This window comes from Alligator mississippiensis, chromosome 1 (assembly GCF_030867095.1).
Source record: "Alligator mississippiensis isolate rAllMis1 chromosome 1, rAllMis1, whole genome shotgun sequence".
NCBI classification, from domain to species: domain Eukaryota; kingdom Metazoa; phylum Chordata; order Crocodylia; family Alligatoridae; genus Alligator; species Alligator mississippiensis.
In genome coordinates, this window is record NC_081824.1 from 47,634,775 (window position 1) to 47,778,953 (window position 144,179).

At 43.9% G+C, this 144,179-nt stretch overlaps 1 protein-coding gene across 2 annotated transcripts; it reads left to right on the forward strand.

The window, feature by feature from the left end:
* The first annotated feature begins 14,150 nt into the window (after positions 1-14,150).
* On the forward strand, positions 14,151-119,877 carry AGPAT5 (1-acylglycerol-3-phosphate O-acyltransferase 5). 2 transcript variants are annotated; one of them, XM_006262403.4, is made up of 8 exons: positions 14,151-14,462; positions 42,663-42,732; positions 46,624-46,739; positions 56,450-56,539; positions 66,526-66,616; positions 89,308-89,469; positions 113,856-113,979; positions 117,395-119,877. In XM_006262403.4, exons 1-8 carry the CDS (start codon positions 14,244-14,246, stop codon positions 117,618-117,620), a joined length of 1,098 nt encoding a protein of 365 aa, XP_006262465.2. In that variant the 5' UTR covers positions 14,151-14,243; the 3' UTR covers positions 117,621-119,877. The 2 variants fall into 2 exon arrangements, with proteins under 2 accessions (XP_006262465.2, XP_019343978.2); XM_019488433.2 differs by lacking the exon at positions 14,151-14,462 and adding an exon at positions 26,990-27,082.
* Positions 119,878-144,179: the final 24,302 nt, after the last annotated feature.

Genomic DNA, 144,179 nt, shown 5'->3' on the forward strand with positions numbered 1-144,179 from the left:
GGCATGGGGGGCAAGCTTGAGCTGACCCGCAACCTGTGCTTCTGCCTGGGGGGCTACCTGCAGACGCACTACATGTTCTTGCCTCCTGCTGCCAAGGAGGACATCACCACCAGCATCAATGCCTTCCTCAGGGTGTGAGAGGCCTGTGCCCATCCAGCTGTGGGGGCACGGGCAGATCAACAGAGTTTTAAACTGTGTCCCACTTCTCTGCATGCTGTGGGGGGGAACCCAGGGCTAGGGGAGTGCAGGCAGGCCAGTCAGGGAGGGGGGACATGGATGGACAGAGGCAGGGGTAGAGAGAACCCTCCCTCCTAGTGCAGGGCTACCACATGTCTGGGTCTGGCATGACTGGCAGCTCAGCGCAGTCCTCCCTGTTGCCGACAGTGTCCAGCTGTGCCTGATGTCTTGAGATTGTGGTTCATGGTGTGCAGGCACCTGGCCAGCCCTCCCACCCCTCCAGGGAGGAGCTGGTGCTCCTGACAGCCAGCAGTGACATGATAGGCCATTCTTTGTGGCAGGGTCTGGGGCTGCACAGATGCTGAGGCAGGAACTGGCCATGGCTCCCCAAACTGCTGGTGGACTGCACAGCTGAGGGAGTTAGGTGGGACTAGATACTCCACGTCCAAGGGCCTCTCCTTCGGTGACGTGTCACTGTAGGTGTCGGAGTGGGGAGGGGGCTTGGGCAGGCCACCTATGGTGATATATAGAGTCGGATTGCAGCCTGGGTCCTGGGGTGCCAAAATACAGGTCATCTGCCACATAAAAGGCATAGTCTTGCAGGCACGGCCGGACCAACGATTGTGGTTGGTCACAGCAACCCACTGTGCCTGTAAGGTCTTGACCTTTATGCAGCAGTGTGGCGCTGACCAGGAGTGCCCTCGCTTACACATCCCACCTGACAGGGACTCATAAATGTTGGCATTCGAGCACCCACCCCACTTAAGCTGGTGCTGCACCTCTGCATCGCCCTAGAGTGCCACAAGGTCACCAACTTCCTCCTGCTTCCAATTGGGGCCCAGGTGGATGGTATGGGCATGCGCACATGGGCAGAGGTGGTCCTGGACAGCGAGGATGAGGACGTTGGGGGTCCAATGCCAGTTCTCTTATGTCCCACTGTTGCTGGCCCTGGGCAGCTACCAGTAGCACCCAGCACAGTGTACAGGACTGGGAGCCACACAGCTGACCCTAGGCCCCACAGCAGCTGCAGGCACAGGGCAAATTGCTGGGGGTTTGCAGCAGGCAGGTGGCCCTGGCCCTGCTGTCAGAAGCTGCCTGCAGGCAGCCCGGGGTGATTACAGACTGGCCAGGAGCTGCAGCAGCCAGCAGCAAATGCTGTGCACCCACCTGCCTGACAGCAGTGCCCTGGCAGCGCAAGGTTAGGCAGGGCCAAGCAGGAGCACAGGCTCCAGAGAGGCAGTTACAGCAGAGCTGTGGCCTGCCCAGGGGGACACCCAGGGTTGCAGTGCCCTCGGGCTGCTTGTGCAGTGTGCCCCAGGGCATAAAATGACTGCAGGCTTTTATAGCCTGCAGGCAGGGGCTGCTAGTGAGACAACCCAGCCCTACAGCAGAAGAAGCTCCCAGCCACTAGCCCTGGAGCTGGCCTCAGTCCAGCCCCATAGTGGCTGGGGAGACTACATATGCACTACTGTGCAATTAATAATCACGCTTAAGGATTAGCTCGCAAAAGCAGGTAGCAAATTTAAGCACTGTGTAGTAAACGCATGCACGGGTAGACACACATGCTTACTGCACAGTAAATTAGGCAACTGCGCAATAATGCATCTCATGTAGACATGCCCACTTTCAACATTAACACTTTTTTTAAAAGGCTGTTATCTATGTTTTGGTTTATTGTTTTGAAACAGCTGGGTCTGTGAACATAGCTACTGCACTTGTCTTGCTGCATGGGAAATGTCCTGGTTTTAAAGAGCTGCCAACTCAATGACCTGTGGGATTTCAAAGTTCCTTTTTAGACTTTAAGGAAATGATTAATATCTGTCTCTCTTTAATTATGATGCCATTATTGTGTGGAAAGAATTCCATTAATTTTTTTTCAAAATGTATCTGGGATACATTTGTGAATGTTAGACATAGTCTGCCTGTATTTTCTTAAAGGAGAAGACTGTATAAGTGATGTACAATATTATTTATTTTTCAGACTGGAAAGCAATAAGGATTATAGCACTGTTCTTTATTTGATCAAAGTTTTTTAATTCTTACACTGCAAAGATAAACATGTTTAAGTAGCTGTTTGACTGACATAAGGAATGTGAAAATAAATGCAATAAATGTGAATATTAACATTAGCATTCAAATATCTATTAATGTAGTATCATCCTTTCTATTTTTCAAAAACTTTGTTCAAAAAAAGAAAAATCGCACTCCTCTCAGTATAGTTTTGTTTGATGCAATAGTTGTCATCTCTGGCCCACAGATAAGTATCCCAAGATAAATGTAGATTGGTTGTGATATATAATATATCCAATTACATTCTTTAGAACTAAAATCTTGGTCCCTATATACAGCCTGGGTACATGATTTACAGGTAAGGAATTTTGAAATTTGAAGATTTTCTAGAGTTTCTATACTATTTTTGTTAGTAATTTGATAAATTATTATAAAATAATATAAATAATAAATTCTGAATTTTCTAAGTGTTTATGTAGTCAGCAGAAAAACCTATTTAAATCCTTTTCAAAGAATGAGTAGTCAGCTCATCACTCTTGTCTGCAAAAGCAGTTGGACCAGAGAAGTTTGTCCTACTCCAGCTGATGTGTATCAACTTCATCATAGCAGTGCTCACAAAATGGAACCAGCTTTTGCTCACCCTGCTGTTATAGGCCAGCTATGTTCCAAGTATTGTGCCTCTTTAGAAATAACCATTTTGTTTGAGGAATGTGTACATATTTGATAGATTATTTATAAAGATTTTTGTAAAAAAACTAGGCCAAAAAGTCAAAAGAAATTATTTGATTAGTTCTCTAGTCAGCATAGATGATCTGCAACTCCTGCAGCCAAGCTGGTTCTAAATGCCTTTGCTTTAAAGCAACCAACAAGACTGAAGGGGGGACACTGGTGTGTGGGCAGCTTAGTGTTTCCATATACACTGCCATAGGTGGTGGAAGGCCGGAGCTAATGCTGCTCCTCCCCACACCAAACACAGGGCAGCAGGTAGGGCCACAAGGCAGCCCAGCCATGGGCTCCAAGTAGCTGCAGTAGGGGTGGGGTGGGATTGCAGCTAGGCATGTGGATCACTGGCTGCCCAGCACAGCAGACAAGTATCAATCTATTCTTTGAAAGGGAAGGGCATTGGGGGGAGGGGACAGATCAAGGCCCCAGTGGTGAGGGAGGGAGTGGGGCAGAGGCAGAAACTGGTTGGGCTGGGTGGTAGGACACTCAGAGCCCAGGCAGCTCATCCAGGGACCTGGGAGGCTCCTGCTGCTGTGCACACCCTGGCAGAAGCTCGGGGGGGCATGTGCCCCCTGATTGTGTGGGGTGGAGGTGGCTGCCGCTCTGCGTTGGGCATGCGACACCACATGCCTGCTGCTGCTGGGCTAGGCTGCGCCCCCTGCTTACCTGGCAGTAGAACATACATGGCGTCACTCAGCTCTTGGGGCAGCTGCAGCAGGGAACAAAGCCCAGTGTGCAGCGGCAACCACCTACAGCCCATATATAGATCGGGGGGTACGTGCTCCCCAGGCTTCCGCTGGAGTGCGCACAGTGGTAGAAGCCCCCTGAGCCCCTTCATGAGATGCCCAGGCACTTATTGTCCCACCATACTCCTCCTCATACTACCCTTGCCGCTGCCTCTGCCCCACTCCCTCCCTCACTGCTGGGGTTTCACTCAGCATAATTCTATTGTCTCATGAGACAGACAGATGCCTACTACTATTGCATCTCTGCCTTTATACCTATCCTGAAAGGAATTCCATGTAAGAACCATGCTGAGCCCCTCTGACTCCAATATAGCTCCAAGCAGGGATAAAGGTCTGCCTACACAGAACTTGATGCAGGATCACAGACTCAAGACTTAAATTGCAATTTATGACTTACGGAAGCACAGAAACTATATTTTTTCTTCACTAGGAAAGGTGAATATTAACTTTATTTCTCACTAGGATATCTCAAAACCCACTTGACAGAATTTTGCCAAATGACCCTGGGTACATTGTTGTTAATTGAAAAGGGTATTTGTACGGTTCAGTGTTTGGTCTGTTTTGTTTTAAGATGTACTTGCTAAGCAATAAGTCCATGCTTCTACAAATCTATTATGCACAGCAAGGAGCACAAAGAAGTGGCTTCAGTACAAGTATGGTTGAATGCCTTCACATAGTTATTCTGTACCCAGCAGCCCACATCAAAATTCTCCTGCATCCTTATTCATGAGGGCCATCGCACTAACCCTAAAATTCAGTTCTAGCCCCTTTTGATACTCAATGCCTATTCATTTTAAGCCTAAATCAGAGACCTTATTTTCATAGAGGCCTAAATAGTTCCTGAGGTATTAAGAAAAAGGTAGAGGCCCTGCCTCTCTAAGAGTTTCTGGCCTGCTATAGTAAGCGCCTCCAACCTAGCAATGACTCCAGTCTCTATCCCCAGCAACAGCACCTTCTTGCCTCTCAGCACTACAGAATCACATTGTAGTTTTAAAGATAACATAGGCCATCTGATTTGCTTCTTAAGACTAGTTCAGTTTTCTGCCTCCACTACACCTATTGGGAGATGGTAATTTCCAACTGATATGTTCCCAGCTTTTAGGAAAAACAAATGACCTTACACTTGTACTATTGGATTTCATCCCATTTCTATTATAAATAATCCAAGCCAGCTCTTTATTGATAATGCCCCCAATTTTTTAGCACTGGAAAATGTCATTGGCACACTCATTCTTTTTGTGCCAAGGTCATTAATAAAAATATTAATAAAGTTCAGCCCCTATATCAAATGCCTTACAGAAGTCGAGAGAGAGCTACCACATTTAATCATTTATCTTATCAAAGAAAAATATCCAATTAGTCTGGCAAAAACCACCTTTGTAACTATGTTACATTTCACCACATTTCCATTTACATTTTTTCTAAAGCTTTCTGTACTATTGAGATTCATTTAATAGGCCTGTATTTGCCCAGATTTCTTTTCCACCTTTCTTAAATATGGCTTCCGTAACTGAACCTAGGCAAATCAGTGTTGCAGAACATTGTCGTCTACTCTAATAGTCCATTTCCACATGCACTGAAAACTTCTGTCAATGTCTGGTAGTCCATGACTATATCACAGACCCTGTGGATTGCAACTCTGGCCCCACAAATTTCTTCAGGGTACCATGATGTTGAGATGTAGTAAATGTGGTATATAATGTTGATGTGCACCCATTCTTTTTTTTTGTTTGTTTCAAAAGAAGCTTTGAATGAGGACATGGTCATTTGTTGTAAGACTGGGGTGACCAATCTATAGCATGCATGCCACAAATGGCCTGGGCAGCCTCTATGTGTGGCATGCAAAAGACCAGGGAGGGGACACGCAATGCGGAAGCAGGTCTGGCAGGGAGCACAGGGCAGGCAGCAACAAGCAGAGTAGGAGATCAGGAAGGGAGCACAGAGCAGGAAGCAGAAAGCAGAGCAACAGATTACATAGGGGAAAAGGATTGGAATGGCATTCAGGGAAGGTGCAGGTGTGGCATGCCTGCCAAAAAGGTTGGCCCCTACCATTATAAGGGATAGGGCTTGGTTATTACTACCTTTGATTAATAGTGCTATAAGGCACTTGATGTCATTATTTTCATGTATATATTCATTTTTCTTATAATTTTATTTCTCATGGTTTCTTTCTCTTCCATGTTTTCCAAGAGGAGCTAGAGGAAAGTGTGATCCAAAGCTGAAGACACATATTCCTCCATGCAGTTCCACACTGTCCAGCTATTTCTGACACAAGTTCCAGTATGGGGACATGTGTATAACTATCAGTGTGTATGTGTTTGCTAGCAGATCACTGTCTTTTATTTCACAGCTGCAGGATGAGAAAACAGGGGTGCTGACATTTTAGTTTTGTCCCCTTTCTTAGTACTCAGGCATGAGGGCTAGGGACAGAAGTTACACATAAACCGGTTTAAATGATCAGAAACCAGTTTCAACCTATAAAAGAACAGAAGTTCAGTGCACATAAACCGGTTTCAAAATGGCCAAAATTGGTTTAAATAAACCTGGTTGAATGTAGTATCAGACTTAACTGATTTACGTTAAACCAGTTTATGGAATTTCTGTTCCAGACCCCTTCCGGGTTCAAGTTAAATCACAGATCCCCTGCATCTCAGGTGCAGCGAGAGCTGGCTGATAAGTAAGCAAGGATGGGAAACCTGGCTGGGGACTGCAGCCAGGTCTTCCAAAGCAGCCCCTACCAGACTTTTCCCCACCGGAGTGGAAGGGGTGGGGGCATGGGCTGGCAGGCTCAGGCATTGGGGGGGGGGAGGGAGGGGGGTTAAAACCCTCTCTCCCACTGGCACAGGACCCCAGTGAGATCTGCTTAGCAGGGGTGCAGCAGCCCCTGCCAGGCTTTTCCCTGCTCACTGCTGGAACAGAGGAGGTGGGGGCATGGCGAGATGCTGGTCCAGGGCCCGCAGGCTCAGCCGAAGGGGAAAGATGGGGATTTGAAACTCCTCCATGGCCCATGGGGGGGGCCTGCCATGCTTCTGCCTCCCCCCACCCAGCTTGAGTGGGGGGAGAAGTCAGCCCTCGCCAGGGTTTTCTCTCTCTCTGCTTGAATGGAGAGCAGGTGGCATGGCCAGGCCCTGGCCAGGGATCAGCAGGCCAAGGTGGGACAGGGGTGTTTAAACCCCGTCCCTCCCTGGCCCTGGACCTCAGCTGGGACTTGCTTGGGGGGGTAGTCCCTCTGACGGTTTGACCCCCTGCCCCACTCCTCACTTGAACAGAGAGCGAGGGGTGTGCCCACCCCCTGGCCTGGTGCTGGCAGGCTGAGGCAGGGGAAGGGGGTTACAAAACTCCCCCTCCCTAGCCCTGGACCCCATGCAGGGTTTGCCTGGGAGGGCAGTCCCTCCCAGGCTTTTGCCCCCACCCCCCCTCCCGGCTTGAGCGGAGAGCAGGGGATGTAGCCAGGCTTGGGCCAGGGGCTGGAAGGCTGAGGCAGTTTATAGAGATTTTTGCCCCTCTCCCTCAGGTCCGAGGCCACACCCCGCATGGGTCTGGCAGGCTAAGGTGGGGGAGAGGGTGTTAAACCCCTTCCCTGCCCACACACAGCCAGGGAACCTAGCTGGGTCTGCAGAGGGGCCAGCCCGTGCCGGGCTTCTGCCCTTTACCAGCTTGAGTGGAGAGGTAGGGGGCATGGCCAAATCCTAGCCTCAGGCTGGCATGCTGGGGGAGTGGGGGAAGGGAGTTTAAACCCCTTCTCAGGACCCCAGGTAGGTGCGGGGGGGGGGGGGGCAGGCAGCCCCTGCCAGGTTTCTGCCCCCTTTCTCTCTTCTCAAGTGTTCCCTGCCCCCCCTCCCCCCACAACCCCTGGAGGGGACAGCATGGCCATGTCCTGGCCCAGGGCCCTCATGCTGGGAGGAGGGGGTAGTTTAATCCCCCTCTGTGGCCTGCATGGGACCCCAGCCAAGGTCTGCCTGTGGTGGCAGCCCTTGCAGGCTTCTGCCCCCTCCCCTCCCCTCGAGCAGGGAAGGGTCAAAAGCCTGGCTGGGGTTTCATGCGGGCTACAGTGGGGGGGTTAAAGTGCCCCTCCCCCTGGCCTCAGCATGCTAGCTCCAGACTGGGGCCTGGCCACATCCTCTCTGCTCTTCCCTTTGGCAATGGCTGGCAGGCTGGGAGGTGTGCTCTAGCACCTGCTCGTGCCCAGCTTCTGGCCTGAGCCACTGCAGGCATGTGGCTGCATTTCCTGAAAGAAAAGTGGATGTCTGTTCACTTGCTTCTCAGTTTAATTTCTGCATCTTAGACTAACCTGCAAAGACTGAATCAATTCAGCCTCTGGTTTTTTGACTGTCTGTTCTTACCCAAGTATATTGGTTGACTATCCCTGAACAAAGCAGCAGCTAGAACCATGATCAACCTACTATTATCTTCTCTGTTCTTGCACCTAGATCAGGTTAGGTGGTGGCTTAACAAGCTTTGAAGCCGTTCAAATGCCAGGAGCACTGTAAGATGGGACTGAGAGTAAGTGCAGCTGCATGTCAGTTCATTAGCTCTCTTGTGTATTCATTTTCCAGTAGAGCCCCAGGAACCAATTACTGAGTTCTGGGCCTCACTAAATAATAGACAATACTATATAAGACACAGTTGTTATGAGACAGCCCTGCTTTGTCGAGTTTAAAATCCGAACTTGGTAGAGAAAGGCGGGGGGTTTTGATGTTTTGAAATTTGGTTTGATTCAATATGGAACCCCACAAATCATCCATGAAAGGTAATGGAGTTGTCACTGTGGGGAAGTTCACCTGGTAGCCCACTCTTGAGCCATAAACCCTGGAAGTACTTACATACATACATTTTGGAGGTAGTTAACTGGGCAGTTTGCTCCAGAGCTGCGCACGCTGGAAGCCTGGGCTGCCAAAGGACTATAAGCCTGTAAATTCTGGGAGCCCGAGACACCAGGGAGCTTGAGGACTGGGGCTCCCAGGACTGCTGGTCCATACCAGCCTGTACACTGTAGATTGCCCTCCAGGAGTCATGTGGGTAAACTGGCAGAAAACCAGAGATGGCTCTACAGGCTGGATCTTATCAAATCAGCTTCACGAAACTCTGAATTCACTGGGTCTACAAAGCCTGTCAAAAATGTGTCCATTTTTTTTTCCAACAATCGCTACTTATAATATAAAGAGAGGAAGGGTGAAGAAAAAGTTTTGTCCTCATATTGTATACTAACAAACTGCCCTTCAGTAATGATGGGGGGCGGGGGGGTTGCATCCACCTGCCCCCTGCCCCCCACCCCACTTCATCCAGGCTTGTTCCCCACTTCCCTTCCTCTGCTTCCGCCACTTGGGGTTCAGCACTGCTGGCCTCACACCCCCATGCTGCCACACCACCTCCAGGGAGCAGGGCTGGGGGAGGGCGAGGCCAGCTTTGTCAGGCCCTGTCCTGTCCCCGCAATCATGGCAGCACTCTGCCGCCGCCGCCTGTCCAAAACACTCTTGGGGCACTCTGATTGGTTGTTTCAGACAGACAGACTAAGGCTTTTATAATATTAGAATGGAGAACGGAGGCACTAACTTGGTTGTGAAATGACTAATTCAAGGTGACAGAAAATCTGTGGCAGAGGCAAGAGATCTGAACCTTGAACTTCTGGATTAGCCAAGAGTGTCCTCCTGCTTTGTTTAATGAACTGATGATAACAATACCTATGTGAGGTAAAGAAGTATTAGCATCAGATAGACAACTGAAGCACAGAGATGATAAATTATTCGTACAAAGCTACAGAAGATGTCTGTGACACAGCCTGGAACTGAACGTAAGATCCTTGAATCCTAGTACTGTGTCATAAAAAGATTTTTTTTTTCCCTAGACCATCTACACTAAGCGAGAATGACACACTAACTCAGCGATTGTGCAGGCATACATGCCAGTGCAAGCACACTGGGATGTGGATGTGTTGTGGATTTATAGCCGTGTTATGTTGAAACCATGCTGGCCACAACACTGTTTTGTAGAGGATAAGGCTTCTGTGCATGCATGGTCGTGGGACCACATGGAACTAAACTTGGTAAGAGATCAAAACTTCATTTCAAACAGAAAGAAACATGCACGGCTGCATTATGAAGCTCAGTTGTGGTAGTTGTCCATTGTTACTGATGATGCCAGCCACTAATGCACAGTTATAGAAACAGGTTTTTGACAGGATGTTTCCCGCGGCCCATCCAGGACAACAAATAATTTATCTATTGCATTCAGGATTCAACTAAATGGTTAGTCTTTCCTGTTTCTTTTTAACTATCTTTTCTTCAGCTGGTCCAAAAACCTCGGACATTACAAAATAATTTTGTTTTTTTCAGAAACATCTCAAATCTTGTTCAAATGTGGAACAAAGCCAAGTTTTGATACCTCCAAATTTACAAGGTAGAATTACAGTTGTTTTACAGTTGGCTTCAATTTGTAGCCTTTGAGATCCTGTCTATATAGGGAAATTTGCTAGAAATAATTATCTCATATACCAGTCAAACTCAAACACCTACTTCAATTAAAAATACAGCAATATAATTATATTGGTATAATTATGCCAGTAAATTGGGCAAACCCTAACCAGCAACGTTGCAGTCTTCATACTTTCCCTATGACTGTGAAAATTATATGGGGCTCAAAGTCTCAGGGAACCCATGTGATTTGTGACATTAGATCTGCATTTGTCTTAATGGTATGAAAACTATACTAATGAAGTCTCACAAGAGCCACAAATTACAAAAAGCATTAGCACAAATAAGAAATCAAAAGACATATAACAAACATGGGAATATAGCATTGCTTAGTTTAGAGAAGAATTGCTTAGTTTAAAGAAGAAATGAGAAAAGAGAGGGCATGGAAGGAATTTACAAAATATAAAAAATAGCATAGAGAAGATAAATTGGGTACTCCTATTTACTTCCTCAAAGTGCAAGCAAAAAGGGGATATTCAAATAAACTCTCAGGGCAGGTCCCCACTTGCAGGGGTGTGCAGTTTGTGACATCACAACCATATCCAGGGATCATGAAAACATGTTCCATACTGCAAATTTACAGCATGGTGGCAATATATGCTACCAGGAAATCCCGGTAGCAAAAAAACCCAAAACAAAACAAACCCTACATCAGTAGTGTGCTCTGGAACAAACAGAGGATTGGCTGTTCAGACCAAGCTCTGTGGTACCAGATCTGTGCCCCTGCTGCACTAGGACAGTATGTAATACTTCTGGGGCCAATACAGGTGCTGGCCCCAGCCTTCCCTACTCCTACCTACAACAATTTGCTGCATGCCAAAGCACACATGCAGGGGCATGCAATAGGGCACAAAGCAGCGGCACAAGTTTGTGCCACTGCTATTTGTGCCTCTACAACAGGGGTGGGCAAAATGCGGCCCACCAGGCCATTCTATCTGTCCCGTGGGGCCCCTAAAAAATTTAGAAAATTAGTATTTATTTGCCCCTGGCTGCCTGTCATGCAGCCCTCGAATGCTTGCCAAAACTCAGTAAGCAGCCCTCCACCCAAAAAAGTTGCCCACCTCTGCTCTACAAGCACATGCCCCTGTACGTGGGGACCCACCCTACCGTTGCAACTGTAAAACTGATAGGATGTATTTTTTAATACAGTAGCCAAATTACCCTAAGGAATTTACTGATATGATTTATGACTAAGACCAAACAGGTTTCAAAACAAGTTCAAACACAAAAAAGGCAAAGCTTACCTTATTAAGTTTTCAATATCAAGCACTGAAACATTAGGAAAGCCCCATCCCTTAAGGGACTGTCCAAGTCTGCTTTATGATACAGTCTTTAATTATATGAACAGATACTACTTTTTTCCCTACAGGATCCATATTCCTATTTCATTTGGTACACAGGATCAACACTGATCATTTAATGAGCATGTACATAACATTTTATTGTTCTCCTCATTGTTCAACGTGCAGCTCCAGGTCCTATTTATTGCATACTAATTAAACCTTGCTCTGTAGACATAATTCTTAGTTTCCTCAGAGGCTTCTCAGGGATACCCATGTCTACAGTATTCTTCAGCTACATTAGTGAATTTATCTTTACAATACCCTTTGAGCTGAAGAAGTGGTATCATTCCCATATTATAGAGGCTGAGGCTCGTCCTGTCCTGTCTCTTAGCTCAGCAAGTGCCAGTTCTCCCCACTTGTGACTCCTCATTCAATCTATTTCTTCTCTTCTCTTCCCTCCCCTCCCCCTATCCTCCTCCTCACTGGTTCCCATTCTTAGTGTCTTTCCTCTGACTTATCCTCACCCTAACTCAGTCCCCCACTCCTAGTCCCAGTCTATGCTGCTGTCTCTATCTCCCATTTTCTTTGCCCAGACAGTCCTGTTTTTCCCATGGTCCCTCCAACTCTTCCTCATATTTAAGTGTTCATCACAGTCACCAGTCTTGATGCACAGCTAGATTCAATCATCCAGTTTCCTTCCAATCTGTCCCTATTTATTTTTTCTTCAGTTACAATCTCAACAAATTTCTTGCCCCAAACTACTCCTCCTCATCTTCCATCAAATTAGATAGATGGCTAGGGGTCACAGCAAACACAAGAGAAAGTCTCTCCACTCTTTGTTTCAGTGCCAGGCTGGCAGAAACCAGCAAAGGAAAATTCCATCTGCACTCACAAAGCCCCGGGCTGGAGACAGCCAAGAGGTACATGTGCAATTTGGTCAGAATTGAGGGACTGGGGCCTGTTCAGTCACTTTGATGCTGGCATATAGGGCAGTCTAATCCAGCAGTGCTCCAGATGAACGGTATAGGGTCGGTCCATGAGCTGGATCCTGCACACGGGTTTGGTGTGTTAAATATGTTGAGTTAGGGATGTATTTGGTAGCTGTGTTGGTCTGAGACAAAAAGAAGTGCAAAACTCTAAAACTCATGGTTCAGAGATTATGCCTTTTATAAGACCAACTAAGAAATCGCAAAGAAAAGTATTTTTTTTGTGATTTCTCAGTTGGTCTAATAAAAGGTATAATCTCTGAACCAAGAGTTTTGGATTTCAGATACATTCCAGTGCCCCCAGCCCTCTCTCGCATGCAGCCTGACCTCCTGACTGGTAGTGCTCCCCTGCACCCAGAACCCAGGAGAGCTGGGACACAGCTCTGTGGGCTGGAGGGTGGGCACAGCTGCTGTGGCCACTGCTGGGAGCTGGAAAGGACCGAGCCAGTCTGCGAGACTGGACTCTGCTGAGACTTAGTGCTGGGGCTGCATCCCAGCCCCTGCCCTGAAAACTGGAAGCATTGCCACAGCTTGGGAACATGATAGGCAGGGCCAGACACTGGCATAGGTGAACCAGGCAGCTGCACAGGGCCTGGACAGGAAGGGGACCCAAAAATGGTGAAAAGAATTATTCCATAAAGTGGGCTTAAAGCCAGGACCTTCCCACCCCAGCAACTAAGGGGAAGACTCATGAACACTGCGTGCCCCTGGAGACTGGGGGGCACAGTGAGCTCCCGCAAGCAGTGGTGGTGCTGACAGCAGTGGGAGCGTGCCAGAGACAAGTGGGGAGCTGCTGCAGGCAGCCCCAGTGCTATCAGCAGCAGGAGTGGCAAGTGCCAACCAGCGGTTGGCAACTACCCGCAGACACCGCTGGCAGCGTCGACAGTGGTCAGGAGCGATCGCGGACCACCCAGACATCGCCAACGATGTTGGCAGCAAGGGGCAGGGATGGCGAGCGGCAACCGCCTGCAGGTGCCGCTGAGTGTTTGCAGCACCACGCTTAGGGGCTGCACGTGCACCTGTGTGCAGCCCCTATGCGTAACCAAAGGGAGACTCCTCCCTAGCTGGTTCTTGCAGCTTACAGCTGAGGGCAAGCAAAACTCAGGGGCATCCGAACCCCCAGCCTTCAGACTTGGGCCCACATGTAGGATGCCCGCCAAAAGATCTGGAAACACCTGAAGCCCCATACGGGGGTGGAGGATGTTTGCTGGTAGTAGGGCCACTTACGGTTCTGGACTGACTCACAGATTTAGAATTTGGTTTTGTCTTTTCCTAGATGCCAGCCTCGGAAAGGACCTCAACAGATCACGGAGTCCAAACCCTGCCTGGGCAGCAAAGAGCGCTGGGGTCAGATGATCCCAGCCAGATGCCTATGCCTCGGGACATGGAAAAATGTATAATAATAACAAAATGAAAATAAGGATTATTATTATTATCATGATCTCTGGCGCAGGGGGGGCCGATGTACTAAAAGTTCACCGGGGCCACCAGGAGTCTGGGGACGGCGCTGATCACTGGGAACCTGCCTGTCCCACTTGAGGCCTAGACCAGGGGCTCAGGCCCCGGATGCGGCACCGGGCAACATGAGGTGGGCGCGGGGCAGCGAGCACAGGCCGAGAGCAGCGCCCGGGAGCGGAGAGAAGACGCCGCCGCCCGCCCCGGAAGCCCCGCGCTGCCGCCTTCCTGCCGCCGCCCCGTCCCGTCCCGCCCCGCCCCGCCCGGCCGACCGACGTGCGCCGCCCCGCCTGTCTGCCCGCCCGCCCGCCCGCCGCGCGGGGCCATGCGGAGCCCGGCCTGACGGCGGCCCACGTGCGGAGCCGAGCCGGGCCGCGCCGGGCCGGCGGGAGGATGCTGCTGTCGCTGGTGCTGCACACCTACTCGCTGCGCTATGCGTTGCCGGCCGCCGTCATGCTGGGCGCGGCGCCCACCTACGTGCTGGCCTGGGGCGCCTGGCGCCTGCTGTCCGCCCTGCTGCCCGCGCGCCTCTACCGCGAGCTGGACGACCGCTTCTACACCATCTACCAGAGCATGGTGCTCTTCTTCTTCGAGCACTACAGCGGCGTGCAGGTCACCCGCCGGCCGGCCGGCCCCGGGGCACGTGGGGGGAGGCGGGTGGCAGAGACTCCCCCGCATCCACCTTCCTCCCCACCAGCCTGTGCAGGCTTCCTTGGGAGCCTCCCAACCACCCCCGGCCCCGGCTCTGGCCCGGGGCAGATGTGCTGCCTCTGTCATGGCAAGACAGCTCCTGCCCTCCACAAAGGTGGTGCAGCCCAGGGGAGGTGCTCATTTTACAGCTGGGAAAACTGAGGCCAGGGAACTGGGCCTGCCTGGCGCAGGACAAAACAGCACTCGGCCCAGCAAGGGAAGCCGGGGAAATAGGGCTGCTCCCAGCCCAAGAGAAGCCCCAAGCAACCCTCTGGCATGCTGGGGATGCCCTGTGGAAGGCCAGGAAAGCAACTGGTGGTATTTGCAGGCATCAGGGTTTCACTCTGAAATCCCCTGGCTGGAAGCAGGGTGTTAGGGCAGGTCAGCTAGACTTTTAGGTAAAAGATTTGATTTTTTTTCATGCCGTCTCAGTGGTGGGGGGGAAAAGCACAAAATGTAACTTCTCCATTTATCCTGTTTGTTTACCACCCGCTGGGGTCAGTTTGGAGCCTGAAGGAAGCTAGTAGGAACTTGGGCTTACGCTGCAACTCCCTAACCGAGGTCGAAGATCTCAGGCTAGAAGCCTGTCGGCTATCAAAAGAGCAGCTCTGTGCAAGTAACAGGATTTCCAGGCTGTATAGGAGCTTGTTTCGTAGAATTTCAAAATACATTGCAGATATTAGCAAACCCCGGCCACAGGTTGCATTTCCATTTGCAGATGGCAAAACTGAAGTATCGAGACTTTTAAGGTATGGGCATGTTTGGCAGTTTTATTAGGTAGCAGGCCCACTGTGCAGAAGCTACTGCCCAGTTTTTTAAGGTAATGAGCACCTATTTGTTTAGCTACAGGTGCTGGAGCTGCAGGTGCTTAGGAGCTCCTAGGAATGAGTGTATAAAACCTTAATTCTTTCCATTTGCTTGGCACCCAGGTGTGATCCTATTCTACTCTGTTCTGGTCCCCAGAGAAGAGTTAATGCCAAAATCGTCCTTCTGCTGCCTGGTTTTTGTAACTTATTCTTAAGGCTGACTCGAGGATGTATTACAAAGGTTAATGGGGTGATTCTGTTTGTTTTCAGGGACTCGCGCAGGGTGGAAAAGCATCATAGGCGCATACCAAAGTCCCCTTAGACATTTAAGAGGTGGAACAGGATCTGGGCCTAATCTCCTAATCTAGATATGCCTCCGGCAAATCTAGAGCTAAAATGTTTGGCCAAATTTATAAAGGAAACTTGTTATGAAAATAGAACCCAGTTCTCTTGACTCCTATAGTAACAATAGCATCTATTTTAACATTGACTTTCTTAGAGACTTTAGGAATATGTAAACGAAATGTCTTATTCCCAGATACAGACTACTTCTGCACCGAGGACAGAAACATGCAGAACATTGTGTTCATTTGATTTGTGATATGACATGAAACATAGAGGAATAATAGTGTTGTGTTTAAGGCCTGGGACCAGGAGCTGGGAGAGGTGGTTGTTATTCCCAGCTATGCCACAGGCCAGAGTCAACCTTGACCGTGGCCAAGTTAACAGATTTTACTGTCTTGGTTTCCTCTGTAAAATGGAAAAAACAAACAAACAAAAACAATACTTTAATTCCCCACTGGTGGGTCATTGACTTTTTTTTTTTTTTTTATCACGGCCTTGTGTTTATATAGGCTCCCCATCCAGAAAACACGGTGCACTGTTACTTATTAGAACTGAGCTGTCACATGTGATAGACCTGTGGTTTAATATGTAAGTCTAGAAATCAAATCAAGACTATACCCCATTATATAAATAGTAAAAGAATTAGCAATTTGAATCAGGCATTTTTACTGTGGGATCTGTGATCAAATCACACTTGAACACATTCATGGCTCTGTGATTGTGAGAAGTCCCATTTGCTTAAGTGTGTATGGGATCAGTTTTATTGTCTTGAAACTGGAGTAAAACCTGTTACTTTGGGGCACCTAATTGAGTTAACAGAGTAGGCAAATCTTTTCCTATAATTTTAATCCCTGATGTATATAATAAATATCACGTACCTGAAATCAAATCACAAAATGCGATCTAGAACTCATAACATTATACTTACAGAACGTTCATCACTGGGTATCTAAATTGCTTCATGGCCACTGAAACATTATAACTTGCAGAGGGAGGGAGGGAGGTTTTGTGTGATGAATTGAATACATTGACTATTTATGACACAGATTTAAGTTTTAATTGTTCATTGCTTTTACTGCTAGATAAACAGTTTGGAAACCTGCTCCAGCAAAATATTCAAGCAGACTGCACAATCTTATTGAAGTCAGTAGGATTATATGTATGCTTAAGTGCTCTTCTGGATAAGGCATGTGAGTGACTTGCTCAAGGTCATGTAGCAAGACAGTGTCAATGCTAGACATGCAGCCTGAGGCTGTGCCCTCAAGACTTTCACAGTCCCTTACAGTTGTTGTGTCCGTGTATGTCTCAAGCAATACACACCTAGGCTTTCATAAACATTTATGGCCTCTGCTCTTAAAACCATAAACCTGTTGAATTTCTCATTAATGTGATGGCCATTTTACTGGGTTAAAGCCTGGATTTAGGCCCTACAAGTTAGGGTATTTTTTGTTTTGTTTTGTTTTAACTAGATAAGAGCATATCTTAGTTTTGCAGGAGTGGAGAAAAGAGGAGGGTTCTATGTGGCAATGACTGTTAGTCCACAAAGTCTCTCTCTCTCTGTCTCTCAAACACATGTACACACAGAGATCATTTAATTCTGCTGACTTGAATGTTTCTAGTCAAATTTATTGAAACAAAAGTCTACTTCATGATCTGTGTGAGTTTTATCTTAACCGGTTATACCTCAAACTGGTGAAATGGGGCTGCATCCTGAGCTATGTGATGTAACTCATGTGAATCCCTAAAAACAGAAGGTGGGGTTGAGAGTTGTACCGTACATCTGTATTATAATAGAGTAGGCTAGTAGTAGGCTTTACTACTGCAGTACTTGGGTTCTGATCACTTTCTTGCTGTACAGGTCCTCTCCCTTTACATATTTTAAGTGACATCCATAGTAGTAGTAGTTCATTTCCAGCTTTCATTAAAATGGTACAGTAGAATTAACAATAATTTTATTAGTACATATCATTTTGTGAGTTGTAGTTGCTGGTAAAAGAATATGATAACATTACACATTCCATTAATTTCAACAGAAGTAATATCAAACATAATGTAATAATACATAAAACTAAATAAAACAAAGCAATATAAACTAGTAGAATAAAAAAGGGGAATTCTGTTTGATTTTGGCCCTTATTATTTGTGCGAGTAGTGCAGATATACCTACGGAATATAGGACAGGTTGTAAGTTGTTAGAGAGGAGGCAAATTGTTTTTTCTTCATTGGCCTAGTGCTTGAAATTTTCCACTAATGGAGAGATCCATTTCCCTCTTATGTCAAAGAATGAACAAGACCACAAATTGTGATTTAGGTCATCTATTTCATTCCTCCTGCAAGAACATATCCTGTCTATAAATATGAGGGCCAACATTATCACCCCATGATCACTGCAGCACTCATTAGAGTGAATCTCATAGCAGTCTCTCAGTGTTTTTGGTTTTGTATCTGCTTACTACCAAAAATAAGATTCTGTCCCTGTTAGCTTTGCAGAATCCATGTAGCTATGGAAGAGAAACCTGAGTTCTGGCTCATTATGAGAACTGTCAATGAATTTCCAATAGTGTGGATAGTGAAACCTTTTGTGCTGCATTAAAAGGGGGACAGAGAGTTACTAAAGTGTGACTGAATCCAGCATAACTGCTTTGTCTGTTTCTAACCCACAGAAAGTGAAGCTAAACCCTAATTACGTACTGCCTGTTTCATTGATGGGCAAAACTGACCTAGCTTTGCTTAGTGCAGGTTAGGAGTAGACAAGCAAAATCATTGCTTTGGAATAGCTAAGGCACCCACCAACAAACATAAGTCTTCTCCCTACTACCCTCCTCCCACTTTAAAACAAAACTTACGTGTATGTCCACTTTCAAATGTAGTTTTAACACTAGTGGTAATATGTCTCTTTCCTTTCATATTATAGCATGAGCTTAAGGAGCTGGCATTTAGGAAAATAAACTTGCTAACTTATAAATGAAGTATGTTTGACAGCAGCATTGTAAATGTAAGCATAGAATCCTGATGGAACTTAAAGAGCCATATTTGCATTTAGTGTATATCTACATATTTTAATGTAAATTACATGCTACAAGTATACTAACTAAATTCACATGTTGCATTCTGACTATGTCCCAGAGTAGCATTCCGGATTAGAAACTCACAGTACTGAAAATGTATGAATGCAGTTACGGAGAGTAGAACACGAATAATCATTACACTTCTTTCCTTTGGAGGTTTTGTTCTTCCTGCAAGATGCATTTTGTTGAGAGATGTTTCTTTTTTTCCTTGAGTTGGCTGTTGATTCTCCTCTATAGATTTAATAGACATTAGGGCTGGAAGGGACCTTGTAAGATCATCAGGTCCAGCCCCCTGCTCAAGGGGCAGGAAGCCAGCTAGGGTCAAAGCATCCCAGCAAGATAAGCATCCAGCTGTTTCTTAAAAGTGTTTGGAGTAGGTGCTTGCACCACCTCTGGGGGGAGTCTATTCCAGGCCTTGGGGGCTCAGACAGTAAAGAAGTTTTTTCCTTGTGTCCAGCCTAGAACAGTCTTGCAGGAGTTTATGTTGTTATTCCTTGGGGTGCTCTGGTGAACAGGTGTTCCCCCAGATCCCGATGCACACCCCTTATGTACTTATAGGCTGCCACCAAGTCACCCCTGAGCTTGCGCTTTCTAGGCTGTGAAAAATATAAGATGCTGAAACCTTTTTTAAGCTTGGTTTAAAATGAATGGCTTTTGACAACAAGTGGTATGTTACAACTTGAGGAGCTAAAACTGGGACTGACACAAACAGGTGCAACTCTGGTGACTTGGAGGAATTACCTTGTGCCACTTGTGGATTTGGATGTACTTTTTTAAATCTTGAAAATAACTGTGAGCTCTTTGAAAGCATTGACTTAGTGTGTCAGCTCTTACGCAGTCTTGCATGTCACAATGAATTCATCTTTATGAATGCAGTCCAGAATGCAGTCTTCATGAAGGTAATCCATAACACCTGTCTTCCAAGGAGGTCAGTGTCTTTTTCTATCATCATATTGTCCAGATGAGATTATGAAAACAAAAATGATCTAAAAATATGCTGTGATTTAAGATGTGATTGAAAGGACTGGTAATAGAGCTTCATCATATCCCTCACTTATTTGTGACCATTTAGACCACTATCCCAGCTTACAACAGGACTATGAAATTAATGGTTACCATGTTTGTGCACATGTTTCAGAGCAGATGAAACCTAAATATTTTGCTTGTAATAATTTCTGATTTCTTTGGTATTTCCCTTGTCTGGCAGTGATCCTTAGGTATCTCTTTCATGCTTCAGCTATGTAAAATTCACATCTATTCTAGTGTGCTTGTTTCTGTCATCACTCATGCATCTCTCTCCTTCTCTTGCCTCCTAGTCCTCTGGAGCAGGATGTGTTAGAAATGCTACTTTCTTAGGAAATGTTTTAGTGTCCATCTCAGAAAAGTGCTCTGAGAGTCAGATGTCACTCACTAGTAAAACACTTCCACTTATCTTCAAACCATCTAGCATACTGAGCAGAAAACTGCTTACAGGCAGCTAATTAAGGGGTGCTCAACTTTGGGGTATGTTTGAAATCTGACCCTTCGTAGGAGGTTTGGTGCCTGTCTCAGGATTGCAGGATCTCCTGGGGATCCTTTCTTGAGAGTAAACATCTACAGGCTTTTTTTTTAAGAACAGAGCAGGACTCATTCTTTTCTTTTAAAACATTTCAAGAGGACATGCTCACCTATATATATATATATATATATATATATATATGGCTAGTACTTAGAACAGCCACCCAAGAAGTGAGACACAAGTTCTAGGCCATCCTCAGCCTGCGGATTTAAACCTATCATTCCTGGCTCCCAGGAGTGTGCTCTAATCATATGACTACAGCCTTGTGGCTTTTCAGCTTATCTGCCACTTCACAAAAATGTGTCAGGTTTTTTTTCTGCATGCCTTGGTTATGTCTTTCTGTAGTCATGAGTGCATGTGCTGCATGCACTTTCTCCATCAGCTGTAAGAGGTTTTTCTTTTGAACAAGAGCGTGATTGCACAATTCAGCCTGGGCTGAAGGCTTTGTTTTGGTTCTTTGGTTATCGCTAAGTCTTCAGAGCCAGTCAAGACCAAGTGTTTTTGCTGTAGTTTATTTTGGGCAGATGCACTCTGCTCCTTCTGTTGTTGGTTTACGCAAGTGTAGAAAGGAATGTGAGGCTGGAAATGGATGTCTTTGGTAGAGAGTAATCAGCTATACGGTGATAGGTCACAGCACAGCTGATCTTACCCCAAGGATGTCTATACACATCCTTTGTTGTTGTGCCCCTGTGTTGGGGAGTGGGGAAATCCCCTGCAGGTATGTCTGCAAGTGGGTTCCCCACTCTCCTCTGTGTACTGGCAGATAGATTCATAGATTGTAAGGGGCTAGAAGGGATCTCGCAAGATCATTGTGTCCAGCCCCCCTGCACTAGTCAGGAAAGACAACTGGGGTCAGGTGATCTCAGCAAGGTGACTGTCCAGTCTCCTCTGGAAGTGAACTAGTTTGATAAGGTGAAACGAAGAAAATAGTTTGCCTGCACATTTAGGAAAGACTACTTTTGTCAGAAGTTAGTTTAGTACTTCAAAACCCCTCCAGTTTCAGGTGCTTAGCCAGTGACTGTTACCAGTTATGACTGAACTTCCTTTCAATTTTGAGAGCAAGTATATTTTTAAATATTGTATTGTTGTTTAATTTAAATTATTTTAGAAATTATAGTAAGTTTACATTTAGGTAACATGGGTAGTTTTGTTTTCAAATTTATTTTTCATTAAAATGTATTAAATTTAAAGGGACAAAAAATCTATTTTTTAAAAATAGTCTGTTGACCTTTTCGGCATCGTAGCTGTTAAATGGCAGATGCTGCATCACAGAAATGCATCATAATATGATGGAGAGTCACTTTTTCTTTTGCTACATAATTCAACCACATAGGTTTTTTTTATTTGATTTTTAATAGAACAAGTAAAAGCACTCTTCATTTCATTTAGTACAATGGCCCACAAGCTCTACAGTAGTTAGGGTACTTATTCTATTCTCAGTTAAACATCATTGGCGTTCCAGTGATTTCAGATGAATTACTGTAGAATTATGTTGATATGACAGAGCAAAGTTTATTATTGATCCTTAGTAATATTAGATTTAAAAATAGGTTTAAATGGAAGGTGTTCTTTCTGCAGTTATAAAGAAATATGCTTTTTGGAAAAGTTTTGATTTACCTTCGATTTCTAATACGTCAATTTTGCATCATGTTCTAAAGAGCATTAGCAAACAAGGGAGATTATTCTGTTTCTTCTCTGCCTCTGTGTTGCACAGTATGTGCCCGCAGCCTTCCTCCCCTTCTCCTTCCTTGCCCCACCTATAATTAGGAATTCAATTGGATAGTTATCCATGTTAGTGTGAAGTCCAGCAGAAGATAGGGCAGGGTGGCATCTTAGAGACTAACCTGTTCAGGGAGGCCTAAGCTTTCATAGGTGACATCCTACTTCATCAGATGCTACAAAGGGAGAGACTGCTTGTTTCATGCTGTTTTGATTTCAGTTTAAAACCAGCTATTTGTACTTGCCTGGAATCAGTTTATTTGAACATGTGCAGTATATTCCACTTGCGTGCATGCATATCAGATACATACTTAATTCACTTAATTGCATAAGAACCAGTTACAATTTTTGCCTATTGCTTAGATTATAACAATCATTGTTATCTACATATTGGTCCAGTGTATAAGCCCCTTAAATGCGTAAGAAATCTTTGGCCCCAATGTCTAATTTGTAATCGTGCTCTGTTTAACTGCATACTTGGTGAAACTGAGTAGGAGCCTTATTTTCAAGCAGCCTTGGACTGATAAAGTCCTGGCAACTGCAGAGCTGTTTTAGAGGGATAAGGAATTTTGAAAAATGCTAAGGAGACTTAATGAGGGGGAAAAATTAGCATAGATTATTCCTATATTTAGCTAATGTTATTTAAATAAAAATTGGGTAAATGCCTAGCTTTCTTCAGTCCTAAGGGCATGCACCTGAATAGGGTACACAGCTACATATGCTAAAACATTAATTTTCTTGGTATATGGCAGCCTACAGCATGTCACATACACAGTCGTGTTAGATTAGACCACTTGGGGATCCAAGATGCTTTTGAAAATTTCCATTTTCAAACATGACTTAAAAGCCAAAGGCCATCTGGAAAGTCAGTGGATTCCTAAATCCATTTTGAAAATGGAACAGAATCTTTGCCTTAATCACAAATTAATGTATGTATTAGGTATATATGCTGGCCTTCCCAAAAATGCTCAGAGTGGCTTATAAACTTATAAATACCCCAACTTCACCTTTTTTGCAATTGTAATGGCAAATGTAGCACTCATTCTCTTTTCTTCCCATGTCTGATGACTGATAAATATGCATAAGCTCATTCTGAACTTTGGTACAAATGTTTGTAGCTGTGTTTTGCAGATCATATTTAAATAGTGCTTCTTTCAAGTTCTTCATATTTTGCAAAAAGTAAGGTCCTGTACAACATTAAGGGGTACTTCATAGAGAGTATATGCCAGAGTCTCCCTGCTTGTTGCTGTAGGGGAGACACTGAAGGTAACACTTTCAAAAAGTGCTTAAATGACTGATATGCTTGTAAGTTATTTTTGAAAAGTTGAAGAATAATTTAAATAAAGGATGAAGGAAGATGTTTTCTTGGGAAAACAATAGTTCTTGCTTTGAATTTGGGGAGGAAATTTCATTTTGTGAGGAAATTTAGATTGTTCTGTGGTCTTGAATGATCAGTCATAAATGCTACAATTGTGGGAGATTTTTTTTGCTCTGAAGTTAGCTGGAACAGTTCTATGTGGGGAGTGATTTCAAGTTTTGTACAACATGAAGATGCTCCTTCTCCAGGCAAACACTTCAGCTGGTTCAGCTGAATTCTCAGCTTGTAAATAGATTTCCTCTCATTTTCACATTAGCTACCTGTTTAAAATGTCTGCATTTTTCAGTGTTTTAGCAATTTATATTAAAACTTGCTTAAATGACACTCTGGCTTTGACCTTCTTATCAGCCTCCTGTAGTAACTATCTACTATAGTGATTCTCAACCAGGGTGATACAGCAGCCCATGGGTACCTTGAGATCCTTTCAAGAGTGCCAGTGGATGTCACACAATGTTACGTTTACAAACACGATTCACAAGATAAACCCAGATATTTCAAATAGAAATCCATAGTTGTGCTCTTTCTGAGTTCTTTGCAACAGACAAAAACTGCTCTATAATTTAAGAGTAAAAACTTGGACCTGGCATTTTCCAGGGGATGCCTGGAGTCTATCCAGAAGTGCCTCAAGTCTATAAAGCACTGACCTACTGAAACTCAAGTCCTGACTATGCCACAGACTTGATGTATAAACTTGCATTTGTGCCACTGTCCTAAAGTGAGACTTAAGTGCCTAAGTACAAAATTATGATCCTGAAAGCCCCAGTCAGCTGGTATATGATCTTGGCTTAACTTATATAGGGTTTTAAAATGTTCCTGTCATTATGGACAGGTACAGATATTCAAAAAGCCTGAGGCAGAATCAATCTAAGTTCATGGTTTTCTATAAGCAGTGTAGTTTGGATCAGTAACAAAGAGATCACACATTTGCCCTTTAGTGGAGGGGGCAAATCTTAGACCAGGTTCTGCCTTTTTTAAACCAGTCTGTGTGCTGAACTTCTGTTACGTTAGAGTTATAGACTGGTGTCCAATCATTTATAATAGTACAAGTATAATACCTATTCCTGGATTTGGTTTGAGACCTTTCTAAGTGCCCAGATCTGCCCCAGTCTTGATAGGACTGAGCAGCTTGGTGTCTAGTTTGTATCTAAGCTCAATAAGGTGTTCCTTTATCAAAGTCTTGAGAAGTGCTTTGTTTGGTAGTACATAAACTAACAGAATTTGGCATATTTTTTGTTATAAACCCTAGTAGTTACAGCATATACTCAGGAAGTGGGAGACCCAGGTTCCAGGCCCTTTGTAGCCTGATAGGATTCAAACACATATCTTCTACTGTCCTCTTCCAGCCCAGATTCTGCTCTGGGTGTGGGTACTCCATACTTTCCTGTATACCAGAAAAGAGTTCAAGATTTGCTGACCCTGAAAGAGACCACCAAAGGGTGCATGACTCTTAACCTTAGTGGTTAAGGCACTCCCTTAGGAGGGCACGAACCTAAATTTAAATTCCTGCTCCAGAAATATTTCTGTTTCACCCAGAGATCTAAAACAGGTACGTAAAGGGGGAGATGGGCATCACTTCTGTTTTTCCCCAACTCGTATCTTAAAACAAAATAGTGAGCCTTGCTGAGTTAGTTGGTGTCTTAACTTCCAAATATCAGGAGATGTCACTTATTTTTGAACCATGCAGATGGAGGCACCCCCTTCCACCTTTGAATGCGGTGCTAGGAGTTGGGGGCAGGATTTAAGATGCGCCTTAGTCATCAGAATTTCCTACTGGTTAGGTCTAGACTTACTGAGTTTACTGCCTCTGTAGCATGCTGGCTATTATGAAGCCTATTCTGAGGTGCGACATGCTATCCACGTGGAGCCAAGGTGCCGAAGTAAAGATTCTGAGGGTGCAGGCACCTAAAATGTTTGTACATTTCCATCTTGCTTTTCTTCAGTAAGATGAAGTCACTGCAACCTTTTATCTGTTTTATTAGAATCTTTATAATTCTAAGACAACCATAATTTTTATGGCCCACATACTTGAAAGCTGACGTTTCTAGAATCAAATACTGAAAAAGTACTGTTTGTAGTCAGAGAAATATGAGCAGAATGAAAGATTCCAAAACTATTTTTCCTGTCATTTATAATGCTATTTTATTACAATTATTATGTATGTTTTTTTTGACTGGCCAAGATAATCCCATTTCCCCTGAAAAGTTCAGTGATTCCTTTTTAGCTTGGAATAGTACCTACTGGTACAGAACCATTTATTTCAACTCATACTTGAACTCACTCATGGCTTTGCCAGATACTCCTGTTTGATTCAGTTTATGAAAATTGTGCAGGTGTGTTTAGGGCTTTTGTTTGTTTTTTCTCCCCCTATTCTGACCATATGAAAATTAAAGACAGTCCTAACTTTCGTGCACATTGACTTCAATATGACTGCTTGGGTGTGGAAGCATTTGGAGGACTAAAGCTTAAGAATAAAAGTCAGGACAATGAGTTCAAACACAAAACTGTTATGCTTAACATCAAACAACATAAGTAAAATATTAAATGTATAGTTTTTAAAGTAATCACATCATTCTAAAAAGAGAAATATAATAGTAACAACCACTATCAGTTTATGAAGTCATCTGCCTTTCACTTCAGCCAAATAAGAATTTTTAGAATTTTTTTTTAAGTTATAAGAATCTGTACAATACACCTAGGATATTAGAATCATAAGAAAGTATGGCTGGAAGGCACATCATAAAGTACTTAATTCAACCCCTTGCTCAAGGGCAGGATCTTCTTTGACTAAATTGTTCTACCTCTGTTTGTCTAACCTGCTCTTGTAGAATCTCCATTCCTGAAAATTTTCAACTCTAGGCAACCTGCTCCAATGCTTGACTACCCTCGTGGTCAGAAATCTCCTAATTTCCAACCTAAATTTCCTCTGTTGCAGCTTGAATCCATTGTTCCTAGTCCTGTCCTCTGTGGCCACAGAAAAAAGCACATCTCCATCCACTCTGTAATTGCCCTTCAGGTATTAGAAGACTGTTATCAAATCCCCACCTCAGTCTTCTCTTCTGCAGACTAAATAACCCTAGTTCTTTTACCTTTTCCTGTTCATAAGTCATGCTTTTCAGGTCTCTTGGGTTTGGCAGTGGTTTGATTCTCTGAACCTGAACAGAATATACAGATGCTGTATATTTCTGAGTCAGCTATCTGCCTTGGTATACATTAGGTATAAACTGTGACTGTGGTCTGACCCAGGCTTGCAGTCTGTTTTGTGGCATGTTGGGCATGCAGAGGCTCTTCACCAAATGTATTGCTGGATATCAGAGGCAAGGTTTGTTGTGATGGGTGATATCATTTACTGTATCTTAACGCTGGACCAACAGCATGGTTGGGATAGGCCTGGTTTCGGTATCCCATCATTTAAACTAAGATATACAAATAGGTGTCTTTATATTAAAAGGATATTTTTAAGGAAAAATATTATTTAACGCCAAGGAATTCCTAGCTGCCCTTGTCCCATTAAAGGTTCTTCCTTTTTTCTGCTTTGCAGCCTGTTGCAGGAGTTGAGTGGAGCTTTGAACAAAAGCAGGTGTTTTGTTTGTTCTAGTTTCTTGGTGCTTTTGTAACACTGGAACCCCTCTGGTGCAGTAGTTAGGATGCTACCCTGGGACAAAAAAAAAGTGAGTGAAATTCCCTGTTCTTCTGTAATATGTGCTATGTTACCATACCTTTTAGTCTCTCCCTTTTACCTACCTGTAAAATAAGGCTAATGATACTCTTCATGATTGATGTGAAGAGATGTACATTAAAATGTGGGATGCTAAGTTACTGTGGTAGAATGGGCCATACAGATACCCAAGAAAATAGTTCTTCGGTGTCCCACTGGAGGGCCTTTAGATCCTTATCTTAAGCCCTTGCTGGCACAGAGGAGAAAGTTCTGTGATTTAAGTGACTTTAGACCCAGTGGACCATTCACTCATCAGTGGTATAAGCAGGAAGGATGGGGGAGGGGGTCAAAATGATGAGACTGGCAAAGAAACAAAAATACAAGCAGCTTCGTGTACAAGTTAATGGCATAAAATGATACGAGAATGACTTAAAATAGCTGTAGAGGATTTATTGGAGGAAACATGAGAACAGTAATGCTTCCTGACCTCACTATGCACAGAGTGCATATTAGCCTCTGCACACATGCCTTGGAGCTTGATGGGGTTTGTGGCTGCAACCCTAAAATGCAAAAATACAAACCCTGCTACAAAAATATCTTCATGGTAGTCAACTACCATTAAAAAATGAATTAATGGCCCCAAAGTTACAGCTTCTAATTTGTATTGTGGCCTTGCCCAGAAACCAGTTATCAAGATCAGGGTCTCTCTACAGTAGGTCCTGTATTAAGTTAAAATGAAGAGGCAGTGTTGTTCCAGAGAACTTTTCATCAAACAGTGCAGTATCACTCTGCATTGTTGCTGTAGAATGCTGTTTTGCATTTTTGTGGTTGAATTCTTACCGTTTATCAGATCTGAGTCGTTTCAGAGGACCTGATCCAAGTTCTAGTAAAGTAAATGCCCAGTTTCCAGTAATTTCAGGGGATTTGCATTGCTAGTTTAGAGATAAATATCTCTTTGTCGAAACAGATCTTTTATCTTGGTATATATAAGAAAGCAAAGACTTGTCAGGCAGCACTTGAAACCAACCACCTTCATGCATAGTCTGCAGGAAAAGACAATATTTTGTATTCTGTGTATCTCTGGAATTATGGTTTAACTTTTCTTTCTCTACTTTCTCATTCTTTAACCTGCTTCTCATTATTATGTTTTAGAGGGATTTAATTAAACAGATAACAAAGTGACCCTTACCCCAAAGAGCTCATAATCTACATTGCAATGTAAGATCAGGAAAGGATAATGCAGAGAGGGTTTAGCATTGTGGGAAGAGTATGGCCATAAACAATAGGCTCGTGGGTTTGCTTTTAGATTCCAAGATTCATAGATGCTAGGGTCGGAAGGGACCTCGACAGACCATCGAGTCTGAACCCCTGCCTAGGCAGGAAAGAGTGCTGGGGATGACCCCAGCCAGATGCCTATCCAGCCTTCTCTTAAAGACCCCCAGGGTAGGGGAGAGCACCACCTCCTTTGGAAGCCCATTCCAAATTTTGGCCACCTGTGCCGTGAAGAAGTTTTTCCTGATATCGAGCCTAAATCTGCTCTCTGTCAGTTTGTGACCGTTGTCCCTTGTTACCCTAAGAGGCACCCTGGTGAACAGAGCATCTCTGAACCCTTGCTGAGTCCCCCTAATGAATTTGTAGGCAGCCACAAGATCACCTCTCAGCCTTCCCTTGTGGAGGCTGAAGAGGTCCAGGTCCCTCAGTCTCTCCTCATAAGGCTTGTCCTGTAAACCCTAACCATATGAGTGACCCTCCTCTGGACCCTCTCGAGTCTATCAACATCCTTCTTGAAGTATGGTGCCCAAAACTGGACGCAATACTCCAACTGTGGTCTGACCAATGCCGCATAGAGGGGAAGTATCGCCTCCTTGGATCTATTTGTCATGCATCTGCCGATGCATAATAAAGTGCGGTTAGCTTTGCTGATGATTTCATCACACTGATGACTCCTGTACATCTTGGAGTCCACTATGACTCTGAGATCCCTTTCTGCTTCTGTGCTGCTGAGAGGATCACTTATTTTTGCACCCTAGGTCCAGCACTCTGCACTTGTCCTTGTTGTACTGCATCCTATTGCCCACTTTTCTAACCTGTCCAGGTCTGCCTGCAATCGTTCCCTACCCTCCAGAGTGTGCACTTCACCCCACAATTTAGTATCATCCGCAAACTTGGACACAGTACACTTCACACCCACATCCAAGTCACTGATGAAGATATTGAAGAGTACAGGTCCAAGAACCAAACCCTGCAGGACCCCACTACCCACATCCTTCCAGGTTGATACTGACCCGTCTACTACCGCTCTCTGGGTGCGACTGCTAAGCTGATTTGCCACCCATTGGACTGTGTAAACATCTATGTCACAGCCTCTTAATTTATTTATGAGAATGAGATACTGTATTTACGGCCTTGCTAAAATCCAAGAAAACGACATCCACCTCTACCAGATTGGTCAGGCATGATTTACCTGCTACAAATCCATGCTGGTTTCCTTCCTGCATTATTTTTCCCACTGGACTCTCACAAATATGATCCTTCATAATCTTTTCAAAGACCTTTCCAAGGATGGACGCGAGACTGACTGGCCTATAATTACTTGGATCCTCTTTCCTCCCCTTCTTGAAAATAGGGACCACACTGGCCCTTTTCCAGTCCTCCGGGACCTGACCCAAGCACCATGAACGTTCAAACAGCCCTGCCAGTGGTTCTGCTATGACACCAGCCAAATCCTTCAGTACTCTCGGATGCAGCTCATCCGGTCCTCTTGACTTGAACACATTCAGTCCACCCAAGTGACTCTGCACCAGGTCAGCGTTGAGAGCTGGTAGGCTGGTGTTCCTCTGATGCCCATCTAAGAACCCATTAGGAAACTTATTTTGAACCCTGTTCAGGAACACTGAGGCAAAAAGCTCATTGAACAGCTCAGCCTTGTCCCCCTTGTCTGTCACTAATTGCTCCTTGTTCAGTAGGGGTCCTATGCTGCCCTGTGTCTTCCTTTTACTCCCTACATACCTTAAAAAAAAAAAAAAAAAAAAAGACTTTGTTGTCTTTAATTTGTGTTGCTAGCCTCTCTGTAGTTGCTTTGGCTTTTCTAACTGCCTCCCTGCAAGTTCAGGCCAAGTGGCTATGCTCCGTGGTAGCTTCCCCCTGCTTCCACTGCCTATATGCCTTCTTTGGCTCCTTTCCCCCTTTTCCCTCGTACTGGGATCATCTCTCTCTACACCCAAAGGATCGCTTCCTTTAGGAATGACCACTCTTCCTGGACTCCCATCTTGCCAATACTCTTCTCCTGCAGTGCGTCATTGACTAGACTCCTAAGCACACTGAAGTCAGCCTTCCTAAAGTCAAGCACTTCCACCCTATATCTTACCCACCCTACGTCATATGGCGAGTTTGATTGATTGGTGGTCACTGTCCCCAAGGTGACCATGAATCTGCTGCTCCCCTAGGTCATCCCCCGTAACCAACACCAAGTTCAGTAAGGCATTCCCCGTAGTGGGACCGTATACCTCCTGCATTAGGTGAAGGTCCTGCATGCAGGTTAAGAACGTGAATGGTTGAATTTGGCTGACTGATTTAGGAAAAACTTTATCTTGTGTGTTGTTGTTCTGACTAACCCCAACTGGTTCCTCTTTTTTTCTAGACAGAGCAGGGTTGACCTGACGCTGTTACCAGACTTCCATTTTTCTCTTCTTCTCTTGTGTGGTTGAATCTTCTGTAGTTTTGATTGCACCATTCCACTTTCTCCTGTAATAGGGTCCTGATTATAAAATACTTGGTGGTGAAATAGAAGGAGAGGCAAAAGTCAGTACTCTGTCTGGGTTCTTTGATTGTAGGGGAAGGAGACAGACTGCACCCAATTTTGCCCTGTGGTGGGGTTCCCCACATGGGCATAAATGTGGCTTCTTTTATCATTTAGCAGTTGAGCTGTGCATCTGTTCACTGAGCCCCTGTGCCTAGGACACAGCTAAGAGACCTATTTTCTTCCTCTTTTTTTTCCCCATATAGGTTTCTCACATACAGTCTTTATATAGTCTTTAAACTTTTGCCTAAATAAAATAACCTTATACTGTAATCCAGTGAGTAGTCACGACTGTATGGTAACTTTGTGAGTCGAGACCATGCAGTGATTTTGTGGCTCTCCATTTGAACATGTAAGTGGCACTGAATAGTGTTTGAGCTGTGTACCCCTGCTGTAATCATTAGAAACTAATCCTATATCACCTTTTACACACATCACTTACATAAAAGTGTCTAAATGTAGCAACATGAATACCATTTGGCAGCATGTGCTCACTGGTTGGACAAGCATCATCCTGCTAGATAAGTAACTGTGTAAGACCCCCACAAGTCTAGGAGGAGTAAAAACATGATTAGCAACTGTTTAAAACTGGAAGAAGGTGCACATGTGTTTTTCAGCCCAATAGACCACTGGTTCAGATATTTACCATATGGTGGGAGCCCTCATGATCAAGGACCATTTTGGCCAGAGAGGGTTTGAATATATATTTTGCCTCTTGCCAGCAAAGTACCATAACTACTACTCATGATTGCCCAAAGCATCTTCTAATCCAGTCACTGAAGTTGGTCTCCTGGCCAACCAGAAAAAGCAATCTAGAGAGAGCGGATCAATGAGATGGACATTGTCCTGGAAGAGAAGGTGCCTTAACTTCTGGCCCCTGCTCCCAATGGGGCTGAAGCTATCCCACTGCTGTTTATCCATGCAAGGTGTAGAAAGGCTATTTAAATGAGCCAGAATGTAGGGCCCACTTATATGATTACACTTAGATGCATAAAGGGGAGATCCCGGGATTTCTTTTTTATCCTTAGTCTCCCTTAGTGTCCTTATCCTTTATTTGTGACTGGACTGAATTGGTGTTTGATAATGGTGCCAGAAAAGTAGATCGGCTACTTGATATGCAGCAATAGCTGTATTGAATAGGACAGGGATTCTTAATTTGTGACTGGACTGAATTGGTGTTTGATGAGGGTGCCAGAAAAGTAGATAGGCTACTTGATATGCAGCAACAGCTGTATTGAATAGGACAGGGATTCTTGATGGGTTTTTTTAGCCTCACAGCCTCCTTCATAACTTTTGTGAATTTTTCAGTACCCCAGTTGAGAATCACTGAGCTAGAATCTAGCTGTTGCCACGATTGGGTGGCAGGGGCAGGACCTTACCCCTCTGTGCCCTACTCTTTCTCTCACCACTCTCCCTATTCCCAGAATGTGCATGAAGGGGCAAGTACAGCAACCTGAGCCACCTTCCTCTATGGCCTCTCCTAGGAGCAGGGAAGGATGGGAGGGATAAAACGTTGTCTCCATGGTCCCATGTCTGCCTGAAGGAGAAGCTGCTTCTCCGTGTAGGGGCAGCCTGCACAGGGGCTGCTGGAGCATGAGGGAAGGGCTGCAGTGAGAGTCTCCAGAAGAGCAGTCACAGGTGCCCGTTGTCTGTGGGATGCTGGGGTATGCATGCCATGCCAGATGGGGAGGAGAACACTCATTTCCTTGCACAGGGGCCTGGTGCTGCAACACTGTCAACAGGAAGAAAGCAGCAGCATCCAAGGTTGCCATGATACCTTGGTTGAGAATCACTGGAAGAGACTGAGCTAAGCTTTGAGACAAACTAAGTGGCTAAGAGCATAAAAATCTATTCTGTACTGCCAGCTCTTGATCACATCTTTGCAATTTAAAGTCACAAAACTGCATTTTGCATATTGTCAGTCACTTTTCTGTTTCATGCTTGCAACATTACTCTTCCTTCTGATATTTTTTTCCTGGTTTTATCACGCTGACCTCTACTTTTGAAACTTTATATATCTTTCTGTGATGTCTTCAGTTTTCTCCCTTCCCCATTCTCCATCAGTTCCTTATAAGAATGTGTTTTCTTATCCTATCCCAGTGTTCACCAACTGGTTGATCGAGTCAACTGGTCGATCACGGAGCCTCTTACAGTTGATTTGAGGCTAGGAAGGCTGAGCGCGCACCCCTCGCCCCCCCAGCCCAGCAGGTCAGTCAGTGGGGGAGGGAGGTGGTGGGGGCCAGATTGAGGCCCCTGTGGTATGGGACAGTGCAGCAAGAGCAGAGGTAAGTTGCGTGGGGCCTCACTTGGCAGGTGGTGGGAGGATCAAGCCCAAGCTGCGCATCCAGGAGTGAAGGGGGGCTCTTACTGCTGAGAGCACCCTGGCGGATGCCCTGGGGAGGCACATGCATGCCCACATCTGTGCATGGCGGAGGCAGCTGGACATGCTGGGCTTTGCGCCCTGAGCCCCGCTGCAGCTGGTCCAGGAGTGGCCCGACACTACATGCGTCCCGCTGCTGGGTGGGCAGGGGATGAGGCTCAGCCCCATGGTTGGATGCATGTGGTGTCAAGCCTCTCCTGGGCCAGCTGCAGCAGGACTCAGGGTGCAAAGCCCAGCCTGCAACAGCAGCTGCCTCCACCCTGTGCACATATTGGGGGGGCACGTGCTTCCCCCTCCTCAAACACGGGATAACGCAGGTGGCTGCAGCAGTGATGAGGGAGGGAAGGAGTGGGGCTGGGGCAGGGACAGGCCCTGCAAAGCCAGGGCAGGACACCGGTCTGATCTGCAGCTGTCCTGGGGGAGGGAGGGGCATGCAGCCCAGGCAGGCATGGGGAGCATGTGCCCCTGGATCTGCACACTGGGCAGGCAAGGGCCAGGACGGTGCTGGGCTCTTCCCGGCGAGGGTGTTGGGCCAGGCTGCGTTCCCAGTGCTGCCACCGCCTACCCTGAGCACAGCACAACACGGTCCCTGCCACGAAGAGCCCGGTGCAGCCTCCCAGCCCTCAATGGCAGTCTGCCTTCCCCTGCATACATATCCTGGGTACACAGCTCCCATATCCTGGCAGGGGGGGCAGGAGAAGGGGAAGGCTGTGCTGGGCTCTTCCTGGCAGGGTGGTTGAGCTGCGTTGCACTTGGGGCAGGCAGCGGTGGGGTTGAGGGGGGCTATGGTGAATTTTCAGGTGGCCATAGCCCTGCTCCCAGCACCACTGCTCCCCAGCCCAGCACCCCCGTCAGGAAGATCCTGACGCTGCCCTGGCCCCAGCCCGCCCTGCCCTGCCCTGCCCCACCTGGAGGTCCAGGGGCGCACACCCCCCATGCCCTCCTGGGCTGCCTGCTCCCCATGTCCCACGGACAAGTCACTCATGGCTCCATCCTGCACCCCACCCTGGCTGTGCAGGGCCTGCCCCTGCCCCAGCCCCACTCCCTCCCTCAGCACCATGGGTGGCAGGGCAGATTGAGGCCCCAGCAGTGAGGGAGGGAGCAGGGCAGAGCCAGGAGCAGGGGCTGGGGGGAATGGGGGACAAATGGAGGCCCAGGGAGCATGTGCCTCCTGAGCTCTGCTTGTCCCACCACCAGCCTGGCTGGGGCCCCGCTCTCCTGCCCCTGCCTGTGCCCCATTCCCTCCCTCAACGCTGGGGCCTCGATCTGCCCCTTCCTCACAGACTTACCTGCTTGAGGGAGGGGGGGCACCCCAAAATATTTTTTTCTTCCTCCACCTCGATCTACCCCCACATTCCTCCACACAGACTGACCTGTGGGGGTGGTGTACAGTAGATCTGCGGTTGTTTTTAATTCAAAAAGTGATCTACTTAAAAAGGTTGGATCCCACTAGTGTATGCATAAGACTTAGACATTATAGTTAAGTATTTAGTAGTTAGGGAGGACTGCGTATATTAGTTAAAGATTAATATTGTAGACTCACATGGGGGTGGAGAGTGGGAGTTGCTTTCCTGTACTATAACTCCTAGGACAGAAACAACTTAGTTACACTTTTTGACTGCTAGCTGCCTGATTAAATAAGACGACATTATCTTCCCAGCTTCCCTCCCCAACAGCTAGATGGGGCAAGAAGAATGAACTCTTGATGCCTTTTGTGCAGCTTGGAGGGAATGTAGAATATTGTAACCTTTTCTGGTTGCTGCAAAAGCAGCATCTCCTAGTATTTTAAACCTTTCATGCTCTCAGTATCTGAATCATTTTGGTGCCTGTTTCTAGTGTTGCTCTTAGCTTTCTTCACCAAGAGAATGCAATTAACTTGACTCTTGTGGGATTACTTGCTGCCTGTTGGGGTTGGTGAGTCTATGACAAAAACTGACAGGACCACCACATTTGGACTCTAAGGGCATGTCTAGACGTACAAGGATGTTTGTTTCCCTGGGAACAAGTAACAGCAGCGCACCTTGCGCCGCTGCTACTTGTCCCCAGGGAACACCTGTGCCACATGTGCTTTGGCATGCAGCAAGGTGCCCTGGGTGGGGGAAGAGAGGCTGGGGCCAGCACTGGGCTGGCCCCAGCAGTCTTCCCTGGGGGCCTCATGGGGCTACAGCCATGGTGATTTTGCCATGTGGAACCTGGCCGGCAGCCACAGTGTGGCCCAGCTTTGCTTTTCAGCAGCTTGTGCTGCTGGTTGAGCATGCATTGCACCATTTTGGTTTTTTCCCCACGTTTTTTGTGACCCCTGGATATCCGAGGGTCAAAAAAAGCCACAGGAAAAACCCATCAGCACATACTTGGGCAGCATACCCTTGCAGCGCGAACACCAGACGTTGCAGTTTGTGATGCTGCAGATGTGTTTGCAGCACCACATACTGCATGACCATGGTCGTCTAAACGCGCCCTAAGGCATGAAAGCAGGCGTGCTGGAGCAGCAGACCTTGAAGACCAACAAGGCATTGTTTATACTCGTTTCACTTTGCAGTCATAAAAGTTAGATACTCAAGTTTCCATTAAAGTTTCAGTTTGCTAAAAATTAAAAATAATTGCTGAGAAAATCTTCTCCTGCTAGTAAAAAACAAGTGGATTGTTCAAGCTCTGACTTGGAACATTGTTTCATCAGTCCCAGCTTATAACCATCTGTATCTAGTTGTCTCCTAGGTAATTGCTACTTTAATGGGTGAGAAATTACAGTTCTGCTTTCTGCTGTGGAACATATTAGGCTAATTTGTAGGGGGATTTTATAATGTACTTTCTAGAACCCATGTAAGAAATTTGGTGATATTTCCCAAGTAAGCTTGCCAAAGAAAACGGTATGATACGCATGGACTGAAAACTCAGTCTCCACTAGTCTTGCCTCTAGTGCTCAGAAACACTCCAGGCTGATAGTACTGAAAACAATCCACAAAGCAATACTGCATTGGTGACAGCAATGCAGGCTTCTCTTCTGTGCCCTGCAGTGACCCCTAACTCAAATGGAGAGTAAGAAGGTATCCATGCAGTTTCTCTGCCATCAGGTTTTTGCCAACAAGGTTAATAAGCATAATAATGGTTTTTATGATGTAGCATCAGTCCTGAACATTCAGTGCAGTTCCTAGCTGACGAATATCTCATGCTTAGTTCATCAAGGCCAACAAACAGCTGTTCAAATGGTAACAACCTTTTGGTAATTACTGAAGTGGGACACATGGAAACTAGTGACCTAGAATTGAAAGTCTTTGTATTATTATCCTGTTAAACTATTCTGTTCCTCAGACTAACAGTACCTGAATACTGTTTCTTTCATTTATGAATTAAATTCAATAGAACATTGCTGAATGGCTGTCTTTCAGATCAAACAGAACATAATTTTTACCCATCTAAAGTTTTAGTTAGAAATTAAAAAAAAATTTTTTTTCAATGGACATAACTGTATATTTTAACCTGCTTTTGAGGAAAACAGGTTTTGGAGGTTTTATTGTTTTTTGTTTTTTCTGTTTCGTTTTGGTCAGTTTCAAAGAAAAGCTTTTATTTAGTTTTGTTTTCTGTGCAACTTCCACGAATAGTAATTTATGGACATGGAGTTATTGCTAAGCAATAAAACCTACTTAGGAAAAGCACTGCGAGGTTGCTTCATTAGATCCAACCCTGTAGAAATAAATAATGCAGATTCATTTTTGAATCTGGCAGACAACCATGGGTGCTATTTTAGGGGAACACAGTACCCCGGTACTCAAGGTTTTTAAAGTCTCTCTAATGTATTAGTCATAAGCAAACACTTTCAATGCCATGTCTGCCTATGCAGACATTAAAACTGTCTGCATAACAGACATTAAAACTGTCGACAATTAACGGGTTAACTGCATTTTTATAGTATAACCTGGACATATGTTTAGGCAGTTAGTGGCATAACAAAAAGTGAAACCAGCCACAAAATTATTACACAAAAAATAGGAAGTTTTATGTGTAATATTTTTGTGGCTGGTTTCTAATGTGCCTTAAAATGAACATGTGGCAGAATGGACCACATTGAGGCTCCAGTGGTCCCCAGTTCAGTCCCAGTTTAGCCAGTGATCAGCTGTTTGTTGTCTGCCTCCAGGGGCTTGCCCACTGGGTGGCAGGAGCCAGCCAACAATCAGCTGAAGCATATTTGGGATTATGCTCCTGGACTCCCCCTCTACTGGCAAGTAGAGTGTGACTGGGGTCTGATCCCTGATCCCAAACTCATGCATTGTGTCATGGCAGCGCAACTGTTGGAATCACAAATCAGATCTCATCATGCCTTTAGCTGCACCTCTGTCAGTGGCCTTAGTGTAAGTTTATTTTTTAAAGAGAAGAAGCACTGAAACTTTTTAAGCATTTTTCAAAGGGGTATGGATGTAGGCTGGTTTTTCTTTTCTTTTTTCTGAAGTAGTTTTTCTGCCAGTAAGTGGGAGATAGAGCCAGTGACCCAGGGATGTGAAGAAAGTAGCTTTAAGAAGCTCAGGTGTAACATTGTTCCAGAAATATAAACATGAAAAGACAATGGTTATCTTCCTAAAATAGACTAGGAAGATTTGAGTGGAATTCCTATAGCTTTGAGCTCTAGGGCAAATTGCAGCTTTGCTGCTAAATATTGTGGTCTAACGCTGATAAAATGTCATATGTCCAGGACCAGCAAAAGCCTGGGATTTTAAGTGGAGTTGAACAGGAGCTGCATACCAGGGGCTAACCTGAGGAAGCCATTCACAAGACAAGGGCTAGCCATAAAATATCGTTGTTCTGAATATGTATTTTTTCTTGTGTTCCACAAATTGCACTGGGAGCCCTTCACAAAGGGCATTGCTGTGGCTCTGAATTTCGAAGTGTTAGAATTTATGCCCTGCCAGTTCATTAATGGGTTTTTTTTTGTGAGCCAATGTAATACTCAACATAAGAAATTAAGTAGAAACCATAAAAAATGTGCAGGAAACGATCGCTATTCGCAGGTTTGGCATTCATGGTTTCAAATATTCGCAAATGCCAAACCCGCATTTTAAATACACCGTATGCATTTACAGGAGCTCCTCAGGAGCTCCACACTTGCTCCTGCCGGGCTTCTCCCGCCACCACTGGGCTCCCGCCACCACTGTTTAAGCCATGCCCCCCAGCCGCTGGGTTTGCGGATTTCGCCATTCACGGGGGATACAAGAATGTATCCCCTGCGAATGGCAAGGGTTACCTGTACTATGTTAAAATAAATCAGTGCAATTAACTAAAAGGGGGACATAATATATTGTCCTTAAGCCCTCTATCGATAGCACTACACCTGACCTTTACCTGCTCTCGGATCCTCTTTTTTGTATTTTTTTTGTCTTTTTCCCAAGGGTTTCACAAACACATCCTAAAAGTTGTCCTAGGCAACAAGCCCTTGTGTACTGTATACTAGTTAACTACAAGGTAATTTACAAGTATGGCACTAAAGCCATTTAAAAGCCATACTTAGGCTCTGGTGGTACTCCAAATTACCAGATGCTGAGCCATGTGCCGGACAAACACTTTTCTTAAGGTAATTTTTTGCTGTTGTGTATCCTTACATGTATTTCTTCAGTGAGGCAAATTACTTTTGCCCATAGTTGTCTGCTGACTGATTTGATCTCAGCATCTGCTGGGGATAAACATATGTAAACATTGGGATACCCATATAACTTTCACTTGAGGCTAAATGAGTTGGCTGAGGAGATCAGTAGCTTGCCAATGTTAACTTGTAACAAATTTTGAAGTATCAGGAAAATTTCAGAAGCTGAAAGAGTGCTAGTGTAGTGCCAGTATTGGAGAAGGGTAAATCAGATGACCCGAGTAACTGCAGACTGGTTAATCTAAGACAAAATAATAGAAAAATAGGCCCAAGAGGTCATCGAGTCTAACCTCCTGCCAGTCCACTTTGTTTTATGGAAAAAAAGTCTTAGCAAAATAAATTTGATTTAATTTTGAGATGAAATTTAGCTGATAGAGACCTGCATGGGTATAATATACTTTTGTAAGCTGTTTGCTTTAGTGCAACACCAGGATTCTGCTTTTAAAAAACTAATAGCTCTACACATAAATAAAAATGCACTGAATGGATTTTTGAGTGGCTAACAAAAACCATGGAGGCAGTAGCTCAGGGATTATTATTAGAGGTGCACCAATACATAGGTCCCATATTGGTTCGGCACTGATATAATCTCAACATTTCTCAACAAGGAGAAATGCAAAGTGCTGCACCTAGGGAGGAAAAATGTCCAGCACACCTACTGCCTAGGAAATGACCTGCTGGGGGGCACAGAAGTGGAAAGGGATCTTGGAGTCCTAGTGGACTCCAAGATGAACATGAGTCGGCAGCGTGACGAAGCCATCAGAAAAGCTAATGGCACTTTATCATGCATCAGCAGATGCATGACGAATAAATCCAAAGAGGTGATATTTCCCCTCTATCGGGCGCTGGTCAGACCGCAGTTGGAATACTGTGTGCTATTCTGGGCACCGCACTTCAAGAGGGATGCGGATAACCTGGAGAGGGTCCAGAGAAGGGCCACTTGTATGGTCAAGGGCCTGCAGACCAAGCCCTACGAGGAGACACTAGAGAAACTGGACCTTTTCAGCCTCCGCAAGAGAAGGTTGAGAGGCGACCTTGTGGCTGCCTATAAGTTCATCACGGGGGCACAGAAGGGAATTGGTGAGGTTTTATTCACCAAGGCGCCCCCGGGGGTTACAAGAAATAATGGCCACAAGCTAGCAGAGAGCAGATTTAGATTGGACATTAGGAAGAACTTCGTCACAGTTCAAGTGGCCAAGGTCTGGAACGGGCTCCCAAGGAAGGTGGTGCTCTCCCCTACCCTGGGGGTCTTCAAGAGGAGGTTAGATAACCATCTAGCTGGGGTCATCTAGACCCAGCACTCTTTCCTGCCTATGCAGGGGGTCGGACTCGATGATCTATTGAGGTCCCTTCTGACCCTAACATCTATGAATAAGGAAAATTGACAGTATTGGCAATCGGCAGTCAGCTTTTTTTGGCTGATAATGTCACCAATAAATGCCCTGTGCACATGCGCAGCTGCAGCACAGCAGCAGGTGCCAGGAGTGCAGCCCGGCAATGTGGACAACAGCATCTGGCTGGTTTGGGGGGGGGGGGCAGATAGGGGCTCCTGCAGTGAGGGAGGGAGTGGGGCTGGCTTAGGCGGTGCACAGCCAGGGAGGGGCGTGGGTTGGAGCCGCGAGCACCTTGTCTGAGGGGCACGGGGAAGGGGATGGCTCCCACTGCTGCATGTACCCCCGAGAGCAAGGGGGGCGCGTGCCCCTGGATCTTCGTGTAGAGCGAGGGCGGGGTGCTGCTGCAGGCTGGGCCAGGGGCTGCACCGAGTTCTTCCTGGCAGGGGGCTGTGCCAGACTGTGCTCAGAGCAGGCGGTAATGGTACTGGAAAGGGAGTTACAAGGGAGCTGCAACGACCTCAAAATTTGCCATAGTCCCCCCCATAGCAGCGCTACCGTCACCTGTCCTGAGCGCAGCCCTGGCCCAGTGCCCCTGCCAGGAAGAGCCCAAAGCTATCTTGGCTCCAGCCTGCAGCGACAGCCTGCCCTCACTCTGCACACAGATCCAGGGGCACACGCCCCCCTCATACCCTCCTGGGGTGCCTGCAGTGGCAGGAGCCACAACCCCTCGTGGCCCCCAGACAAGCCAAGGTTCCGTCCTGTGCCCTACCCCAGCTGGGCAGTGCCTGCCCCTGCCCCACTCATCCTTCACCGTGGGTGCCTTGGTCTGCCCCCCCCACACGTACACCCCTTCCCTCCCCCCTTGCCCCTTCCTCCACAACAGATTTGCCAGTTGGATACTGCTCTCCATGCTACCAGACCACATATTGGCAATCAGTATCAGCTGATATGGCTCGTTAAAAATCGGCCACCGGTATTGGCCCCAAAATCTCTATCTTAGGGTGCACCCCTAATTATTATCTGAGAGGAATGTTTCTAGTAGGGTCCAATGGAATTATTAATGGACCTGATGCTATTCAATATTTTCATCAGTGGTCTGGAAGTGGTCACTGGCAGATGACACAAGCATTGGCAAAGTGTTAAGTAATGACAAGGACAGGGTCAGCATACAGATAAATCCAGCTTGTTTGGTAAATTGGGCCAGTTCAAACAACTGTGTGTTTTAATACAGTCAAAGACAAAGTTGTATGTATGTAGGAGCAAGGAATAAAGCCTGTACCTACAGAATGAAAGACTGTATCCTGGAAAACAGTGACTTTAAATGCAGATATGGGGAACTCTCAGGAAAAATAACTCTCAGTTACTGCAGATGTGAATTTAAACTCATGTAGATGGTTTTTATTCAGAATTTGAGTAGCCTTAATTTGATTAATTTTACTTGACCTTGAATCAGCATTCTCTAGTATCTCCATGTGTACAAGTCATGAGCAGTGACCTGATTCCAGTAGATAAATACCTTCATGGGGAGAAAGTACAGTGTATTAAAATGGCTCTTTTAACCTGAGAGAGAAAGGCATAAAAAGCTGAAAACCGAAGCCAAATTCAAATTGGAAACAAGGCACACATTTTCTCTCTGTGTTATCAATTAATGGAACAACTAAGTACGAGGTGTGGTAGATTTTCCATTTCTTGATGTTTTCAAATAAAGAGAGGTTATCTTTCTGGAAGAAAGAAGCTCAGTTCACTGGTAAACAGGTTAAACTTGATGGCCTTGAGATGCAAGAGCTCAGACTAGCTGATCTAGTGGTCTCAAATTATGATCATATGGACTTATGTGTATAGACCTTTATGTACAAGAGCCTCAAATAATAAAGTTTTCTTCATTAATGAATATGATGAATGCGGAGTTCAGGCGGGACGTAGGCAGCCAGGCCTGCAGATTGGCCCCTGAATGGCAGTGAGGAGGTCAGCTGGGTGGGGGTGCAGATAACCAGGGCATCAAGTTGGGGTCTGGGTCAGCAGAGGGGAGACCCAAGAGACGTAGTTCAGGTGCAGGCTAAGGTCAGAAGCCAGGAGAATCGGAGAGCCGGCCACGGTTTCAGGAAGGATCCAAGAGCAGAGTCAGGGAAAGCCAAAGCCGAGTCGAGAGCTAGGAGACCCAGAGAGAGCAAGACTTGCCAGAGCACACTGAGTTTCCTGTCAAGGAATGCCTGCTGCCTGAAGCTTCAGGTGTGCTAAAAAGGCTGAGCAGTGCTCTCGGCAGCCAGTCCAGTTACAGGGAACTGGGGCAGTCGCATTAGCCAGGGATCAAGGTCAGGTGTAGAAGCTCAAGGGCTCAGCCTGACTGGCCACAGGCCCTGACAATGAGTCTTGATGAATCTGAGTTTACTTCAATTAGTGGAGCTAATTTAACATGATATTAACATAAAGTAATATTGTATTTCTTTTCAGGTGATAATATATGGGGATCTGCCAAAAAATAAAGAAAATATGGTATATATATCAAATCATCAGTGTACAGGTTAGTATCTCATTTTGTACACTTGCCCTTACAGAAAGATAGACAACAACTTAGATTATGGCTGCTATTTAAAGTAAATAATTTTACTGCTTCTGCAGTTGTGAGTTTGGAGAGAAGATGGACATTTATTTATTTTATCTTAATCTTTGTAGCACTGTTTATCTCTTTAAGAATCTTCTTTGAAACAAGCTATTTGGAAAATGCCATTGGAAGGAAGCATTTATATTTTTCAGCTCCTTACTATGAGCCAGAGAAAGATTTTAAAATTTTCATTCTATTGCTTATACAAATGTGTTGATTCTGATTTGAGATAATAGGTTGTTTTCAAGGTCAGCTTACATATGTTCTAACAGAAATTTATGTGCATTTTTATAACCACTTTCTTATTACCCAAATGTCTTACAAGAAATATTGTATCATTGGCTAAAGTGAAGCAAGTTAAATATCGGCCGCACATCAAAATCAACATACACAAATTGATTTTGTGTCTCTGAAGCTGATTCTGCAATGTCTTTGCATATGATTGTGTTTAGCACAACATAAAGTTCCTACGTATTGAAGGCATTTGTTGTAGAATTTGCTCCTTTATGTACAGTCTATAATATGTAAATCAGATATTTTAGAACCTTAAATCAATAGTTCTCAAGTGGGGTGCCACAGCTTGAAGGTGTGACAATGCTGCAACCAAGTAAAACTGCCCTGCGTGCAGTGCTGGGGCACATGCATGTCCCACTGCAGCATTAGGACTCTAACCCTAAAGCAGGCAAGAGAGCTGGCTTGTGCTGCAGCCCTTCCTGATTTCCCTAAATTGCTGTTCATTATATGGTGGCTGGACTGAACTCAGCTAAGTTACTTCCCCTTATGTCTGCTTTTCTTTGAATGGAGGGTACCTGTAATTCTCACCAAGAATTAAGGTTTAGTTTAGTTTAGAATGGAGATAATGCTTGCCTCAGTCGGTATACTTTACAAAAGTTATCAATCTATTCCACTGCCTCCACTGTTTCAATAGTGAAGACATTTTTCCGGATATTCAGTCTAAACCTAATGTGCTTCACCTTCAAACCATTGCTCCGTGTTCTGCTCTCTGTGTGAGGGTTTGGGGCATGGCTGGTTGGGGGTGGCTACCTGAGAGATGGGCCAAGTCCAGGAACTGGGTTCCCAGAGAGTCAGGATATGCCAGACATAAGACCTGGAATGAGGAACAAAATCACGAGTTAGGATATGTCAGGAGCCAAACTGAAATCAGGAGCTAGGAGTTAAAACCAGAGATCTGGTAAGAGAAAGCCAGGAAGCACACGGGGGCAGGAGCCAAGTATCTCAGTCTTTGCCCAGACAGAGGATTGCAGGAAGGCTAGAGCAGGTGGGGTTGTTGCCTACGGCCTTAGGGCATTGCTTGCTCTGATTTGCCCTACTATGACTAGAAGGCCTGGGACACTGATCCAGGCTTACTGCAGGCTGTGCCTGTTCTCCTGTAGCCTCAGGGAGTGAATTGCCCTGATTCTTGATCAGTCTTAAGTGCATTTTCTGTAAGCTGAACACACCTATTTCCTTCAACCTCTCTCCTTGCCTTCCAAGCCCTTTATCACTCTTGTATCCCAGCCTCTCACCCTCTCTAACTTCTCCGTGTCTTTTTTTTAATATGGAGCCCAGTACTATACACAATACTCTAGATGAGGCTTAATCAGTGCCAGGTAAAGAGGCTTTATCACCTCTTGTGCTATGCACCTTGTATTTCTATTGATGCATCTCAAAATCATGTTCAGCTTTTGTGCATCTGCATCGCGCTGCAGACTCGTATGGAGAGTGTGATATGTCAAGGCTCCTAGATCCTTTGCCATAGAACTGCCATCCAGCCAGGTGTCACCCATCATTTATTTGTGCTTTTGATTATTTTTCCTGAGATGTAGCACCTTATTTTTGTCAGCATTGACCTTTATCCTTTTGTTTCCAGCGCAACTTTCCAATCTGTCAAGAGCCTTCTGAGTTGCGTTCCTGCCCTCCACTGTGTTCACAGTCCTTCCTAGTTTTGTCTTCTGCGGATTTGTTCAAGAAACTATCCAGCATCAAAATCTTTAATAAACACTGAATAACACTGGTCCCAGGACAAATTCCTGTAGGACTTGGCTAAAAACCTCCTGCCATTTTAACTTTACTTTTGCATTCCTAATTTGATCCTTGCAACTTCTTGCTTTTTCCTGGTATGCTTCCTTGGTGAGCTTCCCATCTTTCCATTGCATTGCCCCTATACTTTCCTTTTACATTTGAGGTATCCTAGAAGCTACTTATGCAACCACATTGGTCCCTTGTTATTCTTGTGCTCCGTTGTGTTGGAGCATCTTGTTGGGCTTCTAACACTGTTCTTTAGAAGCTTCCAGTCCTTCTGGGCACCTTTATCCTTCCCATAGCACCATGCCTTCCCATAGCACCATGCCTACTAGCGTCTTATGTCAGCTGAAATCCATGGGTTTTTTTTAAGTCCAGGGTCTTATTTCTGCTGTCCTCATGCTTTCCCAGTGTCAGGATCATAAATTCTTTCATGTTGTGATCATTTCTTCCCAAGTTTCCCAACACCTTCACATCTTACACCAGTACAAGATCCAAGATAGATAATCGCTTAGTTGTATCCTGAGATTTCTGGAACAGAAAGTTGTTCTTTACACAAGTTAGGAACATGCTCAAAACTTTGTTTGGCTGTATGATTCTTCCAGCAGTTACCCAGAAAATTGAAATCTTCTGTCAGTACCATCTCAACTCTTGGATAATTTTTTTACCTCTTTAAAGAGTGCTTTATCTATCTCTTCTTTCTGACTTGGTGTTCTGTAATAAATCCCCACCATTATGTTGGTGCTGTATCTTTCACCTTTTATCTTTACCCAAATACATTCTGATCTACCACCTTCTTTCTTGTACCAACTTAGGTCCTGGATGCAGTAATGCTGTGTTAATTTGGCTCTCTGTTCTGGCTAATTAGTCCGTTTGGAGTTGGCCATATCAGCATACCCTACATCTCTTTTTAAAACGTCCAGTTAAATTCTTTTAAGTTTGGAGTTGATCTAAAATAATAAGAGTCCTTTTGAAATCGTTCAACAGTGTATCTCCTAAGAATCATAAAGGATGGAAAACTGAATGCCAAGAGTGTTGGGATAGGGAATAGGGAAATCATGCAGGTTTAAATAGGGGTATTAAATAGGAGAAATTATAGGATCAGAGGAAGAACATGTATATAGTAAAGAAAATAAATAAGGTGAAACATTTTCCTAATATATTCAATGCATCTGGTAGGCCTTTTTGTCATAAATCATAAAATTAAATGCCTAGTTACCACAAACTGAACTTTTAATTGTTCAAGGAAAACTGGAAACCAGGCAGAACCCCTTTTAAAATGCCTGGCTCTGTAATAGTAAACATATTTAAATGAGATTGAAGAAAGCAGACACTTGATGACATTCTTGGTTATGTAAGAAGTTGCTGTGGGGGAAATAGATATAATAGCAAAGTTTCAAATAAGACTTAATTTGTGCACTGACATGTACACATGTGCACATTACATTCTGTATCAGGTAAGCGTGCTTCAAGTAACCTTTTTGGTGCAGAATTTCAACAGCAAAGAAACAAAAAGTTCAATAGACCTTTTTAAGAATTTTAATATGTTGTAGTGCCTTTTACAACTTGAACTAGTATCCCATATAGAGATGTGTGAATTTAAAATCTCTTTTTAAAAGAAATGCTGGAATAGAATCAATATGATTATAAGTTGTCTTGTGATGTAACTTTGTAGTGCTGGATAAATTCTTCTTGTGAGAATCACAGTTACTATTTCAGAAGCATTTGTTTTCTCTGGGTAAGCTGAGACTTAATGTAATTAAACTGTTTGGGCTTTTGTCTTTTCAGTTGACTGGATCATTGCAGACATGTTGGCAATCAGACAGAATGCTCTTGGACACGTACGATATGTTTTGAAAGATGGGTTAAAATGGCTGCCCTTGTATGGGTGGTATTTCTCACAGGTAACTTCATCTATTTTTTTCCTTATTATTTACGGGTGAAACACAAATTATGTGGTCCTCTTTGCCACGTATTTCTAACGCTCATTCAAAAAAGGAAGGAGGAGGATTTTCTTTTACCCATGTTGTGAAGCACACTGTTGCCACTGCAGACTAGGCATGAGCCTCCTTAAACAAGAGGCTTCATGAGATCAGCATACATCCTGTGACGCCAGTTAAAGTGTAGTATTTCTGGATAGATGTTCTTACCAACCTAAACCTCATGGCTTCTGTACTGTCATTTGCTGGCAGTCTCTGCGTAAATAGCTGAAGTTCCTGGGGTGGTAGAATTCAATGCTGCTTGGAACAGGTTTTAACTCCCAAGCACTTTCTGCATCGGAGGGGAATGTACTATTCAACTAGCTTCTTTACTTGTCTGCCTCCCCTCTAAATAATCAGGCGCAACCATAGTAATGATGCTTCCTTGGGAGGCTGTGTTTTGTGAAGACAATGACCTTTTCCTCTTCCATTTCCTCCCCAGTCCTTATAGCCATTTTGCCATTCCTGCCTAATATTAAAGGGCTGCTGAAAATGTGTTGTATGGAAATAGTACCACAGTTTGCCCTTGCAAATAGTTACCATGTTTATGGTGGCCAAATTCTTCCTTTAAAAAAAAGTACTGACAATCAGGATATCTATTCCAGTCACTATCTTTAGGTGTTAACATGTTTCCAAGATTTTGGAAAATCACTGCTACTCTCTGGAATATCCTGTGCTCAGTTTCCTTAATATTATACTGACTTTAAAAGACTGTCCCTGTGGAAACTAATCTGAATAGCTACACTTTTACAGATCATACGTATTTACTCAAACCTATTTAGTCTCCATGCCCCAAAGTAGTTTGCTATTAGAGGCATATAATAGAATGAGATGGGTATATGACTGATTCAGTAACACAAGTGTAAAGCAGTTCTCAGACAATGGAGAGTGCACGTGTATTTAAGAAAAATGTGCTTAAATTACTGAGAAGGGACACAGCAGGACTGTAACAGAAGTTAATAGGTATTTTTTATTGTCTTTATCACACCAAACACTGCAAAAACATAAAACACTTCCTGTTCTTCCTGTTGATGCTCTGTTAGTGATGTCACTTACACTCCACTAAAAATTTCCAATGACACATAATTACGGAATACTCATGGAATTTATATTCCCTGCCTCGGGTAAACATCCTGTTTTGGAATATACGTATTCTGGTTATCCAGTAAAGCAGAATTCAGGCACAGAGGAAACATATTTGTAAACACAATTCATTGTTGCCTGAGAAAAAAAGTTTGAAAAGTACAGAGGAAACAATTTGAAAATATAAAAACAGTACTTCCAGAAATCTGTCTTGAGAAAAACATGTACGTTTTGATCTCTTGTTTAAAAGTAAATATGGTAGAAACGTTACAAAATTTGGGAATTTCAATTATGTATGACTTCATAATCAATTCCTTTTTGGGAAACAGGTTTCTAATAGAAACAAATAAAGGAGCTCCTTATTTCATCTGCAGTGGCACAGGATTGTTTTGTAGGTTAAAATATCACTGTGCATGTAAAGCTGGCCTTAATATTTTTGGGTGATCCACCCAAAACGGTTTTTCCTGTCTTTTATATCAAAATTTAATTGACTCTGTTCAGCTATCTAAGCAGAGAATGTAGGGGCTAGAGTGGAAAACATTTAGGATATATGTAAAGATTAACCAGCTGATCTTACATGCAGGTGTGTCTTTTGTTTCATGGTGGTCTGTGTTGACTGCTAAGCTTCAAATTATGTACCTGTGCGGTTGACCACAGGTGAGAATAATAGATACACCATCGTGGAATATTTTTGTTCCTTTTTCTCTTGCTTTCTTGTTTGTCCCCTCTGCCCCCCAGTTGTGCATCACTGGAGTCAGTAGCCAGTATGTATTGTGCAAATGAGATGTAACATAAAGAGCACAGGAGCTATTATTTAATTGTGCAGATGTTATATTCATTCTTTGCTTAGGTATTTTTGCATATATATTTACCTAAGATGTACAAGCGAACCAGTTTTATAAGTGAATAAGACAAAACTGACACAACAGGGACTGCACCTTTTTAGCATGTACCATTATAAGTGTGTGCAACATTTTGTCGCCCCCGGTAATTATGGAAGGGAGTTTAAGGTCTGCTAGAAAGGAAGGGGTATTACTGCATTTCCCCAAATTCCTGCAGATGTTGAGCAGTACTGGGAGACTTGTAGTTGACTTGAAGACCTGTAAGTCAGTGATTTTGGTATCCATGACTGAATTCAGGTCACATTTCACACAGTATGTGGCCTACAGGTCACTTGGTGATCTCTTGCTATTGCTATTCTGTGTCTCTGGCTGTGCTGAATCAGTTCTGCTAGAAAGCAGCAGTTCATTTAACCAGGGAGTTCTGACTGAGGAAGTGAGACTTCTGTTTCTGTAGAAGTAGTAACAGGTGATGAAAATTGTGGTTCACTTCTCCCTTCTGTATGAAAACATGCTGTGGTAAAAATAACAGAGCTCTTCTCTGATTGTGCAGAGTTGATGTTCTTCTCCACTGTTGTAGTCTAATGAAGTGGACAGACAAGGAGAAGAGGAGGAGAAGACAGTAGAGACAATGTGGATGTGACAGAGTTGACAGTATCTGTGGGTGCTGAGAGATGTGCACTCCCCACTGTAACTTGTGGTGCTGTGCAGGAAGTGCCATGAGTTACAGTGATCCCCTGGACCCAGCAGACATTTGCTATTGAGTCTGCGGGTTGGGGAATCAAGCTGCAGTTTGGAGCAGCTGCAAGCCTGCAGTCGGTCTCCCCCAGCCCTGCCTTCCCCCTCCCAGCTCCAGCGCTGTCTTAAGAATGGGACAGGGGAAGGGAATGGAGGGAATTTGGTCCGGGATTTACCAACCCTCCAGCACAGGCTGGGCAAACCCCAGATGGGACTCCCTCCCCTGGCTTCTCCCCCTCCCATTCTGAAGATGAAGCTACATCAGCTCTGCCCTGCTCCCAGTGCATGCTGACAGAAGTTAAGGACAGTGAGGGTTCAGATTGCCATGTGATCAGGCATTTTTAAAGCGCTCTACAGCCATGCACTTCTGTCAGGGCATGACTATAAAGCACTACAGGTGCCCAGTCACGTGACAAACTGTCATTTCTGTCTGCACCCTGTGGCTCCAGCGTCTTGGATCCCTGGCCAACAGCAATCAGACTTGTGCCTGTGAACAGGGTGTGGAGCAAACCCAGGGCCTTGGGGTTATAAGCACTGTTCCAACTGGCTGAGCTAGCTCGCCAACTTATGCTCCTTTTGGTCCTCTGTCAGTCCACATGCTTCATTAGCCAGATAGTCATTTTACAACTGGCTACTTACTCTGAAATAGGCTAGGTGACAGAACATTCAGTGAGGAGTTGATGTACTATTGACTTCTTAGTGCCTTCTTTTTTCTGTGTTTTTTGGAGAGTATAAGCCAGGGATGAGCAAAATATGGCCTGCAGGTCAGATCTGGCCCACTGAAGGATTTTTGTCTGGCCCATGGTGGGTCCCTTGCTCCCACCTACCTTGCTCCCATCTACACAGGGGGCAGTCTGGGCTGTGGTGCATGTGGCCACTCCCAATGCCCTCAGGCCCACAGTGGGCTTAGGGAGGTGCAACAGCTGGACTCACTTCCTGGCAGCTCCAGCGGCAGTGGCAATGACTTTGTCTGGCAGCTGCTGTTGCCAGACCTGGACCCACTGCCTGGGCACCCCAGCCCATCCATATTGTATCTACTGCAGGGTGCGTGGCCAGGTGGCTGGGATGGGGCCTCAGGTGGGCAGGGAGCAGTGTTTGGGAGCGGGATGGGCAAGTGAGGGCAGGATTGCAAGGCAGTGACAGTGTGGAGCTGGAGTTGAGGCAGAGCCGTGTTCAGCTGCCTGCACAGCCCTGCAGTGGGCATAAGTTCCATGACCAGCAGCATGTGGGGAGCAGATTGGGGTCTTGCTGTGGCCCCTGGTCCCATGCTGTCACTGCCCAGCAGACCCAGGGTTTCCATGGAGACTGGCCAGGGCTCGTGTGGGCAGGTGGATGGGATGGGGCTACTGGCAGGCGGGGAGCTGCATCTGGGCCTAGGGCCAAGATCTTGGGGTGATGACAGTGCAGGGCTGGAGCCTAGGGGGTGCTGACCCCAACCTGCAACAGCTCACCAACACTCCCTATGTGGCCCATGGGCCCAAATGCTTGCCCACCCCTGATATAAGCCATGTATTCCTCTGCACATGCTATTAGTGAAATGTCTTCTTGGAAGGTAGAAAGGTGAGTGTGCAAAGTGGGAGAGAAACACATAACCTCTTCCATCTGTGTGGCTACCCATCTTCTGTTTCTGGAATTTAATCCCTCTCCACATAATGCTACCTAGCACAGTAAAATCATTTAGCTTCCCTAATGTACTGCAACTCTATTCCCAAAGAAAGGTATTTGAATAGAATTTGACTATTAGTGCTAATCTACTTTTGAATTTACTTGGACTGCTTAAGATGAAGATGACTTTGTCGGACCTTCTACAGATGCCAAGTTCTCCCAGGCACTTTCTGGCCCAGAAATCTATCTCAGAGTAAGGCCCAGACCTATAGTGGCCATATCACATGGCATGGTTTCTTGCTGGATGATTGACAGTCACAGGTCATGTCAGCAAGTGCAAGAGCTGTATCACAAAGCAGTATCAGAATCCCATTTGCGCTAGTCAGTCACTACAGCAGTCTTTTAAAACTGCTTTGGAGAAAAGAAACTATGTACTCTAGATGGTTCCAAAACTTGATGCTAACACAGACAGAATTCCCACTCCTGTTTGACCATTGAAAAGTCAGGTGACTTCCTCTGAGCATATTATTCAGTACATTTAAATTATACTAATTAGCAGGTGAGTCTCTCCCTCTAAGCATCAAGGTACACTCAAGTACAGTGCAAGAGACATTGACCTATGTTAGAAAAGTGATAATCTCTGATTTATAGAACAGCCTTTTGGAGCAACCTACTAACATATGTTAAACGTTATACTCTTGGCGCAGCAGCCAGAGCAGATGCCAAGTTTGGAGCAGCAGTATTACAGTCCTGATTTAGCTGATCAGCTGTGATTCCTAAGCCAACCGTCCAGGGGAATTCTGTTTGATTAGCTACAGAAAGGAGACAGAAGAATAAAAAATAAGCATTGTAATAACTTTGAGCAATAATTTGGTTCTCTGAGGTTGTGTTCAATAGGGATCTTCCATCTCCATATTGAAAATCCTCAGCTATTATAGGCTTTGAGTTGTAAGGGAGCTGAGGTCAGATCACAAGCCTGCCTCCCTTTATCCCTTTACATAAGGAGGTACATTGTACATGTGAAATCTTACAGATATTGCTAGCTAAAGGAATTTGGTCTCTCATGTGGGGCCCATGCTCTTTTATACACTGATTTACCACAGCTTGAAGGCACTTCTTTTTCTGGTCAGCATAATGCCCTTCAGGGGAAGAGATGGGCACAACTTTCTAGTGTAAACAAAAAGGAGGAATATTTTTTTTCAGACTTTGTGTCAGAAACAAAAAGGGCATTTTTTTCCTCCAGCTTCAGGGCTGCAAAGCACCTGGATAACAGTAATAACAATCAAAGAAGGTGATGTTTGCGAAGTCAAAATAAGTGGATTTTTGGTGGGAGGGGTTGGTAAATCTATTCAGTTTGTTTGTTTGTTTTAAAGTATTATCAGCACCCTAATACTGTTCTTATGGCCAGCCTTAAAATAACAAGCCAAAACAATGAGGAAAAATTAAGAGAACAGATTTTAACATGTAGCATGCAAAAATATATTTTTAAATGAAGTAATAGATATAATTGTATAATAAACTATACATCTATAATGTGTATATATTGGGGTGTGTATATATATTGCAGGGGTGGGCAAAATACAGCCCACGGGCCAGATTTGGCCCATTAGGCCATTCTATCTGGCCCACGGGGCCCCTAAAAAAAATTTAGAAAATTTAATATTAATCTGTCTCTGGTTCCTGTCAGAGATGATAGGAGCCAGGGGCAGTAGGATCTAGGGAAAGCCCCGGCAGACTCTTGCAACAGCAGGCCCCACCCAGCCCCACCCTTGCAGCCAGAAGCCCCTGCCTAGCAGGGGGAGGGGGAAGCTGGCCTGGCTCCATAGATCCTCTGCCAGCCAGGACCCCGTACCCCTGCCACCCTGCTCTGGACCCTGCCAGTGCTGGCTCTGGGACACCAATGTGGGCCCCATGCTCCTGCTGGCTCTTCCACCCGCTCATTCTCAGTGCCCCCGCAGCTCTGCAGTACAGGCAAGGGGGCTGCACGCAGCCCCAACCCCCTGCTCACTGGCAGAGAACGAGCTGATGCTGAGCGCAGGGGAGAAGTGGCCCCTCTACCGCCCCGGGGCCAGCGCCCTGTGCTGCAGCCGTTTGCAGCCCACATGGAGCTTGCCTGTGCCTGCTCAGGACAGCCCTGCATTGTCCTGGGGTGCAGCAGTGGGGATCTGGCCCTCACCCCACCATGGGCTTCGCTCCAGCTGAGCCACCCATGGGCGAGGGGAGCGGGCGGCAGCTGAGTCTTGGGCGCTGCTGCATAAGGCAGGGAGCTGTGCATCCGAGTCCCTGGCCCCATAGCCCTGGCAGCTGGGGGCTCCCTCCAGCAGGGCTGGGGGGGGACAGGGGGTTTGGGTGGGGGACAAGAGGCACCAGCAGGGCTTTGGGGGTTGTGCAGGTGAGGAGTAAAGGGCATTTTATTATAGTGATTGAGGCACTGGTAGGCTTCCAGATTGCTTGAAAATTGTAAATAGATCGTATTCAATTGATACGTGTGTGTGTGTGTATTTTTTTATATATGTGTATATATTTATTTAAATATAAATATTTATACACACACGTATCAATTTGACACAATCTATTTACAATTTTAAAGTATACTATAAAGTGGTGTTTCATTTTAATCATGGATTGCGTGTTTTTTGTCAGAGAATTTGCGGGGTTTTTTTTAATTGGAGAATTTGCAGGGGTTTTTTTTTCGGAGAAAACCAGGATCCCTGGTCATAACATCTAGCTCTTTTAATTACCAGGCTTTTACACTTTTCTTGTTGAGGGTACACAATAGTGTTGTGTGATCAGCCATGACTACTTCAACAAGATACACTACCTCTTTACATACATCTTTGCACTATTAGATGGATAGTATTTGTCTTGTTTTTATTTACAAAGAAGAACCAGTCTTGAAAACTTTGTCTTGCAAATACTTGTGCACATGAGTAACTTCACCCACTTGAGGAGCTGTGTTAGTTTTAATACTTTTGGAACAATACCCAAACTTGATACATCAGTCTAACCTGAATTGATCTCAATAGCATGTACCTTGAATGAGGTCTATTTTAGATCATTTGTGCCATTTTTAGACTGCTATATGTGCATCTAACTTCCGCATAGTTGCAGGTTAAGATTGATCTGTGTTCACTTAGATCAGTTTAAGTGTAATGTCTGTATGTGCCCTTTATGGGTGCGTCCAGACGAGAGTGCATGTGCCTCTTGCCCCGCCTCAAACCCCTTTGATATCCAGGGATCTAAAAAAAACAAAACAAAAAAGAGCAGGGCAGGGCACCATCCTGGACTGTGCCCTGAGGCCTCGCTGCCAGAGCATCTCCATGGTTGGCTTCTTGCCCTGGTGCTGAAACACGCGGCCAGTGAGGCCGTGTGTTCAGCACCAGGGCTCAAGTGCCGGTGAGTAAGGGGCCAGGGGGGGCTGGAGGTGGGGGGAGGGGACCATGGGGGGGAGCACATCCCTGCTCTGCCCAGCCCCTCCTCCTGTCAGCCCCCCAGACCCTCCCGATCGCTGCCCAGCCAGGTCCTACCGCCCTTGAGGCCCCTGCGCCGCCTGGCCGGGCTGGGCCTAGGGCAATGGGACCTGGTGCAGCGTGCGGGGACCACGCACCAGCCCTGGGCCCGGCCAGGCCAGGCGGTGCAGGGACCCCGAGGGTGGCTGGGCCTGGCACACGGGGACCACGTGCTTTGCCAGGTCCTGCCACCAAGGGCCTGGCCTGATCGGGTGACAGAGGGACCCCAGGGCCGACAGGACCCAGCTAGGTCTGGCATGCAGTCCCCGCACACCGCACTAGGTCCTGCCACCAAGGGCCCAGCCCGCCCAGCGGCAGAGGGGCCCCGAAGGTGGCAGGTCCTGCCACCAAGGGCCCAGCCCGGCAGCAGAGAGGCCCCAGGACCCAGCTGGGTCCAGCGTGCGTTTCCCGTGTGCTGCACCGGGTCTTGCCGCCATGGCTCAGAGCACCCCACTCCCACTGTTGCTGCTAAAGGTAAGTTATGGGCCTGGGTGGGGGGGGGGCTGGGACCCTCCAGGGTGCCTGGTAACCTGGGCGGTCGGCCTGGGGCCCTCCAGGGGAAGCTGGGGCCCTGGGGGGGATAGGGGCTGTGGCCCTCCAGTGGGGAGCTGGGGCCCTGTGCGGGGGGGACATTCCATGTGCAGTGTGGGGGGCTGCACCCTGTGAGGGCCAGGGGACCCACCCCTTCTGAGCAGCACCCCCACAAGGTCCCCCACACCCACAGTCCCCCCCCAGCAATTGCCTCACACCTACCCACACACCAACCCACATCCCTCCACACACACCCACCCGCCTTCCCCCACACTCCTTCCCATCCTCTTCCTGCAAACACCACATCCCTCCATCACACACCCATCATGTGCAAAGAAAACCAAAAGTACACATCAACACATATAGGTATTTAGAATTTATTTTATCATGATGTAGAGACACTGGTAGACTTCCACACTGCTTTAACCTTGTAAATATACCAATAAAACATTGCTTAACTGATTACTGTGTGTGTGTGTGTGTGTGTGTGTGTGTGTGTGTGTAAAGGTCTTTTGTGTTCATTGTGGAAAAACATGGATTTGGGGATATTTTAAAAAATGGATTTGGGATGCTACTGCAGCAGTCCAGCTGGCACAAGAAGTAGTGTCCCCAGGTACCAAGTGGCTGAGACCCAGAAGCTCCAGAGAGCGAGTAGCCCTGAGCTGCTTGCCAGGGCAGGTTTTTGTATGGATGGGGTAAGGACAGGGCAGCTTTTTGTACTGCTGGGGACAGCACAGGTGCTGGCCCCCAGGCTCTAGCTCCCCCTGGCTGCAGATCCGGGAAGAGCCAGGCAGGGTTATTTTGCCACAAGTGGCACAATTTGTTCCACACTGAAGTGCATGTCTGAGCACGTGCACCGAGGCAAAAAGCCCCAGCTCAAATTTGCACCACTTCTATTTGAGCTGCTGCAAGCACATGTGCTTGAATGCATGGACATGCCCTATGAGTTCAGCTAAATGTTTTTGTTGCAGAAACCTGTGTCAGTTCCAGTGCTGTCATTTTAATTACATATTTAACACCGTTAAACAAAATGGTTCAGATGCTTTCTGATTGTGTTTGGTGGCATTGCAATCTGTATATATAACACTTCTCATTTCTATATAAAGTTTTTAAAGATTTCATCTTGCACATGAAGATGCAAAATTGTTGTAAGCGCTTTTTTATCCAAGGAGAAAATGTTTACTGCATGTGGTCTGATAATTTTCTCCCTCTGGAGATATTTCTTAATAATCCATCGCTATGAAACCTAAAATTGCATCTGAATACAAATATCATTTTATGTGCTACAGTGTGTAATAAATATTAAATACTTTTTATTTTTTTATGTTAGCATGGAGGAGTGTATGTAAAACGAAGTGCCAAATTCAATGAAAAAGAAATGAGAGACAAGCTGCAGGCCCAGGTGAAAACTGAGACTCCCGTAAGTCCACACTTTTTTTTCCACTTTATTTTATTGATCTTTCTAATTGGAATTGACTACAACAGAGCAATTTAGTCATCTAATTTGTAGGTATTAGATAAATCAAGCACCCACAAGCTTGTTTTCTTTAAGTATTTTACAGACTATTCCGGATTAAGACATTATCCCTATTTAGTCACCGATAGCTTTGAACTAATTTAAAGTTTATATTATATAAGAAATTAATTGTCAAAATTTTCTTATCTACTTAAACCTTGCAATTATATGTGCACTAACTGAATTTCCTTTATGAAACAGCCAGTGTCAGTGTTCCCTGTATTTCAAAAAGGCATTTTGCCTGCAGTAATAAAGCTTGATATAACTTTTTACCTTCTCTGTGAATCAAATTAGTTTGGTCTCTTAAAAGGTAGGAACCATTCTTAATTCTTTACTATTGTTAATTGGTCATTGTGATGATTAATCACTTTTAATGCAAATGACATTTGAAAGATCAGTAACTTTTTGCTACAGATAAAAATTATCTCTTGATTTTATTTGATTGTTTGTTTGAAAATGACAAGTGCTGACAAGTGACTTTTCTCATGACTCCCTCTACAGTCTGTGGCTCAGTGGTTTTCTGTTGTGTTGGCTTGATGCATGAAAAACTATTTGGTAACTCTTGATATATAATGTTAAATTTATTAATTTAAAATTACATTTATAGTTTTTAAGGCATTCGTTGTATTAACCACAGCATACCTTTTTAAAGCTGAAGCCATAATAAAGATAATTTGGTCTTTGACCTCAGTATACTTCATTATTAAAAACTGCGTTTTGAGATTGATTGTTCTGAGTTAGGGCTTAGTATTGAAATGGTGTTTTAAGTCTCTGTCTCTGTCTGTGTATGTATGTATAAAATTTAAATTATGGCACTCGGATATCTGACAGTCTTGCTGTAGATTTTTGGCTGATATGTGAAAGGTGATACAGTTTGATAACCAAATTTCAGATAACTCAGTCATGAAGATGCCCATGAACAGGACAAATGGCTTATTTTTTACTTTCAAATTAAAAGTATTGTATTCTGGTTTTAAATAAGTTTATTAGTTGAAAAGGTGCAAGTCCACCCTGATTTTAGTCTGACATGGCTAATTATCTCTTCCTGTAAATAGCTTATTTCTCACTATACATTTTCAGAAAGAATCGTTCTTCATCTTGCATGCAAAAATGTCTCAACATTTTGTGATTGTCTAGCTGTTAAAAACCAATGAAAAGCAAATTCCACTAATCCCCAAATTCCTATGAAATTGTCCCTCCTCTGTCATAGTGATGACATTTTTGCTTAAACCTTGGATTAGAATACTTGGGCAAGGAGGGCATTTGTTTTAAGTGGAGGGCATTTGAATCAGAATTTTCCTCTCCCCTAGCCTAATGGACACATTTTTTGATGCCCTGGCTACAACCTTTCTGTCTGTTTATGATTTTATCTTACTTAGTTATGGCAAGATATGTTTAAGATATTGGTTTGATCTCTGGGTTGTGTCCATATGCCTACAGCTGGGAGTATTGGGAATACATTTATTTCCAACTTAAAAATAATGGCAGTCAGTCTATGTACTGCTGTATTGGATAACTTTTTGTATTGAAGGCCAAAAAGCATGTGTAGCCAGATACCTATTTCTCACTTCATCTTTTGAAAGTTGACTTAAATCTGATTTTATAAATGCAAACATTAGCATAATATATAGAAAATTTAAGACATAATATAATTAAAGGGAGTGATCCATTAAAGAGGCACTTTCAAGATAGTAAATTAATCCTCTCCACCACAGTATTTTCACACTAGGATTTTATATCAATTTGCAAATAGAAGTAACTCTGAAAAGCTTTTCTTCTAAAGATGTTTTTTTTTTTCCCCAGTTGAACCTGGGGGTTCCAAACATGTAGCCAACTAAATTTATTTAATCTGATATTAGGAAATCAAGGGTGAGATGTACTATTTCATGTAAACTGGGTTTTTAGCAAATTTGTGTTGCTGGATTGGGACAGAAAAGTCAAAGCATACAGAAGAATTGGGCTATTTTGGGAGTATGAAAAATTGACTGTCCCCTCCTACCCGCTCAGGAGTCTGAATTTGCAAACTTTTATTACATGAGTAACAGCTACTCATTGTAAACAGTCATAATGGGTGGAATTATCCTTAAGGGCCCTAGTAAACGTTATGTTTAGGTTGTGATTAATATGTTTATGGCACCATAACTTGAACATGTGGCATGTCCCATACCCCAGGCTGTTCCATCCAGATGGTGACAATCAGCTGGTTGTTGTCATGAGGACAGGGCAGCCCTGGGTCTAGAACCAGGCAGAGACCCCAAGACTCCACGTCACCTGACAGATTTGCTGTCATGCTGTGCAGCTCCCTTGGGGGTAGCAAGGCAAGGCAGTAAGCCTCCCAGGCTGTTTGGGACCCAGGGCTGCCTCCTACCCAGTCCTGACAATTGGGATTGCCATGGGGCAACTCTGGTGGCCAGTTAGGATTTGGGGAATTTTGTGCGTCATCTCCAAAATCACAAGATCTGCCATGCAAGTCTGGTATGGCCAGTCATGTGATTTTTGGAGATGGGGCATAACATTTATCAGACCCCAATTGCACAGCTGCCTGAACATCTGCCAACAGCCTGAGCTAGGATTTTGGTGAAGGAATGTATGAGGCTGTTTTCAGTGAAATCATTTTCAAATGAATGTGAGACTCTTAGTAATGGAAGTATGAATAAAGCTGTGAAATTAATGCAGATTTAGGAGTACTGCACAGTAAATTTATTTCCAACCTAAAAATAGTTGGACTGTAAGACGGAGTTGTAAATTTATCAGTCTAAGGATTACCTTTAACCAGTCTGTTAAGATTATATTTATTAAGTCAAATGTTTGTATGTGCTAGGATTAAAAGAACCAATATTACTGAGCCATTATTTCCAGTAGAGACTGAATTTTCCATAACATGTTATGTGTCAGAATTTTTTAATTTAGAGGTTGAAAATTCCCTTTAATCTACAGTTACTTTTGAGATAAATATGATAACATATGCACTTACCACACTACTCAAGAAGATTACTTAGCAGTGCTGAAATCTAACATAGTGAGCCACAGGCCATCAAATTGCTTTTAATGGAAGTCCTTTTAATCAAAGAGAGCTTGTATCCTTAATTCATTGGCAGAAGTATAAATATTGCGTTAAAGGTTGATATCATAAATAATGGCCCTTGTTAAATTCCAACCAGAAATTCCAGAATAAATTTCCTTTCTTAATGCAATAGTTCAAAAATAGATTTTAGCTCAGTTTAGTAAGCAGTAACGTGATGACTTGCATATATGTTTGTCAGAAAAGGGTTGTGTTGTTTGCAGCTAGGCAGAAGGAAGGGAACCTATGTTGGGGATCACTTTATTACTTCCTCTTTCTCTCTCCTTATAGCTTGATAAATGAAACAGGCATTCTGGAGTGCTTTCTGCTAAGAAAATAATCTGAGACTTCAAAGAAAGAGGGCAGAGTTGAGACTAAGCACCTCAAACTCCAATTTAACCCTGGGTACAAGGGTTTTTTTTAAACCTCCATCTGTCATATGCTACCTTTTTATTTTTAATACTTTAAAATAATCTAATGAGTTAAAAATAGACAGGAAACACATGCAGGAATAACATGGCCTCCTGTATTGAACTGCTGCAAAGTTAACTGCCATTTTTTATCTTTGCTGCAAAAAGCTACTCATCTTTTCCGAATACTGTGTACCAAAAAGCCTTTTTGTTCAAGAATTAGAGTTTGATTGTTAGACTTGCAAGAAATTCACACAATATGGTAGGCTGAAAGACCATTCTTTATGTGGCTTCTTGTTGGGATTTCAAGTTTTTCAATGATCTTGTTGTTTAATTGTATGGTCAGCTTTTCCCTAAAAAAATAAACTTTTAATCAACCAAACCCAGTTACAAAACTACTACACTAAACCTCCGAGAAATTAAAAATGTTACCTCAACTTGTGCAATAGTACTGTTGCCTCCAGACAAGTAGCTATGAAAAATGTACCTTAGTATTCCATATTAACTTCTTTTACCTTGTAAGGTGTGCAGCATACTACCAGGAAACATATCCTGTTTTCCCTATTATCAGCATTAAGAATAAAAAGTCAAAAGTTAAGGCTGGATCCTGAGAGGTTCCAGAGTACCTATAGGTCCTGTTCTATTGAAGTGAATTGGATCAAACTCTTTTTTTTGCAATTTTATTGAAAGATGACAGCAGTACAGCTAGTACTTGCATGGTTACTGCTTATTTGACTTTGCTGTTCTTTTGGTAACAAAAATTGTATATATTACTATAGCAAGCTATACAAGCCAGATGGAGGAAATATGTAATAAACATATAGTGTGACTGTTATTGTGTGGCTACAAGGTTTACATTTTGTCTGTAATTACTGATACATGAATCCAGAATTTAAGACGGCATGTTTATAGTTACCAAGGACACTAGTAAGTTCCTTTTGTCATTTTGCCACGGTGCTGTTTCTTTCTTTTCCCTTTTTATAAATTTTATTCAGGAATAGTGTATTTTTTCCTGTCAACTAATGACCTGAATATAGTTAATGAAAGCATGTGTTTTATAAATATCTTATTTAGTTAGTCTATAAGGTGCATATCTACCCTGCCTTCTACTTGACTTCAGACTAACATGGCTAACTACCCCTTTCTAAATATGTCCCTCATACACTTCAGGAGCTGAATAAGACACACCATCATATTTTCACCTATAAGAATGCTTGCGTTGATCTGAAATAGCTCAAATACTCGTTTGTTTACTAATCAGGATGTGGTGATGAAAATGTTGGGAGAACCAGAGGAACATATATTTTTGGTTATACTATACTGTTTGGTTAATGTGGTTGAGGTTTTAATTTAATTTTCAAAGTTAGAAATCTTTGTCATTGTTTCTCTTTGGCCACTAGCTTTTCCCTAAATAAACTTTGGAGAACAGCAGCATAACAACAAGCTTGTCAACAACAGCATAAATACAAAATGTCCTTATGCAGTAGGTATGCAGTTCTTCATAAAGCATTCAGGAAAGGAGGACTGGTACTCAGTAAAAATATTACAGGTGCTTCAGGTTGAAGAGTTGTTTCTATCTGGAATATTTCACACGTGTCCCAAGCAGTATTTCTTCGCTTCTTTTTTTTTTTCTTGAAAATTTCCCCTCCCTTTGTTGTGTCTGTCTTATAATGATTTTTGATCTTGCAGCCCACCTCTTCTATCTCCATGCACAGCCATGAATCCCACCCAATCCCCACCACTTCCATGAATGGCCCCATAGCCTACTTTCTTTATAGGTTAACATACCCATCTACTCTTTAATATTCCTCATTCTAGGCTGCTCTGCTGGCATGGAAAGCAGCAATGGCATCCTTTTGCTATGCCAAGACTGATTTGCTCTGCATTAGCTCTGCCTTTCAGCAGAACGAATTGTTCTGTCCACAGTACCACATAAAGGTAGTTTTGGTACTTTCCTTGCAAACCATAGCACTGGGAATGTTTGGGAGGGAGTTGGCTGGCTGCCTACCCTTATGGCCTGCCTTCACACCTTGCTGGTTGAGAACCGCTGTACAGAAGGATTGCACATTCTTGCCCTGTAGGTTGAGTTCCATCATACAAAATAAGAACTCCTTGCAGCCCTTCTTGTGCAGGCTTTGTCTGCTATTTTCCCATGTCTCCCTAATTTTAAGCGACACCTATAACTATCCTGCTCTGCCCATGCCAAGGGATCTGTGGACACCTATGCCATTGCTCCTCTTCTTCCTCCTCCTGCCCCCCCCCCCTCCCGAAATCATTTGGTATTTTCTGTCTGAGAGATTCTGGTACTCAGGGTGAGGGTTTTTTCAAACTTTATTGGGATGAAGAGCAGAGGTGAGATGGAAGTATAATGGATGCTGTCTGCCAGTTCTTGCCTCTGTGGATTAAGCAGTTGCATCAATTGACCTGATTTGAGGTGCTCTTCTGTATTGCATTTCCTTCCTCAGGTATTCTGAATCTAATCAAATTCAGCAGGCTGGTTCAGCCACTTGATGCTTAGAGCAGTCTTTGAATTTTTTGAATAGATTAGTTATGGAATTCAAAAGTTATTGCCTTGTATTAGAGGGAGAAAATGCCAATAATTGGAACATAGGGGTTCACTATGCCTGGGCAGCTAAGAATCTGGCCAGCACCAGGTCAGGGTTTACACTGATGCAATATTTTTGCATATTCAATTTGAATACCCCAGCTGTTTATCCCCAGAATATATTACTTTACATAAAGGAAGTTCTGGGCTGCAGAAGCAGATGTTACTGTTGCTGCAGTGTTCATAAATTCTTAATCCTCAAGTTCATGAGAGGTCATTTGCTTACCAGAAACTTTAGTCTGTTATGCATACTCCAAAATTCTTTGGAAGTTTCCTTTAAAAAGAAAGGGCATCACAGTTTTACTTTTACTGTTCATACTGGGCGAAAGCCGTAAAACTACATGCAGTCGATAAATGAATCAATGAAGTAATTCTGGCCTGGACTGAGTTGTCTCTAGGATTAGGATTGGCATGGTTATTTTTCAGCTGGTGAACTGCAAATTTATAGTCATTGTGGAAGAATCTTCTTCCAGCCTCCAGCTTTCAGGGGTTTTTTTCCTTTCCTTTGTCATAGTCTCCTCACCTGTCTCTCAGCCCGGTTGCCCTCTATTACAGCTACAATGTGACTCAAGCAGGTACAGAGGGAGTGAACCTAGTCTAAGCACTGACTTCATGGTAAGGGGGCAAAGGCTTGAGCCCTGTCACTCTTGTAGATGACCAGTGATGCTTTTTAAATTGATCGATTGGCATCAAACAACACCTGCCTTGATTGGACCTGAAAGTTGGGGTCAAAATGGTTATTTAAAGACCCCTTCTTCCTGGAATGAGGGGAGCCATGTTGAGAAACATGGAGTAAACACACAGCCTCTAGAGCTCTTCTAGGCTCCAGATGAACATGTGCGTAACTTACCTGAAATTTATCTAGAAATATAGCTTACTGTAATGTAGAAGCATCTCAAAAGGTGACTAAGCTGGTACTGTTTGCTGCAGGCTATTCTGTGATACTTCTCTAACCTGTACCCTTCCCCAAGCCTACCCTCTTTAACCAGGAAAGCTGTCCACTATAACAAGCTTGGTGGACTTGCTGGGAGAGGGATTGGGGCATGCCTTATGCTCCCTATGCTCAGCTGACTAAGGGAGCTACTCTCTGTGCTTCAGGCTTAAGGAAGCATCCCAAGTTCTCACAGTGGGTCAAGCACCCTCAAGGTCTACAAGACCTGTGTACCCCAGGGGGCACAGGGCCCAAATAAAGATTAGCAGTTACCCTAGGTTTATGGGTATGCTCCAGAAAGTGGGGCGGCCAGAGATGAGGCACCCCAGGGGAGGCGCACAGAGCTTGATAGGCAGTTGGCTGCAGTGAGGTGGGTGGCTCAGCATAGGAGCACTCTCTACTGGCCCACCACAGTCATCACATTTTTGTCTAAGGCCATTTTTACTTATTTCTATATTTACCCTAATCCAAGACAACTCTGAATTTAGGATGACCCCCAATAATTAGATTCTAGATGTGAAAAAATTCCATGGGGGGGTTTCCATGTCCAGATTCTGATTGTTTCAGGGGTTATCTTAAATTCATCCCCACACAACTACATGAGGGAAAGCAGCCCTTGCTTCCCCCAGGCACTTGCCCTTTGGTGCCTGGCTTCTGCTATCTGTCCTGCCCGCCATTTGCCCCCTGGTGCCTGCCCCCTCCCCCACCCACCTGCTGTGGCGCAGTCTCCTCTGTGCAACCCCTCATGTTGCATTTGCTTCCATGTGCCTACCCCTGTGCGCCCTTTCCTTGCATTCCTTCCAGGTTGTGTACTAAAACTCCTCTCCTGCACTTCTCCTCTGCATTCCCCCCTTGCACCATGCTTCCTCCTCCACACTCCTTTTGCTGTGCAGAGTTGGGGCCAAAGCCATGGCAGCTGCGTGCACCAGGCAGTACTTAGATCCAAGAAGAGGGATTTTTCCTCCGTACCCCATGTTGAGCAGGGGTGGAAAAAACCCTCATCCTGGATGTGAGTAAATATACTATACTTGCACTTTGAAATCTGTCTGAAGTGATGAGACATATTTGAAATGTAGTATCTGGGTACTTTCACTTGCATTTTTTTTCTATGTCAGTTTTTTTTCTACTGTTACTAGACACTGTGCTTCCTGACTTAACAAGCTTGCAATTAATGAGTAATTCTATCACTTGTTCTTCCATAAATTTTATTGGATCTTTTCTGTCCACTGAGCTAAGGCCTCTTGTTCAAGCCTTCCTCTCAAAGTAATAAAGACGGAAGCTCATTCTTATCACTTTGCTGACCCCCCCAGAGACCCCTTCTCCAGTTACCTCCGAATGTAGCTGCCCAGATCCTTGTCTGTTGCTTTAACCATATCGCACAGATTCTGTTTCACCAAATAGACCTAACGTTCCCTTTCATTCTGTCAGAGCCTTTCATATTTTTCTCTCTTGTAGTCCATTCTTTCATTGCATACCTTCTTCCTCTTTTCAACTATTTTGTTGATAAGTGCCAAACTTTTCTTTCTCCTTGTCAGTTCCTTGTACAAAACTTTCCCAGTCTTCTCAGTCCTGTATATAGGGAACATCTTCTTTAGCATGATTTATAAAGCATTTCTTTCTCCCTATCTTGCCTTGAGAGCCCATCTCGGTATTGAGAAATTGACTAGTTAAGTTATTCATAATTGGCAGACGTACGTTTATATTGAATGCTGATTCACATTTAGCCTGTCTCAGAATAAGCATTAACTAGAAGGATGACATTTTTTACCATAGACAAGCACTTGATCAGAAAGTTTCATTCATGCCAGTAAGGCATTCAAGCACTTTTATTCGATCTGGAACCTTGTATTTGGGTTTACATGTGTGCATTCAAATCGGTGCAGAGGCACTCCATCTACTTTAGCTACCAGTTTGCCAAACATGGAAAAGGGCTACTTAATTTGACAAGTTTAGCTTACAGAGGTGACTTTCAAATTCAAATTATGCTAAATTTGAAATGACTTTCTGTATATTAGCTTGATGACCCAAGTTGAAGTGTGGAATATTATCATCCAAGCAAGTGATTCTCAGCCAGGGTGCCATGAGATCTTTTTCAAGAGTGTCATGGGGTATTATTAGCAGTTAGGCATGCAAACATGATTAACAGGTTAACCCAAAGATTCTGATCTGCTGTGATCTTCCTTAGCTCTTTGCAGCAGATACATTGCTCTGTTTTTTGTAACGGAAAAAACAAATGAAAACTATGAATTGCAATTTTCCAAGGAGCGCCTTGAGATTGAGAGGTTCCTTCAGCCTAAAAGGTTGAAAACCACTCATCTAAGCTATTATAATGTTCCCTCAAACAATGAATAACAGTTCTGGGGATTTTTATGAGATTAGAAAGAAACTGCAGCATGATAGTGAAAAAATGACTGTTGATTAAATTAAGGTTAAATGGTCATTGATGACAAAACAAGAGATGTTGTGATGTATTGTAGAAAATAATGCTGCCTCTTCTTCCCTTCCATCTTACTAATAATTATTGCATGGAAATAAGATTTTTTTTTTTTATTTGGCTTTTGGAGGGGAGGGATTCCTCTACTCCTAAAATTTTTCAGGCATCCTGATGGGTTTGCACATTTGTCAAAATCCATTAAAACTGGCTTAATAATTCAGAAGAATTTTAGACCTTAACCTGTAGCTAGTGCTACAAAGATTATGCCTCTGTATTAAATATGGTTTCACTATGTCTTTTTATACCTGTGTAACTTGAAATTTGACTACTTGATTTTTCTTTTAATATTTACAGCTGTAGCTGATGTGTGATCTAAATGTATGTAAGGGTCATAATTTTAGTACCTTTTGAAAATTATCATTTTAAGAATATTTTTTTAAATCCTACAGATGTACCTAGTGATTTTTCCAGAGGGAACTCGTTACAATCCAGAGATACCAAAAGTTATTGCAGATAGTCAGTCATTTGCTGAAAAAGAAGGTAAGCAAAACTTCAAAGAGCTTTGAGAATTAAAGAGGGAAGGCAAATACCATTCTTTTCTAGCTACCCATCCATATGTGAGAGGAAAAGATTCAAACTCTCATGTTCAATTTTGTGCTCTTAAGAAGTGCACTTTTTAATGTTCTGTACTAAGGATGAAATCTATACACTACATAAATCACATATATTAACAGAATCATCTACTGTGTTTCTTTTTCATTTTACAGTAAAGAACAGTTTATTTATTGAAATACACTGCATGCTATCACTTTTTGCTGTGTCTGTTTTCAAAAACCAGGCTTCTTCTTTTGATTTTTACCTGTGGCATGTATATTTTAGGCAAATTCCTTTAGAAGATATCTTCAAGGAATATAGGAGTATTCTACATTGGATCCAGGCCAGTGGTCCAGTTTGTTTCCTTGGACTGCCAACACCAGATGCAGAACAACCTGGAAATGTCATCCTAGACTTTGTTCCTCAGGCCCTTGATATATGTTACAGTTATGGCACATTTAATATGTTAATTGTGGCATAAATAGCAATGTGCCACATGTTCAGCAAATTTATGGCACCGTAAAATAACAAACCAGCCACAACGATGCTTCGTGTGAAATGTTGAATATCTTTAAGGCTGGTTTGTATGGTGCAACATATGGAATGCATGTCATATCCCATTTCCTCAATGCTACCAATCAGCTGACCTAGTCTGCCCTAGTCCCAATGCTGACAATTGCCAATTGTTGGCATTGATCCAGAACAGCCCCAGTTCAATGCTGTCAATAAGCTGCAGGGCAAATGGGTTGCAATCTTACAACTCTTGCACCCAACCCTTGGTTGCAGCAAGCCCCAGGGCTCACCATGACTCAAGATGTCAAAACGCTTGTTGTCAGGTCCAGACAGTCCCAGTTTCTGGCCTAACCCCAGCCTAATCTCTCAGGATCCAAACTGGGGGCAGCCTCGTTGTCCAATTACAATCTGAGGACTTTTAAGTCCCATCCCAAACGTTGTGCATCCTGCCATGTAGGTCTAGCATGCGAAGTTTAGGTTGCGGCACCACTATCCCAATCTCACTGCCGTTTTAACAGCTGCCAGAAACTTAGGTTAACATTTATTTGTGTTACCATTGTGAGTCATGGCAAACAACCTTTTTTGTGCCAGGGCTATGCAAACGCAGAATAAAAAGACCATTGCTCTTCAAAATTGTTTGCAGTGTTAGGCATAAGAAATGAGAGACAATCAAACAATAGAGAGACACAGGGAAGCACAAGAAAACAAAGAGCCATGTTGATCAGCAGAATAGGCAGTGGTCTTAGCATGGAGAGGTGACTTTCAAATTCAAATTATGCTATATCTGAAATGGCTTTCTGCATACTGCGTAGTATCTTGCTGGATTTTTGTAGGCAGCATGGCAAAGAATCATTTTCATGTGCATTGCAAGTGGAAAATAAGTTCTGTAAATTTTAAGTGTAATTTGTTCCAAAGTGTCATGGAAGAGAAAGCAAGCATGTATTTTGAAATGGCCCTATGAGGAGCCTTGAAGTGACAACGGAGGTTTTGTTATAGTTTATTTCCATCAGATTTAGAAGGGAAAAACAGGAGAGTTGCAGAGAGGAGTTGGAGAGTCAGATTGGGGAAAATCATTGCAACAGCATTCTGAATGGCCATGAGGGGTTGTACATGTCAAGTGCAGAGAAGAGAATGTTGAAGATAAGATAATACAAGCTGGATAAGTGTTTAGTTGCATGGATGGATAGGAATGATCATACTTAAAAGGGATTTTGCTGAAAGTTGCTGAAAATTGTCAAAATTTAGTAATAACCTGGATCTGAGTTGAAGATAATTGCTGGCTTATAGGTCTGAGTGATTGCCAGAATGGTGATTGCATTTTCCACTGCAGTTGAGAAGAGATGACAGAGGTGGGGAGTTAAGAGTTCTGTTTTAACCAGAATGAACTTGAATTGATGGCTTATGCCTGAAGCATGAGGACGTGCAGCCTTACCAAATTTTGTTTGCTTGCTTTATTTGGCTTAAACCTTACTTTTTAACTCAGTTTATTGTTTTAAGTCTTTGGCCTTTCTCCTCCCTGGAACAGGTGTGAGGGAAATTGCCATGGTCCACCCTTCCATAGAGTGAGTTATAACAGGCTTGGAGTAACACAAAAAAGCAAAGGGATTTCAGTGCTCTATTTTTCCCATTATGCACACAAAAAAAAGTTTAGACTTCTAAGAACAACAGTCCAAAACACATTTCCTCATTTTGTTTTTTCCTGTTGATCAAAAGTAAATTAATTCATTTGAAAGTAAACACAAAGATAGCATCAATGGGTCTAGTAAATTAATTTCTATGATGTACTGAATTGAATTCAGAAGAATGTGAATCAGCATGTTGAGCTAGTTGGGCTACTTGAAGTATTGTTAATTTTGGCCCAAAGAAAAATATGGTCTCTTTTTGCTTCTCAGAAAGAATGGAATTTGACTGTATGTCTGCAGGCTTAAGTCATAAGAGAAATACAAAATTCTAAAACTCTTGGTTCAGCTATGATGCTTTTTATTAGACCAACTAAAAAAAAAGCAAAAAAATTAATTCTTTCTTTGCAAGCTTTCGGGGACATTCACCCTTCTTCAGGCTGAGGAGAAATCAAAGATTGTGAAAGTCCTCTTAGGTAGAAAATAACTTTCATTTTGCACAGGGAAAGTTGAGGCTGGATGTCACAATGGCTTAAGTCCTAATGAATTCATATCTTCAGCTTCCTACTGAAAATGTATACTGGGTGATTTTGATTTCACTTACAATTAGGCAAGGAGGAAGGAGGGTATCTCGGCAATCTGTAAAGCACCAAGTATTTGCTTTGTTTCATGTTACCTGACAACTTTATTCCAGTACCTTCTCAGGGATATATGCTTTTCTTACACAGATGAGAAGCAGCAGCTCTCTTTGAAATATATAAACACGTTCCTTTTAATGTATGTATTACTATCCTGAAACCTATTTGTGTTCTAAAACAGATGCTTTCGCTAATCCCGTTTTTTTTCAAATACTCAGATTTTGCTCAAAAAAATTACATTTCTTATTACATTAATGTGAGGACTGAGGAAAAATTAATTTGAATATCAGTCTCCTGTTCGCACAACAGTGCAGGATCATTTGCATCTCATATAAAGAAGATTGTATTCATATGTTATGAAACATCATAAAAGTAAACCGATGGAAGGGAAAAGTACATTTTGTTCAGTGTCCTTAGGGTTTTTGTTCAATAATTCATAATTTTCACAACATTTTAGTAATTCACAATGTTTTTCTTAATCAGTAACATTTGAGACATAATGTCTTTTTTTATTGTTTACCATTTAGACTTTGCCCTTTACTCATCTTGGACATTAGATAGATTTTGTCAGTTCAGTTTTTGTTTTGTTCCAGAAGTCTTCACTTCACCCCTTCTGAAATAGATAATGTTTAATTATATGCAGTGTTCAGTTGCACAGATGCACACACACACACACACACACACATGCTAATGTAAAAATACAAAGAGATATTTTCTTTGAGTATTGTTTTTAAGTTTTATTTTGGCTTAACATAGTTTGACTGAATTGGTTTAGATGGATTAAATACAGTGTTTTGAAATATTTATTTGGTATTAGATGAAGAAACCAAAGTGTAAATGTTGATGTATTAAATAGTTGGCTACAAGGATATGAAGAGACCGGAATTATTAAAGATCACAAAACTATCCCAAAGCACAGGACAAATTTGTGGGTGTGAAGGATGACACATTCTCCATTTTTGCCCTCCAGGGCCAAGACTGATTCATGAATCAAGAGAGCTCACTGATACAGATAGAATTCTATCAGGACATTTAATGTCCGTTCCCCCCTGCTTTAATTACTGTATAGGGTTGATGCATATCTTTGCCTCAAAATTGATTTAAATAAACATTTTTTACAAAATAAGCTGTAGCTATTACATATTCAGAAGGGCTGGATTGCAAGATATTCTTGGAACTGGAGAGGGAAAAACCAAATGTTTGGTAAATATCCAAATGCTTTATTTTCAGGTCAGTGACCTCAACTACATGTCTATGGCATGATGCAATATGAATATGTAAATAAGCTTAGCTGTCCATGGATAGGATGGAAGAATTTAAGGATAATTGAGATCCCTGATGAAAAGACGTGACTTCTTATTGACTGTTTCATTCGATGGTCAGCAATGAAATTTGGGATCTGCGCCAGATCTTCCCTTCCCTGCTCTGGCTAGGAGGCTTCCTGTTTCTAAAACCTAAGCCAATGAGTCACGTACAATTATTTGTGTCTTATACCTGTCGTGCTACAATCCTGATGACTGTGAAATACAGAAACTTTCAGGGAAGGAAAATGTATGAACACTCCTTGCCCCAGTGTTCTCAGAAAATGGGAGAGAGGGTTCTTTAAGCTGAAAAATGAGCTTTGTGAACTGGACTTGAAAATTGTCACGGTGTACCCAGCCAAGTTCTAGGCTGAATGTACTGCCAGGTTTTTTTGTTTACAAGAATCTAAAGGATGCCAAAAAACTTCTAGAGGTTAAGAAGGTGAAATGAGAGGGCACAAATGTTCCTGTTCTTGGACTCTTGAGATTGACCCATACTGACTAGACATTAGACATTTTGTACAATGCATCCAGTGTAAAATACTGTAAATCACTCTGTATCAATAAGTCTGTGCATTCAGAGAGAAATTAATTTGTAGCCAAGCTATTCTGTAGACAGTAGAAATGAAAGAAGAAAGGAGAATGAAAAGTGAAGGTCTTGTAGTTTTTCCTCTATAGATGATTTGTCAAAAAGCACATCACTTGATAATCACTCCATCATTCTACTCCTAAAAGCACTGGTAATAAAAACTGGTATGTAGACTCAACCTGTTGCCCAGCTTGAATGGGGACTGAACCCAGATAGGCTGTTTCATAGCTAACTTTTTAATGCTGCAGCAGCAGAAGTAAAGGTAATAGTGAGTGTTAAGTAGCAACCTCCATGACATTACCTGCTACCAGGTTTTCAGAAAAAACTTAGTCCATGTGTGTTCATGCAACTTCCTCTTGTGTTCTTTTTTGTATAATGTTTGAAAAATAAAGTCCTATGATAGGTAATTCAGTAGAAGCAGTATTTTACCTATTCAGGGAAAATGTTATAATCGGTGTAGATGTGGAGCCTATATGGAGATGTGGAGCCTCTTCACATAATGTCTAAGACCTAAGCATAGCAGTACTATATTATGAGCATTATGGGCATTTTTACATGTGTTTGGGGACACAGCGCCAGATGCTTTAATTAGCAAACTTTGCTAATTAAAAGCACCCAGGCATCATGTGTATCAGCGGCCCTGCACTGAAAAATGGCAGCGGGGCGCTTTGAACTAAAGCCCATTGAAAGTTTTATTTCAGAATGCCCTGCTGCCATTTTTTTCAGTGGGGGGATGCTGATGCACGTGATGTAGAAGGCTTCTGGAGCGTGTCAGTTTCTGTGCTCCAGCAGACTCGATTAATTGGATCTGCTCTGACGCGCTGGATTTCCAGTACATAGGTGCAGACTCCCTGCACATCTATAGGAGCCCTAAATTTTTCACATGCAAATTCCCAGTCTGTAATTTAAAGAGAGACCTAAAGGAGTTAGGGAGTCAAATAACCTTTTGATTATTTTAAACTCTTCAGAAAATTCCAACCATGACTTAGTGCTTAGTAACTGACATAACTTTGAATGTTTATTTTATTGTTATATTAAGCATCTTGTGATACACTGATGTAGTCACAAAATAAAAACTGAGGTAACACTAATGCTGTAAGGAACTGTAAATATTTAAAGCTTCATACTGAAAGTCCAGCAAAGTGCAAGGTGGCAACTTACATTTTAACTGGAATATGAACAGTCAACATTCTAAATTAAAAATCAGATTTGTTGTGTAATACAGTATACTCCAAAGGCAGAAATTTGTTCTTCAGAGTAAGTTATTAATTTTTGGCAGTATTGAACACAGACGTATCCTGCTGGCACAGAGAAATGATCTCTTCATTTTAGTTTGGTGCCTGATAAACGGATCCTGGTTTTCCGTTTCCCACGGAAAAACAGAGAAAACCACGAATTTCCTATTTTTATCAGAGAAAACATAGATTTTTCCCTTTTAGAAGAGAAATCCATGGATTTCCCCCTTTGCAAAGAGCTCTGCAGGCTGGCTGAGTTCCAGCCTCCAGGAGCCGTTTGCAAAAAGGGCGGAGAAACGCTCAACCCTGCCTGGGGGGGAAGGGAGGGGGGAAAGGCAGGGCCTGACATTCACACTTACCGGAGGCTGCTTCAGGCTCACTCTTCTTGCTGGAGGTAAGTGGGGCTTGGGAGTTGCAGGGCAGGCCTGGGGAAGAAGCTGGATGGGGGCTGAGGGAGCAGTGAGGTTTTCAGCCAGCCAGGCACTCCAGCCGGGAGGGGGTTTATAGCCTCCCCGCAGAGTGCTCGGCAGGCTGGAAACCCCCACTGCTCCCCACCAGCTGCAAATCTCCCTGCTACCTCAGCCCCCAGCCAGCTTGGGCACTCCCCGGCTGGACACTTCGGTCTAGGAGGGGGACGGGTTTGCAGCCAGCCGAGCACTCTGGCTGGGAGCAGGCAGGCTGCAAACCCCCTTCCAGCCAGAGTGCCTGGCCAGCTGCAAACCCTGGATCACAAATGCTGTGCTCCCCACCCTGCTGACCTCCTCCTCCATGCTCTCCAGAGCGCAGTCTGTGCAACTGGCATGGCAGGGCACAGCGGGGTCACACATGAAAGCTGCCTGCTGCTGCCCTGGCCACACTTCCGCTGCTTGCATAGGGGCAGTGCACATCTGCCCTGCCCCCGATCTGGGGGGTGCAGGTCCCTCCTGCCCCCTAGGAGTGCATGCTACCACTGGGAGCTGGCCCTCCTGAGCTTACAGCAGGCAGCAGCAGGGAGGGAGCCAGCTCTTGCTCCTACTGTAGCAGCTGCTGCCTTCCATTGGGGGCAGGGGGCTGTGGACCTGGGTCCCTGGCCCCATAGCCCTGGCAGCTGGGGGCTCCCTCCAGTGGGGCTGGGGGGCAGGGGCTGTGGGTGGGGGGCAAGGGGTCCAGGCAGGGCTGGGGGGCTGTGGTGGGGAGTGAGGGACACCAGCAGTGCTGTGGGGGGGCCTTTAAATTTAACCATGGATTTTGGGATTTTTATCAGAGAATTTGAAATTTTTTAATCTCAGAAAACCAGAATCCCTGCTGATAAATCATGATTCAAGCGAGCCTTCACAGACATGACAAACTGTACTAAGTGAAAGAGGCTGACAAGTTCCTTAAATTGTCTTTTGAGGATATTGGAAAAGAAAGCATTACCATAAGCTGTGTCTGCACCACCTCTTGACTCTAAGCAAGGCCGCAGCCAAGAAGTCCACCCTGGTGGCTTGGTGGCGCTCATCATGTGCCAAATCCCATTAGTAAAGCAGTGAAACAGCCTTAGAGCGGCTCTCAGCATTCACCCCAGTATTGTTTTTTAAGGTTCCTGGTCTCAGGCATTCTTCTTGATGTACAGAGATGTAGTTGGCTGTGTTAGTCTGAAGTCAATAGAAGGCAGGGTAGATAGTGTTTAAGGTCTTCTAACTAAAGCAGCAGTTCCCAGTCTTAGGTTGTGACCTGAATGAGGGTTGCGGGGGCAATGCCGGCAGCACCACAGACAAAGGACAAGCCATGCCATGTGCTGGGAGCTCCCCCAACCCCGGGCTGCCGCCACTGCCACATTCCACTCCCAGCACCAGATCGTGGCAAAAAATGGCTGGGAGCCACTGAACTAAAGTATGTATGTGTGAATAAATACTCGCGCGCATATACATACATAGATGTATGTGTGTATAGTATAGTATATATTTATCATGGAGTTTTTGTGAAGTGAAGCTAACTTTATCAGATGCTGTGAATGGACTTGTCGAAAGCAGTGTAAGGAGAGAGAAATTAGAATACAGAAGACAAAGGGAGGGGGGCAGTGCTGGAAGAAGCAGTAAACCCATAGGTATAAGGAGACACAAAAACTAATCCAGATGATAAGGCAAACAAGGTTCTTTGGGTCAATCTGATCTCTTTTATTAGACCAACTAAATAGTTGGAAATTTTTTTCTTAGCAAGCATTTGGGTCTAAACGGCCTTCATAATCCAGGTGATAAAGAATCCATAGTCTCTGTTTTTAAACCATATTTGACAGAATCCAGTCTACAAATAATTTCTTATTCCACAGTTTCCCATTCAAATCAGGTTTTCAAAAATTTGCTGTCTGAGAATAGTCACCCTCTGGTCAGTGATGGGGTATCCATGGAGGTTAATGCGTTCTGCCAAAGACTTGAATGTCTTTTTGCCACTGATGTCAGAGCGGTGTTCATTTGTTCTGTCACATAGGGATCACCCAGTCTGTCCAACATAAATAGCTGGGGGGGGCACTGTAAGCAGGTAGTGACATATAAGACATTAAGGCCAATCTGAACTGGTTGTATATTGTCAGGAGCTACTGGGAGCAAAGTAAATTTCTTGGTAGCAGTCCCAGGTATGTCAGGAAAGTAGCATAGACCTAGCCTCAGTTTTCCCACTAGACTCATTGATACTATGTTTGGCTTTGTATGTTTCCCTGTGTTGTCACTAATATAATCTTTCTGTCTGGAATATTTCTGGTAGCAGCTCTGACCACTAGCATAAGGAGGTGGGATAGCAAATGGGGCAGCAGGCTCTGGCTCTGAGCTTAAAGATTTTGACTTGGTCTTCCCAGTGCCTTGTTTGTTTGTGTGTTTGATTTTAATTAGCAGTTAGGCATTATGATTTTCAAGGTTTCTGCAGGTGTTGCTCCTTAGGTTCAGCAACAATACATTTGTTATATATTGTTTGAGTTATTTTATCTGTGGATTTAGTTTTTCATCCTCTGTTGGTGTTTCCTGCTTCATTTGTTTGATAACTATCTGCAGGCCCTATAAAGCGTAGTAAAATGCTGTGTGGCATATTATTGTTTCAGTCAAATTCACCACAATACATGTCTTTTCGGTGTTAAGATTTGAAAATGAACAGAAATGAACTAAAACATTATTTTGCTTTTGAAATATTAAGAGAACATTTAGTAATGATCAGATATTAAACTTTGCTTGTCATTACTGAACAAAGACAAAACCACCTCCTCATGCACTCAAAAAGGATAATAAAAAGGGTTATAAATTAGAGAAGTGGAAAATATTATATACATTATTTTTAAAGATGTAAAGATTCTCAATTAGTATCATGCATTCCACTTAAGCTTATCATGTATGTACAGTATTGTAGGTCTTATAATGATAGGTCTTTGAAATGAATGGCAACCAATATGCTCAACTTCCAAAAATAAGGCCACTTCCTACCTCAGGGGTGGGCAATTATTTTGGGTGGAGGGCCGCTTACTGAGGTTTGGCAAGTCATCGAGGGCCACACGGCAGGCAGCCAAGAGCAGATAAAAATTAATTTTTTACATTTTTAGGGGCCCCACAGGCCAGATAGAATGGCCTGGCAGGCCGCATCTGACCCACGAGCTGCATTTTGCCCACCCCTGTCCTACATGCCTAATTTGAAAATGTCAGAGATTTAGCAGAATTAAGCCAACTTCTCAGACCTGTCTGTTTCTAGCAAGTCAGTTTGTTCATTACAAGTGTATCATTTGTAATTGCATGTAATTATGTAACTACCCATAAGTATCAAATTATTCTTATTGGCTACAGCTGAACACCATTCTTGTTCCTTTTTTAACCATTTTGCCCATTTTCCTTTCCTGGTGTTTTCCTTTCTCCTCCTTCTTGCATATCTGTTAATGACTTGATGATGTGTGTTTCTCTTGGGATTTCTGATCCTAGATTCCTCTTTATGCTGTGGCCTGGCAGTGTGGGTGGCCTGGCAGTCTCTCTCTTATTGATTAGATAGCTGCCAGTGTCTTTATCTGGAAATACTGGACTGAATTTTGCCACAGTGCAGCTAACTCACCCAGTTGGAAATAGTCGTCATTTTTGTAACCTTGTGTTTGGTTGATCTCTAGCACAGTGCTGTTTGGCTTAACTCCCTACAATAGGTTCCAAGATGAGTATGGGGCCCTAGTGTTACTTATAATCTTCTGCAAAGATTACAAGTATCATTAGGGCCCCACACATCCCTTTACTGGAACACATCCCTTTGTTGGAACATAGACTAGGATAGTCTAAAGTATCCTTTAGATACTCATAATTTCCACCCACACATACCAGTTGAAGACAGTCTTGTGCCATATGTAACTTTAGAAGTATCCTATTTTCTTAATCTCTCTGGACTGTTAAATGGTGATTTATTTTTTCAGCAAGTCTTAGAAGACTGGGCAAGTTCCAGAATACTGGAAAAACAACCAGTGTTATCCCAGTACAGTAAAACCTTGTTAATTTGATACTGGATAGTTCAAAGTGTTGAATACCTCAAAGCTGTTGTCGCTCCACATTTGGTTTTTTATATGCCTTTACCGTACAGATCATTCAAAATATGTCTGGTTTGAAATTCGAAACTGTTTTCTGGTTCCTGGGACCAGGAAAACCTTGTTAATTTCAAACACAGGGAACCAAAAAGTAATGGAAATTAGGGCTGTGCAAAATGCCTGCATTTTGTTTCGGTTTCAGATTCCGCATTTCGGAGGGACAGTGTTTTGTTTCAGTGTTTTGAATTACTGTCCCATTTCGTTTCGGCCAAAACTGTTTCGGAACTGTTGCAGAATTTCGACAGTGTTTCGGCCATAGGCTATAATGGGAAATCGCAAAACTGCCTAGAACTTTGTCATTTCTTGCCAGATTCAGAAGAAAATTGCAGGGATAGAGTAGTCCCTTCTGAGGCCATGAATCCTGCCAAGTTTCAAGGAGAGAGTTGCAGGGGTTTCTGGGAAACTGCACCTCGGACTGTTCAAACAGAACTAGTATTGCTTGCTGGCAGCAGCATCCTGCTGTCATCCCACACACAGATCCAGGAGCCAGGAGGAGTCTAGCACAGCCTGGGGGGTGTGCAGCACTCCTGGGGGGTGTGGGCCCCCAGATCTGTGTGCAGGATGACAGCAGCATGCCACTGCTGTCTGGGACCAGCGCCAGCACTAGGTTTCTCCTGGTGCTCAGTGCAGGCTGCGCCGGGCAGTCTCTGGCGCTAGCCCCAGCTGGCAGCAGCAGCCTGCTGTCATGTGCATGCTCCACAGCCAGTGAGTGCAGAGCTTTAAAAAAAATGCAGCATGGGGCAGTGGGAATCACCACCCTCCCCCCCCCCCCACCTGGCACCTGCACCATGGCACAGGTGCAGTGCGGCTCAGCAGGGCGCTGCACGCTGCCTGGGAACTGGTGCAGCTCCACAGATCAGCCAGAGCTCTCAGTTTGATTCCCCAGCTCTCTGATTACTCTCCCAGCTCTTCCAAGGAGGTGCAGCCCCCAGATCTCCATGTGGGGTTTCAGCAGGTTGCTACTGCCAGCTGGGGAAATAGTTGGGGAAATAACCCAGAGCCAGTGCCATCACCAGCTGACAGCGGCAGCCTACTGTCATCTTGCAGCACATCATCTGGGGGCCCATGCTCCCCAGGAAGATCTGGAAGAAGCGATCAGAGCTGGGGAAAAGATTGGGGAGCTGGGGAATCAAACCGGAAACTAGGGGAATGTTCAGGGACCCCCAGTCCGAATCCCCAGCACTGGGGTTGGAAGGGACCTCGGGGACAGATCGTTGTCATTGGCCAGCTACAGATGTCAATATCAGAGCAGTCCTTCCCCCTCCCTTTTTCCCTGCAGGCCTGCCTCAGAAACAGCTCTGAAACAGCTCCAAAATGTTTCGGAAACATCCAAATCGTTTCGGATGGCCCATTTTGTTTTGGAGCCCTGAGTTTCATTTTGGATTCGGTATTTCGACTGTTGAAACATCCAAAACAAAACGGCCACTGACATTTCGCACAGCACTATTGGAAATACTGTAAATGGGTTTGAAATAACCATAGCGATAGCAATTGTGGGTACGTACAGATTTAATTCACCCCAATGTGAAACTCACTAACTGACAAGTGAGGAGTTATCCCACTGACTAATTAAGCAGAAATCACAGGATGTAGCGCAAGGATTTTCTAATGTTGACCAGCAGCAGCGATATAGGGGCCATTTTTCTTCTGCTTAGATCAGGGTTGAGTAATTATTTGGGCCTGGGGGCCACATAGGAGGGTTTCATGAGTTATCATGGACTGGGTCAGCACCCTCCCATGCCCCCCCTCCCCCAAGCAACTCACCAAAACTTATGTGGGATGGGGTCGCGGGTGGGCGAGGAGCAGTGTTTGGGAGCGAGATGGGCAGGTGAGACTAGGTTCACGGGGTGGGGTTGCAGGGTAGGCCAGGAGCTGGAAGCCAGAGCCCCTCACACTGGGGCAGGAGCCATCCAGCTAAAATTTCCTCCCAGCAAGGAACGGTGCAGCAGGAACAAGAGAAGGAACCACCGCTGGAGGCAAGGGGAGTGGAGCAGCACACAAGTAGCTGCAGCTGCACCAGAAATAGTTGTGCACACTGGCCAGGCCCAGGCAGTGGGCATGTGCTGGAGCATGGCTCAGGCTTCCCCGGCTAGGCTCGGCTCCATATGGAGTGCTGTCTGGGCAGCCATGGGCCGGATTAAATCAATGGGCAAGCTCCCACAATGGGCCATATTGGATCAGTTGGTGGGCTGGATCCAGCTCATGAGCTGTGTTTTGCCCACCCTTGACTTAAATCACTCTAAGTGCAGAACTGTTACACTAACACCCTTCCCTACCCAGTTCCACCAAACCCCCTTGTGGATCCAGCATCCATGATCCCCAATCCCACCCCATATCGTGCATGTAGCTGGGGCTGCTTTCTCCACGTCCCACTGCTGCAGGCTCCCTTGCATCCTGGCACTTGCTCTCCTGAGCCCTGGCCACTTTGCATGCGCTCAAGGGGGTGGGAGTACATGGAGCAGCCAGGCTCAGGGAGCAAGTGCTAGGGTGCAGGGGAGTCTGTAGGGGTGGGAGGTCAGAGCAGCTTCATGGGATCAATCTAAGTGTGGAATTGTCATGCCAACCCCCTTCTCCCCTCTTCCCTCCCACCAAACCTCCTTGTGGGTATGAGTGAGCTAAGTCAGTATGTACCCTCACTAATTTGGATACATGCAAATTACTATCAGTACATTTATTTCAAAGTTGGTATTTTTTTGGGTCACTGCTTTGCAAATTAACAAGGTTTTACTGTATCTAAGAAAAGGAGAAAGGTACAACATGCATAACTATATAGGCCTGTTGGCTTAACATCATTCTTGGCAGAATAATGGAACAGCTGATACAGACTCAAAAAAAAATGAAAGGAGGGTAACATAATTAATGTTGAGTACCAGACATTTATGAAAAATGCATCTTATCAACTAACTTCATTGGATGACGTTTCAAGTCCTAGCTGATGAAGGGAGTTGTGTTTATGTAACTTATTTGGATAGTTGTCAAATGTTAGATCTGGTGCCACCCAATATTTTGATTAAGAAACTAGAATGGTGAAAAATCAACATGGATGGCACACAGATTAAAAGCTACTATTGTACAGGTCTCAAAATGTAATTGTAAATAGGAAATTCTCATCAAGCAGCTGTGGTCCTAGTCCTGCATAAATAAATTATTGGTCTTTCACTGTTTAATGTTTTTATCTGTGACCTAGAACAATATTAGTAAAGATTTTATGTTAAGTTTATGAATAGCCCAAAGACTGGAGAAAGTGGCAACAGTGAAGGGAAAGGTCTCTGATTCAGTGATGTGGATTATGTGTTAAACTGTATGCAAACAAACAATGGGCGTTTTAAGGTAATGTAACAAGAAGTCAAATTTAGAAGTAAAGAATTCAAGCGTGCTCTTACAAAATGGGGTAGTCCCTCTTGGGAAACTATATCTCTGACAGTGGCTGTGTAGTGATCGATAATCTACTGAAGATGGCCTTCCAGCATAACACCCTCATGAATTCTTAGTGTTGTAAATAGGAATGTAGAGTTGGTGTAAGGATATTGTTACCACTCTTCAGACTGTTGTGTCTGACCAAAGAGTATTCCTGTTCTGGCATTAACACCACAAAGGATGTCAATATATTAGAGAGGGTTCCAAGAAGAGCCAGAAGAATCAAGCAGCAAAAGAATCAAGTAGCTGAATTGTTTCAGCTTAGCAAAGAGAGATTACGGTAGAGGTAGAAGAGAAGATTAAGGTAGATCAGTTTTTAAGCACCTGTCTGGGAACAAAAAAAATGGATGGGAACAGCAGACAAAGGTAAGACAAAATACAATAGCTGGAATTTAGACCAATTAAAACTAAAATAAAGATGTAATTTTTTTCAGTGACAACAACTGATCACTGGAGCACCTTACTAAGAGTCCATCACCAGAATTTGTTTTTAAAGCATTGTCCTTCCTAAAAGTATATGGTTCAGTTCAACAGAAATTAATTCAGCAGAGTTCTGTAGCTTATGTTAAATGGGCAGTCAGAATAGAGATCACAGTAGTTCTTGGCCTTATAATTTATGAATTTTTCTTGTAAGAAAAGCTCTAGAAGACATTCTGCATATTTTAAAAATGTGTATGCAACTAGAGTTAAATACACGCCTCATCCAATTTTGTCACCAGTCTATCACTTCTAAAGGGATGTAGCAGCACATAAATCCAGTCCATGTTACTGTTGGCTGGATATTAACCTGTATCCATTAGAAAGTATGAGAGATGCTGTTCATTTTCATCCACCAAAAATGACACTTGTGATGTTTTTAAAACTAGTTTTGCCAGAACTTGTAACTTTCTCAGCATACTCAGAATCAGGCTATGAATCAAGGTAATCTGTGCGGACGTTGGGGTGGAGAAAGACATTTTAATAGTTCTTTAGCAGTAGTTTAAGCGTGACAGAAATATTCCATTGATTTTTCTGTTCTTGGCCAGCTGGTTGGATAGTCAGTTCTCATAAGTAAAATTTTGGAATTTCCTGGGTCTCCAGAATGTTTTTGACTTATCCCAGGAGGAGCTTTTAGCTTAGCAATGTTCAGAAAATTCTGTTTGAAAGAAGAGGACTTTGAGGGTGTTGCTTGTGGGAAGAGAGAGAAACACATTTGCTATGTTCACATCCAGCCACAGTTTGATATGAGCTGAGAACCCCAGTGTGAAGGTTTTGAGCTACTGCAGCAGGGACTCTGTCAGGATGTTGACGTTTTCCAAGATAAAAAATCATATCAACCTCTTTGCTGTGCCAGGCACTATCTCAGTTAGCTCCTCTGTGCAGCTTCAGTGTCTTGTTCTAGGTCATTGTGATGTCCAGATTAGGCTTGTAATAATCATAAACCAAGCAGAGACACTCAAAGGATTGATGCAAGAGGGGAGAGAAAGAAAGGAGAAAGAAGACAAGCTAGCATTAGTCTTTTAGCATCTCTCAGATCACTTGCCAAGTGATTTGTCAGCAGTGTTGTAAAAAATTGAAGGCATTGTGACAGGTAGCACTTTGAAAAGAAATTTGGGGGGGGGGGAGGGCAGGCGGGGTCTGCTATAGAATAAATAATGCAAGTACCCAATGCTGGTTATGCTGTTACCTAGACCTTTGAAGTTTTGCTTCCAGGGGAAAACAGCATTGACTTTTAGCTGGGCACATGGCAAGGCAAAAGCCCTTACACTACATAAATGTTGATGATCCTGAAATGAAAGATACTGCCACTCACTGGGGAGAAAAAAACATCTGTAACCATGGGCAGGTCCAGGATTTCAAAAAGGGGTTACAAGAGCAGCAACCCATGCTGCATGGGTAGTTTGTGTGACTTATGAGAGAGAGCTTTTAGTTTCTGCATCTTATAAACTGAGGAATCCATTGTCCTGTCTTTAAGTACTGTGAAGCAAGTAAGATAAAGTGTGCTAACTCTCCCCCTCCCTCCCCAATCCCAAGCTGTGAAGACTGGTAGTTAGTTATAGGTCTTTAAATGCCACTCATTCCAGAGACTGGGCTGGGCTTGCTGGCTCTACTGATAAAGTGGCAACAATGCAGCCTGGAAGGGCTACATATGTAAACGTCTGTGCCATTTTTTGCTTTGAGGGAGTCAAAAACCCACCACAAATGGAACTGCCTTAAATGAGATGTCTTTTTATAGTATTGCCAATCCCATGTCAAAAATCATGAGACAAACTCTTAAAAAAATCAAGAGATTTGGCATTGTAAATCATGAGATGCTATTTTTGAAGTGTGTGCATGTGGGGTGGGGGGAGTTATTTGTGAAGGTGTGGAGGGCTGTTGGGGTATGTGTGGGATTTGGAGTCTGAGGACGGTCCCTGCACACCCTGGCAGGATGTGGAGTACTGTGGGTCAGGAGTGAAAGGCAGCAGCAGGGCTGGGGGGCCTGTGGCTTGGGAGTGAGGGGCAGATACCAGCTGAGTGCTGTCTGTGTGTAAGTGGAGGGGAAGGTGTGGGAGGAGAGGAAAGAGGTGGAAGGCAGAAGAGATCAAGGTCCCTATGATGAAGAGGGATTGGGGAAGGAGCAGGGGCTGGGATGAATGGGGCACCAGGGTAGGTCATTCAGAGGTGCAGGGGAGCTGTGTGCACACCGGGGGAGGCATGGGGGGCATCTGCCCCCTGTGGGACAGAGATGAGCTGCCCACTGTGGGCTCGGGGCTGTGCACCCTGCTGCCTTTGCCCCAGGAGATCAGCCATGCAACGCCAGCATGCTTCCTACCACCGGGTGGGCAGGGATGCACTACACGATCAGTGTGCCCAGCAGGCAGCAATGGCATCGTGCAACTGAGCTCGAGCTCCTAGAGCAAAGGCAGCAGAGCACAGAGCCTCGACCCTGCAGCCTACCTCTGCCCAGTGGGGGGCACATGCCTCCCATGACTCCCCCAGGGGTGCGCACAGCTGTAGGGAGACACATCCCCACCACACCTCTGGATCACCCAGCCAAGCCCTGGAGCCCCATTCACCCCACCCCTGCTCTTACCCCACTCCCTCCCTCACCATGGGGGCTTCAGTCACCCCTCCCCCCAGCCCCTTCACCTTTACAGAATTACCAGCTGGGAAAATCCAGAGATTTGAGGGTTTGATCAGGAGATCATGAGTTAGAGTTATTTTGACTTAGAAATCGCAAGTCTCATGGTGTTTTCTTGACAGTTGGCATTACTGTGTTTACAGCCTTTGGGTTTTTGTGACTTGGAGGCAGATCCTGTTCCACTTGCTTTAGTCCCTTAAAAAAAAAAAATAAAAGTTCATGAACTTGTGTCACACTTATCTTAATTTTAAGGCTAAGTCACAAAAAAGCAACAAGTTGTAGTAGAACCAATCTACCTTTCACATTAACTATTTTACAAGGGACTCAAGCAGGCGAAATAGGATCTGACCCTTACTGTACTTGGCATTTCCTTTGTTTGTTCCTCTCAGTTAGATATACATATTGAGGAGAAATGCAAATAAATGCTCAGATGTCTCTCTATATACATTTTAGTTAAAAGTTCATTTCTTAAGAAACTGGTGGATTAAACCTTTGTACTTCCCAAAGGCTACCCACTCAATTTATTTCAATTCAGCAAAAAAATATCTGTTCAGTAATCAGATTTTATGAGTCTAGTGACCAGGATGATGCTTGAAACCCCATTGTGTTCCTGTTTTTTTCTCAGATTTTAAGACAGTTTTAAGGGAGTCCAGTTTTGTTTTCTTTTTATAGTTTCGCAAATCAGTCTGGGTTGATTAAGATTTCATACTTTTATAATGTATTACAAGCATTTTTTATTTAAAATTAGCCCGTGTATAAAATTGAAGTCATGAGAATAGCATTTAAAGGTAAAGTATTACATTACTGGGCATTTAGATTTTTTTTGGCATTTAAAATAAAATCTCATGACCCTAAATATTTTAACTTAAAGTTTTAACTTAGTATTGCCTGCCCAGTATTTTAAAACAGTTTAAGCACAGTATGTTTTCTGAATTGAATGTGGGAAGGCTGCCAGGGGAACTATAATGATTGGTTTTAACTCGTGATATATTGACCTTAACAAAGATTAATTACCCAGTGCTTGCAGGAAGATCTGGCTAACATTATTATGAAAGATACTTTTCAAGGATGTGTTGAATGCCTAGTACTCTCATTTGCCTATGCTCTGCTCAGCAAACTAATTCACGTATTAACTTTTGAAATATTATTATTAGTCATATGCAGATTTAGACCCGCCTTTTGCACTTAGACCTCTGGAGTTCACCAGTAGCCTCTGGAATGAGAGGGATTGTCATTCTACCAAAGCAGTTTGGCAGCTTCCCACTGAACATCTTAATCTGGAAAGGGGGCCTCATTTTCAAAAGGATTCTGGACTTGGTAGTTCCCATTTGGACAACCAAATAAACAACTGGATTATGAAAATAACTAAGTAATGTAATGACTTAGTGGTGGAGAAGCAGAGTGGGGATGACAAACTTCAGACAGAAAGGAACAAGGCTGAGAAATTTAGGAGTAGCAGTTGATGTATTCAGTAAAATGTCTGTACTAACGATTGTAGTGCTGACACAATACTGTAATGTTCAGTATAACGCTTACTGAGCAAACATTTTGAAACATAACTTAGTGGCAGAGTTTGATACGATTAGTCCAAAAGCTAAAAAAACCACTGCCACCATGTTATGCTTCAAAATATTTACTGAATAAATATAATTTTAAAAAAGGTGTCACTGCTTCAAGTAAAGCTTAGACTAATGAAACTTCACAAATTATCTGTTTTTTCTTTTTCATTTCCTTGTAACAAGTTACAGGTTACAGTAACAAGTTACCTGACAAATTTATTTAAAGAAGTCAGATAGCAAAGATGACTTTCATAGACACTTTCAACTAGTAACAATGCTATAGTGTAATGAAATCATTTACTGGTGCTCAGTAACACAATAAGGCCATTTTACAGTTTCAAATCAGTAAGTAAAGAAAGAAAATCCAAGGGACACTCCCAAAGTTGTTCAAAATGTTTCAACCATGTGTCACTTTTTCACTTACTGAATTGTAGGGATATCTAGAAAAGAAGGTAAGGATCACAGACTTTAACTGGAAAATGTGTTTAATTTTAAAACAGTTTTGGCAAGTGCTAAGCAAAACTCTCAAATTTGAACATAACTGGCTGCATTGTACTTCCTTATTTTTCAGAAGATGTGAATATTCTTTCAATTTACTGTATCTTTTCCTGGTAAAGATTTGAGAAAAAAATCTGTGTCAACAGGGAAAAGATCAATACCAATACAAATGTGTATGTGACTAATGAATACTAACATAATAAATTTGTTTTTAATACCTCTCAGTCTTAAACGTTCTAAAAAAGCAAAGAATACCTCAATACACTGCTTCAGAAACAAAAGAATAGACTCTGGCAGCAGTTGAAGCTGAAGTGAATAACCTCAATAGTCTCTTTCATAATTTAATTTGGACAAAAAATGTTGTTAACAGCAAGAGATCGGAATTTTTCGTTTCACATATATTTTTTTCCAAAGACGCATTACAGTTTGCTTCAGATCTTCTGTTTCTGAGATTCATTATGTATTCAAACTTTTTAACAGAATTCAGTTTCAGTCAAACTAGTGGGCATCAGCCGTCCATGAAAAATATGGAACGGTACCTGAAACCAATTAACTTTTAGAATTTTATTCAGATGAGTAGTGGTCACCTGTTTTGACAGGTGTGCTGCAAGATCAGTCCAAGTATACCACAAGTTAAGCCGTGCTCCTTCCCCCAGGTGCTGCTCTAATCCCCCTCACCTCCCCAGTCTGCTGCACGCCAAGCACAGCAGCTGCCCACCATGGATTGTCTGCCCCTGGTTTAGACCATTCTATCCTAATTTAGCATGAACCTTCATCTGTGGACATGCATACACTGTGAGCCATTTCAAAAAAGGAATGTTTCCAAAGGACAGCATCTGATAAGTGCTAGTTGTTGTTGTGTGTACAGTAAGCCCTGAATGATGGAATGTTAAAATTAGAGGGGGGGGTTGTTGCATTTGAATCATTCTCAGATCATTCGCACATAACAATTTGACAGTGCCGGCTGCTGCCCTCTTGAAACCAAGCATTTGTGTACCCACATCCCACATGCACACATCCCACATGCAAGCCAGTCAGAACCTCCACATCCCTGAGAAAACAAAGATACATGGCTGCAGGGTATGTGAAACTAAACTTTTCTTCCCAGAGTTGTTTACTTTCCAAACCATTGCTCACTACAAATACAATCAAACTTATTGAATCTAACTTTTATTAAGTGTTCTGTGCTGGGAGTAAATGTTTTCTAGATCTAAGCAATTTATTAATACATCAACTGGCTATTTAAGTGCCTACCTTTAAGTATCAATAGCTCTATGAAGTCAGTGCTCAGTAAGGCTACATGCATAAATTTAAACACATACTCTGGTACCTTGCTGCATACCTACATCATCTGCTGTTTATGGTGAAAAGTTATGACATCCATCCCCAGAAAGAGTAGGTGTTCTGTCCACCTCACTTTTTTCTTCCTGCTGATCGGGTGAGAACAGATTACCTTTGAAAAGGATTTTCCCATGAACTGTTAAGCTAGATGAGCCATTTTTCAAACAAAAAGGAACTTGTTTTCCAAGGATATCATTCTTTGTTCAGTCCAAGCAAACTTCTACTGATTTCTGTGGAAGTTATTCGAGCTTACTGATGTAGGGCAATGGACTTTCAGCTGTCATTTGTAATTGCTATTGTTAATTGCAATTTGAATTTTTATTATATTTTCTCCTTTTTTTTTTTTTGCTTTTTTACTTTTTTCCTGCTTTTTTTACTTTCACTGCTTTGTACTAGGAAAGACACAATAGAATAAGCTGGAAGAGTATGTAAGACTTGCAGTCATTAGGGCTGAATTGATGTTATTGTACAGGGGTACTTTTGAGATCTCTGGGGCACCATTTACAGATCTTGTCACCTTCATTCAGGAAAGGTATTGAAACAGGTAGCAGAGCTATGATGATCAGGGGAATCTGATCCTATTCAATAAGAGGAGACATGAAAGAATTTTGTTTGTTTAACCTAGCAAGACAAGAGTTCAAAGAAGGGGCTATGGTTGCTACCTATATCCGGAAGAGGGAAAATGCTGGGGATGGAAAAGGGTCATTTAAATTAAGATAATGCTGTGTCTGAGATTTAGCAGCCATTTCAACTATCATGCATAGGGCATTACTCTTGCATGTTTTAATTCCTAACACAGAGCAAGAAGTTATTCACAGGAAAGGCCTATTCCCCCAAATGGGTGACCTATGTGGCCTGGATCCAGTGTAGGTCTCAATTTAAAAAAAAGAAAGAAAGAAACCTGTTCACCCAGTGCTGAATTCTTCAATGTCACATACTCAGTGAGGATTAATAGACCACTCTTTAATCTGCCTTCGGGAGTATTGAACTGCCATGAATTTTAAATTGCAAGGGGAGCTGAAGAAGGATTGCTGCCATGTTGTTCTGTATTCCTTGTGTGAGGGTGCACAGTTACTATAGGGCAAATAACCACTCTCTTCATAAAAGCATACCTGGGTCAGTGAAAATTCATAAGTAAGGATTCTCGGACCCAGCATGGAATTTTAAAAATGTTTATGGGGGTTGCATGGGTATTGGGGCAATTCCCCTGTAATTTGAGTGGTTCGGGTTTAAGCCATTGCTCTACCAGATTCAGATAAGAAGTCTTAAACCTACATCTCCCAAGTCATAGGGGAATAGCTCAACCACCTGACTCTTACTTATTTTGGGGTAGAGTGTGTCTTGGTTTGTATATGAGAAATTTTGAAAGGCCTCATTTTGATCCCAACGAAGAATGAGAACCAATTTTGAAACCTGCACATTTTTCACTAAATAAAAATGTTTTCTGGTCAGACTTCACTGGCCCTAGCAGAGTCCTAATTTTATGGTTTTGGAAAGTATTTTTAAATACAAAATCTGTTGATTTGTGTTATGAAAAATAATAGCTTATATGGCTGTTTGGCTAATCAAAACTCATAGCTTCTCTTGCAATGCTCCTGTCCTATGGATAGATTGTATAGAAAGGCTCAAAGGTTATAGTTATCCCTAGTGGAATGGAAATGGGCAGAGAACAACTTAAACTGAGTAGGAAGGAAATTATCCTGTAAATGGAATTAATTATACTTAGTGATTGTAGTTTGAAAGTGTGGAAGCCCCTGAGTGCATTTGAAGTTGGAGTAGACAGTTATGTTCTATGAGGAGCTTCTGTCCAGGTGGAGGGCTGAGTAGTACAGCCACATTTCTAATTTTAGTATCTGGTTTCTGTAATGTTTAATGATTCACATAGTTATCAAAAGACATCTGCAGAATAAATGGATAATGATACTCAGCTCCTCAATCTTCTTCTTTTGAATCTATCTCTATATTGTACCTCTTGCTTCTATTACAAGCATTATTTGCTAAAGTATGATTCACAGAAGTGTGGAAACAAAATTAATTTGATTTAACTCTGTTAAATTAGATAATTTGCTGGACAACTAGCATGTTCTTACTATTCTCTTTTTAGTGTTACTCTTTAATTTTTTTAATTTCCTACACAACCCAATCCCTTTTGCACTACTGCTGAGCATCAGATTGTATAGGTTGCTTTTATTTGTATATTAGTAGTATTTAAGTCCAGTTCAGTTCACCTTTTCTACATCTACGCTGTTTTTTGTTGTTGGTTTTTTAGGACTTGCAGTATTAAAACATGTGCTGACACCACGCGTGAAAGCAACTTATGTTGCCATTGATGCAATGAAGACCTACTTAGATGCAATTTATGATGTTACAGTAGCATATGAAGGTACTGTGGACCACAAAGGGCAAAGAAAAGTAGCACCATCTATGACTGGTGAGTTGATATTACTTGTATGTACATACTCTTGTGAAATATAGGACAAAATAGAAAGTACAGCTCTAGCAGGTTTCCAGCGATCTGATGATATATAATGCACATAAAGCTGATGGATCCAACCTAAAAATACTTCTACATAGGAGGAAATATTTGATTTAAAACATCTCTAGGGGCTCCTACACCTAGGCATGATGATTACCCCTCTGTTCAAGGAGTATTCCTATGGCCAAGTCATCTCTATGTCCTGATATTCCCAGGCAGTTATAATGACCTCTTGAGGCATTAGCAAACAAGTGATACTAATCTTCAGGTTTGTTCTGGCTTCAGGATTGAGAGGTTATAAAAGTGGCTGTAAGCTACCTCTCTTCCTCTCAAGTTTGTCTCTCAAGTGTGTTATGCTAGAGGTCTGTCCATGCTTTGTGTTAGGTATTTTATACAGGTGAGAGAGGAAATAATGTGCTTATTGTTTGTAATTATTATTTGACATTCATTTGCAAGAGAGAGAATGTGCTTTCTTTATTTGTACTTTTAAAGAAAAGTATGAAAATATTTATTCATACTTAAAGAATGAAAATATTTTATGCAAACTAGCTTTACTTCTTTGCTATTAAAATATGAAAAGAAAACAATTAAAGATTGAGGATGAACTGGAGCAGATTTTTCTAATAAAATAACTAGAAATAGTTCTGACTGGCAACCATATTAAAGTGCCAGGATATTTTCTTTTAGGAACTTCATTTGTTAACTTATTAGCAGTATTTCAAATTACTTTCAGGGTGCTTTTACTTGTTCTTCAGCAGCAAAGTAATATTCACTGTAATACCTGATGTTCTTTAACTGTTGTTTTCTGTCAGTATGTTAGTCTTACCTTGCCTGCCAACTGCAAGGCTTTTTAGACTTCAGAGTTCACTTTAACACTGTTGCTTTTTCAATTCTATTAGGTACATAAATATTCATACAAGTTACCAGTCTTAACTGTTAGAACTAAACCATGGAAATACTTCTGTTCCTAAACAGCTAACTCTGTGGAAGCTAGAGTGGCTTATTTATGTTACAGTTTGCATAAGCATTAGGAGTGACCCTGCATGCACATTTTTCAAAATTGACCAATGTTTTTTCCTGGTATACTTTATATACAAATATGTTTTTTAAATTTTGTTACAGGCAACCCTTCCTTACTCTTCTAGCATGTAAGAATAACATGGGTATCAATAGATAGAATTCAGGTCACCTGTTCTTATGTTATTCCATTTTTCTTGGACATGTCTGATAAGATTTTAGATATTTAAGTACACCTCACGTATTTGTTCAATTCTAACATGTTTTAAGAATTTGCTGAGCTTTCAGCTAAGATTTATTTTTCTCTCTTATAAAATAAAATCCTAATAAACAGTAGTATTATTATTATTATTATTATAATACCTCTTTATTAGTAGCATTCTGGATAAGATCCAGAGAAGTAATTTAAGTGTTTCCTGCTTAGGCACTATAGCACCTAAAATATATATATTTCTGGCCTCAAAGCTGAAGGTGTTTAAAATGCCTCCCTGGATCTTGGCGTCTCAGCCTAGCTGTGTGGACCGGTTGAGAACTGACTACTGTCTCTTAAATTAGGAGTTCTTATTGCACTGCAGCTTTCCCAGATTTTTTTAAAATAGCTTTCTGCTCTGATAAAAAATCAGTTCCTGTTTCTATGACTGTTGCAATAGAAATCAAACAGCCATAGGGTTTTTTTGTTTTGTTTTGCTCTATTTTTCCCCTTAATTATTATAAGCCAGGATTTCTTTTTGATTTGTTAAGGTTGGGGGGGGGAGGGTGTTTTTTTGGTTTTGGTTTTGCTTTGCATCTTGGAGATTCTAGCAACAGTCTATATGTGGATTTTATTTATTTATTTATTATAAAAACTGATTCCTGTTGTAGTTCTGGGAAGTCTAATTAACATTTATTTGAAATTAATATCTTGAATATTTCAGTTCAGCTATGCTAATTTTATATTTAATTCTATTAATTTTTTATGTGTATGAGCCTAAATTTACTCTGTGTGTATGTGTGTGTGTGTGTGCAGTTTAATATTGGAATATTTTATGGAATATCTTGTGTTCCAGCAGTACTGCATAATTTTATGGTGATAGAGAATCTCTCCAACTGGATCATTCAACCATGTAATGAATTTAAATGCTTATTGCCACAGTCCTAACTCTCATTGACAGTAAAATGAATAACACGTGAATATATAACTAACCAATTGCTGATGACAAAGTAGTTGCAGCTGTTCAAAACATTCCAGATCATATTTGATCCAATAAGAGATCACCCACAAAAATCTTTACTTCTTGCATATTTCCTGGGCCATCATAGCCATAGCATCATGCCAGCACAATGTCTACATCATTCTATTAATTTTTTAAGAAAGATAAAGTTGGCATTTCTTTTTCAGTTTAGCAGCTTTGATTAGAATTTACTGCTTGGAAAACAGTTTTGATAACTTCAAGTATACTTGTGACTTCCAAACCATTACCACTGTCTTCATTATCCACTAATTTCTTAGGGGCTCCCACTTTCTGAAATGTATCTTTAATAGGAAATTATAATTCTAAACTTATATATCACTTCTTATATAGAATAAATTTATTATACTTCACAAAATAAGCTTAACACTTTCATTTAAACTTTAACATCTACTAGCTTTATCATAACTTCACACAGTTGCAAGCTCTTATATTCTAGTAAAAATGTCAGTACCTTATTTAGAATAAAATGAGTATGTTTAAGTCATAGAAACAGTTCACATTAATAATTTCATATTAATAATTAAGAATTATTAGTGGTAAAATAAGAATGGTGGAACCAGACATCTCCGGTGTCTGTTATTCCAGTCTATCTATTCAATTGCCCAATAACACTTCTCTTTAATAAACAAATAACTGCATTGTATGTATTATCACCTAATATGTTACTTTGGATAGTAAAAAAAGAAAAATAGAGAACTGATCATTTTTTGGACAATGGTCCAAACAAGGATTATTTTCTGTCCTTCCAATTTTTTCCTAAATGCTGTTTCACTCTGTATTAAATTTTATCAACAGTCTAAGAAGTTAGATAAAATTTTCCTTAGGAAAGTCATGCGGTTTGGCCTTCTCAGGTTACACTTTAAAAAGTGCTATAGGAACTTTTATATCCACCCAACCACAATTTCAGATCACTTATTCTAGAACCAGTTTTGACAGCTGAATAAATTCCTGAAAATTCTTTTTCATAGTAGTTAGGGGTCAGAAGGGACCTGAATAGATCATCTAATCTAACCCCCCGCCACTAGGTAGAGGACACGCTGGGATCACATGAACCCAGACAGGTGTTCATCCAACCTCTTTTTTAATTTACCCAAGGTAGGAGCGAGGACCACTTCCCTAGGAAGTTGGTTCCAGATCCTGGCTACCCTAACAGTGAAATAGTGCCTCCTAATCTCTAACCTGAACCTATTCTCTAGCAGCTTCTGGCCATTGTTCCTCATCACCCCAGGTGGTGCTGAGGAGAATATGGCTCTTCCTATTTGCTGCTGATCTCCCCTAACGAGTTTGTAGGCAGCCACCAAATCCGCCCTCAGCCTCCACTTGCCGAGGCTGAACAGGTTCAGGTCCCTCGGCCTCTCCTCATAGGGCCTGCCCTTTTGCCCTCCAACCAAGCAAGTGGCCCTCCTCTGAACCCTCTCAAGGCAGGCCACATCCTTCTTAAAGTGCGGCGCCCAGAACTGGATGCAGTACTCCAGCTGAGGCCGGACCAGTGTCATGTAGAGGGGGGAGTATCACCTCTCTGGACTGGCTTGAGGTGCATCTTTGGATGCATGACAAGGTGTGGTTGGCTTTGCTGGCTGCAGTCTGGCATTGGCGGCTCATGTTCATCTTGGAGTCAGTAATGACTCCGAGATCCCTTTCCGCCTCTGTGCTCACAAGGGGGGAGCTCCCTAGCTTGTATGTATGCTGTGGATTCCTTCTCCCCAGGTGCAGCACCCTGCATTTATCTACATTGAACCCCATCCTATTACCATCCACCCACTTCTGTAGTCTAAGTCTAATTGCAGCCTCTCTCCCTTCGAGCATGCCTACCTCTCCCCACATCTTGGTGTCACCGGCAAACTTGGACAACGTGTTTTCCACCCCCTCGTCCAAGTTGCTGATGAAGATGTTGAACAGCGTAGGTCCCAGAACCGAGCCCTGGGGGACCCCACTGTTCACATCCTGCCAGGTCGAATACGACCCGTCCACCACCACTCTCTGGGTGCACCCCATCAGCCAATTTTTGACCCATCCAACTGTGTAGGCATCAGTGCCACAGTCGCTCAGTTTATTAATGAGATTGGGGTGAGAGACAGTGTCAAAGGCCTTCTTAAAGTCCAGAAGGACTACGTCCATGGCGACACCATCATCCAGGGATTTAGTTACCTGGTCATAAAAGGCCGTCAGGTTGGTCTGGCAGGACCTGCCTTTGATGAACCCATATTGATTTCCCCTGGGCATGATCTCGCTTGCTGGCCCCTCACAGATGTGCTCCTTAATGATTTTTTCAAGGATTTTCCTCAAGACCGATGTGAGGCTTATGGGCCTATAGTTTCCCGGGTCCTCCTTCCTCCCTTTCTTATAGATGGGGGCCACATTAGCTAGTTTCCAGTCTCTGGGCACCTGGCCCGTGGACCACGATTGCTCATACAGCTGGGCCAGGGGCACAGCAATGACCCCCGCCAGCTCCCTCAACACCCGTGGGTGGAAGGCATCAGGGCCCGCAGATTCGAAAACATTCAGCCCTTCCAGATGATCCCCAACTACTTCTGCACAGACTACTAACTGCTTTTTGCTCTTTTTAATCCTTCTTTGTCACTAGCTATTTTTATTCAAAGTTTATGACTGGCACATATGGGTATTCCGCACTATTTATGTCGAACTGCCAAATAAATGCCACCTATTTCTGTTAAAAACTTCAGACAAAATATGCAAAGATGAAAATATGAGTTCAGTGGTCAGATATCAAAACAAGAACCTGAATTATGTTAAGGTGACTTCAACTTTTTATTAGAAACTGAACTGAACATAGACTTGTATACATAACCAACAAAAGGTAAGACCTTTCAGCAAGTGGAATATTAGCAACTGGAACTGGATTTGAAGCAATGACCTTATGGCAAAAGGCTATGTACTATACCAGAAGTAAACAATGTTTTTGGCTGGAATGTCAAAAAAACCACAGTGTCTACCTTGTAAGGTATTTAGCCTCCCCATAGCCACCCCTCCCAGTGCCGCCACCTGCCCCGTGTATCTGAGCCCACAAAGGTGCGGCGCTTCCAGAAGGGGCAGCACCAGCCTCTTCCCAGTGGGAAGGGGTGGGGCTGGGGTAGGCTCAGCTGAGCAGGCGGGCAGTGGTGGTGCTGGGGGGGTGGGGAAGCCTCTCAGCTCAGCCCAGCCCAGCCCAGCCCTGCCATTGGGAAGAGGCTGGTGCCATCCCAGCTCTGGAGCCCTGGCATCAGCTCTGTACCACCGGCAGGTGTACATGTGTTTTAGACTGGATGGTGGGGGAGGGACCAGGGTTGCACTTCCTCAGGCTCCTCTCCCGCTGTCTGCTCTGAGGCGCACGTGCACCTGCCAGAGGTATGGAGCTGATGCTGGGGCTCCATACCCCAGCGCAGCAATTTTAGCCTCCCAGGCTCTGGGAAGCTGCTGCCAGCCGTGGGAACAGCCCAGGCTGGTGGACTGCTGAGCAAAATGGCCTTGTGTACCATGTTCTGGCACACGTGCCAGGGGTTACCAACCACTGTACTATAGTGTCACTTAGAAGTGAAACATAAAGAAGTGATTTAGGGTTTTTGTACACATGCTTGCACTGCAGCACCAGGCACTTTTAAAAGTGCCTGGCACTGCAGCACATACATTTGTATAAATGACAAAATGTGTGTCAGCGCTGAGAAAATGGCGGCAGTGTGCTCCTGAACTAAAATACATTGAAGGTGTTTTAATTCAAAAGCACGCTGCTGCCATTTTCTTGGTGCTGATGCGTATTTTGCTATTTATACAAATATATGTGACACAGCACCAGGTGCATCAGCTTGCGTGCAGAGCAGACAAATGTATGTGTATAAATGCCTTTTGAATAAACAAAACTCACATTTGGAAGGCACCAGCTGGACATCAAAATATTTAAATAGTAATGAAATATTTTATTCTTGAGTTACACGAGTCTAATTTGAGAAGTCTAATTTTAAAGCCTAAAATAGAAGTATGTAAAATTCACAGGCCCTAAAACCGTTGACCCAAGTGACTTGCATAAGGCCTCAAAGTAGATATTAACTCAGGGGTGGGCAAAATACGGCCTGTGGGCTGGATCGGGCCCACGAGGCCATTCTATCCAGCCCATGGGGCCCCTAAAAAATTTAGAAAATTAATATTTATCTGTCTTTGGTTCCTATAAAAAATGACAGGAACCAGGGACAGTAGGACCCAGGGGAAGCCCGGTAGGCTCCCGCAAAAGCAGGGCCTGCCCAGCCCCACCCCCCCAGCTGGAAGTCCCAGCAGGGGCTTTTGGCCTGGGACCATGTGGATGCACCAGTGTTGGAAACTTAGGTAAGGGGGTAGGGGGGAAGGGCAGGGGAGGATCGCGGGCAGGAAAGGAGCCCGGGGAAAAGCTGCCCCTCCCCTGCCCCCTGGCTGGTGCTCCCTGCTGCAGCCACTTGCAGCCCAAGCAGGGTTGTCCTGAGCAGACATGGGCAGCCCCACGCAGGACGTGAGTGGCTGCTGTGCAGGGCACTGGCCACAGGGTGGGAGAGGGGCTGCTTTTCCCCAGGCTCAGTACCAGCTTGTAACCCACCCCCGCTGCCAGCCTGGGCCCTGTGCCAGCTCCTGGCTCACCTGTCGGGGCTGCGTGCGATGGCAGCAGCTTCGGCCTGCCCGCTTGCCACGCTGGGCAGTGTTTGCTGCTGCCGCCGTGCACAGCCCCAATGGACGAGCCTGGAGCTGGCGCAGGACCCAGGCAGCAAGGGTGGGTTACAAGTTGGTGCTGAGCGCGGGGGAAAATGGCTGCAGCAGGGACTGCCGGCCACGGGGCAGGGGAGGGGCCGCTTTTCCCTCATGCTCAGCACCAGCTTGTTCCCTGCCAGGGAGCAGGGTCTGGGGCTGCACACTGCCCCCTGCCTGTACCATGGGGCTGGGGCGTACTGGGAGTGAGCAGGTGCCTGGGGCATACACCGGTGCCCCAGGGCCAGCACCAGCAAGGCCCAGAGCAGAGCGGCAGGAGTACAGGGTCCCGGCCAGCAGGGGCTTGATGGAGCCGGGCCAGTGCCCCCCCTCTCCCTGCTGGTACAGCCCAGCCCGGCTCCACAGACCCCTGCCAGCCTGCACCCCACTCTGGGCCCCACCAGCACTGGCCCTGAGACATTGGTCCCAAGATGGTGACCAAGGGGCGGGGCTACCCATGCGGCCCTCAACAGCTTTCCAAAACTGGGTAAGCGGCCCTCCACCTGAAATAATTGCCTACCCCTGCATTAACCTATTGTTACAACTCAGAGGGTCCTGTATTATTCCAGCCCTGGGCTCAAAATACTAGACCAGGGGTTGGCAACGTTTTTGAGTGGAGTGCCAAAAACACCTATAACCTTGACTTGTAAGATGCTTGTATACCAGGGGCAGACGGTGGGGGAGCTGCAAGGGGCCCAATCCTTTTTCTGGTAATACAGCCCCTGCCATCTGCCCCGAGGCACGCGTGACAAGTAAAATGTCTTGTGTGCCATACTCTGGCACCCATGCCTGGGGTTGCCTACCCCTCTACTAGATCATGTTACATGATAAAGAAAAAGTATAAGTCAGGCAGGCATAAAACTAAGCAAATAACGGTGCAGTAAAAAAATCGTTCTAACAAGTGCTTAGATTGTTGAAGAAAAGGAGACATGGCTGAATTAAATGCTGTGGTAATTCTGAATTTAAACTAGTATGATATTTTATTTGTAATATTTGTTTTTCAGGAAAATTTTCTTCAGTCACTTATTTGCATCATGCTGCTTTTCAGAAAGGACACTGTACTGTTAACAGTAGTTATGATTATTGACTTCCTTTCCTGTGATTATCGCTAAACAGTGAAATTTCAGGCAATGAACTAACAGAGTCCTTTGGTTCTTAAACAGTGGCATACGTTTTTTGTGAAGAATTAAGACTTTTAGATATGAAAGTAAAATTTTTTTGAGAGAGAAGAAATTTCCATAGGAAAATTTGGGAGATTCTATTTGTGTTTGTTACCATTTGAGAGCCACCTAAATCTGTTTCTTTCTAGTCTTTCTGAGCTTATCACTGCAGATGTCAGAGCTTGTTTTTAAAAAGCTAAGTTGGAGCTGAATTTTACAGTTATTTCTCTCTCCACCTAGAATTTGGGTGTTAGCTCCATTTGTAACAACCACTGTTTCTCCAAATGTTGAAATGAATTTGGGTATTAGCAATTATATTCTTTGAGAGTTTAGGACAGGAGGTATACAGTGATCAGACAAACTTGTTGGCAATAGCAACCCAACATTAGAGAGAATTTTAAAAGAACAGTCTACATGTATGCCGAAGTCTTTTTCATGATGGTGATAAAAGCAGGCCTGACTTCTTTGGATATTGGCAGCCTGGTCCTCTTGTCAGTCTGGTTTGTTTGAACAGCTGCAGCCTCTCTCAAGAGGATGCAATTTTATTATCAAGCCTAAGTTCTTTTGCTCATCTGTGTTCATGGACCTTGTCTGCATTGATTCAAATCAGTTTTGCAGACTTGCTGCAGGCAACACAAAAGCATCATGACAAATAGTCCTGGCGTTGTCCCGTAACAACAGTTGATCATCTGCTTGAGATAGGGATACCCTGAGCTGGTCCTTTACTCCCTACCTGTTTTCCAAGGCAGTTACCTATTGAGTTAAACCAAAATATTCATATAGAAAATATGCCACTCACTAGGCTAACCTACAGTGTTTATAAATTATTAAAGAAAAGCTTCAAATTCATCTTCTACCATAGATCTATAAAGTGCAAGGCAGCCCCAACCAGAATATCGTGAACAGTAGTTTTGCACACTAGCTTTATTAATGGGAGTAGAACTATATTAATGAGTTGCTACAGCTGAGCGAATAAGCACTGCTACTCAGCAAAAATAATTACACAGCCCTACTTCTGAGCTGCTTCATTCTGTAGATGTGTCACCAGGATGGCTGCATTAGAAGAGAACATTCGCTGTATGGATTTGGTCTTTCCCACAAAATGGAAGGGTTTGTTTCAGTGAACAGGCCCTTTGGGTGCAGTTTTTTGTCAAATATTGTGTTGCAGAGGCTGTGGAATGGGGTGGGCCACCCAGGCCATGGGCCAACCAACATTTAGCACGACGATTCAAACACAGCCCCACTCCCTGCCTCCCTCCCTCACGCACAGCAGCAGCCACGCTCTGCCACCTGCAGACCCGCCAGGAGAGAAGTATGACAGCCCCCTCCAGCCAGTGCATCGGGTCCTGCTCCAGTGCATTGACTGCAGGGGGCTGTCACTTCCCTCTTGGTGGGGCTGTGGAGCATGGCTGTGGCTGCATGTGTGAGGAGGCAGGTAGGGAGTGGGGCTGTGTCTGAATCACCGTGCTAAACATCGGTCAGGCCATGGCCCGGGTGGCCCACCCTGTTCCATGGCCTCTGTTGTGTTGTTTCAGCTAGACCAGTGATTCCCAAGCTTTGTAGATCAGTGAACCATTGTTAACTCTCAAAATTTCTTGTGAGCTACCACATTCTTTTACCATTAAACTGTTAACATGGAGAGAGAGCAATGCAAACCACAGTTGGAAAACTGAGATAAATAGCTTGCATTAACCCTTTCTGCTATCCAGTTTCCTGCATTAAAAGCATTGTAGAAAAGCACTATATGCTACTTACCCTTTTGTAAGAGCAAAAACTATTTAAAGCCTCAAACTCTAGATCTTCATATATTTGGGAACATCTATAGTATTTCTTAAAGAAACTTCTGAATTTCAGGATCTTTTTAAGCTGCTTTTTTTTTTGTCTTAATATTTTAAAGGTTTCACAATTAATTTAACTTTAATCTCTTTGATTCTCCCTGGAGGTCAACTTTGTCACAATGCGCTACTTGCATGTGCTAGTTGTGTTGCTTTTCATTGGCTAGCGTTCTAATGGAACACCCCTGTGTTCCTTGGGGGTGCATAGAGACATTCAGGGAAGTTAGATCACATTTAAAATGGCCACCTAATCTAGTATAGTTTGCCCAGGTGCAGACCTAACACTTAGACCAAGGTTTGGCAACCCCCAGCATGCGTGCCATTAGTGGCACGCAGAGACATTTTTCCCCGAGAGGCACACAAAGAAACTGTTTATTTTTTTTTTTTTAAGCTGCTGCTCCGGGCTATGCAGCCACAGGTCCCAGCACCGTGGCAGGCACCAGGGCAGAGCCAGAAGAATGCAGGCAGAGAGGCTGTCTGTGCTCTACTGCCCCCACCCCTTGTTCCCACGCTGTACCCTCCAGCCCAGCTGGCCCTTTGAGGGAGCTGCCCAGGCAGGCAGATGCCCTGTCCCACCCAGGGCAGCACTGAGGTTCTGAGTGCTTGGGCTGGATGGTTGGGACAGGGTCTGGGTGGCATGGGGGGAGGCGCCGCAGGCAAGCCAGCCCAGTTGGGCCCTTAGAAAGGTGGGGGCTTGGCAGGAAGTGAGGGCAGCCCTGGGGCTCTGCAGGCTTGAGCTGTGGTGAGCGAGCAGGCGGGGGTGCCCAGCGGCGCCTGTGGTTGGGCATGGCCCAGCCCGCGCATCTCCTCAAGGATGGGCCGCAGCCACCCCGTGTGTATGGGGATGCTGCCTGGCTGGGGCAGGATGCAAGGCTCGGGGGGCTTCCCTCTCTGGGATCAGCCTTCCTGCATGCTGGGCACAGTGCAGGCAGGGCAGAGCCATCCCCGGTGCAGGGGCCTGGCCTTGGGAGCCCCCTGGCACCTGGGAACAGCCACCATGGCTGCCTCATCCTACCTGGGTCCCAGCTTTGCCCACCTGCAGCTCCCCTCAAGGGGCCAGGGCTGGGGCAGGCACTGCACAGAGGTGCTGCGCTGCAGGCTCCTGGCTGGCTCGGCCCTGAGCACCAGCTGCGGCAGCTGTTTCCAGAGCCCAGGGAACAGCCTGTGGCTGCAGCTCCCGCTCCCACTATACCTGGCACACACAGAGACCAAGCAGGAGCCCCCTGAGCCCTGCGTCCTGCCCCAGCCAGGCAGCGTCCCTTTGTGGGCAGGGTGGCTGCACCCCATCCCCGCGGAGCTGCGCAGGCCAGCTGGGCCCCACCTCGAGTGCTGCTGGGTGCCCCACTGTGGCCCAAGTAGCGGAGCCCTTGAGCAGCCCCCGCTCCCCACCTGACACCAGCTCTCTTTCTTTTTTTTTTTTTTTTTTTTTTTTTACAGTAAATGCAACATTAAGGATTACTCACTGTATTAAATATGCAGAGCATCCTGCCATGTACCCTCTCTGCCCCAGTTTTGTTTTTGTGGTATGCTGGCACTCTGGCACCTTACAAGGTAGACATTGTGGTTTTTTCGGCACTCTGGCCAAAAACCGTTGCCTACCCCTGACTTAGATCCTTAGTTAGGTCAATCCAAGTGTGAACTGTACAGAAGTTTCAGGAAGCTTGTGTCGGTCCAAAATGGCTGACCTGATTTAAATTAATCCCACCTCCAAGGTAGTATAACTTAGATTGGGTTGGCCATTTTTAGACCTGTCTAAGTGTCCCGAACTTCCATACAGTTTCCAGCACAGCCCTGGGGTTGGGAAAGCCCAGCTGCTGACCCAGGGCTGCACTTCTCCTACAGTCCCCTGGCACTGGACTACTTTTAGCCCTCTGGCCACTTGCCACACTCCCAAATGGACAGCTTGCAACCCCCTACACTGCAGATTAGACAGCTCCCCCAAAACCCACCAAACCCCCCATCCCACAAGCTGCTCCCAGTGCCAATTTTATCAGCATTTGCTAATGCCAGGAGCCGAAGAAGTCCCAATGTGGAGGAGGGATGAAGGGTAGGTTTGGTGGCAGGTGGGGTGAGAGGTTGTTCATCTGGGGGTTGGGGGGTGGGGGTTGGGAGCTAAACATAACCTTTTGTCCTGGGTGGTAGGGGAGAGACAGCCCCATCCCCCCAAGCTTCCCCATGGACCCTGTGAGCCCCCCTGATCCCGCCAAACCCCACCAACACCCCAGTGGACACTGCCTTTCCCCCACAGACCCTGCCAGACCCCTAATTCCCCCCATGGAGCCCACCTGCCCTGCCCTAGCCTTCCCCTGCAGACCTCACTAACCCCCCCTCCCCACCAGTCCCTCTGTGGACCCTCCAATTCCCCCCCATGAGCCTGTTTGCCCCCTCAACTCCTCTCACACTAGCCCCCCATCCCAATTTACCTCAGATTTGATTGCTGTTTTTAACTCAATCTAGCCTCCCCCTAACCTTCCTGAATGTCTGTACCCAGCCTGGAATGAGCAGGGAAAGCTTTCTGTTAGCTGGACTCAAGATAATTACAGATATGAATCTACAGTGCACTCCAGCACTCGAAGTTCATGTTTGTTTTGTTTGTTAATTACTAATCTTGGATACAAAACAGCTGAAAGCATAGTGTTGGTGTTTCTGGCACTTAAGATCAAATTTATTGATAATAGTTTATTAGGTTAAAAGCTTGGGTCTAGACTAATGAGTCTATGAACCTCAAAATAAAAAACATCATAAAATGATTGAAGGAAGATGCTTTCAATTTGGAAAAGGGTTTTTAGAGGTGGTTATAATATACATACATGTGGACAGCTGAACAGGCAGAGTTTATAGACCATAACTCCCAGTATTATGTTGCTAAAACCATATGTTTTCTGCTAATTACATTTTATTTGTATATTTTAAGAACAGCTTCTGCAGATAAGATTTTGGCTTCTCTGATGTCACATTTTCATTGCCAAGATCCTTCAAGGTAAAGGGGGATGTCAGGCTCTGACGTATAGGTGATTAGCTAGCTAGCTAGCTAGCTAGCTAGCTATCATTTATAAAACAGTAGGAAGAATAATTCTTGGGAGAAGACTCTGAGGTTGTGTGTAACATTAAGGAATGGGGTTTTTTTTAACTATGTCAGTAATTTTGTGCATTAAGTGTTTTTGATTTTCAGTGGGCGCGTCTACATGTGCATTAATGTGCTTTAGTTAATGTACATTAAATATAGTACCTCCATTGTGAGGTACTAGGAAAATGCATATTAGCCTGTCTTAATGCATATTAACTAAAGAGCACAGTTTTTAAGTGGCATTTAATGTATATTAGCCTATTTTAATGCACATTAATGAAATAGCACCATTTTTAATGACGCTTTAATGTGCATTAATATAGGCTAATACACATTAAAGTGCACATGTAGACACGCAGTGTGTCTTTTAGTTAGACTAAAGGCTTTAAATGATATTAATCTGTTTTGAAGATTCAGAATTCTAACTAGTGAAATACAAGTATTTGTTTGAAATTAAAACCCATTTGATCTCTGATTCTTCCTTAGAAACTAACATTCATATTTTCATGAATCCACGTAAGACTTGTAGCTACCTTGTCAGCATGAATTCGTTCTTATGTATCAGGGGATAGGAATTCTAAGTGCACTAACGGACCCAGCATTCTAGCTCTTAAAGCATTTTAAATTGCTGCTTCTTGCTGTGGTGGGTCATTATTAACATTCTAAACATTATAAGCTTTTGGTGGTTAAGTTACTGTTAAGTTATTTTGCATGGTAGAAAGTTTTAGCAAATTATCTTCCATATGAAATTCAGTCCACTGTGGTTGCACAAAGGTTGTTAATATTCGTTTAACACACATTTATATTATGCTTAGCTCTCGATTCATCAAAATGATTAATATTGTCCCTAATGTAAAGTTTGATATAATGTATGATTCTTAATTATGTTATATCATAGGAGGGGAAAGTTCAGACTTGTTTGTTCCTCCTGTTAATTATAACAAATTCTGGCAGGTTTCGAGATTTTAAAACCTGTCAGATGTATGCTTCAGGGGCCACTGTCTCTGAAGTTGGATGTAATTTGTGTGCAATAAATTGCTGCAATAAAGCTTAGTCTCTTAGCTTAATTACATAAGCCTTTGGGGAGTTGAGCTGATGTGAAATTAAGGGTCATGAGACTACCACAAACCTTTAGAATGTGTAGTGATAAAATCCAGCTGTTCTTTCTCAAAACCAGCAGCTCAATAAATTGTTCTTAATCCATCAACATACTTAAGTAGTTTCAGAGACTAAAAAAATGGAATTGGTCGCATAAAGCATGAAAATGAATTGCATAATTAAAAATAGCTGTGTTGCTAGCTTGATTGCCTGCATTAGGACCATTCATATAGCTATATTAAAGACCTGGGTTTAAAAATGGTCCTGTAACAATGATGTGTGTGGGAATCCTCATCTCCTGGTGAAAAGGCACTTGAACTGCTTTTATCTACAAATCATATTGCAGACCATCCTGGTTATCAAGCTGCAAGCATAAGTACAGTTGTAAGTAACGGGTGGGTTTTACATAGGTGGGAAACCTTGACAGGTGAAGGATTTAGGACTTTGATTTAGGACAGGGGTGTCAGACTCACTCTGTGCCCCAGGCTGGATTTGGAATGTGGGATTCTTTTGGCAGCAACCTTGTAGGTCACAGAGCCAGTGATGAAGGGCAAAGAGCAGCAGCAGCAGCCGTCACCAGTCCCCTTGCCAGCAACAGCTGTGCCTGACGTGGCCTCATAGTCCTAGATTCTATAGCATTCCCCTCCTCCCTGCATTTGAATTCCCTGGCCCACCAGGAACCCAGTGAATCATATGCTTGATGCTTCTGACTTGGGCAAATTAAACTCATGCTTTACTCAAAAGCTAGAGGAGGTTAGGGACTATTTAGAAAAGGTGGACATGTACGAGTTCACGGGACCAGATGCAGTGCATCCAAGGGTGCTGAGGGAATTGGCTAATGTGACTAGAAAGCCGCTGGCCATTATCTTTGAAGACTCTTGACAATCGGGGGACATCCTGGGCAACTGGAAAAGGGCAAATATAGTGCCCATCTTTAAGAAAGGGAAGGAGAATCAAGGGAACTACAGACCAGTCAGCCTCACCTCAGTCCCTGGAAAAAGCGTGGAGCAGATCCTCAAAGAATCTATTTCTAAGCACTTGGAAGAGAAAAAGGTGATTAGAAACAGTCGGCATAGATACACAAAACGTAAGTCATGCCTGATCAACCTGATTGCCTTCTGTGATGAGATAACTGGCTCTGTGGATGTGGGGAAAGCAGTGGACATAGTGTACCTTGACTATAGCAAGGCTTTTCATACCATCTCCCACAGCACTCTTGCAAGCAGGTTGAGGAAGTATGGGATGGGCGAGTGGACTATGAGGTGGATAGAAAGCTGGCTGAATCGTAGGGTGCAGCGGGTAGTAATCAATGGCTCAATGTCTAGTTGGCAGCCGGTAGCAAGCGAAGTGCCCAAGGGGGTCGGTCCTGGACCCTGGGTTTCATTCAGTATTTTCATTAACGATATGGAAAATAGGATGGATTGTCCCCTCAACAAGTTTGCAGATGACACCAAGGGGTGGTATAGTAGATAAACTGGAGAGTAAGGCTAGGATTTGAGAGGCCTAGATAAATTGGAGGATTGAGCTGAAAAATCTCATGAGATTGAACGAGGACAAGTGGAAAGTCCTGCACTTAGGACAAAAGAATCCCATGCACTGTTACATCCTGAGGACTGACTAGCTAAGCAACAGCTCTGCAGAAAAGGACCCGGGGGTTATAGTGGACAATACGCTGGACTTGAGTTAGCAGTGATCCCTTGTTGTCAGCATACTGGGCTGCATTATGACTGGACTACCAAACCAGGAACAAGTGATTGACCAAAAATTTGCCAGGGAACTGGCCGAAGCTGCATGCTCTTGGTGCATAGTTGTCATGGGAGACTTCAGCTACCTGGACATCTCATGGGATGAGCACTCGGCCAAATCCAGTCAGTCTCAAAGCTGCCTTACATGCGTGGATGAGCTCTAACTGTCTCAAGAAGTTTATGGGCTGACAAGAGGCAAGGTGCTCCTGGACCTAGTACTGGCCAAAGGGAATGATCTAATCAGTGACCTAAGAATCAAAGGGAAGCTAGGTTACAGTGACCATGAGTTGATCACTTTCACCATTCATTGCAAAGCTGGCAAGTCAGTCAGCAATGCAGTAGTTGTAGACTTTAAGAAAGCTGACTTTCATAAGCTCAGGAGGCTTGTTCTTGAGGCCCTGAAAGGCCATGATTTCGGGAAGAGAGTTCGGGATGAGTGGCTGCTCCTTAAAGAAGTGATCCTAGAAACACAAGGGGAGTCCATCCCAACCCATAGGAAAGGTGGTCAAAGGGCTCAACTACCCCCTTGGCTCAACAGGGAACACATGGATCTTCTACGTCTAAAAATAGAGGCGTACAAAGGGTGCAGAGCCAGAAACCCCACTAAGGAGGGGTTTCTGTACTGTACTGGTCTGCTCCTGCAGGGAGTGAACTAGAAAAGCTAAGGCTGCAACTGAACTCCATCTGGCTACACTCATCAAAGACGATAAAAACTCTTTCTTCAGATATGTGGAGAGTTGAAAGAAAAACAAGGGCAACATTGGACCCCTGCTAAACCAGCTGGGGCAGCTGACTACCAACACCCAGGAAAAAGCCAATTTACTCAATGATAACTTTGCGTCAATTTTTCACCAGCCCAAAGGGACCACCCTGCCTAACATGGTGCAGGATGACCAGGGTGAGGATGAATATATGCCCACCATTGAATGTGGATCTTGTGAGGGAGCATCTTGAAAGGCTGGACACCCATAAATCAACTGGTCTGGATAGGTTGCACCCAAGAGTGCTAAAGGAACTGGCAGACACGATAGCACAGCCACTGGCAAAGATATTTAAGAACTTGTGGTGCTCAGGCGAAGTACCTGAAGATTGGAAGAGGGCCAATGTGGTGCCCATCTTTAAGAAAGGGAGGAAAAATGACCTGGGAAACTACAGGCCAATCAGTTTGACCTCAGTCCTTGGGAAGATTTTGGAAAAAATTATCGAAAAACCCATTCTTGACAGGCTAACAAAAGGCAACATTCTGAGGGGTAGCCAGCATGGGTTTATTGCGGGTTGGTCCTGCTTGACCAATCTCATTTCCTTCTATGACCAGGTGACGTATCAGCTGGACAAAAGGGAAGAGGTTGATGTCATATATGTGGACTTTAAAAAAGCCTTTGACCTGGTGTCTCAGGATGTCCTCATGGAAAAACTGGGCAATTACAGCCTCAACTCCTCCGCAGTCCGATGGCTGAGGAACTGGCTCCGAGGTCGGACCCAGAGAGGGGTAGTTGACGAAACTGAATCAACATGGCACTCGGTGACTAGTGGCACCCCCAAGGTTCCATTCTTGGACCTGTACTCTTTAATGTCTTCATAAACAATCTGGACACTGGTGTCAAAAGCGGACTGGCTAAGTTTGCTAACGACACCAAATTTTGGGGGAAAATGTCCACACTTGAGGATAGGCTGGTGCTCCAGGCCAACCTTGATAGGCTTGCAAGGTGGGCGGATGAAAATCAGATGGCATTCAATATGGAGAAATGCAAGGTGCTCCACCTCGGGAATAAAAATGCGCAGCACACTTACAGGCTCAGCAATGCTACACTTGCTAGCACCATGACCAAAAGAGACTTGGGGGTCATGATTGACCACAAGATGAATATGAGTCACCAGTGCAATACCACAGCTGGCAATGCGTATAAAACTCTGGCTTGCATCTACTGATGCATCTCGAGCAAGACCCAGGATGTCATCCTTGTGCTGTACTTGGTCTTGGCAAGGCTGCCGCTGGAGTACTGCATCCCATTCTGGGCTCCACAATTCAGGAAGGACGTGGGGAAGCTTGAAAGAGTCCAGAGGAGAGCCACACGCATGATCAGAGGACAAGAAAACAGGCCTTATGAAGAGAGGCTACAAGCTATGGGACTCTTCAGTCTAGAGAACCACAGGCTCAGGGGAGATCTGGTGGTAGCCTATAAGTACGTAAGGGGTATGCATCAGGATCTGAGGGAACACCTGCTCACCAGAGCACCCTAGGGGATGACAAGGTCCAACAGTCACAAACTCCTGCAAGACTGTTTTAGGCTGGACATAAGAAAAAACTTCTTTACTGTCAGAGCCCCCAAGGCCTGGAACAGACTCCCCGCCGCCCGGTCGTGCAAGCACCTACTCTGTACACTCTCAAGAAACTTTTGGATGTTTATCTTGCTGGGATCCTTTGACCCTAGCTGACTTCCTACCCCTTGGGTGGGAGGCTGGACCTGATGATCTTATGTGGTCCCTTCCAGCCCTAATGTCTATGAAATCTATGAAATTAGTAGGAGCATTGCCAGGAGATCAAGGGAAGTAATTATTCCACTCGATTCTGCACTGGTGTGGCCACATCTGGAGTACTGTCCAGTATTGGGCTTTCCACTATAGAAAGGATGTGGATAAGTTGGAGAGAGTACAGTGGAGAGCAACAAAAATGGTTTGAGGGCTGGAGCTCATTATTTATGAGGAGAGGCTGAGGGACTGGGTTTATTTAGTTTAGAAAGGAGAAGACTGAGGGGGGATTTAATAGCAACCTTTAACTACCTTGGGTGGTTACAGTGAGGATGGAGCAAGACAGAACAAGGAACAGTGGTCTCAAGTTACGGCAAGGGAGGTTTAGGTTGGATATTAGGAAACATTTTCTCACTAGGAGGGTGGTGAAGTATTGGATCAAGTTACCCAGAGGTGGTGGAATCACTGTCCGAGGAGGTTTTTAAGGCCTGGCTTGCCAAAGCCCTGGCCAGAATGATCTAGTTGGGGATGGTCCTGCTTTGAATGGGGTTGGACTGGATGACCTCCTGAGGTCCCTCCCAACCCTAACTTTCTATGGTTCTACGGCCGTGTCCGCACGAACGTGGACATCTGGTTCCCCAGGGACAACTAGCAGTGGTGCACCTTGTGCCACTGATAGTTGCCCCTGGTTAATGCCTCTGCTACACCCCCACTGGTGTACGGCAAGTTGCAGGGGTAAGGTGGGGTACCGGGTGGGGTAAGAGAACCCCTTACCTGGGGCACTGGGGGCCTCCTGAGGCTGCAGTAGCAGCAATCCTGCTACTTGGACTGGCTGGCAGCTGGAATGTGGCTCCAGTCAGCTCGGCTCCATTTTTGAGCAGTGTGTGCTGCCCCTGCATGTGCCACTCTACTTTTTTTTTTTCCATGGCCATCCAGGGGTCAAAAAAAGCACCCGCACTGCTCCCTTGCAGCACAGAGAACACCTGACCATGCAGTATGTGGCCCTGCACATATTTCTGTGGTTCCACATACCACACGGCCGAGCTCGTCTGGACACAGCCTATGGTTCTAGCAGATATGAGAAGGTCCACAGCTATTCGCATAGGTTGGGGATAACAGAGGTAACACCAATACTCAGGTATGATCCAGCTTTTTGAAAACGGAGAAATAGGTTAAATGATGTTTTTTTAATTGCTTTTATAAATGTATGTTATAGCTATACCCTGTAATTTCCCTTTTATTAGCTGTGCTTTAATGGTGGCAACACTGTCCTGTGCTGTTTTAAAACAACAACTGGTTTAATCAGTATTTTTCTAAAGCGTATAGTAATTATGAAAATGCCATGCGAGTTTGGGCTGACTGTTTGGGCTTTTCCTTTTGCTTTGTGATCTGACTTAATTGTGTACAAGAGAGTAATCAAATCAGGAACACATGTAATGCTAAGGACAAGCCATTTTATTCTTTCACAGAATAAATTGTAGCACACAACATAAAATGGTAGAAATGTCTCCTGTAAAATTGTCTTACTCGAAAACTGGTTAAAATGTCTGTCTTCTAAAGCTGAGTCTGCACCTTTGACACACTTTGCCCTTAAAAGTAAATTGGCCATATAGACCATATTTACCTGAATCCAAGATGAGGCGTTTCCCTTCCATCAAGGGGGGGAGGGGGGGCGTGGCTCCACTTAGATTTGAATACTGTCCTGGGGCAGGTGCTAGCTCAGCTCTGGATTTGGCCCCAGGTTCAGGCTTGTTGCCTGCTTCAGGCCGGAATGGCTCATTTGGCAGGGAGGGAGCACAGGAAAGATGGCAGGGGAGGGAGGGAACCTGTAGCCCTCCCCCCCATCCCCTGCCCCCACTATGCATGAGCATATCCCCACCGCCTGCCCCCCCCCCAGCTGGTTCGTCCTTCCTTATTTTCTGTTCCGGCTCCAGCCCCGACCCAGCTGGCTGGGAGCTGCTGCCACTTGTCCTTGTCTGGGCCTGAGCTGAGCTGAAGGTGGACCATGGCTGCACTGCTGCTGGCTATGGGGCAGAGCTGTAGCAGAAGGTAAGGGGAAAGTTGGACAGGGAGGTTGTGTGGGAGTAGGCACAGGGGCGCAGAGCAGGGTGTGGGGGAAGCAGGCTGCAGGGAGGACAAGGGGTGGGGTAAGCTTCAGGGGGTGGGGGCAGACGCAGGTATGGAGGGATGGGTGGCATGGGACACATGGCAGGGGGCATGGGGACAGGAACAGGGGGGCAGGGTTGGGGGTCTGGCCCCTTGCCCCCTCCCACTGCTTTCCATGCTGCAGCAGTTGGGCCAGGGAGTGGGGGTGAGTTTAACATGGCCTTGCACTAATTAGATTCTATTTATAATTTCCCATGTGTAGAATCTAATTACTGGGGTCGTCTTAAATTCAAAGTCGTGGATTTGGGTGAATATTGGATGGATAATGTGGGTAAAGTCTTCATCTTGGATTTGGATGAATATGGCATATGCTACAGTGGTGTTCGAGATCTAGTAGAAAAAAGACATATTTGTTCCTGTCAATCCATTTTTACGTGTTTTAGAAAGTTCCACTGAAGGACTTAGTCTCCACACAAAGCACATCAATGAACGCTGTTAACATTTGTTGAGATACCAATAATACCATTTAAGTTTTTTAAATACGTATTGTTGAGTTTTCGGTGTCCATCACAGTAAATAAGACACGTATTTGAGTGCAAAGTATACGTTAACATTTTTTATCTGAGATCTGTTGTGTTCCACAATCTGATAAAAACATCAGGACTCAGTGCTACAGATATGAAACTATGAAGCAATTTCTAGTTTCGTAGTTGGTAGGGTCGGAAGGGACCTGAGCAGATCATCAAGTCTGACCCCCTGCCATGGCAGGAAAAAGTACTGGGGTCAAACGACCCCAGCAAAGTATTTGTCTAACCTCCTCTTAAGACCCCCAGGGTAGGAGCCAGCACCCCTGCTCTTGGAAGTTAGTTCCAGATCCTAGCCGCCCTGACTGTGAAGTAGTGCCTCCTGATGTCTAGTATGAATCTACCCTCTGCCAGCTTGTGACCGTTATTTCTAGTCGCTCCTGGTAGAGCTCGGAGGAACAGGGACTCCCCCAATGCCTGATGGTCCCCTCTGACTGGTTTGTAACAGGCCACTAGATCCCCCCTCAGCTTTCTCTTGTGGAGGTTGAACAGGTTCAGGTCCCATAGCCTCTTCTCGTAGGGCCTGCCCTGCTGCCCCCTGATCATGAGGGTGGCCCTCCTCTGGACCCTCTCAATGCTGTCCACATCCCTCCTGAAGTGCGGCACCCAGAACTGGACGCAGTACTCCAGCTGCGGCCTGACCAGTGCCGCATAGAGGGAGAGGATCACCTCCTTGGGACCTGCTCGAGATGCATCTGTGGATGCATGACAAGGTGTAGTTGGCCTTCCTGACCGTGTCCCCACACTGTCGGCCCATGTTCATTTTGGCATCAATAATGACTCCAAGTTCCTTTTCTGTCTCTACACTGACAAGAAGGTTGTTGCCCAGCCTGTAGGTATGCTGCTGGTTCTTCCTCCCCAGGTGCAGCACCTTGCACTTGTTAGTGTTGAAACCCATCCTTTTCTCATCTTCCCACCCCTGTAACCTGTCTAGGTCCAATTGCAGCCTATTCCTCCCTTCTAGCATACCCACATCCCCCCACATCTTAGTGTCATCAGCAAATTTGATTAGGGTGCTTTTTACCCCCTCATCCAAGTCACTGATGAAGCTGTTGAACAGCGCGGGTCCGAGGACCGAGCCCTGGGGGACCCCACTGCCCACATCCCTCCAGGTCGAAAACGATCCATCCACCACCACTCTCTGGGTGTGACTCTCCAGCTAGTTAGTGACCCATTTGACTGTCTAGGTGTCGACGCCACAGTCCCCTAGTTTTTTAATGAGAATGGGGTGAGAGACAGTGTCGGAGGCCTTCCTGAAGTCCAGTAAGACTATGTCCACTGCTACCCCTGCTTCTTCAGGAAGTTTTAAAAAGAAACTCTTCCTAGTGACTCTTCTTGTAGGTCAGGGGTTTTCAACCTTTTTTAAAGCGTGCACCTTCTGGGTACACTTCTGGTGGAGCAGGAGGGAGGAGGAGTCGAGTGTTGGGGGCTACTTGCACATGGTAGCGCGGGGTGGTGGATGGCTGCAGTGCCACCGTGTGAATTCCCCCCTGCTGCATCCAGCCGGCTGGGCAAGCTGTGCTCCTTGGAGGCAGCGCTCTGTCTGCCTGCTTGTACATACTTCCCTAGCCCCTTTCCAAGTACCCCTGGTTGACAACCCCTGCTGTAGCTGCTTCATCATAGAGATTAAAGTTGCCCTAAATGTTGTGCTATTGGCTCTCATGCATCATGAGTCTTCTGTCTGCACAAAGACATAAGACATTGGAGAGACTGACAAAGTATTAACATCTTCCCAATTGAGAGATCGGCATTATTATCTATAGTTTGCAGGAATTTCCAATGCATAACAAGCTGACATGAGGTTTTATTAATATACACATGGGTGCCCAAACTCTCCATTCCCCCTTTCTTGTGGGGGGGATTTTCTTCTAAAAATTCTATGACATTTCTATTTAAAATGGGGAATAGCTAAGCATAACTTTCCTCTAGTAAGTATAGGTTTTATTTTATGGTTTTCAAAAACAGAGCAATCCTGCAAAAATCAGAATGGAGTTCAATTTTGGCAGGCCACAATGAGGTGCTTGTGTCAATGAGGCTTTCCTTGCAAAGGTTTTAATATTCTCCTGAACAGCTTCTTAAGTTCAGCATTGGCCCTGTGACTGCTCTGTCGGCTAAATAAAATTTCAGCTAATTCTAGGACTCCCTTTTCATTTTGTTTTAAAGCTGTTCATTAGTATGTGCAGAAACAAAGCAGTATCAATAAAAAATCAAAAACAATATACAGTATCCAAGATCCATCAATGTGCAATAGTTCAGTTTAGCAGACGTAACTAATCCCATAACCTATTTGAATAAGAGTTGTAGTCATCATTGGAAAAGTGTTTGTTCTTTGAATTTCTCTAAGCATAATTATAGAGGTGAAAACATGAGAATCAGCGCTTCAGCAGTTTACCACGTCTATACAAACAAGAAAACAAAGCGATGGTGAAGGGACTTTCTATTCAGCAGGATAAAAAATAAAAGAAGTGTTTGTTCTGAGGACAGCATTAACTTATTATACACTTTAATTATCAGCTCTCATTTCCATTATAGCCCAGCTCCTCCTGGAGATGGCTAGGAAAACTCTATATTTTGAATTTTGAAATTTTCAGATTAGAAACAAATTAATCTAATTTCTGATTTTTATTTTTTTTAAATCAGAATTGATTCTTTAATTTCTTGTACCCTTTTAAAACAGACAAGAAATGGATACTTCAAGCAATTACATTAACACCTTCAAAATCTTAACTGGATAATTTGCTGAGTACAAATCTCATTCCAAAATGTCAAGACATTGCTGTTGGAATCAAAACAGGAATATTCCCCATGTACAGTATTGTAGAGTTTGTACAGTGGATTATTGGGCAGTTTTCCATACTGGATCAGACAGTGGATAAAATTGTCAAAAGCCCCTTTGTTACTTAAGGTATATGTCTCCACGGTGACTCCCTGGTGCCATACTCAGATGGTTTACAAAGTGGACCTGTTCTGTTCTGTGAGTGCTAGTACCTAAATTGGAAACAAGTAGCTCCCTAGATGTTTCTGCACTGAGGTGGCTATGTTGTTTACAGCTTCAGAGGGAGCATGTGAGAAGCAGGCTTGGAGTGTTTCATTCAACACATTGCAACACTAGAGTAGTACAACTGTGCCCGGCCTCGAAATCTTGTAAGAGGCTTAATACTCTTAAAAGACGTGGTGCTTTTGAAAATGGTAGGGTGGCTGTAAAGACTCTGGCTTGTAGAGACATAAAGTAAAATTTTCAATAGAAGGCAAATGACATTTCTGTTCTTTAAAAGATACTTAGAATACTCTGTTTTTATTTTTTGTTGTGTTTTCTTTTGTTAGAATTTCTGTGTCAGGAATGTCCAAGGGTTCATATTTATATTGATCGACTTGAATTGAAAGATATTCCAGAAGAACAGATGTATATGAGAAGATGGCTTCACGAACGCTTTGAGATAAAGGATAAGTGAGTAGCAGTATTCATAATGTCACAGCTGACACTGTGAAGATCTCCTGTTTCAAAGTAACTTATTTTCAGTATCAACACAAAGAACAAGTTTCTGTGGACCTGGTTGCCCACGCAATGAATACCCCCCAGAAAGAGCCTCCACGAAGCAGACTCAATTCTTTCACAACTTTCCCCTATGTGTTCCTTTGGTAGGGGTGCCCCACATCAGGGTACCCTTAGAACAGTGGTTCCCAGCCTTTTTAGACAGCAGACCAGAAGTGACCACGGACCAGCAGACTACACACCAGCATACTGCAGACTTCCGGTCCAGCAGCCAACCCTTCATAGCCCAGTACCGGGCCACAGCCTGGGGATTGGGAACCTCTGCCTTAGAAGAAGGGTGTTCAGGCCCTGGCCCCTAGGCCAGATCCAGCCCCAAGCACAGTGTCTTTCAGCCTGCAGAGCTCCCCACAGGTCCATGGGGAGACCCACAGGCTGTGACCCTGTGTGCTAGATATCCAGGCAACATAAGGCTTGATTCTAGTGTTTGGGATTGTCTTGGGCCTGCATCACTTTTCTTGGCCCATTGGGGTGAAAAGGTCGAGCGCCACTACCTTGGTCGAGTGCCACCACCTTAGAATAGTGGGACCTACATGGATATACCTTTAGAAACGTCTTCCTCTGTATCTGCCTGGGGTCTCTACCAGTCCTGTCAAGTTCCTGTGTAGCAAGATTTAGTTGGAACTGCTGTGCCAGGTTTTTCTTTGTTGGCAATTAACTCCTAGATGTGAAGAGGCAATTGCTGAGGGATCTAGTGTGGTTCTTTACATTTTAAAGGCTGTAATTCTCCTTCGTTAAAACTCTACTTAAGTATATGAATGAATTAACTTAGCCTATGATCTTTTGAATCCATGGAAAAAGCAAGCATCTATATTTGGCTTTTATTGTCATTATTTTTTTGCCTCACAATACTGCTGCATGGAAGAAACACTAAATCTCTTGAGGACAAGGTAGAATAAATTACTTGCCAAAGGTCACACAAGAAGTCTGCAGATGAGCCAGGAGTTAAACCTTGGTCCCTATGCTGCGTCCTCTGCACTGGACTATCCAAACTAGAATCATTACAGTCAGGGCTATGAATTTTAAGATATGAAAAAAATCAGTAATTTTCATAATTTTATATGCTTAAAGAATTAATTGCAAATGCAATAGAAAGGAACTGCTATTACTGTAGGTAGGGCCTGGTTTCAATTGCGGGCCCAGCTTACAGTGTGGTGGCTCCTTCAATCTTATGGTTCCTTTAATCGCTGCTGATTAGCGGAGGGGCCCTGCTGCTCGCTGCTTACTCCAGATGGCCAGGAGGTGAAAAACGTGGTTTTAAATTTGCTGTGTTTTTTGCCTCCTGTCTGGTCAGCAGAAAGTGGCAGGAGGCAAACACCGCAGCATATTTAAAACTGCGTTTTTTGCCTTCTGGCTATAAGGAGCAAGCAACAAGCAGCAGGGCCAATGGAACCCTCTGCTAACACAGGGGTGAAACGCACTCCAAGATTAAAGGAGCCTCCATGCTCTAAGCTGGGCCCGTGATTTAAACCAGGCCTTACTGATAAGCCTCTAAAGTAGTGACTCAGCATGGCACCCTGGGGTGCAGTTAGATCCTGTTAGGGGTTCATGGAATGCCTTGCAGTATTAGCACTGCTGGGCTGTACGCTCGCCTACATGTGATTCACAAGATAAAGCAAGCAATTTCAAATATGAACCCTTAGTGTCAAAGACGTTCTGACTTGTTATGGTCTTTGTGTTCTTTGCAACAGAAGAGTTGTTCTATTATGTTTTCTGTAATCAAGAAATAAGTAAATTTCTAAGGAGGGTGCCTTAATTTTAAAAAGGTTGAAAACCATTGCTATATGGTAACATTTGCTATAAAGTTTCTGACTTCTGCATGTAAGAATAAAGGGTTCTGACAGATGTGGGGGGGAAAATACCCCAGCGCATTAACCGAAAGAAACATCACATCAGTTTGACCCGGCTCTCCAGTGTCTGTATACCTCTAGTGCACTTCAATGGGGCTTTTTGAAGCTTTTATCAAATAACTGATTCAATCAGCTATTAGTTAAAAGCGCCAAAAAGCCCCAGTGAAACGCATGAGATGTACAGACTCTGGGCGAGCCAGTTCAAACGGATGTATTGCCTCTTCTGGGTTTGTGCTGCATTCAGTGTAGGGGTGCACCAAGCTGAAAGTAAAGCGCTGTTTTGGGTTTTTTTGGTTTTTTCCCCCCACCCACGTCTTTAAGCAGCCAAAATGTCAGCATTTATTTCAGAAACTCTGTGTTGTGAGACTTTGTTCTCCCCCTTTACTACGTGTAGGCTCTTTTCTTTTGTTTACCTGAGTTTCTTTTGTTTTCAGTTATTAAAAATAAAATATTTGAAATTCTATGAGAGCCGTTTGCAGGATGTTGAATAAATAGAAAAGTAGACTAGGAGCAGAAGTGTTAAAGGATCATTGTGGGGAGGTAAGAATGGGTTGACGAGCAATAAAATCTTTTTTTTTTTTTCCTTTTAAGAGGTTTAGTTTGAGTGCTCATGTGTATATAAAACTTTGAATATACACATCCCTATAGTGTTATCTCAGTCGCATTAAACACTTGAATTAAATACGGTATTTTCTAGCATACAATATGCAAGTTTTTCTAAGAAATCAGCTGCTGGAAATTGGGATGCACACTTTAAGCAAGGAAATATTAGGAGCTTATGCAGCACAGGTCTCTGCCAGGAGAAAGCAGTGCTTCATGGAGGCAGCACAGTGAGTGCATGGAGCTCCCAAGGTACTGGCTGTGGACACTTTCTCTTTCCCTAAGGAGAGGCTCATGCTGCAGAAGCTGCTACTGATTCAACAGGAGCCTTTGTCCTGGCACCCAGGACTTGGCACCCCTGGATTTCTAAAGAAGAGCTGAGCCTCTGGTGCTGGAACAGAGGCTTCTGCTGGATCATCTGGATGGGCCCCCATCTGACTTCTAGTTGCAGGTTAGGATCAAGTCCTCACCTCACCTGGCAGGCACTGCTAGCTGCCCACCCAGGTGAGCTCAAGCAGAGAAGAGGGACTGGGCAGTTTGGCTCAGCCAACAGCTCCTGCAGTATCCAACAGCTATGAGGTTAACAGAGTACCCCCAGGGTTTTACTCCTCCACCCCACCAACCTCAGCAGCCTGCATTTTCTCTGAAAAAATACTGTACTTACTACTCATTTTCATGGAAAAAAAAAACATTTTTTAAATTCTGCTTTTCAAAAAACAAGGTGCACATCTTATTTGTGTTGCATGTCAAAAATGCAGTGTTCGGTAGATGATGTAATCTAGGATATAAAGCTGTTAAGTGACATAAAATGGCTTTCAGCTGTACTAACACATACTTTGTCTCCACTTTTTATCTGCTCCTAGGTTGTTAATTGAATTTTATGATGCAAAGGATTCTAAAAGAAGAAATAAGTTCCCTGGAAAAGGTGTTCACTCCAAACTCAGCCTGAAGAAAACTTTACCGTCCTTACTGTTTCTAGGTAGCCTGACAGCTAGCATGCTTCTTACAGAATCTGGAAGGAAACTTTATGTAAAAACATGGATATATGGGACTCTAATTGGTTGTCTGTGGGTTAGTATTAAACCATAAGCAAATGCTGGTCTCTGGTCAGTGAAATGTGCTATCTTCTGCACATAGCAGCAAACTTTTTTTCCCTGAATTTATAAAGTTATGTAAATAAAGCCTTACTGATTGAACATTGGATAAATTTTGAATTTGTGACTTAAGCCTTTACACAATTGGTCGAGGGAATATATATATATATGTAGTTTTCCAATTTTGCTACTGATTTTCGCTGTATAAATGACAGATAAACTGAGTTATATTACACATAGCCTTCCCCATGAACCTAATATTCACCTCTATATACAAGACTACTCAAGTATATATTTGTATAAATGTAACTTAAGTAGACCCAGTGAATATATTTCTGGAGATTAATTTAGGGTGTATATTTATTCTTTTGACATTATTAATGTTGATTTGTAGCGGTGGTTGTTGTTTCTTGTAGTAAGTCAATAAGAGAGATCCTCGCTGCATCACAACAAAAAACAAAACAAAAGTTTTGTGTTATCTTCCTTTTCAGTTTTATCTAAATAATGTTCCTCAAAGTGTAAAGACTAAACTAATAAATCATGAAATATTACCCAAGTCAGAAAAAAGACTGCTGAGAATTTGCATTCATGGGGAAGAAGCTCTGTTTATCTAGTGCATGATCTTTTGATTATATTGCATTAGTAGCTGTTAGAATTTATTTTACGTATGCAAAACATTAATTTTATTGAAGAGGCATCTTATTCTGCGCACCCAATGTCTGTGCATAAAAGAATGTATTCAGCATAATGAAATATTAAGTTTAAATGTGGCCTAACCAGATTATAGTCTACCTTGTGTCTAAATTGTAAATAGCTTCTTGAAAAATTCAGCTAAGTTACTAGAACATTATGATGTGTATGTGCCATAAAGAATGGTGAACATTCCAAAGTTTCTTGTTACCTCAAAATTATCTTGAAGCAAATAAATAGTAGTACTGTATTACTATTATTAAAGCAGGGGTATATATTCTGGTAACAAGGAACATTCAGATGTTCCTACTAAATTTAAAGCATGTGCCTTTGCTACTAATCTTTGATTTATTTTAGCCTAATGTTTCACAGTCAAGGGATCATTTTAGTGCTATTATATTATACTAGACTTTCACAGGATTCTAGCTGCTGCACACTTCACTTCAGTTGGATTGGAGGTAATGGTGTTGATATGGATTGCACTGTAGAATACTAGTGAAAAAATTACATATCTTATCAGTATTTCACCAACTTGAAATTTTATTTGTCAGCTGGCCTATGATTCTTGGGGCTGTTGTGGTTCTCTGTGGGAAAATTTTATTTTATGTTAAGGGAATACGTTGTTAGCACAGGGTTGAGGTTGGGATTGGATCCTGCATCTTCTTGCCTTGGGAACTTAACCCTGTATCAAAATGCAAGACCTAGAAGATATTTTTATATCTCTTCTCCAAAGCTTTAAAAGTGCATTTCCTATTAAATTTAATGGGATTTGTATTGCATAAAGCTCAGTGTGCATTAAAATGATAGGCATCTTAAAACTATAACTAAATTTTTCAGAATCCACCATAGCCAGAATAATTGAACAAGATATTGCTTTTAATATATATTTTTCTTAGGATTTTATAGAAGAATATTTATGATTTCACCTTAAACAGTACAACTTTCAGTTTGCAGTTCTGTGCTGTGCTCTTTCACAATGATGAACCATGTTAAAACTGGGAAAACAGTATTATTAATGAGGTTCTGCAACTAGGAAAAAAAGACCATTTTATATTGTAGCCAAATGTGCTCCCCATACAGTTTGGCCTTTTCTCAATGGATATGACTGGAATGCAGCATTCCCATGTTACTCTGACTTTGAAATATGAAAAGTAAATTTTAAAATGAATCTTCACTTGACCTGATTAAATGCATTTTTATATGACAGTCAGAAATTAAGAATAACATTTATCTGTACAAAAAAAAGAGAATGCAAACTGCCTAACTCACTTGTAGAAGAATACCTGCTATTTTGAGGTCTTAACGACAAAAATAATCAATCTGTCTGGAATATAATCAATGCCATCCAGCTAAGTAACTGGTATGTTTATTTTGAATGTTGTTGTCCTGCCTACTCTTACAGAATTTTTTCCTTTCAATTAATTTATAAATTTTTTAAAACTGTAATTTGCTGATGTATATCAGGTGTTGGGAGTATTCTATGCTATTTCTTAATATGCACTGATATTAACTTGAACTATTTCTTCATTAAAAAGGAAAGAGCTGATGCTCATTCAACTTTTTGCCCTGCCTACTTTTTTTTTTTTTCTGTGTTGGTAACGGTTTGTGGTTGAATTATTCTTTACAGAAAGTCTACATATGTATGTAAATGTACATACAAAAACCATTGTCTGTCTTCTCTGCTGAAACATTTTCAGAAACTTTAAATGTTCTATATTTACCAGTGCATGGCAGTGACGAAAGAGTTAGATTGCACAGTAACTTCTCAATTGATAATACATAGTGGGTGCGTCTGCATTTTCATTAATGCACTTTTGCTCTTGTGAATTAAATTTAGTACCTCTAATGTGAGGTACTAAGTACATGCACATTAGACTCCCCTAATGCACACTAGCAAAAGCTTGTGGTTTTTTAGTGACGCTTAGTGCACAGTAGCCTAATTTTACTGTGCATTAACCAGTTAGCATAGTTTTTGCCATGATGCTCTAATGCACAATAAAATAGGTTACTGTGCATTAAAGTGAACATGTACAAATGCCCACAGAGTAGTAGAACTTGAAGAGCTTAGTTTAAAGAAATGAGACATGTATAGAACAGGGGAGGAGGGTATTACATGTGCAAATCTAGTGATGAATGCAAGAGGGGCAGATGTATGCAAGCATGGTTTGGTTTTTTTGCAGGAGAAGGAGAAGGCAGGCATTAGTTAGGATGGGTAAGTGTAATGGAAACAAGAATGAAGGGAAAGGTGATGCTAAAAGAGAAGGCCGGGTTAGGGGAAAAGATGGGGTTAAAGCTGCAGTAAAGAGATTTCATTTTTTCCTTGCAAAGAGAGGTTGATGCAAGCATTCAGTCAGCACATGGCAGGGGAAGCCTGAAGAAACTTCTACAGTTCTGAAAAGCATGTCTGAATGTCCTTGCTTGGCAGTGTCTGCAGCTGCTCCTACTGGCCAGAATTTTTTGCAGGTTTCTCTTTTCAGTGTTTTTCCTAAAACACCTAGTGTTAAACATTTTTTCCTCTAAAGCTGATAGTTTCCTATACTGTAATTTTATATATGACACTGAAATATATTTTGATGTCCATTCATTTTGGGAGAGCAGTGTCAACAGTAAGGCTTGGAAATAGAGGTCCTGGGTGCTATAGCTTAGATTTTAGACACGAATAGTGAAAGATTTACTCATATTTCTTCATCTTTTTTTTTCTCACGGAGAGAGAGAGAGTTGGGTTAATCATTCCCACAGAGACCACAGAAATAGCTAATAGGCTACAGATCTTATCTTCTAGGTTGCTCCTATAAATTGCAGCGTAGTTCTAGCCAGAACTGCTGCTTTTCTGCCAGAGTGAACTCATCTGAATACAGCAGTTTAAGTGGAAGTAACAGAGTTTCTTCTGAGTATATGTTAGAAAATTATGTTTTTAATAATTTGCTCACTGTTCTCGATATTTTTGTTCTTCTCTGTCTCATTAATCTGGAGTCCATTGGTCCCAGTGAGATGGAGCTTAGCATGTGTTACAGCTTGCCAAATATGATACAAAAAGGAATAATATCATTTGCACAAGTCAAACTTATTATGTAATTCAAACGAGAATTTATAGCAAGTCCAATGAGTGAAAAAGCCATGCCAAATGCCACTTAGGTTACTTCATTAATTTAGGAACATGGGCACATCATGCTTAGCCTGGCATTATTGCGCTTAATCTGTTCCAGAAGAAGTCTGTCCTTCATATCAGAACAAATGCCTTTAACATTGAATACAGCCTTATCCACTGCCATCAAGATTTTTTTAGTCTCAAGTCAACTTCTTAGGTCCTTGCTCATGACGGTGTAGGCCCTTCTGTTTTCTGGATTGGCTCTTGTGATAGGCCTGTAATTTGGGTAAGGGTTCTTAATTACATACACTAGCCTCTTCCTAGTGGTGTTGTGACTGTCTACCCACCTTCCTGGACACAGTTCCCCAATTATCTCCATCATCTTTTCTTGGTATGGCTTCCCTTCTCTTTGTCATCCCATCTTCCCTAGCAAATCTGTTCTCTAACTGTTTCCTGTACTAGTCAGTGTCATCTTCTGTCTTGTTGTGATCATGCTCTTCTATGGATCAACCTCCTCATCTATTCTTGTGTTCAGCAGGTATCTGCAAATCTTGACCCTACAAGTCCTTTCTTCCATTATGCTCCAGTTGACTGAACTCCTGTTCTTTCTCCAGGCACCTCTCGTTTCACAGCTCCATGGGCTCTATCAGGTTGCATACACCTATCAAATAGCTGCTTAAATGCAGCAGTTCTGCATCTGGCTATCCTCATTGCCTTGTCTTCTTTCTTCCTTGGGTCACCAGCCATGTTGACTTAATTGCCCTCACCATCTTTGCTTCCTGTTTCCTAACCTAAAAAAGAAAAGACCCACCCACGAACTCATCTGTTTGCTGTCCTGCAGTCATCACACCTTTGGCATAGTGGTTTTTGCCTAGGTCAGCTCTGTCCTTGGCAGTTTTAACTATCCATCATCAGAGGAAGGAAACCTGCACACAGTCAGCTAGAAGGCCTCTGCCCTTGTCACAACCACAGCTTGAAAGCAAACAGTTCAGAAACGGTCAAAGAAACAGATTCACTTACCCGTGAGTAAACTCTCATTCTTTCCTCATCAAGGACAAATCATACACAATACTCTGTTTGCTACCCTGCTGTACATGGGTTCCATTGAAAACATCTGTTAAAAAACTAGAACAGTTAAATTTCCTATTTTGTAGTTCATGTTACATTTTCTTTTTCTTTTTTTTTAATGGTTTGGCTGCTGCTTATGCTTATCTTTTGAAGAGACATATTGTCCCACTTGTAAAGGGGGTGTAGCTCTAACTACAGAGTAATGGAATTGATTTTGCAGTTTTAAGGGTGGAAATTTAAAATGTTATGCCAGGGCCATGTTAAACTTGTATTACTGGAGAAATGGGGGGTTTATATCCAAAGAACATTGTATTGATTTTGAACGTGCACAATCACAAGAAAATATTGAAACTGGAACCAGCGCTCACAAATAGTCACTTGTATCCGGTTCACATTTATAATGTGAAAACTTATCCATTTAGTTATTCCTTTTATAAGCTGAACATTTAAGGACATAAGAACTGCCATTTACTGGGTCAGACCATAAGTCCACCTTGCCCAGTATTCTGTGTCACATTGACAGGGTGGATGCTCAAAGGGAGAGTGAACAGGGTACAACAAGGGTTTTTCCTGTTTCTCTCCCATTTGCAGCTTCCAGCATTTAAGTCTAGGAAGTTTTGATTCAGACGCTGTACCTCTAGCTCCCATGTTCAATAGTTACTAATGCCCCTTCCCTCCAAGAATTTGTCCAATCCCTTTTTGATCCAGCTTCTACAACATCTCACGGGTATGGACTCCACACTTTATCACATGCTATGTGAGGAAAAAGCTTCCTTTTGTCACTGTTAACCTTATTACCTACTAGTTTCATTTTTATGCTGTTGTGCTCTTCTCTGTACCTTCTTTAGTTTTTCCATATCCCTTTTGAGATATAGGAACCAAAACTGGGCACTGGTTTCAAGGTGTGGATGCACTGTGGATTTATAAAGGGGCATAATTATACTTTTTTTGTTACAGTTCCCTTAATAATCCCTAATATTGTTTGCTTTCTTGAGGGCTACTGAGCTGTTGGTTTTAGCAAACTGTCCACAATGACTCCCAAATCTTTCTTGTGTAGTAACAGCTATAGTAGAGCCTATCATAGTATAGGTATAGTTCAGGTTAATTTTGCCCATGTGAATCACTTTACACTTATGTCCATTGAATTTCAGTTGCCATTTAGTTTGTAAAATAGTACAAGAACCTTCTGTAGTTCCCACGGTCAACCTTGGTCTTTACTTTTTTGAATAAGTTTGTGTCATCTGCAAATTTGGCCACATCACTACTCACCCTCTTCTCCAGATCATTTATTAATATGTTAAACATCACCAGTTCTAACACAAATCCCTGGGGGACCCCTTTGTTCACTTCTTTCTTTCCCAAAAACTGACCACTCTTTTCTATCCTTAAACCAATATCTAATCCATCAGTGGACCTTCCCCGTAATCCCATGATTACCTCACTTACATTAAGAGCCTTTTGGGAACCTTGCCAAAGGCTTTTTGGAAGTCCAGATATACTATGTCAGTTGGATCACCCTGATCCATCTGCTTACTGACACCCTCAAAGAATTCTAATAGCTTGGGTGAGGCATGATTTCTTTTGACAAAACCATGCTGATTCCTCCCTAGCAAGTCATGTTCATCCATGTTCTGAGCAATTCTTTTTTATTATTGTTTCTACCAGTTTTTCAGGAATGGAAGTTAGGTTCGCTGGCCTGTCGTTCCCTGGATCTCTTCTGGAGCCATTTTTAAATATTGGAATGACACTGGCAACCCTCCAGTCTTCTGATACTGAGGCTATTTTTAGTGATAAGTTGCATGCTGCAGTTTGGAGTTCAACAATTTCTGATCTGAGCTCCTTCAGGACTAGATGAGCTCCTGAGGTCCCTTCCAATCCTAACTTCCTATGATTCTGTGATTCTATTATTTGACTTCCATCTTTTGAAATAAGTGTTTTTTTCCTATTTATTGTTTCTACGAGTCTGCCATTAAAGCATGAGGGCTTCCTTTTGATCTGCTTTCCTCTCTTTGATTTTTAGCATACATCTGCTCTGTGCCTCAAATATGGCATTCTTAAGCAGTTCCCATGCTGTTTGCAAGTTCTTCACCTCCTTAGAGGCCCCCTTTAACATCGTCTAAATAGCTGCTTCATTTAGGTATAGGCTTTCTTTTTAAAGGTAAAGGCTACTATGTTGGATTTTCTTCTTATCTCCCCTTCTACATGGATGTCAAAGCAATTGCAAGCTGGTCACTATTACAAAGCAGCTCCATAACACTCTTTCCACCAAATCGTGTGCACTGTTTAAGACTATGTCAAGAATGCCTTTTTCTCTTGTACATTCTAGGTCTAATTGCTCCAGAAGCAGTCCTTTATAATACCAAGAAATTTGGTCTCTGTGTCCTGGCCTGAGGTTAGATTCACCTGATCTATTTGGGGATAATTGAAGTTGCCCTTTATTACTGTTTTTTCTTATTTTGCAGCTTCTCTTAACCCCCTTAATATTTCTAGCTTACTGCTGCCATCCTGGATTTGGTGTCAGTAGTTTCCTGGCTTTCTGTTTCACTGCTTTCTTGTAAGGAATTTAGTCTCTAATAGATGACTTCTCTAGCTACTATAGAATACTTACAGCCATGCAGCTAGAATTTGTCTTTCAATTACAAACTAATCTAAATCCTACCTTCCTATATTGTCCAATAAAGGACAAAAGCAGTTAAAAAGTACCTAGGATAGGCAACTAGACTTACTATACAGTTCATGAGGACAGTTTATGGCATCTCCAGAATGGGGAATCTAAGTGGAAAATTGTCTAAAACTCTGATAGGAAACCCTAAAATGCTTCCCGCTCTGGAGCCTGGGTGTCTTGGTCAGGGCTGCAGGAAAGTGCCTCTCTCCAGTTGGGATCTATAGCCTAGCATTCTCTCTTGAGGGTAGGCACCGTTTCCTTCAAGTAGTTGCCTGCACGCATATTCTCACTGGTCACTGTGTCTCGGTACAGAACAAAGTGCCCTGCACTTGGGAGACTTTTGCTTTAGCAATATCTATAGTACATTCTCTAGTTCCCCCACTCCCTCGCTGCAGGGATGAAGGACTGTCATAATACTAAACCCCTGCATGGCTGAGAGCATTTTAGTAACAGCATCTCTATTCAGTTGAAGAGATTCTAAGTGCTGCTGCTAATCCTAGATCTACTAACGCAAGGTGAAAGGAGGTTTCTCCATCTGAGCTTTCACTCCCTCCATATCAGAGTCTGGATGATGAATGGTCACTACTAATAGATGCAGCAAGAATGTTTTGCCTATGTCAAAGACATAGAAGGACTTAGCCTGGCATACATCCTGGGCAGAACAGACCAGGTTCACATACTGGCGCTTAATGGCCACCAACATATCTACCCAACCCTACCCTAGACATTTAATATTTTTAATTCAGCATATAATTCAATGATCATTCCTTCAGTTTGGTACCTCCTGGATATAAGCAAAAGTAATAAGATATATAGCATCAAATGACATTAACCTGGTTTTAACCTCTGCTGAGGCTAAGTCAGGGAAGGGAAAGGTGATTAACAGCCTGGGAGTTTTGGGGGCTTTCAAAGACAAAACTGGACACAGAAGCCAATAACATTTGCTTGTTTGCTAAGTCTAGCCTTCAGGAAAAGCAAGAACTTCCGTACTCTTATCATAGGTCTTCCTAGCAGGATTAGCGCAGCCATAGCCTCACGTACCAGTGTTACTTTCAATGCATCATGTTTTGTAGCAATGCTACAAAATATGCATGTGCTGAAGTAGCTGTGATTTTGTCCTTATTAGTTTTCTGTATAAAAATGAGGTGGAAGGAGAGAGAGACTTGACTGCTACTCTAATCCCCTTTCTTTGCCTGGGGGAGAGGGGCAAAGAATTTTGTCTTGAGGCTGACAAAATTGTTATCCCACTATTTGAGGAATGTCTGTTTCCCACCCCATGGCAGTGCTAAGGAATTCTGTGCCGAGACGCATGACTCATGTACCGGCACTACCTCCCAACCATGTAAGCTAGTGTAACTAATTTAATGAGACACTGGATTCACACTAAATTCAGGAGAGCTGTAGCTATAGTGTGGTACTTAGGCGCTAGTCATGGTCATAGCCCAAAAAGCCTCTAGTTCTCCCCACCTCTGTAATTACTGTTTCCAATTGAAATAGAAGGAAAAATTGAATTTAATTTCCAGTGAGGTAATTGTGCAGGACCCTAGAGTTACCACTGTGGCTGTCACAAAAAGGTTTTCTCAGCACCTTTCAATGTAAATAATAGAGCATGAAAACTTCTGCAGACCTGGCTCTGGCCTTGTCTAAATTACCTAATGCACTATAGGCACAATGGTCTCAGCTTTCTGGTTAAGAATTCCCTATCTGGGTAACACATACTGTATTGTTTCAGTGTTTTTGTCTTTATTTTTATCAGAATCACTATCAGTAGAAGGTGATGTTACTTTTACATTAGTCTGCAACTGATTCTTTTAACATTGTATTTGATAAAATTCAAAAAGGTACCCAACTCTTTGTCCTGTCAACGAAAATATAACCTAATTGCAGTTGAGATGCTTTCACAATTTCTGTACATCATAAATAATCAAATCACTACGATCGTATATTAGTGAATATTTAAATGCCTAAAAAAGAAAAAAACCCAACAGATTTGTGGGTGGGGAGGGTAAGAAGGAAAATCTGAGGACTCACTCTGAAAAAGCCCAAGCAATTTATACAGGACTAAATTATACCTTGTCAACTTTTTGCTGTAACAGGGACCACAAAAAAACAGCACGATACTGGCTGGAATATGAATCTCCAAAACCACTGATACTGTTAGTTGTTCTTATGCCCCTAGGTCAAGGGTGTCAAAGATATGGCCCACGCAGCTGTTTCATCTGGGGACGCAGCCACAGAGGGGCGGAGCCTGCTGCAGATTGTGGGGTGAATTGGAGCCCCCACCTTGGGAGTGGTGGTGGTGGGGAGCTCCACTGGGTGTGATCATTGATGCCAGGAGGGTAAGCAAACGCTGCCAACACAACACATCCCCCACCATCCCTAGCCCTCTCAGACCTGGTGCAGTTGCTGGCCCCCTGGATCCAGCCCAGGGCCCTGTGTGAGTTTAACACCTATGCTCTTGCAGTCTGTTCAGACAGGGCCCTTGATCTCAGATGCCCCCATCCAGCTCCTGCAGGGTCTTGCTGTTTAGAAAATGAGGCTGATGTGTCCAATCAGACTTCCAAGTGGTGGATTTTATCCTGTATGAGTGGTGTTGATTTCCTTCAGGAAGCAGGAAAAGAAACGGAGAAACATTCATGAAAAAGGCCAATAGGTTTGGAAAGACGGTGGGACAGTCAATTTGTAAGCACTAGAAAGAATAACAAACCACCCAGACTAAGTCATACCTAATCTACACGATTTTCTTCTATGCCAAGGTGATGGGCTTTGTGAATGGCAGGAAAGCAGTGAGTGTGAGATACCTCAAATTAATAAGGCTTTGAACATTGTCACTGTGGCATGCCTGCCCCTCTTATTGCCATTCTTGGGAAAAACCGTTCCTCGCTGAGACTCTCACCTGCCACAACATGATGGAAAATAATCAGTAGAATTCTGCCACTGCAAGAGATAATATCTCACCCAGTCTGGACGTATCAGTTGTTAGAATCATAATATCCCTGGATACTGGTTGGCATAACCCTTATGGGGTCTGGATTGGGAGCTTCTCCATCCCTACACTCCTGCCACAGACCTCTGTATGGTTTCATGGTCCCACCAGACTCAGACTCCGTTTGTCACGTCTATCGCATGCTGACCTTCACACTAGCATGGAGCATCACAACAGTAACTCCCTGAACTCATACCAGGAATTCCTGACAGCCTGTCTATTACAAAAATAAAGAAATGTGGGCAGCCTGGCTGCCTCTCACTCTCTTCTGGTGTGTGTGCCTTCATCTGTCGACCAAGGGCGCCTCTCATCAATTCCAGTGGTCTTTGATCTCTGCCCTGAGGCGCGTCCAGCCAGGCACCATCAGGGCTCACCTCCCAGCTGCAACTCATGCCCGCTGTGGGAGGAGGGCCCACCTGACATGAGTTGGGGCTGGGACTCTTCTCCTCCGGGGCACAATACTCTTTGGGGCTTAGCACACAGCCTGTGCCACTTTTGGCCAGGGCCTCCCTCACTGGCAGCTGGGGTTTCCCGTCTGGGGCTTCCAGTTTGCAGCACACTGGCCACAAATCCCATGGTGTGGCATCTAGCGTTCCAGCCATATCACCCCAAATCAGAGAGGATCTTTGCCAGTACGCAGATAAGGGGGAGGGGGCTGAGAAGCTGGGGCTTCTCCTTCCTAAACCCCGTTGTCCTGCTACAGTCTCCTACAAGATTCTCATAAGTAACCTGAGGAAATGTGATCTATAAGAAGCTGGCATGGGTTATTGAACAATTATGCTCAAAAGAAGAGTCGTCAACAGTTTAGTGTCAAATGGAAAAAGTATCAAGTGGGATTCCCAGAGGTCTATCTAGGGCCTAGTATTGTTCAATATTTTCAATAACAGCTTTAAGAACTTGAGTGTACATTTAGTAAATTTATAATACCACGATGGATGGGATAGCACTCGGAGGACAGGATTTGGACTCAGATTTCAGAGCATTGGGGAAATAGTCTGAAATAGATGGGATGAAATTTAGTGAAGACCAGCGCTAAACTTAGGAAGGAATAATCAAAGCGCACAAATACAAAATGACTGGCTAGGTTGCAGTACTGCAGAAAAGGGCCTGCTGGTTACAATGGATTGCAAGCTGCATGAGAGTCAGTGGGGTAAAATTATTGCAAAAAAAGTGAATAACATCCCCGGATGTATATGTTGTATGCACTTTATTTGGTACTAACAAGGCCCCTCCTGGACTACTGTGTCCAGTTTTAGGTGCTGCATCAGAGGTATGGCAAGCAGAGTTGGCACCCTTTTGCAAATGCAGCAGCAGAACGTGGGGGGAACATGGTTCAGAGAGCTAAGAGAAAAGGTGAGACTAGTCTTACCCATACCAGGAACCCCTAAGCCATAGTTTCCCAACCTGTGGTACGCATACCCCTGGGTTATGAGAGACACAGGCAGGGGGTACACAGGTACCCCAACACTCTCTGTCTCATGCCCTCTTTTCCTCTCTCTCTTGCCCTCTTTTCCTCTCAAAACTATAGCAAAAAATGTGGTGCTTTCATAGTTTCATAGATGTTAGGGTCAGAAGGGTTATCTCAATTAGATCATCAAGTCCGACCCCCTGCCCTGGACAGAAATGAGTGCTCCCAGCCAGGTATCTGTCCAATCTCCTTTTAAATATCTCCAGGAAAGGGGACAGCACCACCTCCCTTGGAAGCTTATTTCATATTTTGGCAACCCTCACTGTAAAGAACTTTTTCTTGATGTCCAATCTGAATTTGCTGTTTTCCAGTTCGTGGCAATTATTTCTAGTTACCCCAACAGGTGCCCTGGTAAACATTGTATCCCCTATTTCTTGCTGCCCTCCCACCCCATGGTGAGTTTCTAGGCAGCCACAAGATCACCTCTCAGCCTCCTTGCAGAGGCTGAAGAGGTCCAGGTCTCCCAATCGGTCCACTTAGGATTTTTTCTGTAGGCCTTTAACCAGACGAGTGGCCCTCCTCTGAACCCTCTCCAGGTCATCCACATCCCTCCTGAAGTGTGGTGCCCAAAACTGGATGTAGTACTCCAGCTGCAGCCCGACCAATGCCGCCTAGAGGGGAAGTATCACCTCCCTAGGCCTGCTTGTGATGCACCTACTTATGCAAAAAGGAGTGCGGTTAGCTTTACTTATTACCTCATCACATTGGTGACTCATGTTCATTTTGGAGTCGACTACGACTCTGAGATCCCTTTCTGCAGTTGTGCTACTTAGAGTGGTACCTCCCAGGCTATAGGTATGTTGATGATTCTTCCTCGCTGGGTGCAACACATGATACTTATCCTTGTTAAACTGCATCCTATTCTGTTCGGCCCATTTCCCCAGCCTGTCCAAATCAGCCTGGATTTGCTCCTTGCCCTCCAGTTTGTGTACCTCCCCCCATAGTTTAGTGTCATCAGCAAACTTGGACAGAGTGCTTTCTACTCCCTCGTCCAAGTAATGAAGATATTGAACAGTACTGGTCCCAGGACAGAGCCTTAGGGGACTCCGCTACCTACACTTCTCCAGGTTGAAACCGACCTGTCCACCACCGCTTTGGGTGCATCCCATAAGCCAATTTTCTACCCACCAGACTGTAATAAACTATATTGCAACCGTTTAGTTTATAGAATTGGTTGTGACACTGTCAAAGGCCTTTTTAAAATCTAAGTAAATAACATCTACCTCTATTCCTTCATCCAAGCGTTTTGTGACCTGCTCATAAAATGAAACCAGGTTACTCAGGCAGGATCTGCTTTAAATTCCCCAGTAATAATTTGGCATGCCATGCTTTGAATGCCTTCTAGCTTTGGGCAACAGCACCTCTAGCCCAGGTAAATACTTGAGTTGTGCACCCCTGGTGTAAAAGGTGGCAACCCTATCCACACCAGATCAGACATCTATCATATCACGATCTTATATACACAGCCCTTCTTCCAACATATAGCACACATAAGTCTAAATATAAAATCCCCTGGAAAATTGAGTGTTGGGGTACTTATTACAATTTTTAGAAGTTAGGGGGTACTTGCAACTTAAAAGGTTGAGAAACACTGCCCTAAACAGTCCTCAGCTGAGAATCTGCTGCCACTGTTTCTAGTCTTCAATCCCACCTTCCCTGAACCTAATATTCATGATTTATTGACCTCTGTTTCCCCATTTCTATTCCTTTAGATCCAGCTTTTGTCTTCTCAGAATTCAGTTCTCATGTCTGCCTCCTGCTCCATATATCCTGGGATGAGCTTTGGGGCTGGTGCACAGGTAATACTCTGCTTTTGTTCCAAGACCTGGACCCAACATAGCTGGGAGGGGGCGGGGAGGGGAGAGACCAAGAACTGCAGTTTCAAAGAAAGTCCTACTCAGGCCACTGCTAGAACAGATCAGAGCCAATAGAATTACATGGCAAAGCTCTAGCAAGCCTTTAGTAGTATGTCAGTTGCAATTTTTCAAGAGATTTTGATTTGGGCAAATTTTTATATTGGGACTATAAAGAGCACGTTCCAGATACGAATGCCAAATCTTCATAGATTTCACAGACATTAGGGCTGGGAGGGACCTCGGAAGATGGAGTCCAGCCCGCTGCCCCAAGGGCAGTAAGTCAGGTGGGGTCATAGGATCCCAGCAAGAAAAACATCTAGGTTTCTCTTAAAGGCGTTCAAAGTAGGTGCCTGAACCACCTCTGGTGGCAGGCCATTCCAGACCTTGGGGGCTTGGACAGCAAAGAAATTCTTCCTTATGTCCAGCCTGAAATGGTCTTGCAGGCGTTTATAACCGTTTGACCTTGTCATCCCTTGGTGAACAAACGTTCCCCCAGATCCTGGTGAACACCCCTTATAAACTTACAGGTGGCCACCAGATCACCCCTGAACATGCGCTTTTCCAGGCTGAAGAGTCCCATAGCTCTCAGCCTCTTCTCATAAGGTCTGTTTTAAATCCCTGTTCTGAATTATGAGACTCACTACAGTTTTTTTTTTAAAGGAAAAGTTTGCCAGAATTTTTTAAGATGGACATTACTATGTATTTTTCTCTAGTTTAACTCAAATGGCTGAACTGTTGACTAAACATGTTCAGAGAAAATCAGCTTGAGGAAGGCATAGGGCATGGAAAGTTTCAGTTACAGTCTGGCAAAGTTTTAAGTAACTGAAAATAGGATCTTATAATGAGAAGTGTTGGATGACCTTAATAATAGGTGGTGATATCAGCTCGTATATAATTTACATCCTTTAATGAAAGTTTGGACTAACTTGGAACACTGGATCCATCCCCGTCACCCTTTTTTCCCTGAAACCTTCAAACTTGGGGAAAGTTTGGCTTCCAATATCAGTCTGGATCCAAATCCTGTGGTTTGGGCCAGTATTTGCTTTAAAACTTTTCTCTTAACTCAATCTGTACCATTAGTCAGTTCTGCTACTAGGGGTAGCTCTGATTCTGTTTTCTGTGCAATGAAGTTTTAAGCATATGCTTACCAGTATGCCCAAGGGGTGTGTGGGCAATGCTGTGATAGGAATCCAGTTGGCATAATGTGGGGGGAGAGCAAGGCAAAGAATCTTTCTTTTACTGGGAGATTTTTCTATCTGTTCTGTCTTCTTTTAGATGATGTAATAGAGGTAGGTTGGTAATGCATGTTCTCCCCATTGCATCTGGAAAATAAAACAATTCTCTGAGTTGTGTTCATTCATCCAGCATGGAGGTGTTTATAATGGGATGCTCTGAACTGTTTAGAATAGTTTAGATACAATCTTACCAGTGCTGGTATAGTAAAGGGATTCTATCTGTTCTCTTCTATGTGATGCCTCTTTGTTTGCTGCCCAGAACAGCTTTCTTTATCAGCTGCTCTAGGGCATTGCCCATGCTCAAGGCCAGATGGAAAAATAACTTGAAAACATGAGGCAAGCATGCCTGTGTCTACAACTATACATTGGTCCAATAAAAGGCATCACCCAGAAGAATCATCACAAAAAATGGCAAATCAGCATTGCAGAAATCCTCAACTTTAGGAAAGCTGACTTTCACAAGGTTGTTGAGGCCCTGAGAGACCATGATCTGACAGGGAGGGGAGTCCACAATGAGTGGTTACTCCTTAAGGACATGATCCTAAAAGCGGAAGGCAAGTCAATTCCAGCCCATAGGAAAGGTAGCAAAAGGGCTGGGAGACTCCCTTGGCTCAACAGGGAACTCATGGACCTCCTGAATCTGAAAAGAGAAGTTTATAAGGGATGGAAGTCAGGAACTACCACTAAAGAGGATTAGGCAGCACTGGCCTGCAGGCCAGTAGGATTGGACCAGAAAAGCCAAGGCTGAAACCAAACTCAAACTGGCTACGGGAATCTAGGATAATATAAAGTCCTCCTTCAAATACATGGGAAGTCAAAAAAACCCCAAGGGCAACATCAGATCATTGCTGAACCAAATGGGGCAGCTGACAACCAACACCCAGGAAAAAGCTAATCTCCTCTGGTTACTTTGCATGGGTTTTCCACCAGCCCAAGGTGATCACCCTGCCTGTCAGGATGCAGGAATACCAGGGTAAGGGTGATCACATGCCTACAATTGGTGAAGATCTTGTGAGGAAACTGCTTGAGAAGCTGGACATCCACAAGTCAACTGACCCAGACAAAGTGCACCCAAGAGTGCTAGAAGAGTTGGCAGACATAACAACATAACAAATGGTGAGGATATTTCAGAATTTGTGGCACACGGGAAACGTTCCTGAAGATTGGAAGAGGGACAATGGTGGTGCTTATCTTAAAGAAAGGAAAGAAGGAAGATCCAGGGAACTACAGGCCAATCAGTTTGAGCTCAATCCCTGGAAAGATCTTGGAAAAAATCATCAAAGAAACCATCAACAGCAGGATAATGGAAGGTAACATTCTGAGAGAGAGCCAACATGGCTTCATTGCGGGTAGATCTTGCCTGACCAACCTCACTTCCTTCTATGACCAGGTGATGCATCACCTGGACAAAGGATAAGAGGTTGATGCTATATATTTAGATTTCAGAAAAGCCTTTGCCTTGGTCTCCAATGATATCCTCATGGTAAAATTGAGTAACTGTGGCCACAACAACCTTACGAGTCCGATGGCTGGGAAACTGGCTCCATGGTCAGACCTAGAAAGTGATAGTCAATGGAACCAAGTTAACATGGCGTATGGTGACCAGGGCTCAGTACTTGGGCCAATACTCTTTAATATATTCATAAAGGATCTGGATTCGGGTGTCAGAAATGGACTAGCTAAGTCCACGGACAACACCAAATTATGGGGAAGTGTGGTCACTAGTGAATAGGCTGGCAATTTAGGCTGACCTACATAGGCTTGCAAGGTGGGCAGATATAAACCTGATGACCTTCAACATAGAGAAATCCAAAATGCTCCACCTCAGGAGAAAAAACCCACATTATACTTATAGACTTAGCACTAGTACACTCACTAGCACCATGACTGAACGAGACATGGGGGCATGATTTATCATAAGATGAACATGAGCTACCAAAGCAATGCTGCAGCTGGCAAAGCAAATAAAACTCTGGTTTGCATCTACTGATGCATCTCAAGCAAGACGCAAGAAGTCATCCTCCCACTTTACTCAGCCTTGATAAGGTCTGAGCTGGAGTACTGCATCCAATTCTGGGCTCCAAGCTTTAGAAAGAATGTGAAAAAGCTTGAGAGAGTCCAGTGAAGAGCCATGCGCATGATTAGAGGTCAAGAGAACAGGTCTTATGAGGAGAGGCTGAGAGGCATGGGACTCTTCAGCCTTGAGAAGAGAAGGCTTGATTGACTTGGTGGCAGCCTATAAGTATATAAGGAGTGCGTATCAGGAACTGGGCGAACGTCTGTTCACCAGGGCACTCCAAGGGAAGACAAAGTCTAATGGTCACAAACTGCTAGAAGCCCATTCTAGACTGGACATAAGGAAAAACTTCTTTACCGTCCGAGTCTCCAGAGTCTAGAATAGACTCCCCCCAGAAATGGTGCAAGCACCTACTCTCAATACCTTTAAGAAATGCCTGGATGCTTATCTTGCTGGGGTGATCTGATGCCAGCTGACTTCCTGACCCTTGGGCAAGGGGCTGGACCCTATGATCTCACAAGATCCCTTCCAGCCCCAATGTCTATGTAATCTATGAATTTTTGCCCCTTGCATATCTCTGGCACCATCATGGCAACTACATCACTTCAACACTTGAAAGCATGAGACTGTTGGATGCAACAGTTACACAGAACAAAGTGGATTTTTTTGTGAAATGCATTAATGTTTCATGTAGTTTTCCAATCATGCTGGCTCCTGTAAGAGGGGAAGGGAGAGAATTAGGGGTGCACCAATAAAGATTTCTTGGGCTGATACCGATGGCCGATAATTAATGAGCCATTTTGGCTGATACCAGTCTGATTGCCAATATGCAGCCCAGCAGCTTGGAGAGCAGCGTCTGGCTGGCAAGTCTGTTGGGGGGGAAGGGATGAGGGGAAGGGAAGGAGGAGGGGAGAGACAGATCAAGTCCCCCTTGATGAGAAAGGGAGTGGGGCTGGGGAAGGGGTAGGCACGCACAGCCAGGATGGGAGGGGAGGCGGGGCATGGGACAGGGCCACGAGCGGCTTGTCCAGGGGAGGGAGGGAGGGAGGGGCAACTCCCACTGCTACATGTACCCCTGGGGAGGCATGGGGGGGATGTTCCCCCAGATCCGTGTGCAGAGTGAAGCCAGGCTGCCGTTCCATGCTAGGGCCGGGAGCAGTGCCAGGCTTTAACTGGCGGGGGGGGGGCTGGGGCTGCACTAGGGAGAGGTTTGGGGGGGCTATGGCAAATTTGGAATGGCTGTAGCCCCTCCATAGCCCTAGCCCAGCCCCCCTGCCAGGAAGAGCTGGGCGCAGCCCCCAGCCCACAGCAGCAACCTATGCTCACCCTGCGCATAGTTCCTGGGGGCACGTGCCCCCCATGCCTCCCCCAGGGGTGTGCACAGTGGCAGGAGCTGCCCCACCCTGCACTTCCTGGAAGAGCTGCTCACAGCTTTGTCCTGCACCCCACTCCCCTCACCCCAACTGGGCAGTGCCTGCCCCAGCCCCACTCCCTCACCATGAGGTCCTTGATCTGCTCCTTCCCCCCCAACAGACTTACTAGCTGGATGCTGTTCTCCAAGCTGCAGGGCTGCACTCCTGGCCGTGTGCATGCTGCAGTTATGCCCATGCACGTGGCATTTATCAGCAACATTACTGGCCACATCAGCCAAAAAAAGCTGATTGCTGATCATGTCAATTTTCCTTTTATCAATGCCGATATGATATGAACTGATGTATCAGGGCACCTCTAGAGAGAATCCCAGAGGTGGGTCAGTCTGATCCCAGAAATGTCAAGCTTGGCAAATACTTATGCACGCCTCTCACATGGAGCACAGGTGACCCATAGCTCTTGGCATTATTCACTCCTTCCTTTATCCTTTGGAAATGTTGACTGAAGAGTTCTTGATCACTCAGAAAGCTGCTGCTCCCTCTCTCCTGGGATTTCCATTAAGGATGCCACATAGTGCAGTAGGTACTTTCCCACTGGACATTTAGGGCTTTCACACTGGCTGCCTGCCAGCCATCAAACAGTAACAATCTACATCCACCCTCAGCCCAGGCTTCATTCGAACAAGGAATGTAAAGTTCAATGTGCCTTACTATCCTATTACTATTTTCATGGGTCCCTGTTGTCATTTGGGTTAGTCATTTTGTGAAAGATAATTGCATGTTGCAGTTCTTGGCTAGGGAAAGTGCTGGCAGTGGTGCATAGTCAGGGAGGACTGGAAGGGAAGTTATTATTATGAATTAGGGGTTACCACTTAACACATCTACTTATCCTCAGTACATTGCAGTGGGGATGAGTGTACTCACCATGACTGTTTTAGCGTTCCACCTACTTGTGGCAGCGGTCCCTCGAAGTCGAGGATGATGTCTGTCAGGCTTGATGGGTCCTCAGGTGACTGAGAAGCCTGATTCTGGATGCACACATTCTTTGGCAATGGGGACATGTTACATGGGGGAGTGGGATTCACAGCCCCAGGTTGATCTTTTCCTTCCTCCACTGCCGTTGTTCTGCCTTGGTATCGAGTCATTAGACCTCGAAGTGGTGCGTGCCTTGGTGGACCAAGTGGCACCATGCCAAATGGTCAGCAGCTTGCTCCTCCCAGCTGCTGGTGTCAATACCTCCGTACTTGAGGGTGACCCTGAGCGTGTCTTTGTACCATTTCCTTTGGCCACCCTTTGAGCATTAGTCAACAGAGAGCTGGGAGAAGATAATCTGGCAAGGGAGGCAGTTCTCAGACATCCAGATGCAGCGGCCTGTCCATTGAAGTTGATTTCTCAAGAGCAAGGCTTCGGTACTGGTGGGTGCAGCTTCATGGAGGATGCTCGCGCTGGTCCAGCAGTCCTCCCATTTGATCCCCAGGATTCAACACAAGCACCACTGGTAAAAGCTCTCAAGGGTCTTAATGTTGCATCAGTAGATGGTCCAGGCTTCACTGCAATAGAGGAGGGTGGTCATCATGACAGCCTTGTAAACCAGAACCTTCAATGAGTTTCAAAGATCTCTATTTTCAAAGACACGTTGCAGCTTGAAGCTTCATTGATGGTAGCCTGTTGAGTAAGGTGGCTGCCAAGATATGGAAAGTATTCCACATACTCCAGAGCCTCCTCGTCTTTTTAGATGGCTCAGTCAAGAAAAGGCTTCCGGCACTCTAATAAGAGGAGGGCAGAAAAGTGAAGAGTCCAGAATTCTTTCCCCTTTAGTAATGGCCACAATGTTTCCCAAACATTGGGTAACTAACTGGTGTCAATCCATCCATATTCAGGCTGCTAACGGGACTATTTCACAGCAGGGCTATACCTGCAACTGCCTCTCCCACTTATATGCCTCCCAGCCTTCACCACTTAAGTATTGTGCCCCAGTTTTATTCCCTTTATCCTCTTTCAGGTGAAGGAGCTGCTGCAGTGTACACACATCTTGGTCCAGCTGAGTCTGCATGTCTCTCCTTTTTCTCGCAATCCCTTTCCACCTCTGCTCCCCCATTCTCACAGGCCTATCTTTTTCTTGATCTTGTTGATAATGCGCTAGCTGTAAGATCTAGTACATGTCAAAGTTGGATACCACAGTGATCCCAGCAAGTGACCTGTTCTCCAGGCTGTTACCAAAGTTGAACCCCAATCTGTTGCTCCTCTTCTTGTTGGCTCAGCTCCAGATTCTGAAGCTAAGGAAAAGGGCTCATCCAGAAAGAACTTTCTGGAGAGATGAGGCATTGCAGTGCCCCTTTGCTCAGGCCAACTACTCTGAAGAGCTTTTCACCAGTAAGTTTCCTGTATTTTGAGCAAAGCTGAGTGAAAATTACAATTTCTGTACCTTAAGGGAAGGTATAAAAATTTGACATTTATTTTTTCCTAAAATGGGATGAAAACTTGAACTAGCAAATTTTCTGCAGAAGAAAAGGTTCTGAAATAAGGTGGGCTTGTATGTCTATACAAGCTGTCTCTGCCTGGGGTGCAGCAGTGGGAAAGGAAATCCCAGTGTGAGTGCCTCTTGCTTTTTTTCTCTGGCTACTGAAGTCTTCTCTGGAGATCTCATCTCTCACAATGCACAGTGTGTGCACAGTCATACAAGACCCCTTGGGTAGGGATAGACATTACACACAAACCGGTTTAAGTGATCAGAAACTGGTTTAAACCTATAACAGAAAAGATGTTCAGTGCACATAAACTAGTTTGAAAATGGCTGAAACTGGTCTGAGATAAACCTGGTTGAATGTAGTATCAGACTCAACTGATTTGGGTCAAACAGGTTTATGTAATGTCTGCCCCAGACCCCTTCCTAGTTTAAGTTAAACCAGAGTCCCTCAGCATCCCAGATGCTTTGCAACCCTGGGCAGGGCTCTCTGCTCTAGCCCAGTAGGGCTGGCCCTGCCCCTCTGCTTCCTGCCTGGAGCTCTCGCAGAGACTGCAGGTAGATCAGCATCTGCCTGGCTTCCTCCTGTTCACCCCCTCCCCCCCCACCACTCCCCGCTCAAACAGGGATTCCCTCTTCCCCTCTGCCTTGCACAGATGCTGGCTGGTTAATGTGATGTGGATGGGTAACCAACATGGGTTTTTAGCAGGCAGGTCCTGCCTGACTAACCTAATTTTCTTTTATGACAAGGCTACCAAATGTTTAGATGCAGAAGTCGAGGTGGATATTATCTATCTGGACTTCAAGAAAGCATTTGACAAGGTATCCCATACCATCCTTATACATAAACTGAGGGGATTTGCCTTGGATGATTCCATGGTAGAATGTGTAGCAAATGGGTTCAAGGGTTGCACTCAGAGGGTGGTAGTGGATGGGGTGGTGTCAACCTGGAAAGATATGGGCAGTGGAGTCCCACAGGGCTCAGTTCTGGGGCCAGTGCTGTTCAACATCTTCATCAGTGATCTGGATGAAGGGGTGGGAAACACCCTGTCCAAATTCACGGACGACACAAAATTATGGGGTGCAGCTAACACCCTGGAGAGGAGGAATCAGTTCCAGGTCAACCTAGATAGGCTGGGGAAGTGGGCAGAGAGCAATAGGATGCAATTCAATAAGAAGAAGTGCAAGGTGCTGCATCTAGGGAGGAAGACCTTCCATCATATCTACAGGCTGAGGAGTGACCTTCTCAGCTCCACTGAGGCAGAAAAAGATCTCCAGGATGAACATGAGTCACCAATGTGATGAAGCAGTTGGCAGAGTCAATCACACCTTGTCATGCATCCATAGGTGCTTCACAAATAGGTCCAGGGAAGTGATTGCAGCTGAAGTACTGTGTCCAGTTCTGGATGCCGCAGTTCGAGCGGGATGTAGACAACCTGGAGAGGGCCCAAAGAGGGGCCACTCACCTGATTAGAGGCTTGCAGGGAAGGCCCTACGATGATGAAAGGCTAAGAGAACTTAACCTCTTCAGCCTCTCCAAGAGAAGGCTGAGAAGGGACCTTGTGGCTACATACAAATTCATAAGGGGAGAGCAACATGAAGTAGGCAACGATCTGTTTACCAGGGCACCCCCTGGAATGACAAGGAACAATGGCCATAAGCTACTAGAGAGAAGGTTTAGGCTGGACATTAGGAGAAAGTTCTTCATGGTCAGGGTTGCCAGAATCTGGAATGGGCTTCCAAGGGAGGTGGTGCTTGCCCCATCCTTGGGGGTCTTCAAGAGGAGACTGGACAGGCACCTGGCTGGGATCACATGACCGCAGGGTTGGTGACCCTTTTCTTGCCTGCCAGGGGCAGGGGGTTGGACTATATGGCCCACTGAGGTCCCTTTCAACTCTATGAATCTATGACATCTCTCAGCATTAGCTAGCATACTACATGCTGGCTATGGTCCATGCTGTGGGAGACAGGACAAAGGCAGACAGGATAATGTCAGCATAGGGCTTTTTGGAGCTAATCAACAGCTAGTTGGTATTGACCCTCCATTCCTTTCTTGGAAAAAGTTGTTCAAGAAGAGCTTGAACCAATGAGAGAAGCTTTTGTTTTGTTTTATGGGCTGATAAATGCTAGCAACTCCCTGAGTAACTCCCTGCTGTGTAACTCAATGCTTAGTTATCAACTCCCTGCTGGCTCCCTCACTGGTCAGAGGGCAGGGGAGGGCCCTTCCCTAATCAGAGCATCCTGTTGGTGCCTGGCCATGCCCCTTCCCCTCAGCTCAGCAGTGTGGAAGGGAAGGGAGGCCTGCTCTAGCACTGTGCCCCCCCCGCAACCACCAGCTTCTAGCCTGAGCCACTGCAGGCATGTGCCGGCATTTCTTCAGTCCAGAGGGGACGTCTGTGTGCTTACAAACCAGTCCAGCCTAGCCAGGTTAGACTAACCTACAAAGATTGAATCCATTCAGGAACAGGCTTTTTGAATGTCTGTCCCTAGCCTTACTGTACCACTTAAATCAGTGAGAAACAAGATTGCAGTTCATAATGGAAAATATAGTCCATCCAGGCAGCCTGACCCTCATGAGTAGATCTAGGATTTTGAAAAGGGGATTGCAGATGGCGTGATCCATCATCACATAACACATTTTTCTCCAGTTAAAAAAGAACTAGAGGCTTTACTACTATATCAGGGTCTTAGAGCTATTTTATTCAGTTTAAGATCAAAGCAAAAACAAATATAACTATTGGAATGTGCATTAATTTACTATATCATATGTTGTGTATAAAAACACAATAAACTAAGCAAAATAATCAAAAGCTGCTGTTTCATTAATCCTGTAGTCATTAGAATTAAATTTATATCTATTCTTTAGATTAATAAAACAAAATCTGGCCTTTATGGGCATCCTGACAGTGCATCTTAGTGCTTCACTGAAAATTATTTCCATGTCTGAGTCAATGTTCACCTAAGTTCATATTTCTATATGTGAGTTAATGTTTTTAGCTAGAGTTAAAAGCAGCCTGCAGAGCTGTGGAAGCTAGGAGCTAGATTACCAGGAACAGCTACAGACAGCAAAATTGCAGAGGAAAGAATAGCTTGGTTAATGGAACATCAAGGCCATTAAAAAGGAGATAGGGTTAACACCTGTGGAATTAAGTATTTAGAAGTAATTGGGCAGATTATAATGAGCAATGAAGTCAAGTGACTCCATCACTGCTTCTTGAATAGAAATGCTGCCACTTTCAAGCAGTTCAGTTTAAATTTTGGATGATTTAGGAATTAAAGTGGAGGGTGCAATTGCACCACTACATCCCCCTGGATCTACCCCTGCTGGCCCTTAGGGTAAAGAGGGACACGAGCCCCCTGAATGTCAGCTCCTATTGAGTATCCTGACCTTTTGCTTAATATCAAGCTGAGTCAAAACAAAGTAGTTTAGCTTAGTTCAACTAACCCAGAAAAAAGCACTCTTCTCCCCCAGTGTCCACATGAGTGGAAGGGACCTGGGACTTACAACCTGTGTTGTCAAATCTGCATATGTGGTATACTGGAGGGCATGGAGAAGTGAAATATCAAAAGGACATTGGCACACTTGAAAGTCACACCTGCACAGGGAGAAACTAAGGCTAAGAATTGCTGCCCACACTATTCTGGGGGTGTTTTACATATTATTCCCATACTATCCGTTGGTTGATGCTGTGTTTTCCCAAGTTAATATCCCATTTCCTCTCCCTTTAATAAAATGCATCTTTGTTTAAGAGATGCACAGTGCTCCTCAGTAGGAAAGTAATGCCTTAAAAGTATCTGGGGTGATATTTGATTTTGCCAGATTACTGGGTAGGGTCCTTGATAGCCCTTATTGCTGCTGGCAACACCTGGCAGAAGTGTTACAGTAACAACCTGTTAATCATGAGTTCATTGAAATAATAACATGTCCTGATTTTGTTCAAATGTCTCCCAGAGCTAAGACCTAGAAGCCTCACAAGGCTCAGTGAGAACCAGCCACAAAGAACACAGGTGACTGGGTCATGCAATGACTTGGGATCCATGGCAGTCCCGTGTTCTCAAAATGTGTCTCATGATAGCAGTGACAGCCTCTCAACTGTGTTAGAGCCTCTGAATAAATAAATCTATTTGCTAGACATTGTTTCTAGGAACACAAAGACTATAAAAGTGACAGATAAAGGGAACAAATGAACTTTTCTAAATCTCATGAGCCTGATGTTCTTAGCTGAAGAGGAATTAATTCCTAGTTAAAGCCCCTCTGTTTAAACCCTTCTTTACCCATCCCTTAATTAATGGCCTATACTTACACCTCAAGCTAAATATAGCTCTCTCTGGTGCCAGTTGGTACTTCTTTCAGATTGGCCAGGACTGGTTAATAACAGTCCGACTCCAGAGTATTTGCATAGGATTCATCACACTTATAAGTACAGTGAATAGCATGGATGTTTTATACTTGACAGATAAGGCAGGAAGCAGAGAAGCAGACCAGCCAGGGAGCCTTGGCAGGAAGTAGAAAGCAGATCAACAGACTGGGCAGGGGAAGAGGATCTGAGTGGCATTTGGAGAAGATACAGGTCAAATTTGTGTCATGCCTGCCAAGAAGATTGTCCTCTACTGTGCTAGATCACCAAGGGAAGGTGACTGTTTTGCAGAAGTTCCAGAAATATACCTGTCCCCTACAAACTAACTTTTAAGGAACTTAATTTTGCAGAGCCAAGAACAATTCCAAAATCAGAAAATGCCAGAATACACATTGCCTGTACAAACTTAATTTATCTCCCTTCTCTACATGTCTACAGTCTCTTTGCCCTGCTATTTCCAGTTCCACCCATTGTAGCAAAACTCCCCGTTTTTTTTCTTTTAAAATGCATTCCCTCCCCATCCCCAACCATTTCTGACTTTTTCTTTCCCTCTCTATTCTCTATAGATAAGTATAAGTGAGCTAAGACACAGGATAAGCTTCAGCATTTTATTTTGGTAGCAAGTTGTATCTGTTTTGTTTTTTCTCCTCCTTTATATTGTATAATTATTATGTTTATATTGATTTTTACTGTTTTACTGGTACTATATGATTTAGGCCTACATATGTAAGTTAGTATAAATCATGTCAAGTTCCCATTTTGTTTGTCAAGTCTCCATCCTGCCCCCAGGCCCAGTTGTGTAACCCATGACTCACACCTACCCCACCTATGTAACTTTGTTCCTGAATGAATGGGGATGAATGTGGGTGCTAGAGAAACAATGGCAGTAGGTCTAAAAATAGCTCCCTCTGAATGACTGAACCATCAACACCAATACCTGGACCAATGACCCAGCCCTTGGAACCACCCTCAGCATTCAAGACACAAAAGATGAGGCAACCCACCATTGTGCCAGGCTGCACATGCTCAGTAAGAACACCTGGAGCCCTCTGGGACAGGACTGACACTGCCTGGCCAGGCCCTCCCCATAGGAGATCAGAGGTAGTCTGCCCCATAAAAAGGGGTAGTGAAGACTGACTCCTTGGGATGCCCTCTCCATCTGGAGCAGCACCATGCCACACCACCTATCCACCCAGAGGCCCTGCCGGCGACCCCCCTCTGGACAACACTTACTGGACAAGGACCCCTTTCCAGCCTGGATAGATAGCTATCACCCCCACCCCCTCTTC

What these genes read in the sequence shown, in the direction of transcription:
- AGPAT5 (XM_006262403.4), top strand. Translation starts at nt 14,244, where the DNA reads ATGCTGCTGTCGCTGGTGCTGCACACCTACTCGCTGCGCTATGCGTTG. An exon ending in AGGTGAAAACTGAGACTCCC is followed by an intron (nt 56,540 to 66,525) that starts GTAAGTCCACAC and finishes TAAATCCTACAG; the next exon opens with ATGTACCTAGTGATTTTTCC. An exon ending in AGTAGCACCATCTATGACTG is followed by an intron (nt 89,470 to 113,855) that starts GTGAGTTGATAT and finishes TTCTTTTGTTAG; the next exon opens with AATTTCTGTGTCAGGAATGT.